The sequence below is a fragment of the Cornus florida genome, unplaced genomic scaffold, assembly GCF_030987335.1.
Source record: "Cornus florida cultivar Cherokee Brave unplaced genomic scaffold, ASM3098733v1 CherokeeBrave_3.0.0_Hap2_Chr10, whole genome shotgun sequence".
NCBI classification, from domain to species: Eukaryota; Viridiplantae; Streptophyta; class Magnoliopsida; order Cornales; family Cornaceae; genus Cornus; species Cornus florida.
In genome coordinates, this window is record NW_026775580.1 from 41301804 (window position 1) to 41445982 (window position 144179).

The 144179-nt window shown below is 38.6% G+C and overlaps 1 protein-coding gene across 2 annotated transcripts; it reads left to right on the forward strand.

Annotated features, from left to right (window-relative positions):
• Window positions 1-13981: 13981 nt before the first annotated feature.
• LOC132275927 (protein ANTI-SILENCING 1-like) lies at window positions 13982-86687 on the forward strand. 2 transcript variants are annotated; one of them, XM_059777130.1, is made up of 13 exons: window positions 13982-14292; window positions 16757-17165; window positions 33926-34094; window positions 34211-35193; window positions 56364-56390; window positions 66878-66970; window positions 82565-82643; window positions 82788-82878; window positions 85121-85229; window positions 85437-85553; window positions 85689-85747; window positions 85839-85965; window positions 86330-86687. In XM_059777130.1, the coding sequence occupies exons 2-11, from the start codon at window positions 16815-16817 to the stop codon at window positions 85737-85739; spliced, it is 2070 nt and encodes a 689-aa protein (XP_059633113.1). In that variant the 5' UTR covers window positions 13982-14292; window positions 16757-16814; the 3' UTR covers window positions 85740-85747; window positions 85839-85965; window positions 86330-86687. The 2 variants fall into 2 exon arrangements, with proteins under 2 accessions (XP_059633113.1, XP_059633112.1); XM_059777129.1 differs by having other exon boundaries at window positions 13982-14283.
• Window positions 86688-144179: the final 57492 nt, after the last annotated feature.

A 144179-nucleotide genomic window follows, 5' to 3' on the forward strand; every position in this document is an offset into this window, starting at 1 on the left:
AGTTCTAGGGTTAATTTTAGTTTGATTGTGAATATCGTGTTTTGTGAATATTCCTTGTGTGTTTTTATCGTCTTTGTGTTGTAGGATTCTAGGAACTCAAAGCTCGCCGTGGGAATGTTAGCAAATTGTAAGTCTAGAGGACCCCGGGTAAGTCTCTTGACTTCTAGTTTCGCATTGTGAATATTGTGTGTGTGTTAATCTAGTGATAATTTAGTTGCAAGCCCTTGTTGAGGCTCTTATCTTGTTTATATTTCGTGTTCAAAGCATCGGTCCTTGTCGTGGCCATTTATTTTCTGTCTTGATAATTGAGGAGAAAGGGAACATCGTATGTGGAGTTGTGGTTGATGAATTGCTTTGTTGAGTATATGCTTTGTTGTTGATGTTTGGTCGTAGGTCACTTTCCTTACCCACAATCGATTCTCCCATTGATATTAACTCTCTTGAAAGAACTCTTAGACGGAACCCTAAGGAACCTACTCTTACAAGGGATCTTGAAACTGAATTTAATACAATGGGGGATAATATAGGAAATCCGGGGAATGAAAGGGCTGAAATTCCTAATATCGAGCCAATGACTCTTAGAGATCATTTCATCCCTACCACCTATGCTTCTCCATCTTGCATAGTGATGCCAAACATCGATGCAGCTCAATATGAGATCAAATCTAGTACCATCCAAATGCTTCCATCTTTTCATGGTTTTGATAATGAAGATCCATATAAGCATCTCGATGAGTACCTTAAAATCTGTTTGACCATCCGGTTGAGAGGATTTCCTGAAAATGCACTCCACTTACATCTTTTCCCATTCTCCCTAAAGGATAGGGCAAAATATTGGTTGAACTCCCTCGCTCCCAACTCTATTACTTCTTGGGCTCAATTACAACAAGAATTTCTTAAGAAGTATTATCCGGTGAGTAAAACCAACCAAATGAGGCGTTCCATTCTAAGCTTTTCTCAAGTTGATGGAGAACAACTCCACGAGACTTGGGAAAGGTTACAAGATCTTCTTCGGAAGTGTCCTCATCATTTGATCCCAAAATGGCAATTAGTGCAAGCTTTCTATGCTGGCTTGACCGACACCCATAGATTCATGGTTGACTCTTCTTGTGGTGGGATGTTCATGTCCAAGAATGCGGATGAGGCTTGGACCTTACTTGAGAATTTGAGTGAAAATTCACTTCAACACAATTCTCGTAGGACTTCGACCTCAACCACTCCAAAGAACACCAATCCTTGTCAATAAAAATCAATAAGGGAGGAATCATCTCAAGTGGATGCCATTGCTCATAAATTCTACCAATTGATGGCACCACATCTTCCCTCTTCATTGTCTCAAAATTCGGCAAGTTCGGTTTGTGCTTCATGTACTAGTCAATTCCATCTCTTGGAAGATTGCCCCACACCGGAGCAATTTCCCAATCCCAACCAAGAGCAAGCTAATGCCATGTTCTCAAGGCCCGGGCATAACCCGTATTCCAATACATATAATCTAGGTTGGAGGGACCATCCGAATTTTTCGTTGAGGCAACAAGCCCCACAAAATTCCCAACTTCAAAATCAAGGGCCTCAAAATCAGCCCTCTTCTCAATATCAAGGTAGGCCTTTCCAAGCCTCTTCAAGCTACCAACCTCCATACAATCCAAATGTCTCCACTCAACCTCCTGTGAATCCAATTGATGAGATAGTGGCTGCAAACAAGCAAATGATGGAATCATTAAATGTGCAAATGATGGAATCATTAAATAAGCAAATCATGGATTCCAACAAGCATCTCTTGACATCCTTGCAACCTACTCTCCAAATGATTCACTCCCATACTCAATCCATAGCTAGGCTCGAAAATCAAATGGGACAAATAGCTAACCAAGTGAACCAACTTCTTCAAAAAGACAAGGGTAAGCTTCCCGCTCAACCATTTGAAAATCCTAAAGGAATGCATGTGATTGATGAAACCCCTCCTCCGAGTGGGCCGACTCATGAACAAGTTCAAGCTATCACCACCCTTCAGAGTGGTAGAGTGGTTGACAACAAGGTTGATGGAGACACAAGTGAGAAAAACCCTCCGTTGAAAAATCCAAATTCAAGCTCTTCAAGTCTAAATCCAAGTTCTTCTTGTCCAAATACCATTCACGGAAATCCCACGCATGTCACCCCAAATGTGGAAACTACTTATGAGCCAAAAGCTCCGTTCCCTCAACGTCTTCAAGAGTCGACACATTTTGGGAATAAGAATTGCAAAATTCAAGACATGTGGGAGGTCTTTAGGCAAGTAAAGATCAATCTTCCTCTCTTGGATGCTATCAAGTAAATTCCTCCCTATGCAAAATTCCTTAAGGATTTGTGCACTCAAAAGCGCACTTCTAGAAGTCATTTACCAAAGAAAGTGAGGTTAACCGAAAATGTTAGTGCGATCATTCAACACAGCACTCCTCCGAAGTATAAGGATCCGAGTGCCCCCACAATCTCTTGTGTCATTGGTGACAACAAAATCGAGAGGGCCCTCCTTGACTTAGGAGCTAGTGTGAATTTGATTCCATATTCGGTTTACCTACAACTTGGTTTGGGAGATCTAAAGCCAACTCCGATAGTGTTGCAATTTGCTGATCGATCTATTAAGTAACCACGGGGAATTATTGAAGATGTGATCATAAAAGTGGACAAATTCTACTTCCCGGTAGACTTCGTGGTTCTTGATACGGAACCAGTCCATGATCCAAGAAAACACATTCCCATAATTCTCGGACGTCCTTTTCTAGCTACAGCTAATGCTTCCATTAACTGTAGATCCGGATTGATGGATATCTCTTTTGGGAATATGAATGTTAAGCTCAATATCTTCAATGCTGTGCAACTTCCTTCAGATGACAATGAGTGTTTTGAAATCACTATTGCTGATGAACACATTCAAAATCCAATCCCACCTCCTTCAACGGAGGATCCCCTACATGCTTGCTTGGTCCCTTTTGATTTTGAGGATTTTGGTGTGGACAAATCCATTCGGGAAGTCAACTCCTTGCTTGATATTCCATCACCATTTTCCTCTCCTTTATGGGAAGCACCAAATCCATCTCTATCGTGGGATTGTCCATCTCCTTCCATTTCTTCACCGGAGTTACCTCAACATTTTGAGGGTGAACCACCGGACAAAGGTAAGGAGAATGTTGACAAGTTACTGAAAATTTTTCCAATCATTCCGGCCCAATCTAGAATCATTGTTCATGATACTCAACCTGTGAACAAACCATTTGAGTACAATGAGGTATATGACTTGGAGATTGCAAATATGAAAGGTCATGATCCTACCATTGTTAGTCAAGACAATGACATTCAACGAACCTCCATAATCTCGAACAAGTAACACCTTTGCTTAAATCTGAAAATAAAAGAAGTGAGATTAAAAGCGATGCTCAAATCCTCTAAGGCCAAACTTGTTTCTCTTCGGAAGGATCAATATCCCTCACCATTCATTGATCCAAGTTTGAGACCATATGAAGGAGGCAAGTTGCATACGGAGCGTTAAGGATCCATCTATCCAATAGATCCCGATCCTGATTCGTCTAGCTATCGACATTAAATTTAGCAAAGTAAGGGAAGAAATTCTTTCGATGTTCCAAGCTTCCCTACCTTCTCAAATTGCTCGTGCCTTGAAATTTTCTGGGAAATGGTTTAGAAAAGCCAAAATTTGATTTTTCTGAAATGGTCTTCAGTTGTGTTCCGCAATTTTAGACCGGCCTCTTAGACCTTCTCAGCTCTAATTTTTATTCCCGGAAATTTTCATCGCTTTCGAGCAATTTCATAGGATCTTTGGCATGCAACTCATGTGCACAACCTCTCATTTTCAACGCATTGTTGGATCATGGTTCCCCAAAATTTTCCATGTATTGGAGATGAAATGCAAAGTTTGAAAAATTTTCATCCAGGCATTAGAAATGTCAAGCAATTTGACAATTTTTCCAAAAAATTTCCATCCATGCAGTGGAATGGACTGAATTTGCAAATTTTAAAATTTTTTCCATGCTTTAGAGATAAAGTGCTAAGTTTCAAAAAATTTTCCATCCATGCATTGGATTGGAATTATCTTGCAAAGCTTCAAAAAATTTCCCTACATTAAAATTGGAATGATGTTGCGATGCAAAAGTTCAAAAATTTCTTCTATGCATGGGAATGCCATGCAAAGCTTCAAAATTTTTCTATGCATAGCTTGAATTTAGGTTGCCACATGCAAAGTTTAAAACTTTCCCCATGCATTACATGGAATGACATGCAAAAAATTTCAAAATTTTTTCCATGCATGGGAAGGTTGCATTCATGGAAAAATGTTGCCACATTTTCAAAATGCATACCTTCATGGGAATGAAGTTGCCACTTTCTAATGCCATGCGAGGTTTACAATTTCCATCTCAATGTTGCAGTCCAGTTTAATGATTCCATAGCATGCATTCATGCAATGCATAAGAATAAAAAAATTTATGCATGCATCCATGATGAAAAATGCATGCATTCATGCATGCATAAGAATGAAATTTTTTTTGCATGCAATCATTCATCCATGCTAGCACACCATGCATGAAAATGCATCCAATGCATGCAATAGTGCCCACTGTCAACCCACAATGAAGATGTCCAGTTGAGTGCTCGAAACCAAATATCCTGAGGCTACTGCTATGATTTCGAGCAATCTACCTTCCCTGTCGAGTGCTTGCTGCTGCCTCCAATCTTGCTTGCACCACTGTCCTAATTTCGAGCACTCGAAGACCAAGCTTCGAGTGCTTGCAGTTGCCTACCTCAGTTCCGCGGCTACTGCTTCTAATTCGAGCAATCGAAGACCCCATGTCGAGTGCTCGAATTACACCCCACTCTCTCCTCACTCAACCCCGAGCCTACTGTCCCATATTCGAGCACTCTACTTCAATGCTTAGAGTGCTCGAAAATCAACCCCAGCAGCAACCACCTTCCTCTATCCCTCATTCTTCATCTCTCTATCTCGAAACAAAACCAACCCACCAAAGCCTCACTCCCTCACCTCAACTAACCTGCTGCAACACCCCAAGCAACCCCTCTCGGCATCTCTCTTCCTCATCCACTCTTCATTCTCGGCATCTACCCCCACACCAAACAACCTCACAGCCCACACAACACCACCCCAACCCTCATCCTCTCAAGCATGCAGCAGCAACCCACAACCCCATGCCTGTAACTCATCCACACTCCAAACCATCACCTACCCTAGGCATACCACCACATCAACCAAACTAACTCCCAAGCCCCATGCATGCATGCCCCTCACCATGCACCAACCATATCAACCAAACCAACCTCACCTTCTCTCTCTCTCTCTCTCGGCAACCACCTCATGCCAACCTCGCAACCCCCCACCTTTTCTCTCAACCAAACAACCACCCATGCTCACACGACCACCCTCTCGGCATTTCAGTTCCGCAGCCACTGCCAATTTTTCGAGCACTCGAAGTCCAACTTCGAGTGCTTGAACCCCCTCTCAACCTCACCCAAGCTCTCTCACTCACCACCCGAGCACTCAACCTCTCGGCATCTCACCAATCAACCCAACCCCATGCAAACCCAACCACCATCAACACCAACTCCACGACCTGCATCACCCTCTCTCTCAACCTCACACTCCACCTCCACATTCAACCAACCCAACTCACAAACTCAACCTCATCTCCTCTAACCACAACCACCTCACCACCCCCTTGCATGCACACCAACCTCTCAACCAAACCAACCTCTCATGCGACCAACCCCTCATGCATATCTTAAAAAAAAAAAAAAAAAAAAAAAAAAAAAAAAAGAAGTTAACTTTTAAAATTAAAAAAAAAAAAATATATATATATATATATATACATATATATTTATATATATATAGATATAATACTAATAATAATATTATTAAATAAATAAATCAATCAATTTTTTTGGCATTATTTTATTTTTCATCTTGCACTAAACTTCAGGTTAGAGTTTTTATTTCTGTTTTGGTTTTTCTTACGAGACCTATGCTTTTCCATGTATATTTTAGTTGTGTTTTGAGAGGTCTTCATGTCCAAGTTTGGGGGACGCATTTGCGCACTCACATGGTTGAACATCTACGTCGTCGTCACTCCACTTGGTATTATTGTTCTTTTCCCCCCTTTCCTCTTATTTTGTTTCATTTGTCTTCACACATTGAGGACAATGTGACATTCAAGTTTGGGGGTGCAATAGGACATTTTTGGTTTCACATTTTTGCTAAGCAATGATAGTATAACTTGACACTTGTCGGAGATGAAGCATATGTTTAATACTTTGTGTATAGAAGCAATTGACATTTTTGAAAATAAAGAAAAATTTGAGTTGAAATGATAATGTAGATTCAAATTAGTCTGTATAAATGTCTCAATTAAATTCTCGCTGGATTTGACACTCTTTTAAGCTTCACAATGCACAGATGCACATTGGAAACTTAACTGTGAGGCATGCAACTTGATCGACCTTGACCTTGGCCTAGTTAATTTGATTTGATGAACCTGATAGATGAATATCTTTGGCATGATTTAAGTTGTCTAAAAAAAAAAAAAAAAAAAACTGAGAAAAAAAGAAAAAAAAAAATGACCAGTTGACGTTCGTAGCCTTTCCAACTCGAGCTATTAAGCCCTAGGAGTGTCTCTACACTTAGCACCTTAAAGCCGTCTGGTTTGGGAGTTGTTGGCCTAACGCTTGCTACAAGGGTTGGTTAAAAAGCTTAAAGGACTTAAACATTGCACGGTCATTCAAAAAAAAAAAATTGTAATAAACATGGTTCGCTAGAGTTCGTAGCCTTTCCAACTTGAGCTATTAAGTTCCTTGGAGTGTCTCTACACTTAACACCGTAAAGCCATCTGGTTTGGGAGTTGTTGGCCTAATGCTTGCTACATAGATTGGTTAGAAAGCTTAAGGGACTTCAGCATTGCACAACCATTCTATGTTTCGCTTTTGAGTTATAATAAAGTGTCAGCAAGTAACAAAAGTTGTCTTGTAAATAAAATCATGCCTTAGGGACTTCATTTAAAAGGGAATTCAGTGATTTGAAAACTCGTGTCTTGGAATTGGAAAAGAAAGTAAAAGCCGCATGTTGAGAATCCAATCCACTTTCACTGAAGTTAGAGTTGATTTCCATTTAAGAGATGACAATTTAGTTATTTATATGGACTATGATGTTGATACATGCATGTTGAAATGTGTTTAGTATCAATGCTTCATATATGCAAGGTAGTCTTCCCAATGACCCCATCTCCAGCTCTTTTTCTGTTTCAAGTTATTTTTGAGCTATGTATATATCTCATTTTACCATGGATGATATTTTTTGTAGTAGCATGCCCATGGTTGTATTTTCATTGAAGTATTCATTTTGGTTTTGCTAAGGGACTAGCAAAATGTAAGTTTGGGGGTGTGATAAGCGCCGAATATTGCATATTCAAGCGCCCTTAATTGCATTATTTAAGTCCATTGTTTGTTTAATTATGTAGATTACCTTCATATGCACGTTTTTGCATATTTTCAGGTTCATTGGCCAAAAAGAAGCAAGAAGGATGCTTTGTGGAGTTTTGAACATCAAAGGTCACAATGCTGAATTACTGGCAGCAGTGGAACCTGGACTTTGCTCACCATTTTGACCTTGAAAACTCAAAAACTGGACTTCCCTCATAACATGACATATTTAGAGCTCTGAATCAGCTTTCCAAATCTTCAAGCAGTTCGTCATTCGGAGTTCGGAGCAGAGAGTTATGGCCTTGTTACCAGAGGTGCGCAGAACTACCTGGCAGCAATGAAATTCTGCCTTGATCTTCATTTTCGACCAACCATCCTTGAGAATTGGATCTCCACCAAAACATGAAGTATTTAAAGCTCTGAATTAGCTCTCCAAATCTTCAAATGGTTCGTCATTTGGAGTTTGGAGCGCAAAGTTATGGCCATTTCACCAAAGTAGGTCCGGGCGGAGCAAGGCAAGAATGGAGCATTCTGCTCCAATTTCGAGTGCTCGAGCCCTTATTTCGAGTGCTCGAAATTAGGGCAGAATTGCATCCGGAAATGGCCCATTTTCAGCCACTTGCATCTTGGGTTCCTCAATTCTAATTTCCCTCTTTAATGGTTGGTTGGAGATGTTAGTTGGTGGGGGGTTTTTAGAGGCTTATCTCTAGAAGATAAGGGAGGGAGGCCACACATTTAGATTGAGCTTCATTTTTGCAAGATAGAGGAGAGAGAAGAGAGGAAGAAAGGTGTGTTCTTGGAGCTAGAAGAGGGGAGCTCGAAAATGGAGGTCAAGGCTTTGATTCCTCCTTCCTCTAGTGCATCAATGGGTAACTAAACCTCCATCTAGGGAGGTGATGAAGCTCTACCTTGTAAGCATGTCTAGTTTTTGATTTATTTTGGGGAATGAAATGTATATTTGGCTAGTTCCATGGTCTAGAGCATGTTACAAATTGTAATGAAGATTTTGAATGTTTGAATGACTATGTTGATTTACATACTCTTGTCTTAGATTATTTAATCTCATAGTTGTATGGCTTATAGTTTCATAGTGACAATGGAACTAAGATTATGGAACGGTTTTTATGGCATGGTTTTGAGTAGCTTGTTAATCCATAGCTTAAGAATTTCTTTTGATGAGTTAATCTTGTGACTTGATATCATGTGCTTCCACCAATTGATTAATTGTTTGACAATCTCTAGCTTAGTGAGCATGTCTAGGGTTGCATCTTAGTTTAGGTAACTCAACCATGTGAAGCTTTGATAGGTTGTTCTTACTCTTTAATTAATTGAATTTCTTGAAGATATTATAGTAGTCATGTATTATTATATATCAAGGTCATTTCTACATTAATTCCCCAAATTAATCATATAATTAGCTTGTGTAGAGGTTTGGAATGGACTCACTTCCCTAGACTTCCTTCTCTAAATCTTCTCTTTTAATCTCCTTCAATTTATTATTTTATGTATTCTGAATTTGTAGTTTAGTGACAAACAAAACAAACCCTCTATGAACACCCCTTCATCATTCTAGAAAGATTCTAGACACTAAGGTTGCCGTAAGACTAGCGCAGTCCCAGTGGTTCGACTTACCCGACCAATAGCCCTATTTTACAATGATTCGTGCTATTGCGAAGGTTGATGTATAGTTGATCAACCGATCACATGTCCTTCACGACAGAACTAAACATGGGGAAGTTAACTAGCACTTTATCAAAGAGAAACTTGAGAAGTGATTAATTTGCATGTCTTATATACCCACCACCGAGCAAATTGCAGATGTTCTTACAAAGGGACTACACAAAAGACAGTTTGACTACTTAACTGGTAAGCTGGCCATGGAAGACATATTCAAGCTAGCTTGAGGGGGAGTGTTGGAAACGTAAATTATTCAGCCAAGATATAGCTAAAATTTCAGGGATATCATAACTGTAAATATGTAGAATTAGTCAATGCCTAAAGAATAGGAAAGTTTAAATTTAATTTAGAATCAGTAATTAATTAGTTCCTATTTTCATACCTTATATCACCTATTTTATGTAGATGTTATGTACATTATCAAAGAAAGGTAGAAAGAAATATTCCTCTCAATAGTTTTCTTAGTGTATACTTTCACACCATTTATTAATAGATTTTTAAAAACTTTATTTTGTTGGAAACCAATTTGATGCATGTTAATAAACTTTATATGTCTTCAACAAATGGGGTTCAAGATAACCGTGAATAAAACCTCTATTAAATTTTTGTAGAGAAATTTTTGCATAGAAATATAAAGAGAGAGATCTAGAGTTAGAATGTAAATTAGGGAATTGAAATATCCCACCTACTTTTTTTTATAAATAATAATAATAAATAAAGAGGTGGTATATTTTAACTAACAGAAACTCTTCATGAAAGAAAAGGTGTTTAGTATGAATAAGTGAAACTCTTTTCTAAAAGAAGACAACTTGGTAAGCAAAAAATAAATAAATAAATAATTTATTTTTCATATTAAAAATCTGTCTAAAGTGTAAAAGTGTGTTGGTATGAAAATATCAAAAAACATTGAAATCATATAAGGTACAATGTTTAAGAATCAAAAGATGTATAACAGTAGAAATTAGATATTGAAAAGTCAAGTAATGAATTATTTAAGTAAATTAAGTGTTTTAAAATGTAAATAAATATTAGAAAATGAATCCACCTTTATTAGTAGTATAGATATGTGTGTGTACGCGCACGCGCGCGTGTATTTTGGTAAGTGATTTATATATTTCTCCCTTCCAAAGTTACATTATGTTTGGGATCAAATTATTTTGGAATTTGAATTGGAAAAAGGAAAAGAGATTGGATTGGATTTGAAATAATTTTGGATTTGCGTTTAGTAAGAGTAGCTCCAATGGCGTGACCCATTCAGTGAGCCTAACCCAATTTTGGCGATCCAATCCACTCAATGCATGTGAGGACCTATTTTCTTTTTCTATATTATTTTTTCATCCATTTTTATGTTCGGGTCATGTGGGCCCGGGTCGGTTGGTGTTCGGGAATATTTTTTGACACCTTGAATTTTTCATTTGAGGCACTATACTCATTATTAGCATTGTGGGGTTTGTTTTACACGTGTGTTATTTGCATTCTTTGGGGACTTTAGTGCATTTAAGGAAAGTGTGGGCCCCACCTTTGACTTGTTGACTAGGAATGGAAGGTAGATGATGAGGAAGTGTGTGTGTGCATGACAAGTGTAGGGTCAATGTGTGTGTGTGCGAGAGAGGTTGTGCTAAAGTGTGTGTGGCTCGCTTTTTTTACATCACTCTCTTTTTCTCTACTCTTCATCTTCTTCCTCTCTCATCAAAACTCTATTAACACTATTTACCTAGAGCTTCAAGCTCATTTTTCACCCTTTTCCCTTGAGATCCTTCACTAACCATAGAAGGGAAAGAGGACGGGGACACCAAGACCTTCAAAACCCTTCTTTTTATTTTTGATTTGGAGCCACTTGTATTTTCGGGTGTGAGCTTAAGCATGGATTTTGGAGAGGCCACAAGAAGATTTTCTACACTCCTTTTCAACCCTATGGAGCTAATTTCGCATTTGGAGCACTTTTAGTTTGGAGATTTCTTGGGTTTGCTCCTAGAATGAGGTAGGGGTGTATTATGTTTATAACGTAGGATTTCATTGGGTTTTATGAGCATAGTGTGAGTTATACATGCATATGTGTGTGATAGTTGAATTTAAAGTGTGTAATTGATGATATAATCACATGTTATTGATGTTATAAAGACTCATTGTATTGGATTTCATATATAACATGCTTGATTGACTCATTGGTAACATTATTTGCGATTGTTGAAACCTTAACTCTTGGTATGTATATTTACTTGCAATTCAAGTGCCTTGTGTATTATGTTTAACTTTAAGATTGGTATATGAACATGTATATATGTGGCTTATTAAATTTTTCCTTAAAAAGCATGTCTATATAATGATAATGAGTTTTGAACATCTTGTATTTAATGAAATGTTCATATGATATGACATGACTTTAAAATGCCCAAATTGTTGACATTGCATCAATGAGTATGTCATTGTAGTGATTTGGACCATAGGGCATGGATTGTGTGATTAGTGTGATTTACTAGCATTTGTGACGTGCAATGTGGGCATATCATGGTATATGGATTTATCTTGTGGATTGATTGTTGATTTGGGAGATACTCAGGGATTTTGTTCGGATTTGATTCAGTGAGGATGTGAGGTCTTAGCGTTCGCGGGTGAAACATGAGTTTTCCCAATTTTTCGTGCCTACTCGGTTGGTTTTCGGTGAGGTTAATAGCTCGAGAATGACCATATTTTTATTATTGGCGCATAACTTGGCTATGTGACCAGGAGTGTGGGTGTCTTTTGAGTTATCCCATTTGTTGATTTTAGATTTTATTATTTAAGTTGGCATTCATGTGTTATTGCAACTTATGGTTTACTTTGTTTCACTATTGTGCTTGATTGTTTATAGCGAAATGTTTCTTCTCATTATATGACTACTTGTAATGAAATGGTTTCTCTCTTTATATATATGTGCATATATACATATATGGCTTATTTGTATGCTAGTCTAGGATTATCCTTGATAGGTTCCTTTGAGACTAGATGTTAGGGTGCATGTCCTTTACATCGTATAGGCATGCTATGTTTGTAGGATTTTCGAGAAACCTAGTTTATATTAATGAGACATTCCTATTGAGTCGTCATGCTTACCCCATTATATTAACATTTTTCAGGTAAGAACATCACCATTGAGGATCCCCTTCATCTTTAGCTTGGATGGGCTCCTTTATTACTTCACTTCTGCCATGCTATGTTTAGATTATATCTATTTTGGACATGTAATTTGATAATATTTGGCATAATGCAACATTCTTTTTAAGAGGGAAATGGGCTGGGAACTCACTTTCATCTTTTGGAGTTCCCAAGCCATTTATACTCTATGTTTCATGTATTTGAAACTGAAAAAGTTGATATAATGAAGCCATAAGGCTATTTTTAATGTCAATGTATGTTTTCCTATCATTTATTGCACATTTTAGACTTAATTCATGATCATATTTGGTACCAAGGAGGTGCCCATGACCTTAAATACCAAAAACAGGGATGTTTCACACCTTATGGGACATTGTGCTTGAGCACAGGTCTTAGTGAGCTCGAGCACACCACATTCAGGAAAAACAACTCTTAGGATCTCTATTTGAGCTCAAACACATGTTTTAAGCTTGAGCGTTGCTCGAGCGCACTTACAGTACTTTTCAGATTTTTTTACATTAACTTTAAACGATCATAACTCATTCGTTTAAAATCTAAATTAGGTCATTCCTGTGCTCAAACTGACCTTCTTGAAACTTGCTTTCCAATGGTACTAGTTTGATCCCAAAATTCCAACCATGGAGTGAGTTATGACCATTTTATTGAGGGTTATCATGTTTTCTGTATGTTAAAAATGTTAATTTGTAATGAAACCATTCTCATATGGCCTAGAACCTAATTCAACGTTTCTATATGTTTAGTATGGCATATTTAGACCCATTTCACACTTCATTTTGGTCGCAATAGCCATGTGAGCTATTATGATTTTCAACTTCCGCATTTTGGACTAGGTTTCGGGTTAGGATTGGATCTTCTTGGTTAATGCACTGGATGATAGAATTTGGAGCATTACAATGTGAGTAGCCAAAATTGGGCTGGAAAAATTGGATCGCCTATGTGGGTCGCCATTTTTCATGACCCTTTTGGTGATCTACAGGCCCGCATGTATGACTCTGGTCGCATTAATCAATTATTTATTTTTTAAATAGGCCATCTCCACTGTAGCTGTTGAGTTTTATTTTTTAAGGGCTTGTTTGGCTAAAATCCGTATTTTGGGCAAATTTTTTTTTCTTTTTTTTCCCTTAATAAAAAAACTAGAGCAAAGATCTATTAAGGCATTATTGGTGTCTAGTTGACACAAACTGTGCCTTAAAGGTTGTTTTGGAAAAAAAAAAAAGAAGGCAAATTCAATTTCTTAAAAATATTTTCCTAAAAAAATGATTTATTATTATTATATTATTTTTTTTTATAAATTGCCTTTATTTTCAGGTCTATAATAAATGCATCAACATATACTGAATATTGTATTATTTAATTTTTTGTAAATTTTTTTTTGACTAAAATATTAATAATTTACTAAGTTAATAAAAAAATTGGAAAGTCCAAAATACTCAGGCGAGTTGCTCTAAATAGTAATTTTATTATACAATTATTTTTTTATTTTTTATTATTAATTAAAGAATGACATATTATGTCGGTTACAAAATTTTAAGTGAACTAATTAACAAATTCCATCAAATTACACCCAAAATTTTCATCGATGCTATATTGTAAGATTTTAAATTTTATAAAACACCAATTGCAATTTTTTTTTGGTCTAAAAGAAAAAGAAGCCATTTTAAATTACAACTTCCAGCAAAACCTGACAATCCATACCCAATCTTGTATAAAAAACAAACAACGTACAGTTCTTTTTACTCTCTGCTTTCTCTTTCCCTGCCTTCTCACGCACTGTCGTCGATACTCTGCAAAGGTGCCATACAGACTGCCGCCGGCGAGTGTCGAGGCGAAATCAACGGTGAAGACGATACCGACGTAATCTCCAGAGACAATCACCGGACAAATCAATAATCACCAAAAAGGACTCGTAACAACTAACAATATAAAAAACTGTGCCCTATTTTGCTTCTAGGGTTTGTAGCGGAAGAATCAAGAGAAATTGTAAGTCCAGTTATGTTTCTTTCTTTCTTTTTTTTTCTTCTTGACATAATTTTTTTGTTATTATTGCTTGTCTTCATTACTTTTATTCATGATTCTAAGTCTCACTAAGCTCCTGTGTTTGTTTCCCGAGAAAAATAACGAGATAATTTTCATGAGTCCCGACTTCACTGTTGAAGAAAGTAAAATTTGTATGGTAGTGATTCTTTTTATGTTTTCTAATATGGTATTTTGCCATTTTTTCCTAGTATATTGCTTGTCTATATTATCTTTTTCTTTTTTCCTATTGGAATTTTGATTGTGAAATTAGGGTTTAGATACCCTCTGCTTGTCTGGTAAGAAACACTTACAAGATAAATTTTCCACAGAAATTATATGTAGGAATAGAGAAAGTAAGTATGTCTATCCAGAGTTATTTGAATAATACACAATATACATTTAGAAGTTCTGTTTGTTTTCATAAGAGTTTGTGTACCTCCTTGTACTGCCAGTCAGGATTTGAGTCATTATGGAAAATATGAACAACATTAGCTATTGAATGTTAACGATATTCAATCTGTGGGTTAATAGTGCCAGATGCAAAAATAATTAGTAGTTTTTTTGAAGCTTTTTGGTGTATATTTCAAATGGGAGACTGGTTTTCAAGAGTAGGCACTAATTTTTGTAAGATTGTTGAACATTGTTCACATGAGGATTATCTATCAGATTTCTATTTAGTTGTTCAGGATCAGAGGATGTTATTTTGTTATATATATATATATATTTACTACCGTGGTACAATTTACTTGCATTAGGTCTGGAAAAGATCTAGCATAGGAACCTGCTAAAAAGGCAAAAAAGAAAAAAAGGGTGAAAGAGAACTTGACTTCTGCAATGCGCCCATTTGAGGCACTGATTTTAAGTTTTTTGTGTTTCACTATGAACCATCCCACAAGAACAAATTCCTGCTGAAAGGAGTGAGCATTATAAGTCTATTGTTTTTGAAACTTAAGGTATCAATAATCCAATTATACATTAATATGTATAGAAGAGGATGTGTGTTTTAGTAGCACTTGAGTTGCAAAATCATAGGACCCGAAGACATGGCTTAGGTATTATATTGTGAAAAAATTGGTTGTGGGTTGCTGTTTAAAAAAATAACAAAATATAATATTGCATATTTTGGGTGATTACTATATATATAAAATAAAGGATAAAGTAATCTGAATAAAATAAAAAATAGGGGAAAAAAATTACAGGCTGTTTGCTAAAGCTGTTTTTATTTTATTTTTTAATTTTCTATAAATAATATTGTACACCTTATTTTTTGATTATTGAATCTTGAAACTCTATTGAACCCCCTCCCAAAGAAAAAAGGAAAATTTTCAAAGCAGAGAAGCGAAGAAGCCCTATACTATAGGCTCAGCATGAACTACACTTCCTTTCTCTCTATGCACAAACGCGCACACATCTATATATATATTTTTTTTGGAAAGTAAAAAATTATTAAATAGAGGCTCAGAGGGGGGAGCATACCCACAGAACAATTGCACAAAAGAAAATTACACTATACCCTCATGTTATCCAAAACAACTACAAAATCCTCTACAAATGTACATAAATGCCCTTTCATCCAAAATAATAGAGAACTCACTCACATCTATATATATGTTTATATGGGTTCAAGTAAAATATACATATTTCAAACTCAATATACGTGGGTATGCTTATAATTTCTCTTTTGCATCTTCATTTTGCCATCTCTTTTTTAAGAACAATGCCTTGACAAGACCACCTAATTTCATTTTGAGATGTTTGTTTAGATGGATGTGTATATATACATATATTTTCAAAATTTTCATATTCACTTGAACACAAGTATTATTCCCTTGTTGTTGGATGAAAATGAATATATATATATATATATATATATATATATATATATATTTCTCATGCTTCATAGTGATAATCTGTCAAGATAATTGTTTTGTAACAAATATTGTCTACAAAAAATGTAGAATCATTGATTAATAAATACCTTGTTCGGGTTTAGAGATTACCATTTTCTAGTTGTTGTATTGTTATATGGAAGATGTTGAATACCACATGGTACTTTAAATACAATCTTTGGAAAAACTCCCTTCTTTGAAGGTATTTGAGATCTATTGCATGCTTTGAAAGTCTTAATATACTTTGATATAACTGGTATATGAAGATTATTGTTCTTGAAAAGAGGATTATTTAGTCTTGGGATTCATAGAATGTTCTTGCGATGTACTGTCTATAGAATGCTATCTCGTTGTAATCTTTAAGAAATTAGTACAGTATTATTCTAGCAAATCTTTGCGGTGCTCATAACATTGGCTTCCACAGGTACAAGCAATAGTTGTGTGTCCATGCATCCATCAATTGAATTAATTTCAACCCTTTTGTTGTTTATTTCCTTAAGAAATGTTAATTTTTTTTTTCCTTTCCTAATAATATATATTTTTTTCAGGTTCAGTTACTTTTAGCGCTGATTATTAATCACTTGGCTCAAAGAGAAGATTGCAACTATGTCTGATCAAGGTGAAGTGAATGATGACAAGGACCTGGAATTTAAATGGGGTAAAAAGAGAGGAGTTGGCGGGAAAAAGAAAGAGGTCCAGTTTTATGAATCTTTTACATACGATGGCTTGGAGTACACTCTACATGACTCTGTATATTTGCACAAGGAAGGAGCTTTGCCTTATATTGGGAAACTTATAAAGATATGGGAAAATGCAGATAAGACAAAGAAAGTAAAAGTTCATTGGTTTTTTCGCCCTTCAGAGATTTTGCATTGTCTTCAAGATAAAGAGACACTTGAGAATGAAATATTCTTGGCATCTGGTCAAGGAGTTGGTTTAGCAAATGTCAATCCTCTGGTAATTGAATTATGATACTTGTTTAGCATTCTATCTTTCTTATGCTGCAGTTCCATGTCTATGAACTTTCTGCCTTTTCATTTTCTTTAGTCTTGGAGGTTACTTTCACTAACAAAATTAGATTTATATGTAATTTAAGGTGACCATTTTCTGTAAGAAGTAGGGTTTTTTGATCTCATTTGACATAAATGTTGGCAATTCACGTAGGATAAAAAATTGGAATGTTGGTCAAGTGCCTGATCAAGAATGAATGAATCCCGTTACTGGGAATGTGATGCATAATAAATAGTTCTCTCTCTCTTCTTTTTATTATTTATTTATTTTTTTCCTTAGTTGGTACTCACACACACATGCCTCCACTGAGGCTTGAACCCCTGACCTCCCTTTGGAAAGTAGGGGTTTGGTACCGCTAGGTCACTGGCTTGTTGGTCAGTTCTCTATTATCTGATTTTGTAAAATGATCCAAATCAAATATGAATTGATCCTAGTTAGACCTGATTATGAACTGAATCACATTCATCACTTTGAAATTGGGTCCTGATTTAAGCAGATAAATCTGAACCCAAATTTCATTTATCTAGTTGAGATGTCAGTTTCGATTGACATAGCATGTTGATTGAACTCGATGTAGATGTTTATCTTAGCTATCTTTCTAGTAATATCTCACATCATTAATCATCATAGCAACAACATTGTCGCTATGCATCATATTTCATGGAGTTCTTATGTCATATGCACGTTTTTTTGCAAAGTTGTCAGTGTTATTTTGAAAATGTTTCAACTCATGTTGATGATATTGTGACAATATTTTACTTGTCATGGGCTTCACTTTTTAGAAAGTAAATTTAAGTAAGGAGAAGGCTGTATGAGTCTTCAGTTGCTGTTCATCGCACCCTTCACCAGTGTGATATGTACGTGTCCTTGTTGAAAAGAGTTTATTAGTAATGGCTTATATATGTAGGGGTATGTCTTGACTCAAAATGACTTCTCAAAAAAAAGAAAAAGAAAAATTCTTCACTCAAAATGTCCTGGGTTAATAAGAAAAAGTTGAAAAATTTATTGATTGAGAAGACCTTATTTGAATGGTTGAATGGTATATATATGCTTGACATTCTCTTATGGAACTCTATACATTGCATACGCAGTATATATGCAACTTTACTGCATTATTGTCTCTCTAACCTACTTACAATATATTTAAATATATCCAATTATATCCAAATGTTCCTCACTTCTACTGAAATTTTCTGTAATTCACTTTTAGTTTTCACCATTTCTTGTTACGACACTTTACATGTTTGATATCTCTGTAACAATCTCTTCCATATCCCCCATAGTTCAAAACATTGATATAATGGCAATATGAATTTTTTTTTTTTTTTTTTGGCTGAGAGTTAAATTTTCTAGTTAGTACTTATCAAGTACTAATTGCCTTAATGGAAAATCTATCCTCGTATGTTTCCTTACTCTCGTAAGTCACTCTTTCCTTGTTTTATCTTCAATAATTAGTTCTAGAATAATAGATGTAACTTATATAAGTGGGCATTGGAACGGGCTATTAGAAATTTATATGTTTTTTTTTTTTTTTTTTTTTTTTTTTTTGTGTGCTAGAAGTATATAAGTATCTTTGGTTTTGTTTATCGAATTTTTTAGTTTTATATTCTTGGAATCATTATGCTCGATAAAAGGATTGAGGGAAGCTTTGATAGTATTGGAAGGGAAAAATACTTCAAAGATGAACCTGTTCCTACGCAATAGTCAGGAATTCTTGACGATATTGAGCTAGAACAACTTGTTCTTCTTGAATACATTTAAAAAGGCATAAAAAAGGGGGAAGTGCTATGTACAGCAAGACCTACTTACTATATAAAAAAGATACAAAATCAATATGAATCAATTTGCTTAACACTCCCCTTCAAACTCAAGATGCCTCAAGGGATAACATCTGGAGTTTGGATACTAAGTATTAGAATCTCAGTGTTGTGGGACTTCGAGAGTGATTCTGAGGAGTATTTGTGGTGGATAGTTTATGGAGTAGGAGACGCTTGATGCCATGGGATCGGCAGGGGGTATCTTGAAGGCATTGGAAAAGAGTTGGGTTTTTAGAGTGGATGTGTGGAAGGGGAGATTTTCTATCTCTTGTTTGTTTAGACTAGAGAAGGATGACCTTTTGGTTGTTTTCTGGGGTTTATGGCCTAGTGGAGGATTCAAAGAGGACTTTATTGTGGGATGAACTTTGATGGGATGCTTTGTGGTGCGTTGTTGGGGGGGAGTTTAATGTAGTTAGATTTCCGATGGAGAGATCAACTTGAGGGAGGTGGCACAGGCTATGCGAGCTTTCTTTAAGTTCATTCACCAGGAGGGGTTGATCGATTCACCGATGGAGGGGGCTCTTCACACATGGTCCAGTGGCAGGGAGACTTTGACAATATCTCATCTCAATCGATTCTTGATCTCGAGGTATTGGGATGAGAGATATCCAGATGCGGTTCAGGTGTCTCTCGCCATGCCAGTGTCTGATCAAATTCCAATTTTACCGGATTGTGGGGGCTTGAGGAGGAGGAAGAAGACTTATTTTTGTTTGGAGAATATGTTGCTTCGGGCAGACTGGTTCAAGGAGAGGGTCCAGAGTTGGTCGGTGGCTACAGATATAGGCACCCTAAGTTTTGTGCTTGTGATCAAGATCTAGCTATTGAAGGAAGTCCTGAAGAAATTGAATAGGGAGGTTTTCAACAACCTTGAATGGAGGAAGAACAAGTTGCTAGTTGAGATCACGGACCTTGATTTGAAGGAAGGGGTGGAGGGGGACCGAAAAACGGGGTTATTCCATAGGTGCAAATGCTCATCGCAACCTCGCACGAGTAACCATAATGGGCAAATCAAGGTCAACGGCTATTTGTTGAGCAAAGAGGAGGATGTGGAGAGGTGTCATCTCGTTCTATCAGCACCTTTACATGGATTCTTGCCCTTGGAGACCTCATTTGTGCGGTTTGGAGTTTGACTCGATTTCGGTGGAGGATAGAGAGCACTTGGAGAGACCCTTTGAGGAGGTGGCGGCTTTGGCTTTGGCTTTGTAGAGCTGTAGTGGAGACAAAACACTTAGGTTGGATGGGTTCGCTATGGGATTCTTTTAGCAAAATTGGGGGTTGGTGAAGAGGGAGATCATGGAGGCATTCAACTTCTTTCAATTGCGTGGTTGGTTTAAGAAGTCTATGGATGCCTCCTTTATTGCACTCATTTCAAAGAAAGGTGGTGCCACTTATGTAAAGGACTTTAGGCCTATTAGCTTGGTGGGCAGCATCTACGGGCTTATAGCCAAAGTTCTAGCGGCGAGATTGAATGAGGTGCTTGATAGGTTGATCCTAGAGATTCATTCCTACTTTGTCTTGACCTAACTCATTTTTTTTTTTTATACGGAGATTGGGAGGAGAGATTCCCGGATGTGGTTGTGGTGGCGATGGCTAGACCCACCTCAAATCATATCCCGATTATCTTGGATTGCATAGGAGTTCTCCGTTTAGATTTGAGAATATATGGCTTCGGGCGGAGGGATTTAAAGAGAGAGTGTCTTTATGTTGGCAGAGTTATGGGGTGCGTGGCAATTCGAGCTTTATCCTGTAGGAAAGTTGCGTCGTTTGAAGGAAGACATTAAGAGGTGGAATAGGGAGGTTTTTGGGAATCTAGGATAAAGGAAGTATAGAGCTTTGATGGAGATTGCATAGATTGACCCCTTAGAGGGTTTAGGGGACCTTGATGAGTCGAAGAGATGTAGGAGGGAGGAGTGTAAGACGGAGATTGTTGAGATTGCTATGTCTAAGGAGATTTCATGGAGACGGAGCTTTGTGACTTATGGAGGGTGACAAAAACACAAATTTCTTTCATAGGCTTGCGAATGCTCATCGGAGGGGCAATCATGTAGGAAGGATTAGGGTTGATGGAGAGGTGTTGATCAAGGAGGAGGAGTTGTGTTGGGGTTTAGCTTCTTTCTTTCAAGAGTTGTTCATAGAAACTTCTAGTTGGAGACGTTTGCTTGGGGGGTTGTAGTTGGACTCAATTGATGTTTCGGATTGGGATGGTTTGGAGAGGCCTTTCACGGAAGAGGAAGTGCTGAAGGCTCTGAAGAGCTGAAGGCTCTGAAGAGCTGCAACGGGGATAAATCCTCGGGTGCAGATGGTTTTTCTATGCGTTTCTTGCTTTATAATTGGGAGGTGGTTAGAGGGGAGGTGACATGCACTTTCCATGTTTTTTATTCTCAAGGCCGGTTTAAGAAAAGTTTGAATGCCACTTTTATTGCTTTTGTTCGTAAGAAAAGGGGGGCGGCTGCTGTGAGGGATGTTAGACCTATTAGTTTGGTGGGTTGCATCTAGAAACTAATTGCTAAAGTCCTTGCCTTGAGATTAAGGGAGGTTGTGGATGGGATTATTTCGGACTCTCAAAATGCCTTTGTGGGGCCGTCAAATTTTAAACTCGGTTCTTATCGTAGGTGAGTGTGTGGACTCCTAATTGAGCAGCGAGGTTCCTGGGTTTTGTGCAAGCTTGATATAGAGAAGGCTTATGACCATGTGAGTTGGAGCATTTTCGCTCTTTTTGATGGAAAAAATGGGTTATGGGGAGAGGTGGAGGAGGTCGATTGAGTTTTGCATTTTCACCGTCAGATTTTCAGTCCTTGTGAACGGTGCTCCTATTGAATTTTCTAGCAGTTGTCAGGGTTTGAGACAGGGGAACCTGCTTTCACCCTTTTTGTTTCTGATTGTGATATAGGCTTTGAGTAGGATGTTGAGGACAATAGTGGACTTGGGTTTTATAAGGGCTTCGAGGTGGGGAGGGATTTGCATAGCTAGTTGGAGATATCCCATCTGTTGTTAACTTGTTTGTTGATTATACCTTAATTTTTTGTGACGTTGATGAGTCCCAGTTAAGATATTTGAGATCTGCTTTGATTTGTTTTCAAGTTGTATTTGGCTTGAAAGTAAATGTGGGGAAGAGTCTCATGGTTCCGGTTAGGGAGGTTTTAGAGATATCCTATCTTGTGGACACTTTAGGGTGTGGCGTTGGCTCTTTTCCCATTTTGTAGTTGGGATTGCCTATGGGGGCTCCTTCGAGGAAGTGGGGGGATGGGATCCCATTGTGGAGAGATTTGAAAAGAGGTTGGTAGGATGGAAAAAACAATATTTATAGAATGGTGGGAGGGTTACTTTGATGAAGAGTATGTTGTTGCGTCTTCCTACATATTTATCCCCTGTTCGGTGGTAAGACGGATTGAGCAACTTCTACGGAATTTCCTTTGGGGTGGCTTGGGGGAGAATTCCGTTGACAAAACCCGGGCATACGCACCTTTAGGCACGCATCCATTTCTTATTCATTCAGTGAGCACTTTACAACCTTGCTTCCCGTGTTGGTGAGTCTGGTTTGTTGTTTACGGACCACTCGCTGGATGCAACCATGTCACAGCGCCGGAGAAACAATTCCTAGACGAATGAATGAAAAGAAAGTGGGATTGCCTGCTAGGAACCCTTTGAGATCGAAGATCAACGGGGTTCTATTAAACCCCTGCTACGCCGGAACCTCAGATGAGCTTGAGATTTTGGGACCGGATCCTGGACCCTCTGGTTCCAAGGAATCTCCGGATTCAAATTCTTCTATTTTTATTGGTGTACGGAAAACAATGAAACTATTTACAATAGTAATGCTTAGGGGGATCCCTTGAAGAAAGAAAAACGAATATTTCGCTATTGTTGCAAGTGAGAGAGAACTTGAAGGTATTCTCCTTGCCACTTTTCATTACTTTTCTCTTACCAGGATCACCTTTTGCAATCAGAACTGTGGGAACTAAAGCTGCAAGCGGAGGCGACTAGGCAAGAAAAGGGACCTGTGGATCTGGAAGAGGATATGAACCTATGTCTTCCTTATGCGCTAGGCACAACGCCGGAAGGAGGCTCTACAGGCGCTACTCTTAGGTTCCCGGAGGGCCCTATAACGACCTTTCTACTGCCGAAGGAAATTGGGAGCTCTGGGGTGTGTGGTCTTCAACCCTAATCTGTGAGGTGGCCAAGGCAAGAACCGGCTTACAAAAGTTACAGTTCATAAATCTTATCCGAGAGCGAAGCAGCCCCCCATCTAACAACAACCCCCGACCGATCTCACATAGCTGCGCATTGACTAATATTGAGTGTCGGAGTTGGGTAGGACTATGCCACTTGGTCGGAGCGTGAGGGACCCTAGTCAAAGCCTTATATTCATAAGGTTTCCTCACTTCAATACTAACTCAGCCAGGATTCTCTCTAGGCTGCAATCGGTTGTTTTGAAGCTGATTTCCTTTATAGAATAGCAGTCAGTTGTCTCCCGCGCAAGGAAAATAAAAAAATGAAGACTTCTGCTTTTTGAATGACAACTTCCTCCTTTTCCAAGAAGAATTTGAACCTATGACCAGTCAGTAAATTCCTGACATGCTCTACCACTGAGCTACTGAAACGGGCTTAAGACATTGTTTGGTTTGCTTGCTAAATCGACATGACAAGAAGGATGGTATCTCCTCCCACAACTCTCAACCTATCTGCAAACGGTTAGCGGGATCGCCAAAAGGAATACAACTGCCCTAATCGCGTCGAATATGGCCGTCTCCCGTAAAGACAGCGAGCAATACAAACTTTGCTCAGGCGAACTCCAGAGAGCGAATCCTTAGCAGATGCATTCCTCGCACAAAATACGGGTGCCTCATCACTCGCCCCCACAAATAAGGGTTCCAGATGTTGATTCGATTTCCAAAATCAAAGCGAACACTTGGCCGGAACTAATCTGTTCCAGGTCCGCCGCAGTCGGCATAGCAAGTGCCGCCACCTCGGCAGGTGTTATCATCCGAAACACCGAGCATATAAAGAAACTCAAAAGGAAGAATCACGGGCCATTCATCAAATAAAAGTGAGTGAATAGGATTATGATATGAATATCCAAGGCTAGCATAAAAGAGAGAGGGACACTTTTTGTTTCGAATTCTCCTAAGAATAAATCTTTGAATAGAGATGATGAGCAGAGCTGACTCTCGTAATCTTAGAATGTGATCAACAAGGGAAGATTCCATTTTGAACGAGATTCTTTCACTAAACTCACTGTAAATTAAGGAGGCTAACGACGTGTTTTTCGCTTGATTGTTCTTGTTATGGCGAATTCATTCACCGAGAAATCCTCTTTGATTTCACCTATCTGGCTTTATCAAAGTCTCCTTTTCTCTATTTGATTTCACAGAAAATGCTCTTTGATTTGTCAAAAAATGCAATTCACGTTGTTCAAAATGAGATTTTGGTTGTTTAAAAAGAGCGCTGGAATATACTCCATTAGCACAATTAGAAAGGTAAATGGAGCTTCGATTTCTTCCATTTCCGTCATTTCCAGAATGAGAAGCAAGCAAAGGAAAGTGAAAGAGAATGCAAGAGCAAACGCAGCAGATTGGAACTAGGATTGCGTGGGATCTTTCTAAGTATCCGAATTCTAAGAACCACGTAAAATCGGCTAGAACCCCCTTTTTGCTAAGAAGACCATCTGAAAATCGAAAAAGTTCAGTCGCATATAGCAGCAAAATGGCGAACTAGTTCATGCATGTGCTGGGATAACTGGAAAAAGGAGTAGGATTTGAATTCAATGGGATGTTAACGATCTCCTATTCTTTCAATCTCTTTTGTTGAGAGGGATATCCATTTACTTGAGTGCGTGGTAGATGCTTCTGAGAGACGGACTGAACTCGTCACTAAATGCTTATATAGGTAAGGGATTGATTACCCCATCCATAGGTCCAACGTCTCCGGCGAGACCGTGGTTGCAAGTCCTTCCGTGTATCCTACTTCTAAAAACCCTGCTAAATAGGCTAGCACACCTTTTTCGCTCTAGTCAGAGAGATCAAATCGAATTTCTTCACGAAACCCCATCTTTTCGTCCTAACCTGCCTTTTCCTTAATCGGAGGATCAAGAAATCTGAAAACTTCATTCTCATATAGATGGGAAATCTATGAAATCCTATTGAGCTTCCGTGAAGTCCTTCGCTTTTCGGTTCCTTGACAGTCTTGAGGTTCCGTATTCCTTCATTCTCACGGGGATAGTGTGAATCCTTTGTTGGTCTTCTGTATGACCGTCTTTCTTATTGAAAACCTCCCTACTCCTAAATAGGTAAGAACATGTGCGAGGGGTACAATGGTGATTAACGCTACAGGAAACCAGCCATTTCAGCCATGTTTGATTGAGAAAAGCTAGCGTCAATGAGATAGTCCAAGGCAAGGGTAGAGACTCCCAATTGACAGGCTTTTATTTAAAATCTGTGGGTGGGTGCTCCTCGGGGCAAAATAAGCATATCTAGGGTCATCAAGCAAATCCAAAAGACGTTTGCGTTATGTGGACCGAATAGGTTGACTCTCGCTTTCCACGGCTAGGTTAGGTTCCTACTCCTTTTCACCTTGCAGGTTCTTTGATCTACTAGTTACATACACTCCCTCCTTTCTTTAGGCTATTCCTCACTCTGCTAATGGGTGGGCTTGCTTGCTTGTACATGTCTCGCAGTTCTAAGATTGGGCAGGCTTGCCCGGCTGTCATGTATAGGGCTCTCTGTTCAACGGGAAAAAGCGTCCTCTCTCTTTTGTAGCTGGATGCACCGATCTAAAGGGCTCCTATCTCTTACTATGAGTGGTTTTCATTCCTAGCCTTTAAAAATGACTTAAAAGAGCGGGGGTAAATCAAACTGGATTTGAATCAGAATGTTGCCCAAGCCCAAGTCTTTCCCTTCGCGTCCCTTTGATTCGCCTTGTTGTTGAACCAAAACTGAAGGAAGAAAGTGCTCGAGGTGTAGTATCTTCGCGAGAGTAGACCTGCACTTTTTGACAGGTCCAGTGGAGGAGGCCTAGATAGGCAAGGGGGGCAGGTTTCAAGATCTGTGGGGTGTGCAGCTTTCTTTTTAGCGCTGGTTTTGTTCTAGGGGTTTTACCTATTGTGATGCTTTCCTCAGAGGGTTTTCTGCCGTTCTAAGGCCAGTCAGTCGTTTTCAAGAAAGAAAGAGAAAAGGTTCCCTTGTCGTAAAGAAGTGAACTACATCAACTTCACCAACTTTCCACCTGCCCCAAACTATCGACCACGACTTTGTGGAATGCAATGAGCTACTTAATCACAATTCCACTTTGGCCAAGTTCATGAACACTGGCTAAATATCCCCCCAAGGAGCCGTGTCAACAGTTGATGATGTCATCAAGGATGAGAAGGCTAACAGAGAGAGGCTTCATCCAATAATTTGTTGGCAATCTCTCCCAGCGTTCCTCTCTGCACACAGATAGTACACAGCTGCTGAGCTGCTACAGCAATTTGATGAAGAAGATACCAGTCCTTCTTAGATTGGCAGTTAGCAAAAGCCTAATCTAATAATAATAGCATGTAAGTCAGGGGAGGAAGGCCATCCAAAATTCTCCTTTGAAATGACAATATTCTAAACTCTTAAGAGAGTATTGAAAGTGAAAGAATAGGTGCTCTGGGCAGATTCAGGATGTCTTCTGCAGAAGATGCATGTCTCATTCTGAGCATAGCCCATTTGCATCAAATTCACCATGGTCTACAAGTCCATCCTTAGCAGCTAACCAGAGTATGAAACAGTGGCTAGGGATTCCCTTTTGAATCCAATTTCGTTAGCCCATTCCTCTTTATGGTTCCTCAAGGATTCATAGGTTGCTTGATAGTGAATGAGTATCAGACCAAAAAGAACTCTGCCTGAGCCCTCACTTGATGGAGTAGTAGGAGTAGGAGTTTGGTCCAATAAATTTCCGATATCAATCATGCATTGAAGGTTTGAAGCAGGCCATATCCCAATTATTTCCAGAGAGAATGACGGCTACCCTTGCATCCTCAGGCAGCCCTGAAGCATGTGTCAGTCTGTGGCCTTTGGCAATGACTATGGCGCCACATGGAAAGCCAGTAGTCATACCATAAGGAGGTTTCTTTACCTGAGGAGAGTATTTGTTTGAGAATGGAAATCTGACCCCTTGCATTGATGAACCCCTTTCTTCGTCCTACACTCGGATCTCAAAATGCGCACCATCTGGTTAGTTGGGACCAAGTTTATAGACCAATCCAGATGGGAGGGTTAGGTATCAGGAGGTTGGAGGAGCCTTTCAACAAGGCCCTTCTGGGAAAGTGGTTATGGAGGTTTGGAGTGGAGAGACATAGATTGTGGAGGAGGGTGATTGCCTGCAAAGATGGTGAGGAGAGGAGAGGATGGTGTTCTTTGGAGGTGAGGATCTGGGGGTTTGGTGTTTGGAAATTCATCCGAAAGGGGTGGGGAAGAATTCTCTACACACATCAGATTCAGAGTTGGGGATGCGAGGGCAATCCGTTTCTAGAAGGACATTTGGTGTGGGGATAGCCCTTTGGCTTGCATTTATCCCAGACTTTTTAAGATTGCTGAGGATAGAGACATCTTGGTGGCTGACTGTTATTTGTTTAATAATGGGAGGGCAACATGGGATGTTCGTTTTTCGAGGCGCTTTCAGGATTGGGAGCTAGAGGATTGTTTTGGGTTCTTGGCTTTGCTTTACCGTCACGTGATTATGGGGTTGGGCATGGATTCCTGTGTTTGGGTCCCTTTTACGCATGGGAGATTTCATGTGAAGCCTTTCTTTAGGAGTCTCACGGATGATCTTGGGCATTCTTTTCCATGGAAGGCTGTGTGGCGGTCCAAGGCCCCCCTCAAGGTGGCTTTTTTTGCCTGGACGGTTGTTTTAGGGAAGATTCTTACTCTAGACAACCTGAGGAGGAGACAAATTGTTGTTAATTGATCTTGTATATGCAAGATAGATGAGGGGGTGGTTGATTATCTTTTGATGCACTGTCTCGTGGCCCAAGATAGTTGGGGCCTTTTTGTTGAGTTTGTTTGGGGTCCATTGAGTTATGCCTAGGTCCTTTAGCGGTTTGATAAAGGCTTGGAGAGGATGTACAGTGGATGCCCATGCCTGCGACTTTTGGAGGGTACACCTTTGTGTATTGGGTGGTGCTTATGGCTAGAAAGGAATATGAGATCCTTTGAGGCCAAGGCGACTAAAATTGGAGCGTTTCAAGTTCTCTATTCTTTATTCTCTTTTTTTATTGGGTTTTGGGGAGAAATTGTGAATCCATGGCAGAGAGAGTTGATTTTTTAGACTCTTTGAGAGTTTAGTGGCTTTTTTAGCCTTGTGTAGTTTCATGGGATGCGTTCCTTGTTTGAATGCTTTTTAATACAATATTACTTATAAAAAAAAAAAAACAAATCTTAATGCTTTTGTTGGAGGATGTCGGATTCTGGATTTGGTGCTAGTGGCCAACAAGTGTGTGGATGACAGGATTAGTAGTGGAGAGTCGGGTGGTTTGTAAGTTGCATGTGGAGAAAGCTTATGACCACGGGAGTTGGGATTTCTTGATATATCTTCTCCATAGGATGGGCTTTGGGGAGAGGTAGAGGGGATGGATTCGGTTTTGTATTTCTGCAGTGAGATTTTCAGTCTTTGTGAATGGAGTTGCCTATAGTTTCTTTGGTAGCTGTCAGAGGCTAGGGGGACCCCTCTTTTTCCTTTTCACTTTATCATTGTGATGGAGGGCTTGAGCAGATTGATTAATAGAGCAGAGGAGTTGGGCTATTTCAAAGGTTTTAGGGTTGGAGAACCCAATCTTGACAGATGGAGGTTTCTCATTTGCTCTTTGCAGATGACACCCATTATCTTATGTGACGTGGATGCGATCCAGTATTTTAGAGGTGTTTTAGTGTGCTTCCATGCGGTCTCGAAGTTACAAATTAATTTAGGAAAGGCTGAGATTGTGCCTGTGGGGGAGGTGGAGGAGATTAAGTACTTGGCCGGTAGCTTGGGATACAATGTTGGGTCTTTCCGGATGACCTATTTGGGCCTACCATTGGGAGTTCAGTCGGGAGAGTATCTTCTTGGTACCTAGTGGTGCAGCGGTTTGAGAGGCGGTTGGTGGGCGGAAGAAACTGTTGTTAGGGGCTTATTTGTTATTACTTATATAATGTTGGGGCTTATGTGTAATTTCTTAAAATTGTTATTATAAATAGAATGTGGTGGAAGGATGAAAGTATTCTTTCATTCTTTCTCTCTTTCCCAATCTCTTTCTCTTTTTCTCTCATCTGCTTTCTTCTCTTTTTCTTCTTCTTCTTCTTTATCACTTACTCTTGATTTGATTATATTTTAAAGTCAACATAAACAATATTTATCGAATGGGGGGGCGCTTGACTTTGTTAAAGAGCACCCTTTAGAGCCTTCCTACTTATTTTATGTACCTATTTTCGATTCCAGCTTATGTGTTACAGAGGATTGTGGGGATTCAAAGGAACTTCCTATAGGATGGCATGTGAGATGATTTTACGTATCACCTTGTGGGGTGGGAAATATTTGCAAATGTATTCAGTTTGGTGGGCTGGGGGTGAGGAGGCTAGACTTGCTCAACAAAACTTTGTTGGGCAAGTGGTTGTGGAGATCGGGTAGAGAGGCAAAGGCTTTTGAGGAGAGTCATCTTCTATAGACATGTAGAAGGCAGAGGTGGGTGTTCTTTGGGTGTGGTTCCTTGCAAGGTGGGCTTGTGGAAGAGCCATCTGGAAGGGTTGGGATGAATTCTCTATGCATATTTGGTTCAAGGTGAGGAATGGGCGCCTCATTAGCTTTTGGGAGGATTCTTGGTGTGGAGAGAGGTCGCTTTAGAGGATTTTCCCGAGATTGGCTGGGATTGCGGTGGACAAGCATGCTCTAGGTGCTCATTGCTATTTTCTTGATAGCAGGAGACGAATTTGGGATGTGTAGTTTGAGATACTCTTACATGATTGGGAGATGATTGAGTTCTTAGGCTTGATTTATAGCCAACCAGTTGTTGGTGAGGGGACAGATGAGTGGCTCTGGTCGGGTACAAGCCATGTCATGAGAGGCTTGAGGTGCTATCTTTCTACTGGTGCTTGATGGTGGTCTAGGGGATATCCTTTCTGTGGAAAGGAATCTGGTTTTCCAAATCCCTGTTGAAAGTGGCATTCTTTAGTTCGACAACAACTTTGGGGAGGATATCGATGATTGACAATCTTGATGATGTTTTTGGCCTTTTGGATCTTTTGTATAGGCAAGATGTGGACAGTAGAGGGTCAGATTCATTGGTTTGGATGCTCTCTCCTCTGGGGAGGTTTGATGTTCGTTCTTTGTTCCTTTGCCTCACTGGTTTTCATGGTTCAAATTTCCCGTGGAAGAATGTTTGGCGTTCGAAGGCCCCTCTCAGGGTGGCCTTTTTTTGTTTGGACTGCGGCTTGGGGCAAGATTCAAACTCTGGACAATTTGAGAAGGAGAAGATAAATCACCTTCTTTTGTATTGCCCTGTGGCTTTTGATTGCCGGAGTCTTATTTTTGGTCTTTTTGGCATCCATTGGGTTATGCCTCTGTCTTCAAGGGAGTTGATTGACGCTTGGAGGGGCCAGGGTGGGGGCTCACGCTTGTGTCTGTTGGAGGTTGACTCCCCTTTGTGTTTGATGGAGCATTTGGAAAGAGCGAAATAAAAGATCTTTTGATGGGGAGCAACCCTCCATTGGGGCGCTGAAATTTTCTATTATTAATTCTCTTTTTAGTTGGGCCATGGGGAGAAATTGTATATATCTTTAGATGAGATTGTGGACTTTTTGGGTTCTTTGGTTCCGTAGAGCTTTATTTTGGTTTTGTTCCTTGTATATCTCTTGGGATGCTTTCCCCTTTTGAACGCTTTTTAATACTTTTTTATTTAATAAGAAAAAAAAAAAAAAAAACAGAAGAAGAAGAAGAAAGTCTATTGGTGTTTTATGTATAAGAGGGATGAGGAGTCACTGGATCATCTCCTCTTGCATTGCCCCAGAGCTAGGGAGGGATGGGACTTGTGTCTCATTTTTGGGATCCAGTGGGTCATAACGAAGGTAGCATTGAGCCGAGGCTTGGGGAGGGTGTTCAGTGCGGCTCCAAGTTACAGATGCGTGGAGTACGGCCCCACTGCGTCTTTGTGGGCTTTGTGGATGCAGAGAAATTGGAGATCTTTTGATGGGGTGGAATCTCTTTGGGGAGTTTCAGACTCTCTATACTTAGTACTCTCTTCTTTGGATTCAGGGGTCAAATTGTAAATCTTTAGAGATTCTTTTGTCTTTTGTGGATAGTTTAAGGCTATAGTTTTTTTTTTTTTTTTGTTTGTGCTGTGCCCCCGTTTGGGCGTTCTTTATTGAAATCAATCTTGTTGAAAACAAAAAGCGCCGAAGGCGCGCGCCCGAGGCGCAAGTCCTGCGCCTTTGTATGCATAAGGCGATGCCCTTTGAACAGGCGTGCGCCTTTACATAAGAGGCGAGAGGACCTGGGCGTAAAAAAGGCGCGCCTCCTTTAATTTGTTAGTATTTTGTTATTAGTTTATTATTTGCTGTTTGTTTATTATTTATTATTTGTTTATTATACTTTTTAGACAACTTTACTAAAAGAAAAGAATAAATAAAAGAAAAAGGAAAGTACAAAAGTGAAGTGAGTTGGCTAGGGCTGAGAAACTTTGAAGCAAAGAGAAAGACAGAGGCTTGCGATTTGAAGGCTTGAAGCAAAGACACGATCTGAATCTGCCGACTTTCTCTCACGAATCACAATCCGAATCCAGGTAAGTTACTGTTCTCTCCTTCTTCTCTCTTCTTTTCTCTCTCTTCGGCAGATTCTTCTCTCTTCTTCTGCAGATTCTTCTCTCTTTTTTTCTCTCTTCTTCTTCTTCTTCTTCTCTCTTTTTTTCTTCTCTCTTTTTTTCTCTCTTCTTCGGCAGATTCTTCTTCTTCTTCTTCTGCAGATTCTTCTTCTTCTTCTTCTTCTGCAGATTCTTCTTCTTCTTCTCTCTTTTTTTCTCTTCTCTTTTTTTCTTCTCTCTTTTTTTCTCTCTTCTTCGGCAGATTCTTCCCTCTTCTTCAGCAGATTCTTCTTCTTCTTCTTCTTTATAGCAAACTTTCTCTGTGCACGGTTTTTTATTTATTTATTTATTTTTTTTATGAAATATGTGTCTTCTTTTCTTTTCTCTTTTGAACTGAACTGTAAGTTTGGAACTGGACTGCAGCTCTGTGTCTTCTTTTCCCTCTTTTTTTTTTTTTTTTTTTTAATGAATTGAACTGGAAGTTTGGAACTGGACTGCAACTCTGTGTCTTCTTTTCTTTTTTTATGAACTGAACTGGAAGTTTGGAACTGGACTGCAGCTCTGTATTTTTTTTTTTTAATTGAAATGTTAATATTGCTTTGAAATTGAAATCTGGTTTTGCTAATTGACATGAAATCTGGTTTTGCTAATTGAAATCTGGTTTATTTTGTTACAACACCAATAATTGACATGAATTTATTTTGTTATCTTGAATTTGAATGTAGTTTGTACTTTAAAAGATGCCAAGTATTTTATTGTCTATGTTTGTTTTAGTTTTATCTCATAATTCTCATTAGTTGACTTTTGCATCTTTATATTATTATGTTTAATTATTTACTATTGAACTCAAGTACTTGATTTAGTTGGCTTTGGCATCTTTATGTTGAATATTCAACTTAAGTAATTGATTTAGTTGACTTTTGCATCTTTATATATAGGTTTTTTTTTTTTTTCAACGTGCGCCTTGCTTCAGTCGGGCATGCTCCTCGCCTTGCGCCTCAGGTTCCAGGAGGCCTTTGCGCTTTTGTGCGCCTTGAGCCTTTAACAACTATGTTTAACCCCGTAGATAGTGATGGTGAACGAAGTGCTGTGCCCCAATTGAGTAAGGCAATTTCGATATGTTTCGTTTGCTCATGAAACACTTGATTGAGTCGAATTAGAGCACCTCATTGTGTGCTATTTGGATAGCACTCTTGTTGTCACACAAGAGAATTGTAGGCCCAGAAAAAAGTGACTCCCATATTTTAAAGTATAACCATCGCAACAAAATAATCTCTGATTTAGGATCAGCAAGAGCCTTGAACTCGGCTTCACTAGAGCAACCACCTTTTCTTTCTTGGTCTCCAATATAGTGTATCTATTTGTTTAGATTTATATTCTTGGATCCAATTAATTCAATTGAATTTAAGTTTGGACTTCCAATTGATGAAGTATTACAGGCAAAATCAGTAGATTACAACTGTTGTTAAAAATAGGGAATTTTTTGTTAGATATAGCATAACAAGGTTTTATTGTAAAGTGATTACAACATATTAATGTATATACTATTTTTAATCCAGAAGACCTTTGTAAGCTATATGAACTCTTCATTGGAGTGATTGGAAACCCAAAAAAGTGTGATGGCCAATATAAGTTCCTTTTTCTGAGATTGAAAATTTTCTTTTAGAAATATATATTTTTTTCCTCGAACAATTTATGAAATTTAGGAGAGTAGCTTCAGAATTGATACTTTAATAACAAGTTGAAGTATGATTCTGTGGAGGAGTATTTATAAATGGGATGATATTTAAAATCACTTTTATAAACATAGATATGTAAATTTTATATCTTTTATGTATGGGAAAGATCATTGCGTATTGTTTGACTGTGCTTTGTGGTTCAAGTAAATCATTTTTGAGCAGAATTCCAAATCTGAATTTATATCTAAAAATCCTGGCAAGTGTCTATGTTGTGTAAAGCCATTTTGGATGACATTCTTTGGATGTAATTAGAGAAAATCAGCTAAGAACAAGAAAAATTATGTTGAATACCTCTGATGGTGACTCACAAGTTTTTTTTTTAAATTGACTGTTCTACTCGTTAATTTTCATATACCAAACCAGGAAGCTATAGCTGGCAAAATCAGTGTTGTCTGCGTTTCGACGGACAGCAGAAATCCACAACCCTCGGTGGAAGAACTTCAGATGGCTGATTACGTATTTTACCGTACCTTTGATGTTGGTCACTTAACAATATCGGATAAGATGGGTGACAAAGTTGCTGGCATTGAAGGTATTATTATTATATTTTTGTATCCTGAGTTTCAACTTCTACTTTGGTTTTAAATAGGTCTCCTTTGTTCTGCCCGTTTGAACTCTTACACGTCTATTGTTTCTTAAATTTTACAGTTAAGTTTATTTTTAACAGAAAAGAGTGTGAAAGGGATATCTGTGTTCCCAAACTCGATTCTGATGAGAAAGAGAATAATCTGGGTGCTGTAGCATATAATAAAAGACTACAGCTTCATGAGAAAAATCAATCTGAAGACTTTAGAACAGTGAATATAGAGGGATTTTCCAATCATTTGGAAGCAAAAGAAGACGAAGTTGTTAAAGCTTCATTGGCTAAACGGGAACTTTTGGCTGGAGAAAAGCCTGCTTCTGGTGTTGGTGTGGATTCCAATGATGTGGCTGTTAACAGCGGCAAAGGGTCAAGTGTTTCGGATCACAAAACCAAAACAAGGTGCATGGCCAATTATGATAAGGATGAGCTTAAACTGAGTGTCATTCCTGTTGATCAGGTTGATTTCAAAGAGAGAGTACAATCTGATAAGGGTTCCGATGCTTTGGACGATAAGCCTTCTAAGAAAGCAAGGGTTGGTAGTTCTGTTATATTATCTGAGGACAAGAATTTGAATAGTGATAGGAAGTTAACTATTAATAGGAATGACATGAAGCCTTTGGTAACAACTGTCAGTTCTGCTGATGGAAAAGCAAGATCTGTACTTGGTAAGGATTCTCTTGGGCTGGACAAAGGAGTAAAATCTGCGAAAGATCGTGGTGCTGTGGAAGATAGGCCTTTTAAGAAAGCAAGGGTTGATAGTTCTGTGAAATTATCCACGGACAAGAATAGAAATAATGTTCAAAGTTTGGGCGTCAATTCTGGTGGAAATTTGAGGGATTCAACCGTCACTTCTTACGAAGGAAAAGCAAAATCTAGACTTCCTAAGGATTCTATTGCGCTAGACAAGGGCCTCCCGGAAAAGCAGAAGCTCAATGAGAGGATGTCAAAGCTTTCTAACGGCAAGTTGCTAAAGGAATCTGCCGAAGTGTCTCTACATGAGGAGAAAACTGAAGGCAAGGGATTTGAAGTCAGCCGTAGACCAGATGTTGTAAGTTATATGGATTTTCTTTTGAGAACTCAACTCAACAAAGGCTTTTTCCAACTATTTTGAGTTGGCTACATTAATCTCGTTTGATTATTTCACTCTTTATGAGGTCATAACTTCCGCTAAATCACATGCTATCATATTTTACCTTATTATCTCAATATATGTTAGTTTTGGCCTTTCCTTCCTCCACATTATTCTCATTGTGGACCTAAGTACTCTTCCATATAAGTGCATTTATTAGGTCTTCGCTATTCATGGTCAAACCGTCTTACTCAATTTTCTCTCTTTTTATCTCCAATAAGTACCTCCTTAAAGTGTATCATGAATGCATTTATTTCTAATTTATACTTTCCTCTAAAGCACATATTTGGGCACGAGTACGACACGATACAAGCATAGTGCTACAACAAATATTTTGACACGACATGCATACGCCATTAAAATAATAATGGAGTATGTTATTGTATATATAAAAAATAAGGACGGGCCTCGGCACAAGAGTAAGGTTGCTCCATTGTGACCTGGAGGTCACGATTCTGAAATAAGAAAACAGCCTCTCCACAAGCGGAGGTAAGGTTGTGTACACTTGACCCTCCCCAGATCTTGCAATGGCGGGAGGCTCGTGATAATTGAAAAATGATTTTTTTCTCATTTTATCTCGAGTATCATGAATGGTGATTTGGAGCGAAGAGCTGGATGGATGGATCTTTCTATTTTCCAAAACTTTATATTATTTTTCTATTAACCTTAATATGTTTTAGAATTGCATTGGAACCCCATTTTTTTTTTTTAATAATTACAAAACTCTCTTGTCATGTCCCGAAAGTGTCCTTAACGTGTTCTCGTCATGTCCACGTTGTGTTCACGCTTTGATCTTGTTGTGTCCAACTAGGAAGAAAGAATATCCAAACTCCAAGATCCTAGCCTAAGAAGCATGGATACGGATACCAGACATGGACACGATATGACACGGATGCACTTACACGTGAAATAATAAAATTTGTTTTTAAATAGTGGGCACGACCATGAAGTGTTGGACACGTGTCTAGGAGTGTCCATGGAGTGACGGTGTCACACGGTGTTGGACACGGACACGACACCTCATAGAAGTGTCCATGCTTCTAAGCTCCTAACCGTGTCGAGCTTGTATTCGCCGTCTCTGATATCACAGTGACACCCCCTAGAGGAGTGTTCTGTACTTCTTTAATCCTTTCTTTTCTTGCTACACATACATCTTAACATGCTCATATTAAAAATAAAATTACTTTTTTAGTCACATGAAGTATGGTTAGTCTAATACTTTTTTGTTTATAATAATAGAATTAATTTTCAATTCAAGAGGCATACGTCGATTACACAATAAACCAACAAAATTTCTCCTTTCAACACTTTCATCTTTAATTGTACGATAAATTATATATGATTTTTCCCTTTAGTTGAATTAAGGTAATCGAAAATTTCTTTTTTGGTATTTGTTGACCTTTAATCATAATTACATCCCCGCTTGTATTTTTAGCTTTGCTAAATTTTCATTCCATATGTTTAATTTTATTTTTACTTCTTTTAAATTCCCTTTATCTAGAATTCAATCCTTTAATTTAGCAGTTATTATTGTTATAGTTTTTGTTAAATATCATCAACAAATTGCAAAAAAGAGTGTTATATTGAGTTCAATTTGTTAATTTATTTATAGCTAAGACAAAAATATATGGTCTTAATGGTGTCTAGTAGTTAAAACTTTACATGTTTCTCCCATACTTGTTCATAATATGATAACAAACTTTCCATATTTGAATGTGTATCTGTTAAAGTGAAGTGAAGGATATATGTGTGGCGACCTTGCGGGCGGATGTGTGTGAGCGCGTGTAAGTGGCACTAGGGGAGCTACAGGTGCACAATCCCACATCGCCTGGGTGTGGATGGGGGCAAGTGCTATATGTAGATTCTACACCCTTCTATGACACAACGCGTTTTAAAGCCGTGATGGTCATGAACCCATCAGAACTCTGGAGTTAAGTGTGCTTAACTTGGAGTAGTACCAGGATGGGTGACCCATGGGAAGTGTCTGGTTTGAGGGAGCCAAAAACAGACAATATTATGTCTGGATAGGGTGGGGGTTGTTACAATACGTCAATATACCACTTTACTGGCTGTTATCAATCAACTCAGAAGTGAGATTAATTGAAGAGGTTTGATTATCATTTTGAAAAGAACAAGACCCTAAATAAAATAAACAATTAAATTAAACTTAAAATAAATTTACCAACTATGAAGGCTACTAATCTGGTAATTGCTTGATTACACGCACTTATGTTGATCGATACTAATATGATAATCACGTCTGATGCATAAATAAAGTTTAGAGAAGTGCACACTAGATTTATGTGAAAAAACTCCTCATCGGGATAAAAAAACAACAGGACTTGGTCCGGCCAAACAATCCACTATAAAGAAAGAGATTGTAAAGCAATTTAAAGTGCAACAAAGATAAATGAAGTTTAGAGATGTGCATGTCATATTTATGTGGAAAAACCCCTCATCGGGATAAAAAAACCACGGGACTTGGTTCGACCAAACAAATCATGGGAAAGAAAGAGATTACAACTAGATCTGTTCAACCCATAAACTCTAGTTAACCTATACTGTAACAACTCTCACCTAACCCACACACAATATTGTCCGCTTTTGGCTCTCTGGACCAGAGACTTCCTAGGGGTCACCCATCTTGGTACTACTCATGAGTAAGCACGCCTAACTTTGGAGTTCTCAAGGCCATCATTGCTTTAAAACGCGTTGTGTCATATAAAGGTGTTAAACCTACATATAGCACTCCGCCTTTCCTAGGCGATGTGAGATCATGACACCCTGTAGCCTGCCAGTGTGGTAGCTTGCCTAGTGTCTCACATGTGCCCACATCACATCCGCCCACAAAGGTCGTCACAATCACCCCTGTGGGGGCCTAATGTTCTCGTTGGCCACACTTTCGGCTCTAATACCATTTGTAACAACCCTCACCCTACTCAGACACATTATTGTCTGCTTTTGTCGCTCCCGGAACAGACTTCCCAAGAGGTTACCCATCTTGGTATTATTCCAGAGTAGATGAGTTCACGGCTATTACGGCTTTAAAACGTGTTGTGTCATAGCAGGGTGTTGAGCCTACATATATAACTTCCTCTTTCCCTACCGATGTGGGATTATGACACTGCAGCCTGCCAGTGTGGTAGCTCGTCCAATGTCTTGCACACGCCCACAAAGGTCGTCATATATAGACTAAACAAGACACTAAATCTTCACACCCAGAAGATTTTTCAGGTTGCCCTCCAGCCAATCCATCTAACAATCCAAATCCCATTGAATCCACTTAATCGCATCGAGCTCTGCTTCACCTCAAACTCTTTCCAGCACCAATCTATCCCATTCATATTTTTTGGTTTTGGAGTTTTACACTCAGTGCGAGTGTTGATGCTGAAGTTGTTAGCACAGTACCGCAGTAATTTTATGAACACTAAAGTAACATCATAATCACCAAGTCTAATGTAGATGATATGGATGATGAAGGATAAATAGGAATGAACCTATCTATATGCCAGACATCACACAAGATGGAACTCTCACATAGAACTTCTCGTGGATAAACTAACAAATGAAAGATTGAAAAAGCTTCAATGTGAATCTCACGGCTTTTCCTAACTCTCTGGCTATGCGGTATACGTCACACCTCTAGGGTTTTGTTAAGACTCATATTTATGGAGAAACATACTTGTTCCCCAAGCATACACGACTTGATATTCAAGAAAATCAGTTTAGGGAACAAATCATGAGTTCCTTATTCCATTGGATCGATACTTATAGACCTGCGATCGATCCATGATATACTTACTTCGATCGTTACTTGTTCAGCTACTTACATAGCTCCGATCGATCAATACATTCCAGTCTTCGATCGAGACTAGTCATGATCACTGCGATCAATATATTCATAACTATGATCGATTGATATGTTTCAGACGTTGATCGAGATGTATATGTAATTCTAAAAATGTTTTTAGAATTTTTTTCTTCTCAATGCACAAGCAATGTCAAAATTTTAGCAACCTACAACGTAGCAAATATCGCACGAATGCATGTTTGGAGAAATTTTTCTTGATGCACAAGGACTTGCTTAAGTTTTGAAACCTTAGAGACTTAGCTTATATAACCTAAAGCATGCACAAACTAATCTTCCAATTACGTATTAAGAAATGATATGTATAAAAGAAAAAGCTCTAGAATCTTAATCTTAACGTATATAATAAATAGCAATGTGTTAAGAACATATTTTCCTAATTTTTGAATATAGGTGGAAAAAATTAAACACACTTGGGTTCTACATGCAATTTTTAAATTAAGAACATTTAAGACATGTATGTATGAACCTAGATGGTTATAGATGATAACAAGTGTGATTTTTAGCTTTTTAGCCTTCAACTTGAGAAGATGACATCTTTGACCTTTGTAGATGATCTTAGACCTTTATGCCCTTTTGATGTAGCTTTCTTCAACAAGTGTATCTTCACACTAATTTCATCTGACTACCTATTTCTAATTCACTCACTAAAAATATAAATGTTACAATTCATTGAGTGAGTTTTGTTTTATGAAATTTACCAATAACATTACCAGGATCTTAATAATCCTAATGGTATCTTTGCAATTCATTATATATATATTTTAAAACACTCAATATTATATCTATAGTTTATACCAAGAGCTTTCCCCAAATCTATAGATTCTTCTCATGTCTCACTAGGTAGCTTCTTGTGTAAGTTTATGATTTTCCTACTTGTTATAAATCCATATTTGTTTTCCTACACAGTAGTTGCATGTTTTCTCATTCAATTAATCTCTTCTTAAGTTCCATAGCATGACTTATTAATTTGATACCATTCATGATCATTGTGATCATCATTCTTGCCTTTTTCTTACTTGAATGAGGTTGATAACATAATTTTTTCCCCATCTTTTTCAACTACATGTCATGTTTCTTATTAGTTTTAATTTTTTGAAATCAATTTTAATTACTTCATCCTATGTGAGTTTTGGTTGCTCACACGTGTATGTTGTATAGGACTATACAACTTAAGTTTGCTTTCTTTTATTTTGTTATTGTTACGACAAACACAGGGAACCAAGAATAAATCAAGAAACACGACAGAAAAGTAATCACAATACACAGAAAGAACACAAAGATTTAGTGTGGTTCGGCAAAGCCTACATCCACGGTGCAGATCCGGCGAAAGTTCACTATGCAAAAAATTGGAGATTGCTCCCTCCGTCCCATAATAGTTGTTCATCTTTCTTTTTTAGGTTGTCCCAAAATACTTGTCCACTTACCAAGTTTAAACAACATATTTCTATAAATACCCTTAAAATTTTAAAAAATTTCAAACTTGATTATATATATATATATTTAAACTTGAAAGGGTAGCTTTGTAATTTTTGAAGGGGACAATGCAATAATTACATGTCCCCTTGAAAAGTTCTACTCCCCAAAAGGGACATCTAATGTGGGACGGAGGGAGTACAAGTTTTCAGCCCCTCTCTTTCTTTTTTGCGATTTTCAATGTCTCAATTTCATTCCACTCCAAACCCTAAATGCCATATCAGGTTACAAGAGAGTACTAATTAGGGTCCACGACCCACATGAAAAAACGGGTTAAAAATTTATCTCGGAGCCAAGCACTTGAATCCCTAGAGCTTTGGTGGGCTTGGGCCCACACAAAGCTCATCCAATGGGTCATCATGTCGTAAACGGGTTGTAATGTGATCCGTCACCAAATTTGGGCCACAAACATCACAAATCTCCACCTTAGCTTGAATTATGCCAAGCTCCACAATCTCCAGATACTCCTTTCGCCTCCTCCACATGCCCGTAAGGGCCTCAGCAACTGCAAGTACTAATCAAGTCAAGACAATGTCCGAACTTGAGAGTAGGAATGACCTTAGTCATAATATCTGCCGGATTCTCTACTATGCCAATCTTCCTCGCTGTAATAAGACCCTGTGCAACCACATCTCTGGTGAAATGAAACCTTACATCAATGTGCTTGGTCCTCTCATGGAACGTCTGATTTTTAATCAGATTTATGGTACTTTGGTTGTCGGAAAACACACTCAAATCATCTTGCTGCAAGCGTAAATCATCAACCAAGCCTTTTAACCATATAGCTTCCTTCACTGCCTCTATAGCTACCTTGTACTCAGCCTCAGTAGTAGACAATGCAACTACGGGCTGCAAAGTCGCCTTCCAATTGATCACACTCCCACAAAGAGTGAATACATACCTTGTCAAGGATCTCCTTCTATTAAGATTTTCAGCATAATCCAAATTAACATATCTAGCAACACTACCACACATGCTGCTAAGCAAAATCCTTGCATTCGCTGCTGGTAGCGATATCCCCTCTAGCGACCACTTCCGCCAAAGTTTGGAATTTCATCATATGTTCAGGGCATAGCCTCTGTCATAGACTCATAGACTAAGCTAACATATGTACTGCCTCGCAAGTACCGCAATATCCACTTCACTGCCCGTTAATGGACTTCCCATGTCTATCCATGTATCTACTCACTGTACTAATTGCATGTGAAATGTCTGGCCTAGTGCACACCATATCATACATGATGCTACCAACTGCACTAGCATAAGGAACACGAGACATGCTCCACCTCCTCCTTGGTCTGTGGTGACAATCGTGCTGAAAGTCTAAAGTGGGCAGCCGATAGAGTACTCATAGGCTTTGATGCTTGCATACCGAAGTGTTCTAGCACCATTTCAATGTATTTCCTCTGTGAAAAATACAATCTGCCTCCTCTGTCCCTATGAATTTCCATACCTAATATCCTCTTTGCAGTACCAAGATCCTTCATCTCAAATTCACCACTAAGCTGAGCTTTCAACATGTTAATTTCAAACATGTTATTGCAAGCTATCTATTGAAGATTTAATGGAGGAATCAATGGAGGAAAATCTTTCGGTAATTGATGTTGTTTCCTATTATTGAAGATTTGATGTTACTAGAGGAATTAGCGGAGGAAAATTCTCACAGCTTCTTATTTTCTAATTCTTTCCATTCTCATAATTTCTTCTCCGATATAAAGGACCCCCCAACATTGTATTGTATATGAGTTGAGAGAGTATTATAAAAGTGATGTAGCTATTTGGACTATTTGTGCTGTGGATGTAGGCCTAGGGGCTGAACCACGTAATATCTGTGTGTTCTACTCATTTGATTTATCTATTTGCTTCCGTTTTATGCTTTACAACATGGTATCAGAGCCTAATTTCTCTTCCTAGATTCGGACCCCTATTTTGGGGTATTCTCTTAGCATTTGAAATGTTGCTAAGGGTTTCTCGGTACTATTTGTGACTTGTTTGAGCTGCCGGCTTGTTTGGCAATAATGGTCTTCGGCTTTGCCGTGTCTTCGACATTTTTTATTTACTTGTTTGGGCTGCTAGTGTGTTCGGTAGCATTGTCTTCGTCTTTGCCGTGTCTTCGACAGTTTTTATCGACTTGTTTGGGATGCCGGTGTGTTTGGTAGCATTGTCTTTGCCTTTGCCGTGTCTCCGACAATTTTTTGTTGACTTGTTTGGGCTGTCGGTGTGTTCAGTAGCATTGTTCTTCGTTTTCTTTCTTGTCTCTTCACATTCACACTTGTTACTCGTTATCTCAATGGTAAGTTGGGTATTCATGCTTCAGCTTGAGGGGGAGTATTGAAGATTTAATGGAGGAATCAGTGGAGGAAAATCTTTCGGTAATTGATGTTGTTTCCTATTATTGAAGATTTGGTGTTACTAGAGGAATCAGTGGAAGAAAATCCTCCTTGTTTCCTATTTTCTATTTCTTTCCATTCTCATAATTTCTTCTCCTATATAAAGGAGCCTCCACCATTGTATTGTATATGAGTTGAGAGATTATTATAAAAGTAATGTAGCCATTTAGACTCTTTATGCTTTGGATGTAGGCCCTAGGGGCTGAACCACGTAATATCGGTGTGTTCTACTTGTTTGATTTATCTATTCGCTTCCGTTTTATGCTTTACAACACTATCAACATACATCAACAAATACCGTTGACAATTATCAAACTCACTCCTACAGTAACCATTTCCAACCATAAAGGTGTTCTCGCTTGTACCACTATCTAGGAGATTGCTTCAGCCCATACAAGGACTTCTTTAGTAGGCAAACATGATCTTCCTTTCCTAGAATCTCAAACCCCTTAGGTTGATGCATATAAATTTGCTCTTCCAACTCGCCATGCAAGAAAACAGTATTGACATCAAGCTGCTCAAGCTCTAAGTTAAAGCAACCATAGCAAGTAAACACCTGGATTGAACTATGTTTCACCACAGGGGAAAACACTTCATTGAAGTCTACCCCTTCCCTCTGTGAGACTGTGTATAGCCCTTTGCCACCAAGCGTGCCTTGTATGTCGCATCTTCCACTCTTGGAGTTCCTTCTTCTTGAAGACATATTTACAGTCCACAATCTTTTGGCCTTAGGCTTCTTAACTAGCTCCCAAGTCTGGTTCTTATGAAGAGACTCAATCTTCTCGCTAATGAAAATAGACCACACCACTGTGCTGACTCTCCACCTGTGATGGCCTCATGATAAGTTCACGGCACCTGCTCATCAATATCCTCTGCCACACTAAGTGCATAACCAACCGAATTAGCATGTGAAAACCCATACTTCTGAGGTGGCATAGTCTCCCTCTTAGACCTGTCTCTAGCTACACTGTACTGCCGCTGCAACTGTGCATCTCCCTCAGCCCAAAATTGCACCTGCTCATTAGTTCACCGATCAAGACTATCCTCTAATTGAACCTTTAGATGCTGCACCTGCTCACTCACATCCTGAGCTCTACCTCAATTAACTACCTCCTTTTGCGAAGTAAGGGTCGCAGACTCATGAAAGGTCACATCCCTTTTAAAAAGTATCTTCTTTCCCGAAGCTTCTGGGCACCATAATTTGTATCTCTTGACCTTGGGATGATAACTAAGAAATATACATTTCTTAGCCCTCGGTTCAAGCTCCCCCTCGTTCACACGAGCATATGCAAGACACCCAAATACTGTAACTTGCAGGAGAACCAAACTTAATGCAGACCGGTTCACCAAGTAACTAGTTGTAGAAATAGCTTCAACCCAAAACACTTTTTCTAACCTTGCGTTGGATAACATACATGGTGCCCTCTCCAATAGCGTTCTGTTCATCCGTTCTGCAACCCCATTCTGTTGCAGTGTCTTCCTCACTATGTGGTGTCTCACAATCCCATGAATCTCATAAATTCTCCATTACAAAATTCGAAGCCATTGTTTGTCCTGAAGCGCTTCACCTGTTTTCCAGTATGCTTCTCAATCAAGGTCTTCCACTGCTTGAACGTGACAAAATCCTTATTCTTGTGCTTCAAAATGTTAACCCAAACTTTCCAAGAAAAGTCATCATACATCTACCATCACCATGTGAAGTAACTTGAGAGGGACACAAAAGATCAGAATGTATATAATCCACAGTATCCTTGGTCCTGTGAATTTGTGTACTGAACTTCACTCTGCACTGCTTCCCGAAGACACAATGCTCATAGAAATACACAGCTTTCTAGTTTTTTTTGACCACCAAACAAACCCTGCTTACTCAAAACATCCATTCCACTCTCACTCATATGCCCAAGCCCCAAGCCCCATAAGCCATAATCTTGTAGTATCTAAATATGATTTGAGGACGATTCAACAATTGAACCCGTGGCTGTGCTACCTTGCACAGCATATAAACCATGCTTCTTCAGTCCCTTAATCACTATAAGAGCACCCTTTGAAACCCAAATGACTCGACCTTCAGCCTTGTAAGTGCACCCAATGGAATCCAGCGTACTTAGGGAAATCAAATTCTTCCTCAGTTCTGGTAGTCAAATGTCCTTAGTATGCGATCTGAACTATACGACCTACAACCTTGCACGCCACATCATTCTCCATCAGAACTTCCCCTCCATCTGAATAAGCGTGAAATGAGTTCCTGATAAGAGGTAAACCAGTTCTTGTTTCGGTAAGCGTGAAACGAGCAACCTAAATCAAGAATCCACTCATCCCAAGAGCCACCGACAGAAATCGCGAGAACGTTACCACCATCTAAATCATTACCCTTTGCAACAGCCAGAGTATCAGCTTCAGAGGATTTTCCCTTTCCCTTCCTACGCTCCGGACAATCGTTCCAGAAGTTCCCTTGTGACAGATGTAGCGTCTCAACACCTTGGTTTTGTTCTTAGACTTGAACGACCTCTGCTTTCAGGCCCTCCCTCCTGATTTGTTCTCCCTCTAATAAACAGCCCATTTGCCGAACTTTCTTTATTGCCCTCAAACGCCCTTTTTTGCAACTCTTTGGAATTCAGAGCTGGCTTCACGTCTTTCATGGATAAAGCAGTTTTTCCATACATCATCGTATCGATAAAGTTCTCTCTCTCTCACACTCTATTTTTCTGTGATTTTCAGTGTCTCAATCTCATCCCACTCCAAACCTTAAACACCCTTATATATTGGGCTACAAGAGAGTACTAATTAAGGTCTACGGCCGACAAGAAGAAACGGGTCAAAAATATTCCTTGTGGCCAAGCCCCCGAACCCCTAGAGCTTTGGTCAGCTTGGGCCCACACAAAGCTCATGCAACGCCAAATTCGGGCCACAAACATCACAGTTACTTATAGGAACCACTCCTAACTTTTCCTTATATTAACCCTCTATCTACTATTTAGTCTTATCGTCCTTTTCATCTTGCATTGAAAAGAGAAATAGGAAGTAAATGTGTAAACCAAGGTAGATATGCTTGCTACCTACGGATACACCAAGGGGTAAGAGCAAGGATAACGAAAGTTTCTTCATAACGAGCCGAAGACTCAAATATTATTCTAATTTATCAAACGTTACTTTTTAGTACATGAGCAAGTGCTTAAATTAGGGATGCCAAAATTCAACACGACCCGCCAACATGACTTAAACTTGACACGAAGTTAGCGGGTTTGGTTTGACTTTAATTGTGTTCGTGTCCTTATTGTGTCAATTCGTTTAATTGATAACTTTATTAAACCGGTTTAAGTAATCGTGTTAGTTCAACCTGATTAACCCGTAATATATTTTAAACCAATTACTATGGACATCTTTATTATTTCAATATAAACACAATGTTTTTTTTGATAAGTAAACATAAACTATCATTAAAACGCTTAAAAAGGGAGCGAACCCGGTACAAGCAAAGCAAAGGACACCATAGGTGCCACTACAACTTCAAGTTGTCAACAAAATCCAAAAGGTTATCCGTAGATGAACAACTTTTCCCGTTGACCCAAAAGAAGAGAGAATGCAAAATATTCAATTTAATAGCCCAAACAGGAGACACCTCGCCTTCGAAGGATCTCCTATTCCTCACGCCACAGCCCCCACCACAAACAAAGAGGAGTTACCCTGCAAGCTTCTCTAACTCAGCTGCCCACTGACCGCCCTCTCCAAGCCTCTAACATCTCCATCGTGGTCCTTGAAGCAACCCATCCACCCCAAAAACAATCAGGAACATGAGCAAGTGCTTAAATTAGGGATGCCAAAATTCAACACGACCCGCCAACATGACTTAAACTTGACACGAAGTTAGCGGGTTTGGTTTGACTTTAATCGTGTTCGTGTCCTTATTGTGTCAATTCGTTTAATTGATAACTTTATTAAACCGGTTTAAGTAATCGTGTTAGTTCAACCTGATTAACCCGTAATATATTTTAAACCAATTACTATGGACATCTTTATTATTTCAATATAAACACAATGTTTTTTTTGATAAGTAAACATAAACTATCATTAAAACGCTTAAAAAGGGAGCGAACCCGGTACAAGCAAAGCAAAGGACACCATAGGTGCCACTACAACTTCAAGTTGTCAACAAAATCCAAAAGGTTATCCGTAGATGAACAACTTTTCCCGTTGACCCAAAAGAAGAGAGAATGCAAAATATTCAATTTAATAGCCCAAACAGGAGACTCCTCGCCTTCGAAGGATCTCCTATTCCTCACGCCACAGCCCCCACCACAAACAAAGAGGAGTTACCCTGCAAGCTTCTCTAACTCAGCTGCCCACTGACCGCCCTCTCCAAGCCTCTAACATCTCCATCGTGGTCCTTGAAGCAACCCATCCACCCCAAAAACAATCAGGAACATGAACCAAACATTCGGGCAATGCAACAAAAGATGGTTTACAGATTCATCTGTCTTCTTGCACATACAACACCAATTAACTGCAATTTGGCATCTTCTTTTAAGATTATCCAGAGTAAGAATGCTACCAAGTGCCGTTGTCCACGTGAAAGAAGCCACCTTCAATGGTGCTGTAGTCCTCCAAACAGCCTTCTAGGGAAAAACAGTGCTTAACAACTCCGTAAGGCTTCGATAAAACGCCCTCACCTCAAACACCCCTCTGGAACCTCCCATCCACACCATCTTATCCCTGCCTTCCCCCTCCACCACTTGCCTATAAATTAAAACCATTAAATCTGTAATTTCCAGAAGCTCCCAATCATTGAAGTTTCTACGGAATCTCACATCCCAAGTTACTCTCCCATTATCAAGCTGATAATAATCTGCAACCATAACATGCTTATCCACGACAATCCTTAAAAGGTGAGGAAACCTACGAGCCAACACAACATCCCCACACCGCAGATCCTTCTAAAACCTAACATGACGACCATTCCCAACTCTAAACCATATCCGCTTGGAGTACTCATCCCATCCCCTCCGAATACCTTTCCATGAACCCATGCCCGCTGGTGATGTCACAACTCTAGTCTCCCAACCTCCCTCCTTTTCCCCAAAACGACATGCAATAACACGCCTCTAAAGCACAGACCTCTCACACCCAAATCTCCACAGCCACTTACCCAACAAAGCTTTATTAAACAACTCCAGCTTATGAATCCCCAACCCTCCTTTTCTAATAGGGGTGCAAATTTTCTCCCATTTCACTAGGTGGTACTTGAACTCCTCCCGATGCTGCCCCACAAAAAATTTCCCTGAATTTTGATCAAGTCTATTAACCACTGTACTAGGAATCGAGAACAGGGACATAAAATAGGTACGAAAGATTAGAAAGAGTGCTTTTCAACAAGGTGAGCTTACATCCTTTCCACAAGTATTGCTTCTTCCACTCGGAAAGCTTCTTTTGGAAATGCTCAACAACTGGGTCCCAAATAGCAACTCTCCTCATAAAAGCTCCCAAGGGCAGCCCCAAATAAGATATCGGAAATGACTCAACACCGCACCCTAAGATTTCTGCAAGATCATGAATATGATTCACCTTCCCCATTGGAATCATGCTTTTCCCAATATTAATTTTCAGCCCAGAAATGTGAAAACAGGCCAATACACACCTTAAATGCCTCATCTGAGTCACACTCGCATCACAAAAGACTATGGTGTTGCCTGCAAACAGCAAGTGCGAGGTAACAATCTGATTTGGGGTGCGACCCACTGAAAGGCCCTGAATGTAACCTAGTTGTTCCGCCCTTTTCATCAGCTTGCTAAAAGCTTCCATTACAGTGATGAAAAGAAATGGGAAAGAGAATCCCCCTCTCATAATCCTCTCGAGCTTGCAAAGAACCCTGCTGGTGACCCATTCACTAAGATAGAGAATCGAGCCATTGCAATGCAATGATAAATCCACCCTCTCCATTTGGTTCCAAACCCCATCCTCTCCAACAAATACATTGAGAACTCCCAAATTCACATGGTCATAGGCTTTTTCAATATCCAATTTACAGACAATCCCTGGATCACCACTCTTATGCCTAGCATCAATACATTCACTGGCAATTAGGACCAAGTCAAGAATTTGCCTTCCTCCAACGAAAGCATTTTGGGACTCCGAAATAACTCCATCCAAAACTTTTCTCAACCTAATGGCCAGAACTTTGCAATAATCTTATAAACAGAACCAACCAAACTAATTGGTCTGAAGTCCTTGGCTTCAACCGCTCCACCCTTTTTAGGGATTAGGGTGATGAAAGATGCATTCAAACTTTTCTCAAAGTATCCGTCCACGAAGAAAGCATCCATGGCTCTCATCACTTTCGTCTTCACCACCTCCCAATTCTTTTGGAAGAAAGCAATGGTAAAACCATCCGGACCCGGCGCATTGTCCCCATCACAACTCCTTGGAGCTTCCAACACCTCATCCTCACCAAAAGAGCTTTCCAACCACTCCCTCTCCTCTCCAGAAATAATGTTAAACTCAAGATCATCCAACAACGGCCTCCCACTAGCAGACTCTGTGAACAACTTCTGATAGTATAACACAAACCCTATCTGGATATCCTCTTCAGTTGAAGCCATAACACCATCAAAATTGATCTTCCCAATATTGTTCCCTCTTCTATGAGAATCTGCTAAACGATGAAATTTTTTTTTGTGTTCCGATCACCTTTTTTAAGCCGCAAGGCTCTAGATTTCTGTCTTTACGAAATTTCCTCCATCACCACAATATGGATGAAAGCCAACAAAATAATCACACATAAGCACAAGATATAACGTGGTTGAGTCCAAATCGGCCTACATCCGCGGATGAGAAGGAAATCTACTATGATTTCTGTAGAGATACTACAATAGCAGAGTATTTACACCACGTGCATGCCTTTCACCATGGACCACTATGCCATTATGTCTTCTTGCTACTAGTGCCACTAGTGTTTTTCCTACTCTATTAACCCACAAACTATTTCTACCCATCAACTCCCTCATGAGACCACATATTTCTGACTCATAAGTCTAAACCCATAATCTCAGTATCTATTTGTAGAGTCCTAGCCTCCTAGGCCCAATTCCTTGTTTAACAAGGATTACAATTCCTTAGAAAGTCTCATCTTTCTCAATCTCACTAAGTCTGAACCCATAATTTAGGAATATATTTATAGAGTCCTAGGCCTAATTCCTTGTTGGACAAGGATTATAATTCCTTGGAGCCCAAGATTTGTCGTACAAGAAATTCCTAACAAAATGAAACTCTAAAATAGAAACCTAATTAAATTACGAATTTGAGACAAGTTCCAACAATCTTCACATCGGCTAAAATTCTATCTAGCCAGTTATCGCTTCCCTCGACGTTGATCATGACAATTCATTGCACCTTCAATCTTGAACAAAAACCAAATCAATCTTGAACACAAACCAAACCAAAATAGGGACTTCAACCCACAGAGTGTTTCCACGACCAGTTTGATTTAGGGACTTTTCACCGGAGGAGCCAATTTCTCCTAGTCTGGTTTGGGGACTTTCACCAAAGGAGACAGTTCCTCCTTACTCTTTAGATTGCATGCCAAGATGTCAGGAGCCTCCCGCAAAACTTTGTATACTACCCGATTAGTCAAACCTCCAAGGCTTCACATTAACTACTTGAGATTCATGCCATGTAAACCATCACGATTTTCTGACCATTGTGACCAAGCAAGGCAATTGACTCTACTGAAACCGTTGCAACACTTGTTGGGACTCCTTGTGTTTTTTGGATCTCCTTCCCCAAGGATCTCACGAACTAAACGTCCTAGGACACGCTTTCACCATCAAGATGATAGCAGTCAACAAACATTTTGGCAATCCTAAATGGTTTCAGGAAGGAAAGTGCCAACAGTCTTATCTCCACGCTAACAATCCACCCAAAAGTGTATGCTCTTGCTCCTTACCCTAAATCTGATGTGTTCGTGGAATTCATCCCATCAGTGCTAGAGAAGTCACATTCGTGGAGCACCATTCATCCTTAGAATCTCTGAACTTGCAACAAACGACCCTCCTCCATAATTAGTGCTTCTCCACCCCGAACCTCCATAGCCTTTCTTTTTCCTGTAAATAACCTCCATAGCCTTTTGCCCATCAAGGCTTTGTTGAAAACATCCATCCTCCTAATCCTCGAGCCCCCACTCTGAATAGGCATGCAATCCTGCTCCCAACGTACTAGATGGAATTTGAAATTATTCCCCAGCCCACCCCAACTTTGTAGCTTCTCGATCCTCTTTTGGATAGTTGTGGGCATCTAAAACAAGGACATTAAGTACGTTTGAAGACTCGAAAGAGTGCTCTTCATAATAGTGAGGGGTCGTCTTTTGAGAGAGAGAATGTTCCATCCCGCCAATCTCCTTTCCACCCGCTCGACAGCTGGATCCCAAAAAGAAGCCCTCCTCAAAAGAAAGTTTTTCATTTTAAATGCATCAAGTTCGAAGATTTAATGGTTTTAATAAAATCTGAGGAAATTAAAGAAAGATGGAAAAGTTACTTTGATAAATTGTTAGTTGAAAATCAACTAGGAAGTTCAGGCTTAGAAGAATATAGTAATCTTAGGGATAACATATATTTCCTTGTAGGGTCAAGGAGAGTGAGGTTGAAAATTGCATTAAGGAAGCTGAAACTAGGACGGGCTTTAGGGCCCGGTGGCGTCCCTATTGAGGTTTGGAACCGTTTAGGGGTGGATGGATTTTCTTAGTTAACAAAATTATTTACTAAGATAATTACAACTAAGAGAATGTTTGATGAGTTGGCACAAAAGTAGATATAAAAATAAGGGAGACGTACAAAGTTGTAATAATTATCGTGGTATTAAATTAATTATTCATACTTTGAAACTTTTTTGGTGGGGGGGGGAAGAGAGATTGAGAAATGACTAAAGTGGGAAACTGTAGTGTCGACAAATCGGTTTGGATACATGCTTTTGGGGGGGGGGGGGGGGGGGGGGGGGGTGGTGTTTAAGGAGACTAATGGAAAGATTTATGGAGGAGAAGAAAGATCTTCATATGGTTTTTATTGATTTAGAGAGAGCCTATGATAAGATTTATAGAGATCTCGTATGGAGGGTTTTTAAAATGAAAGGAGTCACAAGGGGATATATTGACACAATAAAGAACAAGTATGATTGATGTGTTACTATACTTAGAACGACTATAGGGGAAACAAGTGAGTTTTCAATTACCTTTGGCTTACATCTAGGTGGCCATCGGATTTTGGATTCAGCCCTCATTGCTAGTGAGTGCATGGACTCGAGGTTGAGCAGTGGTGTTCCAAGAGTCCTTTGTACGCTTGATATTGAAAAAGCTTATTATCACCTGAATTGGAACTTTTTAGCTCTATGTGTTAGAGAGGATGGGCTTTGGAGAGAGATGGAGTTGATGGATCGAGTTCTGTGTTTCTTCTGCGAGATTTTTGGTACTGGTGAACGGATCTCCGACTGGTTTCTTTAGCAGTTCATGGGGAGACAGGGGGGGCCCCCTTTCCCCTTTCTTGTTCATCATTGTCATTGAGGCCCTTGGTAGGCTGAGAGGAAGGGTTGTGGACTTGGGTTTTATTAGGGGTTTTAGGGTGGGCAGAGATGTGGCTCATTAGTTGGAGATTTCCCACCTGTTGTTTGCGGATGACACTTTAGTTTTTTGTGATGCTGATTTGTCCCAGTTGAGATTTTTGAGGTGTGTTTTGGTTCGTTTTCAGGCAGTTCTGGTCTAAAAATTATTGGGAAGAGTGCTTTAGTTCCTATGGAGAGGTTCCAAACATTGTCTCTCTTGCTATGGCTCTTGGATGCGGGGTTGGTATGCTTCCCATTTCTTACCTTGGTTTGCCTTGGGGTCTCCATTGAGGAGGGGAGGTTGGGATCTAGTGATAAAGCGGTTTGAGAGAAGACTTACTGGGTGGAAGAAGTATCTTTCGAAGAGCGGGAAAGTTATGCTTATGAAGAGCATTTTGTCGAGTCTTCCTACATTCTCTCTCTCTCTCTTTCAGATTCCCTTCTCAGTGGCCGGTAGGATTGAGAGGATTCAGCGGACCTTTGGGGTGGCATGGGAGACAAGGTTAAGTAGCATCTTGTTCGCTGGGAGCAGGTGTGTAGGCCTCTTCAGTTTGGTGGTTTGGGGTTAGGAGGGTGGTGCCTTTCAATGGGGCTCTTCTTGGCAAGTGGCTGTGGAGATTCAGGGGTGAACGTCACAGATTATGGAGGAGACTCATTTCGTACCGCTTTGGGGAGGATAGAGGCGGTTGGTGCTCTCGTGCAGTTACTTCAGCAGGAGTGTTGGTGTTTGGAAATTCATTCGGAAGGGTTGGAATGAATTTTCTAAACAAATCAGATTCAGAGTTCGAGATGGAAGGAGTACCCGTTTTTGGATGCATCTTTGGTGTGGAGACGATTCTTTGGCTTGTTCTTTTCCCAGGATTTTTAGGTTTGCTGCTGATAGACACGCGTTAGTTGCTGACTGTTATCATCTTGATAATGGGAGGATTACCTGGGATGTGTGTTTTTTGCGTTGTTTTCAGAACTGGGAATTAGATAATGTCTCTGCTTTTTTGGAGCTTTTTTCAGAACTAGGAATTAGATGATGTCTCTGCTTTTTTGGAGCTTCTTTATAGGCGGGAGTTGGATGGTGGAGGGTCGGATTCTCTATTTTGGGTGGCTTCTCCCCAGGGAAGATTTGATGTCAGCTCTCTGTTTTGTTGCCTTTCTGTATTTTCAGGGGTTAACTTTCCTTGGAAGGCGGTTTGGCATTCGAAGGCTCCTCTCAAAGTGGCCTTCTTTGTTTGGACAATAGTTTGTGGAAAGATCTTAATGCTTGATGACCTGAGGAGGAGAAGACACGTTTCTATTAATTGTTGCTGCAGAAGACAGGTTACTGTTAATTGGTGCCGTATGTGCAAAAGGGATGGGGAGTTGGTTGATCACCTTCTTTTGCATTACCCCGTGGCTCACAACTGTTGGTGCCTTATTCTTGGCTTGTTTGGTGTTTAGTGGGTTATGTCTAGGTATGCGAGAGGTTTGATTGATGCTTGGAGATGATGCCTTGTGGGGCCCCTTGCCCATGATTTTGGGAAGGCAGCACCCTTTTGTGTTTGGTGGTGCATTTGGAAGGAGTAGAATAGTAGATCTTTTTTGATGGAGTGGAATATTTCTTGGGGGCCCTAAATTTTCTTATTGTTCTCTCTCTTTTTTGTTGGGTTATGGGGAGAAATTTTAAATCTATAGAGGAGACATTTGATTTTTTGGGTTCCTTGACCTCTTAGGTCCTTTTTGGCTTCAGCCTTTGTGTAGTTTTTTTGGGATGCATTCCCCTTTTGAAAGCTTTCTAATACATTTTTACTTATCAAAAAAAATATTGTTTTAACTCATGACACCAGATAAGGAGTTAATGCCAAATTGGAGGTTTGAAGGATGAGTAGGAATAAAATTTAATATATGCCGTGTACTTTTATTAAATTTAGAAATACAAATGAGAATGCAGTGAAGATTTGAGTATCAAGAGGTACAAAAATAGTGAACGTTTTCGTTATTTAGGCTTAATTATTCACAATGAAAAGGAAATTGGAGATGATGCTAATTAAAATATCAAGGAAGGATGAACTAAATGGAAGAGTTGTCTAATATATTGTTTAACCGATGTATCCTGTTAAGATTGAAAGGGAAGTTCTATAGAACAGCTATGATACTCGCCGTACTCTATAGGACAGAGTGTTAGGCAGCTAGGAAACAACATATGCATAACATGAGTGTGGCGGAAATGCGAATATTGCGATGGATGTGTGGCAAGACTAGAAGGAGAGAATTAGAAATGAACACATTTGTGATATGGTTGAAGTAGCACCAAATGGAGATAAAATGAGAGAAAATTGGTTAATTTAATAAATGAATGATCTGGAACGAACTTTTAGATGCCGCTTGTGAACAACTTTGTTCAGTTGCATCCCTATGCACAATTGTAGCTAGAGTTGGGGTGAAAGTGAAACTGTGAAATTGTGGTGACATAATGGAAACTTATTTTTTTGAGGTTAGTCCTTGCCTTTTCGACCTTAGGTTTAGGTGTCTATTGACTCTACTCAAACCAAATTCTCAACCATTGGGTTCCGGGTTCGCTTGTTTTGTAAGCTTTGGCCCATTATGTTGTGTCCAAAAATGTAAGAAGTGGCTGTTGATTGCATAATATCTAATACCACTTCCCAAGATAACGATCCCCTATACATTGGGTCATCCTAGGTCCACTAGATCCTTGGTGGGGGCTTGGAGAGGGTGTACAATGGGGGCCCAAGCTTGGGATATTTTGAAAGAGAGAGAGAGAGAGAGAGAGAGAGAGAGAGAGAGATAATATATGAAAACGTATATCTTATTGAGTGAGTAATACAATAATATAATGGTGTTTATATAGGAGAAGCTACAAGAGTAGGTGAGTGGGAAACAAATAAACCCTATACATGGTAATTCTATATATGGTAATGAGGGGTAGGTGACAACTCATACAATACTAACTGTATACGTGTGACAACTCATACAATATTGTATAATGTGACAACTCATACAATACTGTACAACAGTATGATTGGAGGGTTGCATCCTTATGTGTCTGGTGGTAATTATGATTAGAGAGGAATAAGAGATCTTTTGAAGGAAAGGAGACTCTTGTTGGGACTTGTTGAGTTTATTAGCACCTTTTTTTGTTGGGTTCTAGGGAGAAATTGTAAATCTTTGGAGGAAATTGTTGATAATTTGGGTTCTTTGAGTGTTTAGAGGCCCCATTTGGCCTTGTGTTTCTTTTGTGGGATGCATCCCCCTTTTGGGCGCTTTAAAACCAAATAGCCTCTCCTCAAGAATTCTTTAGTCCTAAACAATGACTCAGTCCAATGAACTGATTCCACCTAGTTGTCAATGTGGCCATTAGATAGTGATGATGCATATAAAATGCTTTATGAGGATCCCCGTAGTTCAACAACAAAAGCCTCAAAGAAAGGATGTTGGTGGGCCAGTGGTGGGACTGTAGTAAAGTAATTCCATGACAGTCTTAATGGCATTGAATTATTGCAGGAAATTGCATTTCAATGAATGCATTGTATGTGTGCAACTGCGTGTTTACATGATTGGTTGGACCATCATTTAATCTCTTGTAAAGCATGGCAATGGTTTGTGCATTATAATTCTGCTAGTTTATTATCTTGCTAAATCCTCATATGCATTAGGCATACACGTGTATTGTGTTGATGGTTTTAATTTTATTGATGATGTGGATGTCTGGTTTTCTGCTTTTTAATCACAAGTTACCTAGATAAATCATGATTCTTACATATATGTTTTTTATGTTGTGTTCGCAGGATAAAAGCAAATGGTTTAGGGAACTTGTAAGTAGTTGATCCTCACTTGTATTATATTTTCTATGCTTTCTTTTTTGGTATTCGTATTTGCCTCCAATCAGGATAACTATCAATTTGGATGATGAATTTTTATGGCGTTTCACATCTTGTGATAATTGACAATTAAGTTTCTCTTACTCACTGCAGCTAAATCTTTCTCCTCTGATTCCTTATTGGGAAATTATTTTGTCTAATTATAAGTTGGTTTGGATATTTTGTGCCGCAAATATGCAGAATAGTTAACCAGTTAGTGGTACTTGATTGCTGATTTTTCATCAGGGTTTTATTTTCCCAATATTGTTGTGAAATGAGTGCCTAAAATTTACGTATTTGTATTGCAAATATATTTTACTGCACTGATTCCTCCCTCCTTGGCTAGGAGCTACTGAACTTAATGTCAGGATGTTCAACAGAATGTCTACTTTAACATGGTGGGATAATTAGTTTGTTGTTGAAGATTTGTTGACTGACCAAAAGAACTCAAAATTGAGCAAATTGATATAATAATATTGTTATTATGAGTTGCTTTCCGGACATACAAAATATCAACATGAGATTCTTAGTTTTATCACCTACAGAAAGGAAAATAGGTCTAATTCTTAAAGTACTATCAATCATCAATGTGGATATTGATTCCAAGCCATGTCAATCTTTTTAAAGGTAAATTCTGACTTAGGATGTGTCAAATTTGATACGGGTCTGTATCCATGTGTCGGATGTGGCAAATTTTCAAATATGACACATGGATATTTCTAAATGCTTGTATTATTTGATATATTTTTTTAATTTTTTCTTGAGTAAAATAATCTGTGTAATGTAGTGTTTAATATAGGTATTTCAGTCTTTTTGAAGAAATAGTATAATAAAATTAAATTATATTATTGGATGTGCTTTTTAGGTGCATGTCCAACCAAAAGTGTCAGACACATCTCGTGGCCATGGGTATTGTGCGTATGACACGGGTACTTTACTTACTTTTGAAGAGTTCATGTGACATAGGTTTGAATAAAGCACACCTTTGGAAATGCTTTGTAACACATCCAAAAGTTATCCAAGTCCTTTAGTGTCAATCTCTTTAATCCTAAGATTCATTCAGGATACAGCCAAACATACCTTGTCATAGTATATGTGGTCAAAGTTGATGAAAATCGTTAATTGTGTATTGCTTCGTTATCTTAATGTGATATTTGAGTAAAAGTTTCAATCAAACCTCTCTCAAGAAAATCAACATGCTCATAAACTGAATTAGACCCAAACCATTCTAAAATATCTCGAATTCCAACTTGTGTTTTGACTGGGAAATTGCCTACACAATGACTCTTAAGTCCTAGTAATCTTCCTTATTGGCAATTAAGCAAAAAAAACTAAGTCCTAATATACCAGACGTAAACTAATCAGGGTAGAAAAGTCAATTATATGATGGTACGAAAAATTTAAAGATCATGACCAAATTAATTAAAAAGTGTTCCTCAGGGGCATTACCCGTCCCCATTTAAAACGATGAGTGATGACTTGCCTACCAAAGTGTTCGTAGAGGTAGCTAGACTACCTCCTCTGTAGGCTAGAGGTGAGTCCAGTGTCTTGCCAGTGTTGGAGACGAGAGGATTATGCTTCAAAGTAGAGGATAGGGGTTTTTGGCAGAAGCGAGATGTATTGCAGGCATGCCTCGTTTGGATGTTCGATAAGCCAGTGGGTTCGACTAAGAGGATACCTGAGTGGGCTTCTTCGAAAGCATGGAATGTGGCTAATGGACTGGGGGTGACGATGCTGTGACACTATGTATTGTTCCAATTGCCATTGCACACACAGGTGATTAGAGTCCTTCTCGAGGGGAAGAGATCGTGGGGTGCATATATATATATTTGATAAGTCGGATATTCCGGCATCTTGAAGGGGATAAAAAAAAGTCGATTGTTTTTGCATGGATTACCTCTTCACTTGTGGTCTGATTCTCTGTTTTGAGCCATCGGTGACACATGCGGGGGGTGTTCAAAATGGCTGAAGTCGTACAACAAGATGCTTCGAAGGTAACGATCATTGTCAAAGAGGGTGGCCACATTCTGGAATTCGATTGGGTGGAGGACGAAAGGCTGTGATTCAAGGTGCAGTGTTGGAACTGTAGGAATTAGTGTCGATCGCATCTCTAGCTGGTCAGGATGAATGAGAACTAATTCAGAGGATCAATAGTGGAAATCGAGGGAGGAGACGGTGATTAGAGAGAAGAAAGGGATGCCGGAGCAAAGTTGTCGAAATTTGGTACTGAAATGGGACCGAATATGGGAGGATAGGGGCATTGGATCAAGCACGCGCTTGTTGTGTGTGGGGTACAGAGGCAGAGTACGTGTCCATGCTGTGAAGTTAGGGCTAACGGTAACAAGGGAAGGGAGGTAATTATAGGAAATCGTGGAAGGCATATATTGGCTTGTATGTGTACGGAGACACGTGACAACAAACATGTAGATTTCAAAAAATACTGGGCATGTTTTAGTACTCACAATAAGTTTGGGCTTTTTAGTTTAGGCCCAAACGAAGTGGAATGGGCCACAGAAAATGAGCCATTGAACATAGGTTGTCGTTTTGAAACTAAAGACCACAAAACAAACCCAACTTCAGATCATAGGCTGGATCATAACAAAAAACGGGCTGGGCTTTTGAACAATCAAACTAAGATAACCTGGAAGAAGCCAATCCTGTCCAAGAATGGGAGCAACAAAGCCAGCCCAAGCCCAGGCCTTACTTGGAAGGAAGTGGACTTGGATTGAAAAGCAAAAATGGGATGCGACGAGCCAGACCAATCCAACTCAGTCCTAAGAATAGGTCAGTGGGCCTAATCTCAATCTTATTTCTTTGTAACCCAACCCCTTCACCCCGTCTTCATCTTATGTGCTTGTGGGTACACCGATAACCATAAGGGGTCTGATTATCCAGATGGGGTTCTTGACATGGATCGTCGAGGAAGTATTTAGTTGCCGGAGGGAAGCATAGGCTTGACAATAGCTTGGGAGAGATTTTTGTATTGTCAGGCAAAGGGAGAGATGAGGTGGTGATTTCGCTCTGTATTGGGTATGGGATACAATTGAAAATTCAGCAAACCAAGTAGCAATGCTATTGGCAAAGCTGCGCCCTACAGTAGGTTGGTTTTTGTGGGCTAATTAATGAAAGTGATTCTAAGAGTGGGCAATGTGTTGCAATCGGTTTTTGCTTGTGGAATGAAGAGAAGAGGGTTGATTATGATCCATGGGGTGGATCGAACAGAAGAGGAAGGGCGATTCTTCTTCTGTTTGGGGCTCATCAGATGGGTATAACAGGGAGGAAGATATGGGCTTTTGGTTGATCCTTTCGATTGTTCATAGGAGATGGTGCGTATAGAGGATGGGGACTGTGGCGAGGGTCTGTACCAGCCTCTGGTTGTGGTGGGGCCTGAGGGTGTTCGGGATTATTAAAGATTTAATGGAGGAATCAGTGGAGGAAAATCTTTCAGTAATTGATGTTGTTTCCTATCATTGAAGATTTGATATTGTTAGAGGAGTCAGTGGAGAAAAATCTTCCCTTTTCCTATTTGCTTTTCTTATTTCAGCATCTAAATTGAACATGGTATCAGAGCCTGGTTGTTCTTGTAATCCCATCTAGAATTTGAGGGGGAGTATTGGAATTACTATCATGGAGCATGTTCTCTTTGTCTTCACATTCTTTTCCCGGCGTTGTTTCGGCCATTTCCCGGCATTGTTCCGGACATTTCCCGGCTTTATTTCGGACATTTCCCCGCTTAGTTCCGGCTTTTCCCGGCATTGTTTCGGCTTTTCTCGGTGTTGTTCTGGTCATTTCCCGGCGTTGTTTTGGCAATTTCCCAGCGTATTTCCGGCTATTTTCCCTGGCGATTTCTAGTTTATTTTCCCCAACAAGATCCGGTCATTTCCTCCCGCAAGATCTGGTCAATTTCCTGACTTTGTTTTGGACACCTTCTCATCATCTTTCGAGGCGTTTCTTTGGCAAGTTGGGTATTCATGATATTCATGCTCCAACTTGAGGGGGAGTGTTGAAATATATAAATATTTCTATATAATCGTGGAGCAAAATCCTCCACCAATCATGGAGATCCGGTCAATTTCCTTCCAACTATAAATATTTATATATAACGGTGAAACAAAATCCTCCACCAATCACGGTTCCTCCTTTGACTATTGTACACCTTCCATATTTTCTTATCCTTACTGTGCCTATATATAGGCTCTTTGTATTCAAGCAAAATATATCTAAATAATAGAAATGTAGCCCTTAGCGACTCTTTGTCCATGGATATGCCTGTATTCTCCATGTATACTCAAGCCTTAGTGCCGAACCATGTATATGCCTGTATTCTCCATCTTTCTCTCTTCCCTTTTCCTCTTTGCCTTTCTTATTTCCACATCCAAATTTAAGATTCCTCTAGTAATACCAAATCTGCAATAATAGGAAACAACATGAATTACTGAAAGATTTTCCTCCATTGATTCCTCCATTAAATCTTCAATAGGGATAGTTTCATTGTTATTTCCGATATTGATCGTGAGGAGATGCGGTTGATGGAAAACATCGGAGAGGTGAGCAAGAATTTGGGATTAAAGTTTGATGAGAATGAAGAGAGGGCTATGGAGTTGTTTCACTATATATATAGGGAGTGGCAAGGGGTGAGGAGTAGAGGCTTGTCCTGGAGAGCGGAGAGGGTCCTTCGTGGTCTTGTTTCTTATGTGAACTATGAAGGTAGGGGGTTCCATTGTGTCTGTATGAAGTTATGGGTGTTGGCGGCGATTTAAATGTTGTTAGATCCCCAGCTGGGTTATGCATCGACTTCAATTTTGGAGGGTGCATTGTTTACATGGTCAAGAGTCCCCCATTCCCTCTTGCTTTGGCAGATTTTTGGTTTCAGGTGACTAGGAGGAGAGATTTTCAGACATGGCTTAAGTGACGTTAGCTCGTCCGGTTTGTGAATATGTGGCTTCAAGTAGTGGATTTCAAGTAGAGTTAGGAATTGGTGGAGTGGCTATGTTGTGAGAGGCAACCCTACATATGTGTGTGGTTGCCAGCAAGCTTTGGCTCTTGAAAGAAGACATGAACAAGTGGAATCGAGAGGTGTTCGGGAATCTGGAGTGGAGGAAGAACATACTTCTTTCGTAGATTGCATAGTTAGACTGCAAAGGGGGAGGAGGAGGTGTTATTGGAGGGGGATAAGTGACGGAGGGATGAATGCAAGGTGGAGGGTTATACCTTTGTGCATTTGGTAGTGTCTATGGCTTGAAAGAAATAGTAGATCCTTTGAAGGAAAGGAAAATCCTATTGGCCTTCTAGAGTTTCTAGAGTTTTTGGATTTATTGAGGATTTAGAGGCCCTATTTGGCCTTGTGTAGTTTTTGAGAGATGCGTTCCTCTTTCGAATGTTTTTTATGAAATCGTATCAAAAAAAGAAAAAAGAAAAGATTGCCTTCAGGGAGATCTCGTGTCATAAAAAATCTAGAGCCTTGTGGCTTAAGGAGGAAGACAAGAACACATAAATCTTTCACTGAATGGCTAATGCTCACCGGAGGAGCAATCACATTGGAAGAATTCGTCTTAATGAAGAGGAGTTATGTAATAAGGAGGATATTCGCAGGGAGATTCTACTTTCTACTAGAGATTGTACTCAGAGGGAGTGGGTTGGAGGCCTCAGTCAGATGGATTGGGATTTGATGACATTTCAGCTGTGAACAGAGAGTTGCTGGAGAGCCGTTTGGGGAGGAGGAGGTTCTGTCAGCTCTTAATAGTTGCATTGGGGACATGGTGGGCTTTCATCATTTCCATTCTGATTGCATCATTGATCGCCCTTATCCCCAAGAAGGGAGCGGTTCTATTGATGTAAAGGACTTCAGGCCTATTAGCTTGGTGGGGAGTGTGTACAAGCTTGTTGCCAAAGTCCTAGCATTACGCTTGAGGGGAGTCATTGAAAGGGTGACTTCAGATTCTCAGAATGCCTTTGTTGGAGGGGGGCAAATTCTGGATTCTTTCTTGATTGCTAGCGATTGTGTGGACTCTAGATTGCCTAGCGGGATGTTAGGAGTGGTGTGCAAGTTGGATATGGAGATGGCTTATGACTATGTCAGTTGGAGCTTCTTGTTGTATATCTTGGAGGATGGGATTTGGGGAAACCTGTAGGCGTTGGATATGATTAATGGGTCCCCATCGGGCTTCTTTGACAGCTGACCAGGGTTGAGTTGAGGCAGGGGGATGCTTTGTCATTGTTCCTATTCATTCTTGTGATGGAGGCTCTTAGTAGGTTGATGGGGAGGGCCGTGGAGAGGGGTTACATCTAAGACTTTAGGGTGGGGTGGGATTCCCCCCTATCCAGATTGATAGTCCATCTTTCCGAGACTATCTGATGCCTATGGACAAGGAGGAGTTGGTGGCCAACTGCCATCATCTTGGTAGTGGGATGTGGTTTCGGGATTTTCAATTTGGGTGATCATTCCAGTCATGGGATTTTTGAGGTGCGTTCTTTGAACTTCTTTCTATAGGAGCTTAATGGATGTTCGTGGGCCTTCCTTTCCTTGGAAGGCAGTATGGCATCGCTTTAGATGGCCTTTATTTGTTGAACAATGGTCCTAGGGAGGATTTTGACTATACATAATATGAGAAAGGGGTCAGATTATATTAAATTGATGTTGCATATGCAAGAAAGATGAAGACTTAGTTTGTCAGCTCTGAAATAAAAGAAATAAATCTGAAGAAGGGAAAACAGAGAGCTAATTCAAGCTAGAAAAATAGCCTAAACACCCACAACTCAATCCCAAAGAAAGGGAGAGGTAAAAGGCTGCTACAATAGACTGAAAATGTTGATAATACGTCAAAAAGCTGTTGAATACAACTTGGAACAACCCTTTTATAAGACACAAGGGATGCCCTAGCAAGGAATTAGTCCTAGCCCTTCATATAAATACAATCTAACAGCTATAATTCTATCCAGCTAAATAAAAAATGCTAAAATGACAAAACAGTCCTTAAGTTGTCACGTGACTGTCTTTAAAAGGCACATGGCTTATAAAATAAAAACCAAAAAGACAATAGTATCCTAAACATGAAATAAAAACAGTCTTAAGACTTGTATAAATGACTCTAGACCAATAAACAATCACACAATCTCATCACATCATCAGCTGCCCCTATTAATGGAGGCTTAACCTAGTCTTCTGAGTATCTTTAACTGTTTGAAGAAAGTCCTCTTCCATTTGCACTGCATCAGTCCCTCCAGGTGAGAGAAAACTCGTCCTTGAGTTAGAAGCAAATTTCCACGACCAATAAAAAATCTGAGCATGGTGTTCCATCCCCTCTTTCTTCTTTTCCGAACTCGAATCAAATACGATAATCTTCTTGTATTAACAAATATTACATGGATTTTGCTAGATTTCCTTTGAAATTGGGTAGATTTACAAAACTCGGTGGAACACGTATCTTGAACGAGAAGTTTAATCACCTTCAATTTTTCTTCCACCAACCGCCTTGCAGTTGTAGTGTGTTCCAAGAATTCACTCCAAATCATATCATAAAAGTGAAATCCATTTTTAGTGCTCGAATCTTTAAACACCAACCAATGATCAGATTTGTATTCTTGCAAAACTTCTGCTAGTGAGAGGTTAAAACACTTCATTGTTCTCCATTGCTCTTGTTAGCGCCACAATAACATAGCTTCTTTCATTTTGAGATTCTTCTTTTGTAGCTTCCTTGCTAGAGATCGCTAGTAGAAATTTAAAAAGAAGAAAAATGATAGTATTGTGTAAAGGCTTGAATGAGATATTCACTCATTCACATCTTTAGTATTTATAGATAAAAAGAGCACACACTCATATTACAAGAAAGTAAATTAAATCAAATCTAAATCAAATCACATCATATTCTATGGCATATTTTATAACATAATTAAATCTCTGCTAATACGTTAAGTCATTGCATAAATCGTGGCTATCATATTTGCTAACACTCCTCCCCCTCAAGTTGGTGCGTGGATATCTGAAACACCTAACTTGGATAATGCATTCTCAAACACAATCTTGTTGACGACCTTTGTCAGAATGTCTGCAAGCTGCTGAGAGCTTGTGACAAATGAAGTGCAAATTTGACTAGCGATGATTTTTTCTCTGATGAATTGCCGTTCAACAAATCAAAATTGTCTCCTCGGACCATAAACAATTAACAATGTGTCCTTAGACCATAAACTACTAATCATGTCTCCTCAGACCGTAAACAACCAAAATGTCTCCTCAGACCATTTCCCTTCATACACATGTTTAAAACATGTAGAGGGAAGAATCAACAATGTTTCCTTAGATCATTCCCCTTCATACATATGTTTAAACAATGTAGATGATAGAATCAACAATGTCTCCTCAGACCATAAAAAGAAACAACTGTCTCCTCAGACCATTTCTGAATAGGTGGTGCCAAACTCGCAACGCCCTCATTGAGGTCAGACCACTTTGCCTGCCCAACAACTCCCGGATGGGCGATGTCACCTTAGACCATTCGCAAATGGGTGGTGCCAAACTCGCAATGCCCTCATTGCAGTCGGACCACTCCGGCTTTGATACCAAGTAGAAATATAAAAAGAAGAAAAATGAGAGTATTGTGTAAAGGCTTGAATGAGATATTCACTCATTCACATCTCTAGTAGTTATAGGTAAAAGAGCACATGTTCATATTACTAGAAAGGAAATTAAATTAAATCTAAATTTAAATCTAAATCAAATCACATCATATTCTATGATATATTATATAGCATATTCTATGGCATATTCTACAGCATAATCAAATATCTGCTAATTCGGTAAGTCATTCCATAAATCGTGGCTATCATATCTGCTAACACTAATTGATCCCAATCCATAGATTCAATATGTATGTGGTTCTTCATTAAAAAATGTAGGCTTACTCCAGTCAAAAAATGGTTCTATGGTAGTTGATGTTATGAACAACCATGATTCATCATCTGTTGAATCATTCTCAGAATCGTGATAGAAACTTTCTAACTGTGGCTTCTCATGATTGACGGAAGTGTTCTCTTTGGACTTGTCATCCTTATCATAAATAGGTTCCTCTTCTTGTGGTTGTTCTTCTTCTCCACCAAGATATCCTACAAATTCTGGAATTTTCACCTTAAAGCAACCTTCGCAACACCTTTCTTCAAATGGAACAAGTGCTGGTCTCGGTGCTGCGTTTCCGAATAAAGGATTAACTAAATCCTCTTCCAGATTATCCTCCTCAGATTCGATGCCATTTTGAGAAGGGGTTGGGGTTTGCCCAACATGCAGGGCTAAAGCTTCAATCTACCTTCTTAGATCTTCTATAACGGCAAGCACTTGTTGTTGATCAACAACTGCGTCCTGATGAGGCTGAACAGCTGGTCTGTGAAGTGGATTTCTTCTCCTTGGTGGCGTGTTGCAAAACCTAAGAGAGAGATCTAATATCCCAACACAAAACCACTGGACCAGAACTTGCTTTGATACCAACTAATGCATCAGTTATGAAAGAATGAAAATAAATCTGAAGAAGGAAAAATAGAAAGCTAATTTAAGCTAAAATAATAGCTTAAACACCCACAATTCAATCCCAAAAGAAAGGGAGATGTAAACGTTTCTGTATGAGGCTGATTATATTGAAAATTTGTCAAAAACTGCTGATTACAACTTGGAACAACCCTTGTATAAGGCACAAGTGATGCCCCAGCAAAGATATAATCCTAGCCCATCAAATAAATGTAATCTAAAGGCTAGTATTCTGACTCACTTAAGGACTCTTTTGTCATTTTTTATCTCTTTATTCTGCTGGACAAAATACTAGCCTTAGATTACATTTATTTTCAATGTTGGGTGCTTGTGTGTAATTTATGAAACTTGTTAGTATAAATAAGAATGTGGGGGAAGGATGAAAGTTTTCTTTCATTCTCTCTCTCTTTCCCCATCACTCTCTTTTTCTCTCATCCTCTTTCTTCTCTTTTTCTTCTTATACTTCAGTCTTGATTTGATTATCTCTTAAAGTCAACATATAGATTGGAACACTGACATTGCCAACACTATTATTCTATATCCTGATACAGTTATATATAAAAAAAATATAAACCACTTTTTCGTCCAACGGCAGTAGCATCACATATATTTGATTTCAATGTAATTAGTATTCTATTTTGATGTATAATTTTAGTTGGAGTCCAGTGAATCTTGAATTACTTGCTATTTAGCGTTGGTAATTAGTTGCATAAAGCTGGTGAATTTTAAACTGTGGTTTGGGTACCTCAATTGAGTTGAGGTTGAACCTTTTTTTTCTTGTTGCAAAAGTTTGCTGCAGTTTAGATATATGGGCCAGCAAAGATTTTTTTGGGTCATGTATTTAAAATCTCTCATAATGTGGACATCTCTGGTGCTAGTTTTCATTTATTAGCTTTTCATTTAATGTTTGTTTTCATCAAAATCATTTCAGCCTTGGGAGGAAAGAATACAAAATGCTCATGAGCGAGGAACACTTGTCTTGCTTCGAAATTTGGATCCAGAATATACTTCTGCAGAAGTAGAGGTATCACTTGATCCGTTGCTAGTATTTTCTATGTGAATTTTGTGTCTTATTATATGCTGTTTAGTGCTTCTGGAAATTCTAGTGAACTCAACTGTAATTATGATTTTTATTGTTATTAACTTTTTTTTTGATAAGTACAAATGTATTAAAAAACGTTCAAAAGGGAAACACATCTCTCAAAAGCTACACAAAGCCAAATAGGACCTCTAAACTCTCAAGAGTCCAAAAAATCAACAATATCATCCCAAGTATTTACAATTTCTTCCTTTAACCCAACAAAGAAAGAGTGTTAATAATGGAGAACTTCAGTGCAGCAACAGTGGTCTTCTTTCCTTCAAAGGATCTCCTATTTCTTTCAAGCCACAAACACCACCAAACGCTCAAAGGCGTGACCCTCCATAAATCATGAGCTGTCTCTCACTGTACAACCTCTCCAAGCCTCAACCACGCCTCTGGAAGACTTGGGCATGGATCAAACCCAACATCAAAACCCAACAATCCCAAGCTATAGGGCAATGCAAAAGAAGATGGTTCACCGTTTCCTCATTTCTCAAGCACATGCTACAACAATTAACGACGTCCTGTCTCCTCCTCTTCAGATTTTTTTGGGTTGAAATCTTCCCAAAACAGATGTCCAAGCAAAGAAAGCCACTTTGAGATGGGTCTTAGAACGCCAAATAGCCTTCCACGGGAACGGAACCCCAGGAACCTTCGTAAGACACCTATAGAAAGACCGAAACTCAAAGCGGCCCTGGGAAGAATGAACCCACACCATCGAATCAGGAGCACCATCCACAATCTCTTGGTGATAAAGCAACTCCAAAATACCAACAACGTCCTCAATCCCCAAACCCTGAAAATTCCTCACAAAGCGCATATCCCAGGACGTTCTCCCACTATCAAGGTGATAGCAGTCAAACACTAAGGCGCGCCTGAACATAGCAATCCTGAAAAGTCTGGGGAAAGAAGATAATTTTGCCTTAGTGTTTTAGTTTGCATGCCTACTTAAAAAGAATATAATAATAATAATTATTATTATTATTATTTTTTACCCAAATACAATGCTGCAAAGAATTGTGTCAAATAAGTTTGCACAGTTTTTACAGGTTTGTAATTGTGTTACTTATGGTCTGTGTCAGATGGTTTGGAGTCTGGTGAGCATGCACTTATTGGCATTATTATTATTATTATTTTTGTATATCCAAATGGTAATGTCAAAGCTCTTGGCTATGTTACTGAGAAATCATTGGTCAATTCCAAGAGGTTGCAAACTTGATGATTCACAAAATTATGATAGATGGCCTATGTTACTTGGACTCGCCGGTTCCGGCGATAGTGTCCATGTCGACGCGACACGGACACAGGATATGTGTCGGACTCTCCCATCTTTTCTGTCGGACACGGCTGCCCAGTCTTCATCTGTTTAGGCAGCTCAAGGTATGGTTATGGTTGTCTGGTTATGAATGGTTCGAAATAGGGTTTAGAAAGGAAAGGTTGAAGAAGACTTGGTATCAGCGCCCCCACTTTTCTGCGTTGAATCTTCACCGCGTGTACCTTTCTTTGTTTTTCAGTTCTTTTTGTCTGACATGGTACACATGGGTAGGCTGTAACCCATATAAGTTTGTAATAAAAATGAGTTACAGCTCACTATAAGCTGTAACTCGCTGTAACTCGTGGTCCACTACTTATTAAACTGTTTATTACAAATAATATAATATTATATAAACTTATAATATGTTGGTTGCAGTTGTAACCCACCATCTATATATATATTATATATTACTACTATTACTTTGTAAAGGATTTCAATTTATTTTAACCTAGTTACCTAGTTACTTTCACAGTTAACTGACAAATTCAGTCTCTTTTCAAACTATGGAACAAGAACAAAGTTTTATATGCATTTTAACATTGTGAGAATACTTTGCATGCGGTGTCCAAGTGTCCGTGTCTGATTTTTGGACACTTTAAATTCGTGTCCCCGTGTCCAATAATTTGATAGATAGATGGATCCGACCATGTCCAATAATTTGATAGATAGATGGATCCGACCTCTAGACATGTACCCATGTCCGACACCTGTACCCGAGTCCGGGTAACATAGTAGCTGGCCATGTTGAGACATAAAGTTATTGGTTTGTATGCATTTTTTTTTTTTTTTTTGATAAGTAAATATTGTATAAAGAAGCGTTCAAAAGGGGAACGCATCCCTCAGAAAATAGACAAGGCCTAATAAGGCCTCTAAACTCTCAGAGAGTCCAAAAAATCAATTATCTCTTCCATGGATTTACAATATCTCCCTATAACCCAACAAAAATGATTGCTAATAATAGAGAATTTGAACTCCCCTATAGGAGTCTCCTTTCCTTCAAAGGACCTCCTATTTCTTTCAGGCTATAAACACCACCAGATGCAAAGAGGCGTAACTCTCCAAAAATCACGGACTTGGGCCCCCACTATACAACCTCGCCAAGCCTTAATCAAATTTCTGGGCATAACCCACTGAACCCCAAACAAACTCAACAGTAAGACCTAGCAATCCCAAGCCACGGGGCAATGCAAAAGAAGGTGATCAACAGTTACCTCATCTCTCTTACACATGTAACACCAATTGACCACTACCTGTCTTCTCCTTCTTAAGTTGTCCTGGGTTAAGATCTTCCCTAACAACGAAGTCCACGCCAAAAAAGCCACTTTGATATACATCACACAGTATATAAGCACCTTGAGGTTTATTGCTGACAATCTTGTGCTAGTTGTATGTGACCTAGGTTTTTGCCAACCATTGAAACTTCTGTCGATTACCTTAATTTGCACAATCATTGAAGGGATTGCTCAATGACTACTTTACCTTCACAAGTATTCAAGATTGAGTTGAAGATGTGGATATCAGAGATGCGGTCTGAGCCTACTGTTCCTTCCAGTCACCGGAATCATATATTCCGGTGAAATCCTCTGTTATCGTCCCTTTTCTTTTTCTCTTCTCGCTTGTGTTCGTCTATGGGTTCTCTGGATGGTCATGGAAGGTCGTTTCTTGAGGTTGCAAGGCTTCCTCGATTGGATCTAAAAGGGGATGTGGAATGTGATGTTACAAAGGGAGGGCCTGTTCTTAGGGTGGATAACCACAACACTGATAGTCGTGAGGCCATGCTCAAGTCTTGCCTTCTTAGATGATTTGACAGAGACGTGGGATCTGTGACTGATATTGAGAGGTGGGCTTCGAAGACATGGAGAATTCTGTGTGGGGTTAGGGTTTTCGCTCTGGCAAATGGGTTGCTTTTGTTCAGATTCCCATCGGCTTTGGAAGCTCAGAAGGTTTTGAAGAAGGGTAAGAAAGTTTGGGGCGATGCACAGTTGTTTATTGATTTGTGGTGCTATCGGGTTGGGTGTTCTGGGCTGAGGTTGAAGACCATGCACCGGCGTGTTATCTTGTATGGTCTTCCTTTGCATCTTTGGTGTCAGAAGCTGTTTGTTGCCATTGGTGACCTCTACGGAGGTTTTTGGGATGTTGAGGCTTACGAATTGAGTGATACAGAGAGAATCGTCATCACTGTGCTTGAGGGAGGTGAGATCCCGGAGTTTGTCATCGTGGAAGACAGGCGGTGGGCTTTCAAACTTTCGTTGATAAAAGAGATCTGCCCTTCTCTTGTACCGACTTCGATTTCTTTCAATGTGAGTGAAAGGAGGAGACCCCAAGTGATTTTGAATAGGAAGGATTGAGCGGTACAATGTCCTGGAGGTGGTTTTTGTGCTCCACCAGAGGAGCAGTTTATGGATTGTCACGGTGGTCTTTCCCAAGTACAGGGACGTAGGGGGATGCACGTGCCGAAGGAGAGTGGGGTGAGCAGATCTAGGGTGAGACACGTAGTTGGTGTTCATGGCCTTCCCATTGTCGGTGCGAGACAGCTGTGAGCGTACGTGATCATGCATGTGAGCGAGTGGGACATTTGAATTTTGATAAGGATGGGCCTGGACCTGGGGCCACACTATGGACGTCAGGGATTAAATGTTATAGTTGGGCCTCAGTATAAGCCAAACTCACTTGGGTTAAGATCGTCGGTTGGGCTTCCTCATTTTAAGTCTGCGCCCAGATTGGGCAAGTTTAGAGGGGATAGGGTGGTGGTTTGGGACCGAATAAGGGACTTATTGTCTCTTTTAAGCGGAACCAGTCTAACCCACTGGTTGCTAAGGAGTCCATTTACATTCAGCAGGCCAAGTCTACAGATCCATCTCCTTCACAGTTCAAGGGTTCCTCGACAATGAAGCCTGTGGTTAAGCATTGGTCTCAAAGGGAGAAAGATTGCTGGGTAAAGGTGGGTGAGTCCTTTCAGGGAGATGGGTTGAAGACTAAGAGATTCCGTCACGCTGAGTGCTGCAAAAAGTTGATGTTTGGGAACAGCTTTGGTCCGTTGCTCACCGGAAGTTGCAATGATGTTTCAGAGGACTGTGACTCGTCGGATAAGACTGATTATCAAAAGAATTCATTTATGATTAAACACGCTGGCAAAATATGGACCAATAAGCAAAAATAGAAACGGGTGGCTCGCAAGGACAGAGACCTTGAACTTGGTATGTATCCTATTTTCGACTCTCGGAGCTCTCTTTCTGGTCCTCCTTTTACTCCTTGGGGGGGGGGGGGGGGGGGGGGGGGGGGGTGAAGGGTTTTTAGTGAAGTCTCGGTTGCTTTCACTTGTGGTAGAGGTGGGGTTTGAGGATGAGGTGGTTGACTCGGATTCGAATGGATGTGGGGTTGTTGGGCTGTCAGAAAGGGATGGGATGGCCGAAGTTGATCTTTTTGGGTTATCAGAAAGGGATGGGATGGCCAGTGTAGATTGTTGTTTTGATGTGGATTTCTTGGGGAATGATGGGTTTCTGTCTGATTTCTCTTCATCGGTTCAGACGTCATCGGTTGGGGAGGAGCTGGGTTGGATTTCTGAGCCTATTGCAGGCAGGGTTGATGATTTGGGTGATTCTATGCTAGATGGAGATGGATTGGGGAGATCACAGATGGACCCTTTGACTGGCGCTTCTGAAAGGATGGTAGTTTGTGTTGGGAAGGACCTTCATTTTACTCTTAGTGTTAGTGATGACGCAGCAGCTCTATTGGTTCAGGAATTGATAAAACACAGAACTCTACCTATTGATTATGTTGTTGGTACGGATACTCAGGTTGACGGTGTGGAAGGTGGGGAGGACAGTGTTGTTGAGTGGATGTTGAGTGTAGGGGAGGACGAGGAGGAGATGGAGGATGGGGTTGGAGAGGTGTTGAGGGATAAACAGTGTGGGGCTTTGGATATGATTGTGTGGGTTAGGAGGGACATCCAAATTTAGGGGTGGTTGAGCCCTTGACTGTGGTGAGACCGGAAAGTGTGGTGACTGATGGTGGTAGACAGGATTGTGTTGATGACGGAAAGGAGTGGGTGAATGATCATATTGATGTTGTTAGTGAACAGTTAGGGGTTTCCTTCAATGGAAATCGGAACATGCATTGGCAATCCTTCACACAATGATGGAGGGGAGAGAAGGGGAGATGAAGAAGTCTAGGAAGGGGGGTCGTAGGAAGAGGAATGCCCCACTTTGGAAAGGGGAGAGGGAGTTGAGAAATCTTTTCTCTGACGTTAATTATGATACAAACAATGGAGGGGTGTTGGAAAGGGGTAGGGGGAGGGAGGGTAGGAGGGGTGATGGAGCGGTGCTGGATATTGTTTCCTCATGATGCTACGACTTATTTTGTGGAACGTCCGGGGCCTTAATGACCCGGACAAGAGGAAGGTTGTGAAGTTGGCAGTGAGAAAATGGGGAGCTCATGTGGTTTGTTTACAAGAAACGAAGATTGTTGAATGTGAGGTGTTGGATGCTACAGGAGCCTCTAGAGGCATTCTTATCATGTGGGATAGGAGATGGATGTCAAGGGTGGAGGTGTGGAGAGGGAGATTCTCCATTTCATGCGCCTTTGATGGTGGAGGATGGTTTCAAGTGGGCATTGTCTGGTGTTTATTAGCTGGTGGAGGATAATGAGAGGGGTGCTGTGGGATGAGCTCGGTGTTGTGAAAGAGACGTGGTCTCTTCCTTGGTGTGTTGCCGGGGATTTCAACGTGGTTAGGTCGCCTTCTGAGAGGTCTACAGGTGTTAGATGGTCTTCGGCTATGTTTCAGTTTTCGAAGTTCATTGATAGGCATCATCTTATTGATCTTCCTCTAGAGGGCACTACTTTTACGTGGTCCAATTGGAGGGACTCGCCCATGTTCTCACGCTTGGATAGATTCTTGATCTCTGGTGAGTGGGAGGAGAAGTTCTCGGATGTGGTTCAGGCTGCTTTGGCTAGGTTGACTTCTGATTATCTTTCGTTGGTTTTGGATTGTGGAGGTTTGAGGCCTCGGTGCACTCCTTTAGATTTGAGAACATGTGGCTGAGATCATATGATTTTCAAGGAAAGGTGCAGGGTTGGTGGGAGGAGGCCTCAGTGGTGGGTACTCAGAGCTTCATTTTGGTTGGGAAGCTTCGGTTTCTTAAGACGGAGCTTAAAAGATGGAATAAGGTTGTCTTTAGGAACTTGGAGTGGAGAAAGAACAGGGCTTTTGCTGAGATCCTGGGGATTGATCGGTTGGAAGAGGGGGGTGGTATCATTGACTCCCAGTGGGATAGCACAGCAGGTTGTTAGGCGGAGGTTGCAGGGATTGCTGTTATGGAGGAGATTTGGTGGCGCCAAAAATCTCGAGCTCTTTGGCTCAAGGAAGGAGACCGCAATACTAAGTTTTTTCACAGACTTGTCAATGCCCACAGAAAGGGGCAAACACATTGTGGGAGGATTCATGTGGACGGAGTGGAGTTGTGTACGGAGGAGGAGGTGCGTAGGGGGATTGCTTCTTTTTACGAGAGGCTTTACTCTGTGCTGTTATAGTGGAGACCTCGTCTTGATGGCTTTTACTTTGACTTTATTTCTCCGATTGATTGGAATATCCTTTTTCAGAGGAGGAGGTTTTGAGGGCATTGAGAGTGGAAAGCATGAAAAGTACTCATCACCTCTCCCCTAACCACCTCCCAACAAAGAAAAAGGAACCTCATAGTGAAACCATCAGGACTTGGGGCTTTGTCTTCATTATAGCTTTTTAGCGCATTCAACACTTCCTCTTTAGAAAAGGGCCTTTCATTTGCAAGCCTATGGAAGAACTTCGTGTTTCTATCCCTCCTTAAGCCACAAGGCTCTTAGATTTCTGCCTCCAAGAAATCTCCTCCAAGGTGGCAATCTCTACCTTGCGCTCTACCCTCCTATTCCTTGAAGCCTCCTCAAAGTCACCCATCCCCTCCTTCCGATCAATCTCTGCAATCTCAAAGAAGGCACGATTCTTCCTCCATTCCAAGTTCCCAAACCATCCTTATTCCATTTCTTGATATCTTTCTTTAGAAGCCGCAATTTACCCGCCAAAATAAAACTCGGGGTTCCGCTAAGGTTGTTAAAATCGGGATTCTACGTAGAATTGTTTTGGGTTCCGTAGAATTGGATCGTAAATCGTAAGATTCTACCAAACTAATAAATATACAACTCAAACTATCTCAACAAAAATTATATTCAAAATAAATAAAAAATGAGCCAAAAACACTATATATATATTAGGGATAAGTTTATGTAAAAATATTCAAACAGATTCTTTTAAATTTTAATTTTTAATTTTTTAATTTTTTTTTTTTGGAAGGTAAAACAAATTTTATAGAAATGTAAATATTAGATTGGGGTTCAAAAACTTGAAGTTTGCAAAGCCCATCATGCCAAGCTGTACAATAGAAAAAAGAAAGCACAAGAAAAGGACAAAGGCCCAAGACCAATCTGGTTGGACAGGACCATAGCAACAGATGAGGAGAGAGCAAAATTCGCATTGCGATGGCGGCAAACTAGATCAGCGGCATCTCCTCTCGTCTTTCTCAGGTAAGCTCTCTTAGTCTCTTGTTCCCTCTCTCCTCTCCTCTACTTCTTCTTCTTCACCGAAACCCTAGCGACTCTTTTTTCTTTTTTTCCTTGGGCATCTTATCTATTCGTCGGAGTTGTGCTGGAGGCCGCGAAAGAGAAGGAATTGTGTCACTGTGCTAATCGATTTAGGGCTTCTTCTATTTCTGACAACTCTTAAACCCAAAACAAGACCACAAACATGGAATAATTCAGAATCGCTGGAATCGTATAGAATCGTACGATCCCACGATCCTAGTGATGAAACTTACGATTCTGCACAAGCTACGATTTTTATGCGATTCGGATCGATTTAGGCATGTTGGATCGTAAAATCGCACAATTCTTCGAGTTAGAATCGCGATTTTAACAACCATGGGTTCTGCTCACATCATAACCTTCCCACGAAGAACGAACTCTACTAGAGAATCCCTCTGCATGAAGCCACATATTCTCAAAATGAAAAGGAGATCTTCTCTTGCGCATTCCACCACAGTCCAAAATCAAGGGAATATGATCGGAGATTGGTCTAGCCAACGCCGCTTGAACAAAATTTGGAAACTTCTCCTCCCAATCTCTAGAAACAAGGAATCTATCAAAGTGAGAGAGTGTAGGAGACAAACGACCACTAGACCAAGTGAAGGATGCACCCTCTAGCGGTAAATCAATCAACTGAAAGTCATCTATGAACCCTGAGAACTGCTCCATGGCCAAAGTCCACCGTCCCCTTGACAACCTCTCTGTTGGAGCCCGAATGGCGTTGAAGTCCCCTCCAACACACCAAGGAAGCGTCCATCTTTTCCGGATAGAACCAAGTTCCACCCACAATTGTTGACGCAAGCCATCATCAATCGGACCATAAATTACCGAAAAAACCCATTGAAAACCATCCTCCTTTCATAGAAAAAGTACAAGACACAGAAAAGCTTCCGATCCACACATCAAGCTTGGAAACCCATCTTTTATCCCACGTTACAAGAATTCCTCCTGAAGAACCCATAGAATCCAAAGCCACCCAATCCACAAATCTCCCACCCCAAAGAATCCTAACCATCCTATCCGAGATTGAAACAAGTTTCGTTTCTTGTAAACATACCACATGAGCATCCCACTTCCGAATTGCAAACTTCACCACCTTTTTCTTATCCAGGCCATTTAGACCACGGACATTCCATGAAATAATGCGGAACTTTGTGAGGAAACAAATGTATTACTCTTTCCCTCTCCCCTTCCCTCTACCCCTCTCCCTTGACCCTTCATAGTTAACATGCAAGATAAGATTATGAACCTACCTCTCCCCTTTTTTGGAAGGTGTCCTAGGTGTCCTACCTGGCCCTCCCACCTTCTCACACACTTTTACTTCCTGGAACATACCCACAGCCTTAAAAAATTCACCCTCAAATGTTACTCCCGGGAGATTTCCCACAATCCCAGCATTATCTCTCACCCACACCTCCTTACAATCACCATCAGCTTCCCCTTCCTCTCCCTCAGCATCAAAAGGAACTCCCCTCTTCCCCTCAGAGTCAATCACTGCCCAAGGAGTAAACAGACCCTCATCCGAGTACTCACTGCCCTCCAAAGGGACAATCCCCAACTCCCTATCAATCGAAGAACCTGATAGCCCATCAAAATCGTCCCAAACAGAAACTGTTTAATGCTGCCAGCAAAAGGAGTACCAAACTCTCCATCAGAATCGTCAACTTTTTCCTCCAATCCATCCACCTGAAAACAATTGAGTCCTTTCAAAGCCCTGTGGAGCCGTAACTCCTTAATTAGAACTGCAGTAGACTCATTACTTAAGCGGAAATGAAGATCAGGCTCCACACACACACAGACTCCATCCTGTTCATCCGCAGAAGTGGCTGAATTCAGAACATCACCAATCAGACACCCAGGATTCTCAGGCAAATCAGAAACAGCCTCGTCTTCTCTGTCAAGCAATCCTCCTGTTCCACCTCCATAACTGGCGATAGCCTTTGGGAATCCGACAGCATAAATCCCTTCTCCGATCCCACAACACTCCTCAACATCCCCAAAGGAGGAGTAGAAGGAGGAGCAGAAAGAGCGCTCCAAGATCTCGATGTGAAGGACTTACCCGGATTATGATTTTTTACACCCTGGCCCATGCCTCGTAGAAACAAAGTTGTGCTTCCTTCCTAAGCCCACTTCATATATAGTCTCTATTTAGCCCATAAAGGACTGGATCTACTGATTTGTCAAACCCATTGCCCTGCACCTTAGAATGACCCATCCAGGCATCAACCATTTTAGCACTCAGTCTCTTCCATTTCAGTTGGTCTTTCCGAGACCACACTATGCCTTTGTCTTCTAGAAAGGAGCCCCGTCTTGAACCTGTTTCAACAGACCTTTCCCTCTTTTGCGCTGAAGAACAATTTTTTGTGTCAAGGCATCTTGGATCACTAGGTAACAGCTCATTCACATCAGGCTGGTGAATTGGGCCAGATTGAAACCCCATTAAAGGAAACCTTTAAAATGTTATTTGGGCCCCAAAAGACGCTTCTAGATTGAGGGCAATGAATTGGGCTTTTAGAAGGAACTTCAGGATCAGGCCCAAACGAATTAAAAACAGAATCAGCCACTGTTGGTCCACTCAAGACTGGCCCATTCGTTTGAAATTTAAAATTCTCCTTCCTCCCAGGTGATCCCCCATGTGACATGCCAACTGTCCCCCACTTAGAACGGGAACGTTTGTCTAATGAAAGCATGAAAGATAGTTATTTATTACTTTTAATAACTCCTACCGCACTTGAGACCTTTGTGACTTTTGTCCCACTCTCCAATCTGCACCAGGTTACCCACCTCCCTGGGTCGAATTGACCAACAAGGGATGACCGTAACTCTTCTTTTCTCCTACCAACATTCGCTTCGTCAGTTTTGAAGATGTTTCGTCTCAATCATCTTTTGCAAATCATGATTAATCATTGATTACCATAGAAGGTTTGATTAACTTATCTCTTAGACAATTGAATAATTGCCTATCACTGATAATCGATTTGATTGCTCGATATGAAATCCACAGTCATTGATCTGCGACGGCCTGTGGTACCTTCCAGATCTTCACTCCTATTTTTAGTCTGGAAAATCTCCGAGCAGTGAAAAGTGTTGGCTTCCGATCTTTAGAATTGTAGAATAATGAGAGAGAGATGTATATTGTATTGCTGAAAATACAATTACTGGATATATGGAACAAACCATTACATACCCTTTATATAGAGGTAGAGTTCCAATTGAACACTCTTCTTATTCTCCACAAATTCATTTTTAATCTACTACTCATTTTCCATGTTGAATTCGGAGTGGGATCTGATATTTGGCGCAGCGGCACGGCCCGTGCGTCACCATTACGTTGCTTCAGCTCGCGCAAGCGCTCTGGTCAGCCACCACGACCTGCCCTCCCAAGGATACATGCTGACTGGTTTCGGCCTGCCATGGCCTTGTCAGGGGAACGGTTCCAGGTCCCGACCAGTTTGTGCAGGGATGGCCAACTCCCTTCTTCATAGTCAAGTCCACGACCAGCGACAAGCTCCTTGTAGAGAGTTTTAGTGCTAGCCTTGTACAAAACATTCTTTGAAGTAATAGAAGTGTTCTTTCCTTGCCAACTTAAGTGCCTTAGTGTGTGTGAGTGTGCAAGCCAAGTGAGGAGAGGGCGAGGGCCACTACAACACTAGTAAGCGCATGAGGGGAGTGTGTTGGCTAAGGTGTGCACGGAAGTTAGGCTGACCAAGTCCTTGCGAAAGTAGAAGCAACGCCTTGGTGCCGCACGGGAGTAGCTAGATTGGTGCTGAAATTCTAAGCCCGTGGCAGTTTAGCTAATCCTTATCCAAGACTTCAAATAGAGTATTCTAATAGCTTGCTAACTACTTATCCTATTAGAATTCCTTCTATTAAACTATTTTTAATTCCACTAAATATAACTGATCAGGTTCCTTGGATCAAATATAACCGAGCTAGAAACCAATGGTTATACTTGAGGAATAGAATGTCCATTTCTATTCATAGAGTACGAATATTTATAATTACAAATACCGATAAATTCATAGCTCCAGCACACATTCTTTTATCGCCTGTGCACATGAATTTATCCAATCATAATTAATGGACAATCGTGATAAAAAAACTCTTGATCTTCCCAATACAGTAATCAATATTATATGAAGATAAATAAATCAGATTTCATTAAATAAAAGTCATATTACATTCATTGGCTTTGGAGGGCATAAAAACCTTAACACATATGACACAAGTTTTCATTATGTCATTTAGATGAATTTATTTCCTGCATTTAGTTGTTAGAGCACTTACTTTTTTCTTTTCCATGAAAACTGTGGATAAATGTATGCAAAAACATATATGGGTTGGTTTTGGTTGACCAAATACTGTTAATAAAAATGGTCAGTTTGGGATAAAACGTGTTTAGTTCCCCAAATCCAAGCACCTTTTAATTTTCTTTTTATTTATTTATTTTTTTTTTTTGATAACTGGTTAATCAGATTGTCGCGATTATTGCTCGAAGACGATTAAGGTTAACGCAATGCTGCTAATGTCGTACTAGGCGCAAGTCGTGTCAAATTTAACTAGCCCTAGTTATTAGCATAAAGAAATTCTTGCAAATTAGCACAATCTAGTCCTCTTCCCCCCATATCTCCAAAGCCACTTGCCCAACAAGGCCTTGTTGAATAGTTCAAGCCTCCTAATTATCAACCCCTCTACCTGGATTGGAAAGTGTGAATAGGAGACATTATGGCCCCTTTTCACCAATTTCATACTCACGCTAGTTTTGAGAAGAATTGAAAGTGATCAGAGGAGACATTATGGACGTGTAGGATTTTAGACATATTAGCTTAAACTTATTCGAGTTCCCTTTGAAGTCATAAAGAGTGTTTTAATTAGTAAAGATTGCATATTTGAATGAAAATACCTCAATCAAGGTACCTCTTAAGTCACTAGACCGTTTTAATATATAAAGATTGAATCTTTGAAAGAAAATGAGAGTTTTGAGGGGTGGGGATCATGTACAAGCTAGCAGCTAAAGGCCTAGCGTTGCGCTTGAGGGGTGTATTTTCTTAGAACGCATTTGTTGGTTGTAGGAAAATCTTGAATTCTGCCTTAATTGCTGGTGAGTGAGTGCATGGATACCAGATTGTCTAGTGGTGTGTAAGCTAAATGTAGAGAAGGCTTATGATCATGTGAGTTGGAGCTTTCTGTTGTATGTCTTGGAGAGAATGGACATCGGGGATGATACCTAGGGGAGATGGATATGGTTTTGTATTGCCCCGACAAGCTTTTCGATGTGATCAGTGGGTCTCTGCCTGGTTTTCTTGCCAGCTCACAAGGGTTGAGACAGAGAGATCCTCTATCGCTATTTTTATTCATCCTGGTGGTAGAGGCTCTTAGTAGATTGATGGGGAGGGCCAAGGAGCTGGGTTAGGGATTTCGATTTCTCACTTCTTGCAGATGATACCATTATTTTCTGCTATGTGGATGTCGTGCAGTTGAGATACCTGAGATGTGTGCTAGTTTGCTTCCAGGCTGTATCTGGGCTAAAGATCAACATTGGGAAGAGCGAGATCGTCCTGGTAGGGGAGATTGCATATAAGGCCAGGTTGGCTAACATCTTGGGGTGCGGTATTGGGTTGTTCTCTATGTTGTATTTGGGCTTACCATTGGGTGCCTGCTCAAGGAGGGTCTCCATTTGGGACCCGATGGTGGAGTGGTGCAAGAGGAGGTTAGCGGGTTGGAAGAAGCAATATCTTTTGAAGGGGGGTCGGTTAACTTTTATGAAGAGTTCTCTTTTAAATATTCCAACCTAATACCTTTCCCTTTTTCAGGTTCCCATTTATGTGGTGAGTTGGATTGGGAAGCTCCAGGGAAAATTCTTGTGTGGTGGTTTGGGTTATGCATTCAAATACCACCTTATGATTTGGGAGCAAGTTTGTAGGCCTATTAGGCCAGGCGGGCTGGGCATCAGAAGGTTGGATACTTTCAACAAGGCCTTGTTGGGGAAATGATTGTGGAGATTTGGGGTGGGTAGTCCCAAGTAATGGAGGAGGGTAGTCGCCGGCAAGTTTGGGAGTGCAGGGGTGGATGGTGCTCTTTAGAGGCGAGGCAGCCGGCAGGGATTGGTGTTTGGAAAGCCATTCGAAATGGGTGGGATGAATTTTCCAACCACATTCGGTTTAGGGCAAGGAGCGGGAGGGGCGTGGGCTTTTGGATGGATGGTGCTAGGGTCATTCGTTAGCGTCCAGCTTTCGTCATCTTTATTGATTGCCGTGGACAAGGAGGCTTTGGTGGTTAACTACTATTGCCTTTGTAGTGGGAGGGTGTTCTGGGATGTACAGTTTGTGAGACACCTTACAGGATTGGGAGATATTGGTTAGCTTCTACCCATGGTGTATCTTCAGGAGAGGGGATGTTTCCATATTAACTTGTTTAGGAAGGACCATTAATTTGTAACTATTAACAAGTAAGATCTTGTGGTCCAAATAATCCCATGTCATGACATAACTAGAATAGTAGTAATTAGTGAAACAAAAATACTTGTACAAACCATGCAAGTAACCCCATCCCCAACATTCCAATGATGAAAATCTTTGTAATATTCTGAACCATTCATGAACATCACAGCAAATATGATTGAAATATTTATAGCTCCTACGTAAACAAGAAGCTGTGCAGCGGCTATAAAATGGGGTAGTCACCCAGTGGGAAAAAGAAAAAAGAAAAAGAAGAAAGAGAAACAAATTGGGTCTTGTTCATAAGAGTTTATTAGATCCATCTCATGACTGGGCCTTGTATGACAACATACTTTGGTGAATTAATCCTAACCCGTTATTTTAACCTTTGGTGAATTAATCCTAACCCGTTATTTTAACTTGTTTCTTGTATTTCTAAAATTTATATTGGATTGTGGATTGATTTATGTCGTGAAAAATATTTTGAAGCTTCTTCCTTGGCTGGCAGATGAATAGATGATTATGATTTCCCAACTCGTTGAAGTATGGTTTGGGGTCTAGTTCGAAGCCCAAGACATTGTTTGGGATTAACAAAGTTTGTCTGTCTCATGAAGTGAAAAAAAAAATGGTTGAATTTTTAGGGCTGCCATTTTATTGTAATTGAAAAAGCCTATTACCCGATGCTGGGTTTCATGGGTGGAGAGGTGGATGTGGAACAAACCTAGTCTTTGGCATTATTTGCACAAATTGACTGCCTCGCATTTGAACCCTTGTCTCACCCGTGGCAGCCTGAGCTTTTTTCACTACATGAGGCAATGATTCATTGCAATTTTGTTTTAATGGGTTGGGTCTTCTTTCTTCATCATATTCTTCTTTAAATTTAGTCTCTTCTGCTAGAATTGTGTTTTATTTCCAAATGACATGTAGAGTGCAATGATGCAATAATAGCTATTGATGCAGACTACATTTGTCCCAGAATATGTAATTGCACCAAACTGTTATATATATATATATATCTATAAATATATATATATTTATTTATTTATCTTAAATTGCAAATAAATTGTTCTGTTTCATATTGAAATTAGCAGTTATGGATGCCAAATTTGCAGGTAATTTTACTTTTCTAAACTTGTATACATCTTTATTACAACAATGAAGTATGTTATATTTCAGGATATTATTTGGCATGGCTTCGAGGAAAGTTGCACAGCAAAGATGCTCCAGCGCACCATAATTTCTAGCCCACATTCTGGTATGGAAACAAGTGAAGAAGTAATGTCTTGAGTAGTTAATCTCTATGCATCGTATGTTAAATGTAAATAAAAAGATCAAGTTAAATATTCTTAACTGCCTGTGGATTAGTCAAGCCTAACCTGGTAGATTTCTTGTGTTGTAGGGCAAGCTCTTGTTATTTTCAAAACTCGGGAAGCAGCAGAGGGAGTCATTAGAAAATTGGATGAGGGTTGCCTAATGCTATCAGATGGGAGGTATGTTGACAAGTCCACCGAATAGCAATGCCTTGTATCAATTAGCAGGGCTCAGTAACATTTTTCAGAGACCTGTTTTGCATTTTTGTCTGCTTTGCATTTTTTGGTTTTTAAAAGACCTGGCTGTCAGTTGTTCCACGATAATAGGTGGTGTTGTAAAAACCTTATTTTCTTTCAAACACATGTTGCACTAGCCTACTTTTGTCTATCATTGTAATCTTATTGCATTTAGCAGTTTCTATTCTTTGACATTTGCTCTGTTTCCTTTGCTGTAAGTTGCCCCAACTGTGATCTGAACCCAAGATGTCGGAGACATTAAACCTAACAAATATTCAGCACAACCAGGTGCCTTGAAATACTTTCAAATAGTACCTTTAAACCTGCCGTAGCTAACTTGCTGTGCATTTCCCCGATAGCCTACAATTTGTCATTAATGCTTGCCCCATTGGTGATCTGAACCCAAGATGTTGGAGACAATAAAGCTAACAAATATTCGGCACAACCAGGTGCCTTGAAATACTTTCAAATTGTACCTTTAAACCTGCCATGGCTAACTTGCTGTGCATTTCCCCAATTGCCATCAATTTGTGTTTAATTGTATTTTATTATTTTTTGCTTTCTTATATGTATGTCACCACTTAATTTTTGATGCAGGAGAATCAATTTATATATCACTATTGTTCATGAATAATATATCAGTTATTGTTCATATTACTATCGCAGTACTTTGGCATAGACATTGTTTATGTGACAGCATCAGCTAATTAGGCTATTTTATGTCTTTTTCCGTCTTATATTTAATTAAACATATTATTAGCTTGGATTTAATTTTATTCGGGTCTTACTGTCTTCTTTTCTTACAAATTAAACTCATGGGAGAATCATTAGACTTTTTGATTATTAAACAAATCCGCCTTAGGTCAATGTGTTATTTGAGAACGTTCCCTTGCGAGAGTTTTTCCCATAGTTTCTTTTTACGAACTTAGTCTTTGAGATAGATCAATATGATTTCATCAAATTGCAATTTTAACTGCATCAATCTTGAATATGCTTTAATTTTTCATATTAAAATTCTGGTCTCCTTTTTCATATTACACTTCTGGTATACTATTAGGTTTTAAGAAACTGTTCAGTTGTGACCTGATCTTACCAAAGGTGTCCATATACACCTCTCATCCTTGTTCCTTGGTATCACTTTTCTTGTTTTTGGGTCTCAATTTGTTTCTCAGTGCACATAACTGGTATCTCTTATATTATTTTCTCCCATTAACACAGCAGTTGCGTGAATTATTAGAGAACCTCTGTTCTAGCAACGCATAGATTTCTGGTCTTTGACGCAGAATATTCTTGAATTAGGCATAGCTAAATTATCAAATGATCTTTTAATGGCCAGTAATTTATCAAATGATTAGGGTTAAGAAGTTTTTTGTCTTATTTTATTTCTCTCCCCACTTCATAAATAAGTTTGATGTCTTAAAATATACAATGTCAGCCTTGCCTTGTTCTTTTTCTACATATTCTGCACAGCTTGGGATGGAAGTCTCCTCCAGTCCAGGAAGTACACTTCTCCTAGGGGTGCTGTGGAGGCGTCAGACACTGATGGGACACGACTTGGACATGTGTCCAACATGGCTAGAAGTGTCCTGAAATATATATGTATATACATATATTTCTTTTCGGTGTTTGGACACAGCAGGGACACAACATGGACACTTTCAGGACACAGTGGTGTAGTTTTTGTAATTATTTTTCTTAGAAGAATGTGATTCCAATGGATTTTTAAAATATATTATGGGTTAATTACAAAAATAATATAAAATATTAGAAAATAAAAACAAAAAATATCTAAATCTATGCTTTATCTCATTCTTGATAATGTGGACAAAATGGGCAAAAAATATTATATATATATATATATATATATATATCATTAATGTATTATGAGAAATTATTATTTCTCTGAAAGTTTGAAGACGAATGGGGATCCAAATGCTCCCCATTCACATGATGCAATGGAGTGGGTCCATTATCGTTTGAATGGGGAGCATTCGGCTCCCCATTTGTCTTCAAATTTTTGGATCGTGTAGTTCATATATTAATATCTTTTGACATATTCCTGCCATATCTATGTCGTGTATTACTCGTGTCTTGTGTTCATATCTTTGATTCCTAGCCTCCAATTCTAATGTTACCTGTTTTTGGAAACCCTGTGATTCACCAACTGTCATTCTTTTATTTGTAGGCCTCTTATTGGAAGCATTGCACCTCCGCCTAGCTTTCCGGGAAAGCAGTCGACATTTTTTGGCCATTTGTCTATTGATAAGATTAAACTCCAAATGCAAAGGGAGATGGTATGCTTGGTTCTGTTCTCTCTCTCTCTCTCTCTCTCTCTCTCTCTCACACACACACACACACACACACACACACACACACACACCTAACACATGTATATGTACATTGCACAGACATGCAAGCACATGCACATACCACTATTGACTGTTCATATTCTAATTCGTTGCTGTTCATAATAATGTGATCTCGGGGTTTTAAATTGCCAGAGACAAGCTGTTTCTACTTCGCACTGTTCTCAGCCTAACACAATTGAATATGAGATGGCCATGGAATGGTGCCTGCTACAAGAAAGATCAGAGAGCTCGTGGAAGAGATTGTACAAGGTCTTATTAGTTTGAGACTGTTTCATAGTTTTATGACACACACACACACACACATTAATCTATGGTTTTTCACATTAGCTTTGCTATCTATAATTGGTTGATTGTTGTTGAACTGTTGATTTTATGTTTCTTTAGCAACAAGGGGAGCAATTGAAAAAACTCAAGGCCAATCTCAAGTCGAAATAAAGTGCCAGGTGCAATGTACATTCCACTTTTCCACTTGCTAGCATGTTACCAAGAACCGTACCATATCTTTAAACTTTTGAGTGCCATATTTCTGTACAGGATCTCTGTGTATTCCTTTCAAGCAATGGCATTCCTCCTCGAGGCACACCCGAAAGTTGGTGGCTTTATGTTCGTAGTTTTCTCAAGAAAGTAAATGAGAGGTTTCCTATCTCATAGATATACATCGGTAAAGGTCCCAAACTATATTTCTGCTTTTCTAAAGATTATTCTATGCATGTTACGAGTAATACTTATTGCAAAGATTTTTTTATATCACTTGTTACCTCCTTAATCGTTTTAGATTTTTATTTATTTGTTTGGAACCTTTTGGTATGTATTTTGCCAAAATTAAAACCTTGAAGTATCAGATTTTGGAGTCCCATGCCTTTGTCCATCATCAAGAGAAAGTCAATGGACACATAATTACTATGTTGACTTCACATAAACAAAAGTTGCCCAAAATTATTAATAATTTTAGTCAGTAAATAATCCTTTCTGTGGTTTGATTTAACAACATTTAATTGTTCTTCATATCGGTGTCTGTTTTGCAGAAGGAAATGGAAAACAAAAAATAGAGGCAATGTCTCCCATGTCGTGGGAAGAAAGCAAAAGTTTTGTTGTGCATAGGTAGTATGTCACCGGAATCAATTTCCGGGTGGTGTTGGGGGTTTTACAGACTGTCATGTAACAATTGCCGGTCAACCTAGTTCTCCGAGTTATTCGTGTTCCGTCATGGATCTTATGTAATATTTTTCTTGTTGGCCTTGTCTTCTTGATGTTTAGGATGTTTATATGGGATGGTAGGGTGCTATTTTTCTAGTATGCATTTCCTCTGCCATCACCATAATTAATGTGTTTCACAAGGGGGAAAAGAAAAAAAATTGTGAAGGAAATATGCTTTTTCTTTTATTAACTGAGCATATTACTGCAAATATTTGCATATAGATTCAAAATTGGGAAAAATTTAGTGTGTTAAGCTTCATGGTATTTTGAAACAATAAGAGTCTTGAAAATGCTTCCCTGTACTATTTAATGTTAAAATCACAAAATCCTCTTTACGTTCAAAATTGTGCATAAAATTTTCATAGAATTAAAAGCCCTCCAAACAGAAATAGGTTTATCAAGTTGCCTCCATAGTCCATATACATGACCGACTTGTTAACTTGGTTGTAAAATGGCTAAAGTGTCTAGCTATTTAATGTTAAATTAAAATTCTGATAATAATTTTTTAAAATTATTTTTGTAATAGCAATGTCAATTTTATAATTTAAAACTAAATAATAATTTTGTAATTTAGCATTATTTAATGGTCCTTTACTATTTTTGTCATTTTAAAATAATAATTTTTAGTATCTTAATTTAACATTAAATATTAATTTTATCATTTTACAACCAAGTTAACAGTCCATATGGAGACAACTGAAGAACTTTTTTTAGTTCGGGGGTTTTTCAATTCTACTGAGTTTTTGTTTTATAATTTTGAATGGAAATAATGATTGTAGATTGTAGATGAGAAGTGAAATGTGACTATAAGAAATGCAAAAGATGGTATATTTGAATCATTGATTAATATAGTCAAACAAATGAGAGTCAGCACCCCACTATATCAGAACCCGCGTGAAATTCCAGATCTCGATAATTGAATGATGAAAACCATCCTGGTGTCAAAATTCATGAAATTTATATTTATATTTATTTTATTATTATTATTATTGGTTGTAACCGTTCTTATTGCATTTTTATTGACAATGATTCAATTATATAAGAGTACTGGTGATTTTTTTTTTTTTTGGGTGGAGATTGCAAAATCTTGTAGTGATGTATTTGGAAATCTCCTATATATTCCTTCCGTCTTAATATAGTTGTCCATTTCGTAAATTGTAATTCACATTGTGAGTCACAGTTTACGAAATATAACTGTGAGTCACAATTTACAAAGTGGATAATTATATGGGGAGGGAGGTAGTAATATTGATGGATTTTGTCAATGGCAATGGAATTGTTGTGAAACCATCTATATAGCATAACGATACCCTAAATTGTTTTTTTTTTTTTTTTTTTTTTTCATAGTCTCGCACAAAGAGCAACTCAACCACTCGAAAAACACTTGCGAGTCTCATCCACCCTATAATTCTAATACTATCCAAATTTAATTGAAAGGTGAAATCGACTTAAAATGTTAAGAAACGATAAGATTTCATTCTTGGAGTAGATTGGGAGTCTTCAGAACTTTTTTGACCGTTTTAGTTATGAAACCTTACGTGTTAAATATATATATATATAAAACCTCACTCTATTTATTATTATTATTATTATTAAAAAATAATAAATAAACAATTTGCACGCACTCCTTGTTTGTTCCAAAAATGACTTTTACGCTGTATTATTGAGTTATAAATTTTTGAATTAATTTCACTAACACCCCTTCAGGTTTGGCCAAATATCATCTTCAAATATCTTTTAAAAATAACTATTACTCAAAGTACAAACTTTTGCTCCGCTTTTTACTCATACTCTAATTGTTACTTGCATAGTTTTGACATAATGTAAAATGATATAAATACCCTTTTGACTTTTTCAAAGCAACTTTTCAGCCTAAAGAATTAAATAAAAATATATCTAAATATTTTGTAAATTTACAAATTATATCACTTCCACTTACACCTGTGCGCTCTAAGAGTCAGCAACACCATTGATTCCGGTGAAGCTCCGAGCTTTTTTTAATCTAGGGTCTCCATGAATCGGTGAAACTTTTGACAAGCATTAGAGACCCATTTCGACAAGGCTTAAATGAGCAAGGGACCGACGGTGACTACGAAAGACTTTGTTTCCATTGTTTTAGTTGTCTGAAAAATCAAATCCAGATCATTTCCTTATGATCTTAAATTCCTATATATATATATATACACACAAACCCAACTGAGATATCATTATTTATGCCTCCCCTTTCGATTTCGTCTTTGTTTCCTTTTCCTCTTTCTTCCTCTCTCCAACTCTGCAACCCAATACCTCCACTAAGCTAGATTTCTAGAGAGAGAAACTCTCAAAACACTAAGTTTCTTTTTCTGACATACGGTGTAGGACGTCGCTTGGAAGAGTGTGGTTGATTGAAAAAGGAAAACAAAGAGAGATCTGAACCAAAAACGGATCAGATTTTACTAGTCTTCTCCTCCACTTCTTTCTGCAATCAGTAAAGGAAATGAAGGAAAAAAAAAATGATAGAGCTCCAAATGAAGCCACAAAGAAGACAAGTAAACTTTGTTGCAAACAATCTAGGATTATTGCTTTGATACCATGTTAACTTTATGATACGGAAATGTAAGATGCAAAATAGGAAGGTGAAATAGAGAAAGATTAAAAACACAGTATATACTTGTTTGTACACTAAGGCATACATCCATGGATCAAGATCAAGGATTTTGTAGCCTTTGACGCCATATGGATATCTTAAGAAAAGACTACGCCAAACACGAGCATTAAACTTAGAACGATTTTGGGCATTGGTGGAAGCATAACACAAGCATCTAAAAACACGTAAGTGAGAATATGATAGAGGAGAAGAAAAAAGAAACTTGTAAGGTCACTTACCTGAGAGAAGAGGAGTGGGAATACAATTGATGAGATAGGTGGCTGTAAGAACACAGTTACCCTAAAAACGAAAAGGAAGATTGGCTTGGAAATGGAGTGCACGAGCAACAATGAGAAACCATTTTGTTGGGGTATGTTGACGCAATTGTGTTGATGACAAACCCCTTTTTCAGCAAAAAAATCTTACATGTTGAATTTATATCCATTATCACTACGCACTTGTTTAATATGTTTATTGAATTGAATATAGACAAGTGCAAAGAAAGATTGAAGAAGAGTGAAAGTTTCAGATTTGTGGCGTATAAGATAAACCCACGTGCAACATGTGAAGTCATCAACAATGGTTAAAAAAAATTGAGAACCATTATGAGAAGTTGTAGAGAATGGTTCCAAATATCAACATGAATTAAATCAAAGGCATATTTTGATTTAATGGAACTTATTGGAAATGATAAACGAGACTGTTGCAAGAGGACAAACATTACATTGATTATTTGAAGAAATAGAAATATCATAAACATAATGTGCCAATAATTGTAAGCGAAAAGAAGAGGGGTGGCCGAGATGGTAGTGCCAAACCATGTATATATTGTGTTCTTAATCTTTCTCTATTTCATCTTCCTATTTTACATCTTATATTTCCGGATCATAAAGTTAACACATTTCATATACATTTCAATTAAAGCATTACATAAAGAAATATTCTGCAAAAACTCATTTTTATATGCATTAACTTCATGCCACCAATTGGAGGGCTAATCTGCATAATCTCTTACGAGGAAATATTTTAGCTAAGCAATTGATCTCTCTTCTTTTCTGTTTCCAATTTGTAGATATACTTAACCGATCTCGTTGTCGTCATAACATGGGGTTGCGATTGTATTTTTCGGCGCCGCAGATGAGACCTCTATTGTAACAGAAAGAGGAGAAAGCGAGGAAGAAGTTGCCACTACGGATGAGACCTCTGTTGTGTTATGTCAAATTTCTTACCATCGATGAGATCGTAGGTGGCGATGCAGAGCACTAGTGAGATGCGGCTGAGGTCGTGGTGAATCAACGACATGGTGGGGTGTGTTGTTGGTGGTGATGTAATAATGAGGATATAATGGTCATTTAATTAACTTGATAGTTTGGAATAAATGAGATTAAAAAATTATTGGCAAAGTTGTCTTTTCCCATATTTTTAACGGCGATTGTAACGGAAAAATAAAACTGGACCTAGGTGATAGTTATTTTCAAAAGATGTCTGAAGGTGAAAATTGGTCAAACCTGAGGGGGTGTCAATGAAATTAACCCTAAATTTTTTATGTCATTTATTTAAATAATTGAAGTGTAAATACTATGTCCCCTAAACAAAAGAAATGCACGAATCTGTTTTCACCCATTTTTGGCAAATCTTGTGGCCACTATTTTGGTGATGATATGGCAGCCACCTTTTGGGTAAAATTTAAAGTTTTAGTTTGGTGAAGATGCATGCACATAATAATCTTGGTGGATGAAGAGATAAAACTCTTATCTATGTGATAAAGTTTTATTTGAATTCTTGGATTTATATATAATTTTTCTTTACTTTGGGAGATAATGAGGGATATACTATTATCAAACTCTTTAACAAAAGAGGCAGAATACACGTGATTTATGGGTTAGCAGACTTAACTTTGAGAATTTAAATGTAATATAATATCTTAAACTCAGGAAATAGTTTATTTTAGGATTCTTTAGTTTTTTATAAATAATTGTAGAAGAAGTCTTTGTAAGAGCATCTCTAACAGTCTGTTAAAATATGCTTTTGTGTAAAATATACACTGCCACATATGATGTGTAATTTTTTTTTTTTTATCTCAAGCAGTCTGTTAAGATACATTATCACATCACCAATGTGTAAAATTATTGTGTATTTTGCACAATCTTTTTACATACCACATCATCATATTTCCTTTATCCTCTATCATTTTCATTCCATTAAAAGAGTCAATCCTATATTAAGCATGTTTGTAAAAGTTATGTGGGGTCCTGACATGACATGTGGTTGGTTGTTATTGGGGAATATATTTTTACACAAAAATTATAAAACAACCGCTAGAGCTAAAAATAAATAATCCAAATTTTTTGTGTAAATCTATCTTGACAAATCACATTTACACAATATATATATATATACACACACACACACACAGCGGTTGGAGATGCTCTAAAGGGTCCAACACCTTCATAATCCTTATTTTATTTTAATTATACTTTCTTAGAGCATCTCCAACCGTTATGTATATATATTTTTTTTGTGTAAATATGATGTGTCATAATAAATTTACACAAAAAAATTGGATTATTTATTTTTAACTCCAGCGGTTATTTTATATCTTTCGTGTAAAAATATATCTCCCAATAACAACCAATCAGTATCATACCTGGACCCCATATAATTTTTACAAACTTACTTAATATAGGGTTGATTAACGAGAAAGAGGAAGTAGAAAGGAAATATGTTGATATGATTGTGTAAAAAGGTTGTGTAAAATACACAACAATTTTACACATTGGTGACGTGACAGTGTATCTTAACAGACTACTGGAGATTAAAAAAAAAATTTACATACCATACGTGGCAGTGTATATTTTATACAAAAGAGAATTTTAACAAACTGTTGGAGATGCTCTGAGTATAATTAAGTTTTCTTAGTTAATAAAAATATCTTTCTTTAGTAAAGTTTCTACTTCCAATTGCTCTTACAATTCTTTATTTCCATTCTAGCAATTCTCATACAACATATTCACTTTTATTCTCATTGTAATTCATTCACTGTTTAAAGTCCTTTTTACTAAGGCAAGTTGAATCCTATATGTTGCCCAAGAATGGACTCGCGCGGGGGGGGGGGGGGGGGGGGGGGGGGGGGGGGATGATGAATAGAGTCCTTGTCCAACTATGGCAAAATCAAAATTTTCTTGCAATTTCAATGAATTACTTAAGCAGATAAGCAATTATATAATAACTGACTTAAGCTAAGTGATATAATGACTGACTTAAGCTAAGTGAATCAGTAAATAAACACAAGTATAAACTGAAATGTAAAGAGGAGAGTTCGAGAAATTGCAAACATAGACACATCGATTTTAGCGAGGTTCGGAAACTCGTACTCCTCGGCTCAAGACCCCTCTTGAGACTTCCCAATCCAATATGGCTCCTCCTTATGGGTGGAGAGCAAACCTTGAAAGAAAGAATTCCTTCATTCTTCTAGCTAAGAGACACCCTCTCTTAGTCTTAGGGCCAAACCAGCCCTTACAACAACTTGGCCAAGAGAATTCCTTCTCATAGTCTTACAAAGAAATATAGAAGTGTATTACAAAGATCTCTCTCTCACAATTTGAGATTACAGTTCACATTCTCTAGAGAATCAAATGATACAAATGAATCTCACACTCTTTAAATGATGTAAGTGTGTGAAAGAAGAAATAACTGAAGTTCAGCTTAGAGAATTAATGAATGAAAGATGGCCAAACTTTTTACTCAGCAAGATGATATGAATAGCTCGTTGTAGACTCAGGCTCAAGCACACTTTTCAGCTAACTTAGCACCGTATATATGTAGAGCTCTTCTATAGTCAATAGCTGTTGTAAACCCTTCTCTTGATTAAGACTTGACATAGCAACATTTGGCAGAGAAGCTTCTTATGACAGAGATACCTTGTTTGGCAGAAGTGTTTAGTGCATACGGTAGGTATCAGATTTAGAATCATGTGTATGGCTCTTTTATAGATAATATAGCTGTTGAACTCAAGATAAGAGCTAGAAGACAGTCAATATGTCAGTGTACACATGTTAAATAATTTGTAAAAGCATAAAGAGAAACGCGGGTTGAAATATGGATGATTTCAATAGCAGATCTATTTGACCAACAAATAAGTCAACTTAATTGAGAACTGAGTCGACTTAGTTCAAGAACAAGTCGGCTAGGTTCATAAATGAGTCGGCTGAATTGTGTATATTTAAGGTTCTGAAAGTGATAGGCCTCGGTCTGACTAAGTTGGCTAGGTTGAGAATGGAGTCAGCTCAATTATGAATTGAGTTGGCTGGATTATCAAATGAGCCGGCTGAATTGTATTTTGATTTTGATGAGCCTCGGCCTAATTGAGTCGGCTGCATTTCAAACTGAGTCGGCTGAGTTGTTTCAGCTTATCTTCTTGATGTTTTGTGATGCCTCAGAATGTGTATGCGATGGTTTGAAGTGTGTCAATGATGTATAACCTTAGAGTGAGCTTCAAATGATCTCACAGACTCTTTACATTTTGCTTCTAAGCCACTCACCAACATGTCTACCCCATAGGTAAGTTATGCTAATCTTTTAAGTTGCATGGATTTCCTTCTGCCAGTTGTATTTTGCCTTGATGATATGTTCTAGTGTGATTTCAGCTTCAATGAATTGGAAAATTCCTTCCTTTCCTCACAATGTTCCTTTTGATATGGAATTGAACTTCAATGTAAACATTAGTACATTGAACATCATTAATGGTTTGTTATCATCAAAAGTACCGGATTTCCCTTAGGAGAAATCCGTAGGATCAACAATCTCCCCCTTTTTGATGATGACAAAACATTGATGTGTTCTTTATAAACATTGGAAGGGTGCTCCCCCTGTTAATAGGCATTAATTTGAATTCATTGTACAACAAATGCTTTAATAAGTAATCTGCGAATTATAATCATTAAACATGAAATTTATAGAGATTTTCAATCTCCCCCTGTCATTTTGGAAACATAGACCACATTGAAATGAAACACATAATATCATATATATCCAAAAACATGTCAATTAATTTAATGTAGAAATTAGTACATGATTGACATTGAAACAAAACCGCTGGCATTTAGGAAAAATAGAGTGATAAATCCATAAAACATCAAGATATCCTAAGCTAGACCACACTAAACACATCAACTCTTCCTTTCTCCCCCTTTGGCAACATCAAAAAGGAGGAAGGTCCAAAGCACCACGAATCTCAGAGAGATTATCCTTCAACTCTTCATAGTTGAGAACTAATGTATCAACACGAGTAGTAAGTGTGTCGATTTTTGTTTCCATTCTATACGAGATAGGAAGCTACTCCAGTAAGATATCTCGTGTGAAGGGCGCATCGGATGGAATGACAGCATCAGCAAGTGCAGGATCATCTTCATCATCAGTACCTGGAGGCTCGTCAGCGTCACTGTCCTCATCAATTGGTTCCTCTCCACTGGCAATTGTGTCTTCCCACCTTTTCTGCCTAGGGTAGAACCAGGTGCCCTGCTCATCTTGTTCAAGTCCCATGAGTCTCATTTAAGTGGGACTAAATTTGTCTTTGGACCCAAGCGTTTCGGATTCTTCAAATTCGAGAGGATAATTCCATCTTGTGAATAAAAGAGTCAAAGGCATGGCATAGTGGAGAAATCTAGATTTTTTTATCCTTGCACTTGAGCATGTGATGGAGCATAACATAGGCAAAGTCGAACAACTTGCCGTTGAGGACACACCACATAAGAAACACCTCCATTCGAGAGACAATCGAGTGACTTCCGGACTTAGGAAGAAAGTTGTATGTAATGATGTTGTGAAGGACTCGGGCTTCAAGAGTGAGCTGGTTGGCTTTGATGCAGGAGATGTTGGTGAGAGACTTGTTATACCGAATTTGATGCACAACCTAATGCTTGTCAAAGTCAGGTCCATCATACCATCTGTGAGATGAATAATGTTGAATGCCTATGCAAAAAATTTCCAAAGCAGCCCCAAGATTTTCTACCCCAAAAGTGTGTGTAGCAAACCCAAGGAAGGTGCGTACATCACGGGTTAGACCTGCTCGTTCAAGGTGGGTATAGAAGACTTTGACAATGCGAGGGTAATATGGAATATCTAAGTGCACAAACTATTCCAGACCTAATTCTTTGAAAAGGTTGAAGGTATTGAGATGAAATTCATCACAAACCTCCTTGGTAAGACATTTACCCTTGGCAACCTTCCTATTCATGAATGTGGTTTCAAATAGAGTTTTGTAGGTTAGCCCTCTGAATAGACGACTGTAAGGAATAGGCATGCTACGAACTTAGGCTTCTATAGATTGTCAAGGGATTGGGTTGCTAGGGCCTGATTCAGCATCGCGAGAACGCCTAGATCTTTCAGGGTTTCGGTGAGGTGTAGTGCCGGCAGACATGGTGAGTTAGGGGTTTGGGATGTGTAGATGGGATAAATCGGGTTGGATTTGATGAAGTGAGGAAAGGGGTATGAAGATGAGATATATAAATAGCGAATTAATTAAGAAATTGAAGGGATTTCAGTAAACAAAGGGAATGAACGTACCGTTATTGAGGGAGAGAAGAGGAGTGGAATCACCGCCGTGACAGCCCCCTTTAGTTGTCAAGGAGGAATGAATAGGATGAGAAGAAACCTTAAACAAAAAGCTGTAACCTGTCAAACTGAGTCGGCTCAGTGACCAACTGAGTCGGCTCACTAGCCGACTCAAGTAGCAATCGAGTCGACTGAGTTCAAAACTCAGTCAGCTGAGTTAGACCGAGACAAGTCAATGTGAAAATCAAACTTAGTCGGCTCAGTTTTTAACCTAATTTCTCTTTTAAGGGTGTAAAACCTATCTTCATGGAAAGGTTTAGTGAATATATCCGCTATTTGTTTGTTGGTGGGAATGAATTCAAGTTCAATATCACATTTAGACACATGATCTCTAAGGAAATGGTATCGAATTTCAATATGCTTGGTCTTTAAGTGCTGAATGGGATTTTTAGAGATGCAAATGGCACTTGTATTGTCACAATTAATAGGAACATGATCATTTACTAGCCCAAAATCCTCAAGTTGCTGCTTAATGTAGAGCATTTGAGCACAACAGCTTCCCGCAGCCACGTATTCAGCTTCTACCATTGATAAAGTCACTGAGTTTTGCTTTTTACATGACCAAGAGACAAGAGATTGACCAAGAAGATGACAAGTTCCACTGGTGCTTTTCTTATCAATTTTGCACCCGGCAAAGTCCGCATCGGAGTAACCTACTAGTTCAAATGAGGTGTGTCTAGGATACCATAAACCAAGATTGATAATGCCACATAGATATTTAAAAATGCACTTTATAACACTTAAATGAGATTCCTTAGGACATGATTGAAATCTAGCACACAAGCATACACAAAACATAATGTCCGGCCTACTTGCCGTTAAGTATAAGAGGCTACCAATCATTTCTCTATACTTTTTGATATCCACTTCTATGCCTTTCTTATCCTTATCAATTTTTAAGGAGGGACTCATAGGAGTTTTGGTATGTTTGGCATCCTCCACGCCAAATTTCTTTAGCAAATCTTTAATGTACTTAGATTGGCAAATGAAAATGCTATCAAGTGTTTGTTTGATTTGCAACCCTAAGAAAAAGTTGAGTTCTCCCATCATGCTCATTTCAAACTCATTTTGCATGATTGAAGCAAACTCTTCACAAAGCAAGCTGTTAGTTGAACCAAAGATAATATTATCAACATAGATTTGAACAATTAACAGGTTGCAATCAATGGCTTTGGTGAAAAGTGTATTATCAATTTTCCCTCTAACAAAACCATTTTGAAGTAAAAAACCATTAAGCCTTTCATACCAAGCTCTTAGAGCTTGCTTCAAACTATAGAGAGCCTTGGATAATTTAAACACATGATTAGGCCAATCAAAGCTTTCGAAGCCCGGTGGTTGTTCAACATATACTTCTTCATCTATGAAGCCATTTAAGAATGCATTTTTCATATTCATTTGAAATAATTTGAAGTTCTTGTATGATACAAAGGCAAGGAGCATTCTAATAGCTTCAAGCCTAGCAACGGGAGTGAAAGTTTCTTCATAATCAATGCCTTCTTCTTGATTATAACGTTGAGCAACAAGTCTAGCCTTGTTCCTCAAAATGTTTCCCGACTCATCTTTCTTGTTCCTAAAAATCCATTTAGTACCGATGATAGTCTTTTCTTTATGTCTATGCACTAATTCCCATACTTTATTTCTTTTAAATTGATTAAGCTCTTCTTGCACGGCCAAAATCCAAGACTTTTCATTTTCAGCTTCATGAATGTTTTTAGGTTCAAGATGAGAAACAAATGCCACATAATTACAAAGATTTTTAAGTTGAAACCTTGTGCCTACCCCTTTGGATGGATCACCAATTATTTGATTAATGGGATGATCATTGACAAACTTCCATTCCTTAGGAGAGTCATCAATAGAGAGATTCTCACCTGTATTTTCCTTTTGAGGATTTTCAAGTTTGAGATTTTTAATGTTAATGCTGTCAACATTTTTGTCAATGTTAATCTTCTCATTGTCATCATCTAATGGGATATTTGGCCTTGGAGAGTCAGATTCATCAAAGACTACATGAATCGATTCCACCACAACTTGTGTTATTTTATTGAACACTCTATATGCTATACTTTTAGAAGAATAACCAAGGAAAATGCCTTCATCCGATTTAGGTTCAAATTTTCCTAAATTATCTTTATCGTTGAACACAAAACACTTACATCCAAAAAACTTATAATAGGCAATGTTGGGCTTCTTTTGATTCCAAAGCTCATAGTGAGTCTTGTTGAGAATTTTCCTAACAATTACCCTATTAATGACAAAACATAAAGTATTGACGGCTTCGGCCCAAAGAGATCTAGGAGATAAATGCTCATTAAGCATAGTCCTAGCCATTTCTTGAAGAGACCTATTCTTCCTTTCAACAACTCTATTTTGTTGAGAAGTCCTAGGAGCCGAAAGGTTATAATAATATCCATTTTCATCATCAAACCATTCAACATCTTGATTGTCAAATTCTCTTCCTCTATCACTTCTAATGCATTTGATCTTACATTCCTTTTCATTTTCCACTCTTTTACAAAATCTAGAAAAGATTGAGATGGTTTCATTTTTGTGTGTAAGAAAAAAATACCCAAGTGAATCTAGAGAAGTCATCGACAATGACATAAGCATATCGCCTACCACCAAGACTAGCGATTCTTTCCGGCCCAAAAAGATTCATGTGGATTAACTCAAGAGGTCTTGAAGTTGTTATATCCTTTTTCTTTTTGAAGGAAAACTTGTTTTGTTTGCCTATTTGGCAAGCACCACAAGTTTTGTCCTTGACAAAGTTAGTCTTTGGGAGGCCTTTGACTAACTCTAATTTAAACAATTTAGAAATTGAGTCTATGTTGGTATGACCAAGCCTTCTATGCCATAACCAATTATTATCACTGGATGAGGCGAAGCGCTTAACATTTTGGTCATGCAATTCACACAAAAGTAAAGTGTATAAATTTCCATTTCTAAGAGAAGTGAAAATTTGACTTCCATCATTTTCAACAATGCATTTATCTGATTTAAATGTCACGTCAAAACCTTTGTCACAAAGTTGACTAATGTTAAACAAGTTGTGTTTAAGACCTTTAACAAGAAGCACATTATCAATGGATAAAGTTGAAGATATACCTATAGTTCCAATGCCGATTACTTTTTCTTTAGAGTTGTCGCCAAATGTAACATTTCCTCCGTTATGAGGTCTTAAAGCTGAAAATTTAGAACGATCACCGGTCATGTGATGAGAGCGACCACTATCAAGGAACCATTTGTCCTTGAGAGAGGGAGAGGACTTTATCCACCCCTGCAAAATAGGTCAATGTGATATTCCTTTGGTACCCAGATGTTCTTGGGTCCATATGGGTTAGTTTAACGAACGTATGATCCTTTGGGAACCCAAATTAGTGTGGTTCTAAAAGGCTTCCATTTCTCTTTCGGAGTTCTATCATTTTCATAACAAGGAGACGATTGAGTGCGACTCTTGATAAAATGCTCAAACAAGGGCTTTCTTCATTTTAGAAGACATGCATCTTTGGAGTGAGGAGTGTATCCTAGACCATTTTTGAAAAAAGCACTTTGTTGATTTCCAAGCATCATTCTCAAATTTTCTTTACCTTGAGTGAATTTAGAAATGATATTCAATTGATCTTCAATGATTAAATTTAATGACTTATTTTCAGAAATGAGATTACTAGGTCCCTTAATAGAAATTGACTCTATTTCTTTTTTCAGAGACTCATTTTCATTTTTAGCTTTTTTGAGATTTTTTGAAAGAGCGAAGTTTTCTCTTTTAAGAGAAGCACATTTCAAAACCATTTTTCCTAGATCTTTATGAAGCTCTTGAAAAGCTTCTTGTAATCCATTATATTCATCTAGTAAATCATTAAAGGAAATATTTTGCTCAAAAGAAGAGTCGGAGGAGGAGTTTACCTCATCGTCATTTGCCATAAAGCAAAGGTTTGCTAAGTTGTTTGTAACAAGATCATCATCACTTCCGGAGGTGAGAGAGTCATCATCTTCCCATGAGGCTTTCATGGATTTCTTCTTGGATTTTTCTTCTTTTTCCTTTTTATAGAGAAAGCAATCAGCTTTGAAATGCCCCAGTTTTCCATAATGGAAGCAAGTGGATTACTCCTTTTGAGAAGAGTCACGTGATGATGATGATGGACTTTTTCTGAGAATGCCTCGTTTATTGTATTTCTTCTTTTGAAGATACTTTTTGTAAAAGAGTATGGCAAAAGCGATTTCTTCATCATTTTAAATAGCATCTTTGGACACTTTTTCATTTGTGGTGGCTTGGAGAGCAGTTGTCTTGAGTTGAATGGCTTCTTTTGCTGATTGGTCCTTCATGGTTATTTCATATGATAGAAAAGACCTGAGGAGCTCATCTAGAGGTAGCTTCTCAATGTCTTTGGCTTCTTAAATGGCGGTGACCTTTGAGTTCCAGCTTTTTGGAAGTGCCCACAATATCTTTCTAACATGATCCGAAGAAGGATACACCCTACCAAGATTCTTCAAGGGGTTAATAATGTTAGTAAAACGAGAAAACATTTCACTAATGAATTCATTTTCATTCATGCTAAAAAGTTTATATTGATGCACAAGTCTATGAATTTTAGTATTCTTGACTTGACTGGTTCCTTCATAGGTAACTATAAGTTTGTCCCAAATTTCTTTGGCTGTATCACAATCACAAATTTTATTGTACTCATCTTTAATTAATGCACAGTAGAGATTATTTTTGGCCTTAGAATTATATTGAACTAGTCTATGGTCATTGGCATCCCATTTAGATTTTGGTTTGGGAACTTCATTCCCTTCTACTGTTTTAATTGGAACATTGTTACCAAATTCAACAGCATCCCATACTTCAATGTCAAAATTTTTGAGAAAGACTCTCACACTATTTTTCCAATAGTTGAAATCATTACCATCAAATAATGGAGATCGATTGTTCGACTGTCCTTCTAAAGAAGACAATGAGCCAATGTTGGACATGATCGTATTATAAGACGATTAAGTCGTATGGATAGAATTTAGACTCTGATATCACTTGTTGCCCAATAATGGACTCTAGAGAGGAGGGGGGGGGGGGAAGGTGTCTAATGATAAGCGCCGAATATTGTATATTCAAGCGCCCTAAATTACATTAACAAAGTCCAGTTATTAATTATTTTATGTAGATTAACTCCATTTGCATGTTTTTATGCATTTTCAGGTTAAAGTGCAAAAAGGAAGCAAAAAGGATGCCATTTCTGAATTTCTGGCAGCAGTGATCCTGACTTTTGTCGCCATTTTCAACCTAGCAAACTCAAGAACTAGACTTCTATCATAACATGAAAGATTTAGATCTCTGAATCAGCTTTCCAAATCTTCAAGTGGTTCATCATTCGGAGTTCGGAGCAGAGAGTTATGACCTTCGTAACAGAGGTGCGCAGAACTGCCTGGCAGCACTGAAGTACTGCCTTTCTCCCCATTTTCGACCAACCAGACTTGAGAATTGGGTCTTCATCAAAACATGAAGTTTTTAAAGCACTGAATCAGCTCTCCAAATCTTCAAACAGATCATCATTCGGAGTTTAGGGCACAAAGTTATAGCAGTTTTACCAAAATAGGTCAGCGCTGAGCAAGAGGAGCATGTTGCACATTGCACTAAGTTAGAGTGCTCGAGATCACCAAGCGAGTGCTCGAAAATCAGGCAGAATGCCCTTCGGAAATGGCTCATTTCAGCCCACTTGCACATTGGTTTCCTCAATGCCATCTTCCTTCTTTATGAAGTGGTTGGAGGTGTTCCTTGGAGGAGAGAGGGTGTTGTTGGAGCATAAAAAGCTACCCAAGGGCCACACATTAGGCATCTTTTGATTTTTAGCAAGATAAAGGAGAGGGAAGAGAGCAAGAAGAAGAGGGTTCTTGGAGCAAAAGGAAGGGAGCTCGAAAATGGAGGAAAAGGGCAAGCTTCTTCCTTCTCCTAGCTCACTCATGGGTAACTAAACCTCATCTAGGGAGGTGATGAAGCCTCCCCTTATGTTCATGTTCTAGATTAGGTTCTATTTTGGGGATTATAATGTATAAACTTTGGTCTTTTCATAGTTTAAGAGCTTATTACTTCTTGTAATGAATATTCATGTTTAAATGATTGATGTGAGTTATTTAGCTTGTCTTGATGATTCTTACATTAGTCTTATTGCTTTTATTTTCATAGTGACAATGAATATATTAACTATGAATGGTTTTCAAGGCATGTTAATTTTCAAAATTGATATTCCATTGCTTATGTACCTCCTTTGATGGACTATACTTGATTCTTACTTTCATGTGCTTCATCATTTGATTGAATGCTTGATGGTCTTTTGCTTAAGTTAATGTATTTGATACTACACCCTAGTCTAGGTAGTCCAAATGTGTTGTCTTTTGATAGACCATTCTTGTTTTAATCTCATGAACTTTTTATTGGTTATGAAGCAACTATGTGTTGCTACATAATTCTTGATCATTGCTTATATAGTGTTTATCCCCAATTTAGTCTTGATTTAGCATGTATTTAGGGCGTAGGTGGATTCACTTCTCTAGTTTCCCCTTTTATTATCTCTAACTCTCATTTACTAGCACTACTATTTTATGCATTCTAAGTTCCTAATTTAAGTGACAATAAACAAAACCTTTATGAACACCCCCTTATCATTCTAGAAAGATTCTAGACACTAAGGTTGCCGTAAGACTAGCGCAGTCCCAGTGGTTCGACTTACCCGACCAATAGCCCTATTTTACAATGATTCGTGCTATTGCGAAGGTTGATGTTAGTTGATCGACCGATCAAATTTTTGGCGCCGTTGCCGGGGACTGCAAACGGTTTAGCGACCAAAGTTCTAGGGTTAAATTTAGTCTGATTGTGAATACTATGTTTTGTGAATATTTCTTGTGTGGTTTAACCATTTTTGTGTTGTAAGTGAGATTCTAGGAACTCGAAGTTCGCCGTGGGGAATGCTAGCAAATTGTAAGTCTAGAGGACCCCGGGTAAATCTCTTGACCTTCTAGTTTCGAATTGTGAATATTATGCATGTGTTAAGCTTAGAAGTAGTTAATTTATTTGTGAAGCCCTTGTCGAGGCTATTTTTGTTTTACTATATTGCAAAGCATCGGTCCTTGTCGTGGCCATTTATTTCCTATCTTGTTGATAATTGAAGAGAAATGGATCATTGTATTTGGAGTTGATGATAAAGAATTGTTGTGTTAATTATGTTGTGTGTTGTTGATGTTTAAGTCCTAGATGGAGGGTAGTTATCTTCCAACTCAATTCTACACACCACATGAGTTTTGTGCATTTTGCTCTAGTCATACACATTATACAAGAGAATGTTTTCCAACGAGACAATTCTCGGACTTCTATCTAGAGCAACCAAATGAAAATTTCTTTGAACCGGGTAGTGATCCATACTTCAATGGTTATAACTCGGGTTGGGGAGACCAACAAAACTTCTTGTGGCATGACATAGGAAATTCAACCCCACAATCTCATATGCAACCTTTTCAACCCAATGATCATTCTTTCCCGCCCTCTTCTCCTTTTCCACCGTCTCCATTGGATGAGCTAATTGTTGCTAACAAACAAATGATGGAGTCTATGCACATGCAAATGATGGACTCCAACAATCAACTATTGGCTTCCCTTGCTAGCATGCAATCCATAGTAGAGTCTATCAATCAAGTGGTACCATATCACCAGTCCCAAGTTAGTGCAATGATAGATGACCAAATATCTCAAATTCAACAAAGGATTAATGCTAAAAATCATGAAGAGGAGGAAACATTTTCATTTGAATTTATGGCCAATCCAAAAGAAAATTCTATGAATGATGAGATTACTCCTAGTAACTTTCATCATGAGAATGATCAAGTGGTTATTACATGTGAAAATGATGAAATGGTGGTTGAAGATCAAATTGTTGCCCCACATCAAAATGAAGCAATTGTGGCTCAAAATGGGAAAAATAATGATGTAGAGATTGTCTACCCTACTCCAAAACAGCCCCTACATAATCTTTTGCTTGATGCACCTCCTTCAATAGAGGATCCTCTAAAAGCTTGTTTGGCTCATTTCAATTGTGAGGATTTTAATGTTGACAATTCCATTTCGGAGGTGAATTCTTTGCTTAATATTCATCCACCTATTCATTCTCTTCCTTGGTCAACATCAAATGTATCTCTTTCTTGGGAGCTTGCACCTCCTCTCATTCCTTCACATGACTTATCTCAAGCTATTGAGCCCGAACCGCCATATAAGTGTGAGGAGGATGTTGAAAGTCTGAAGGATAATTTGTCGAGCATTCCCGTGCTCAGTATGACCCTTCATAAGTCTTTGCTTGGTGCACCCTCACTTAATCCATCTTCTTATAATCCAAATCAGCCCCATAATCCAAAGTACTTCATTGAGGATGAAGAGTGGGTTGAGGTCTTTCCTTTGCCTCCTTCCATTATTTTTCTTCAAGCTCTTTTTCCTCCGCTTCTACAGGAACTTTCCTATTTGGGGAAATATGACTCTCTAGAGAGACATGGTATAGGGTGATGAGGACTAACCTGATCTCGGTGCGTCTAGCTATCGACGTTAAATTTAGCACTCATGGGAAGCAATTCTTCCAATTTCCATGCTTCCCTTGTCTTCAATTGCTCGTGCCTTGAAATTTTCTGGGAAACGGTTTAGAAAAGCCAAAAATTTGATTTTTCTTAGACCTTCTCAACTCTAATTTTCATTCCCGGAAGTCTCCATCGCTTTCTAGCAATTTCATTAGATTTTTCAAATGCGACTCATGTGCATATTTTCTCATTTTTACTAAAAAGTTTGAAAATTTTCTCAAAATTCTTCATGCATTTGAGATGTTTAAAAAGTTGAAAAATTGCAAGGTTTCAAAACAAAACTTTCACAATTTCCCATGCATTGGAATGGAATGAATTTGCAAGTTTAAAAATTTTCTCCAGAAATTTCATTCATGCATTGTGTGATGTTGCAAAGGTTTGAAAGTTTTTTTACATCCACCCATGCTTTGTGTGATGTTCTGAAAGTTGGCATTTTTTTTTCCATGCATTAGATATTGCAAAGTTTGAAAAAAAAAAAAAAAAAAAAAAAAAAAAAAGAGGGAGAGATTGTTCTTTTTAAATTTTCCATCCATTTGAATGAGAGGATGTTGCACCGTTTCAATTTTTCCCATACATTGGCTTGAATCCATCAACATTGCATGCATAGGAATTTCATGCTTCTCAAAAATTTTATCATGATCCGCAAAGTTCCTTGCTTGCATGCATTTCTATATTTCATGCATTGTTGCATGCATTTCTCTGATGCATGCATTCCTTCCTATCCGAGCCCACTGCTCAAATTCTTTATGCTTCCATATATTAATGATCTCTTTCCTTGAACCATCCATGCAAGCTCATGTATGGCCATGCAACAGCATTCAAGCTCCATGCCGAGTGCTTTAGTTTTCAACCTTCACTTTAATTTGGCTGCAATTTGGCTGCCTCAATTTAGAGCAATCCAATTTCCATGAGAAGTGCTCGAAATTCCTTGCAGCTGCATTCAAGGTTCAACACCAAAATCACGAGCCTACTGCCTTCATTTAGAGCACTCTAGCTCCCATTTGGAGTGCTCTAAACTTTTTAGCCCAACTTCCGCAGCTGCATGCTACTGCCTCAGAATCGAGCACTCGTAGGCCAAGCTTCGAGTGCTCGAAGCTTCACCATTTGCTTAGCCAACTCACTGCTCTCATTTCGAGCACTCGAGCTCCCTCTTCCGAGTGCTCGAACTCCCCATACAACCCACCCGAGCCTACTGTCTCCATGCAGAGCACTCGACCTCCCCCTTGCGAGTGCTCGAAGCACCTCACCCAACACAAGCACCTCAATCCATGTAGAGCATTAGAATCTCCTTCCTCACCCCTCAAAACCTCCACCCACCATCAACCCCCCAACCTTCCTCCTCTCTCTCGGCAAACCTCAACCCATCAAACCCACCCTCACCACCTTGCTTGACTCACCACTTCTCCACTCTCCCTCACCAACCTCACACAAACCATGCAGCCTTGTCTGCATCAAAACCACCCAGCCTCAACCATGCCAACCAACCTCAACCCTCCTGCATGCAGGTATGCACGCCCATGCATGCATGCCCGACCACCAACCCCCCCCCCCCCCCCCCCCCAACCACTTCTCCACTCTCCACTCTCCACCACACAACCCACCCCTCCCCACCCAAGCATGCAAACCATGCATGCTCCCCACCACCTATCCTTCACCTCCCACGACATCCATGCATGCATGCAAGCTCCATGCATGCATGCAAACCCAAACTCCCTCACCAACTCACCCTCACCCCATCCTCTCCACCAACCTCCAACCAACCCACAACCCCTTCACCTCACCACTGAACACTTCTCTCTCTCGGCATCCCTCCACCAAACCACCACCCCTCAACCTTAAACCTTCTCTCTCTCTCAAACCAAGTAACCCCACACATCATGCATGCACACCCCATGCATGCATGCCACCCCCAACCCACCTAAACCTAACACACAACCACTCTCGGCAAAATAACCCCAACCAGCCACCCCATGCCTATTGCTCGAACCATCCTCATCCCTCCATGCAACCCACAAACCAACAACTATCCAACCCCATCACGAGCCAATTTCCCAACATCACCAACCCACACCACCCCACCATTCCAAACCAACCCACCACACTTACTCTATCTCTCTCTTCAATTTCACACACCATACACCACCCCCACAATCACCTTCCTGCATGCATCAACCTCAACTCACCCTCAACCCCATCAACCATTCATGCATGCATGCCACCCAAAACCACCACCTTCCTTCCTCCACACTTAACCACCCCACCACCCAAAACCACCACCTTCCTTCCTCCACACTTAACCACCCCACCATCCAACCCACACCAACTACAAAACCCACACCCACCCACAACCGACCTCTTTGCCAAATTCTAGAGCACTCGAAGCCAAGCTTCGAATGCTCGCCATTGCTTAAGTTCTCACACAATAACCACCCGAGCCCACTGCCACATTTTAGAGCACTCGAAGGCATACTTCAAGTGCTCGAACCAAGCCACTTCTCTTTTACATAACCAACCCCAGCCACCCCAGGCCACCCTCATCTCTCACTCTTGGCTCCAACTCCCCACCCACCCTTACCACCACCCCATTCGACCACCAACACCCACCACCTCAACCCACACCACCCACCACCTTACCAAGCCCAACTCTCAAACCCAAGCACCATCACCCACCTCCTACCCATCACCACCACTTATCCCACGCACAAAGGGCCTTTGGTTCTCCATTTTTTGGTAAGTTTCTTCTTTATCATTCTCTTTCACATTTTTGGTATAAATGGAGGATGGGCTTGCATGTAATGGAGATTTGTGATTGTTTGGGAGTAGCTAGAGCTTGTTTTCTTGCCAAAATTTTTGGGTTTGCTCCTCCATCCCACTCACTTTCACCTTCTCCTTTTTGTGGTGCACGCCAGGTGTTCGCTGAAATTCCTGAACCAAGTCCACCTCTCTAAATGTCTCGTGCCGGTCCTTCTCGCCCTCCTAGACCCTCTGCGGGTGCCCGTGCTGTCAATCGTGAGCGACCACGTGATCCTTGGGTTGGCAAACAACTCAACTACGAGCTTTCTTTTCCGCTCACGGATGCCTTTGACATTCTACCCACTACTTCATGGGCTATAGCCGAATTGACTAACCGGCGTCTGCAGCACATTTGTGCGCCCCTTGCCAGGGTTGCCTACCCCCGTGTAGTGCGCCTCTTCTACCAGAATCTCCAATGCCCTGAAGAGCCACCCATTTCTCTCACTACATCCATTGATGGCACCGCCTATGCTTTCACTATGACCGACATCATTCAGGTTTCTGGTTGCCCCATTGAGTGCCCCGATGACATTGTCAATCGTGAGAATCTCCCTTTATATGAGGAGCCGGATACATTAACTGTGGCGCAGATTGCCACTGCCATTTGCACTATTGACGATCCTACTCGGCCCCGGTCTTTTATCCGCAAAACCAATCTTCCGGAACGCCTATGGTTCATTGACACTGTCTTCAAGCACAATGTCTGCCCTTTGGTGCATAGCACCGAGCGTCGGGGCCTCCTTCTGCAAGCCTTATATGCCATGGACCAAGGCAAATGGTTCTCCATCCCAGAGCTCATTTGGACCACATTTATGAAGTTTTGGCATGATGCTCATAATACACGGGCTCCGCGAGTTGAAAATCGGAAATTGCCTTTGCCGTTTTTCATCACTCGGCTCCTTCAGCACAAGGGTTTCGTTGTTCCTCCCCATGAACCAAAAGGCGACAAAATTAAAATTTTTACCCAGCGCCGGTGGATCAATGTTCTGAGCCATTCTAGTACCCCTCCGCCTCCTGCCCCCCTGTTCATCCACGCTCCACCTCCTCCTCCTTCTGAGGCGGTTTCCACCGCCGCAGCCGCTGCAAGGGTAGAGCCTCCGGTCGACTCTCACCAGGACCAGGCTTTCATCCGGGCTTCCATTGCCGGTATTCATGAGCGACTAGATCGTTTTGAGAATTCTTTGTCCGCGTGCACTCAGACTCTGTGTGAGACTTCTTCACGTGCTGAAGAAGATCGTCGTCTTGTTGCTGAAGACCGCCGTGTCGCTGCTGAGGACCGTCGTTTGGCTTCCGCTGAACGGCGTAAGACTCAATCTCTCCTCCATTCCATCCTCGCCCGTTTACCTTCTGGACAGTAGCTTGTTGCGAGTGTGGACCTTCTCTTTTTGTTTCATCTGTAACTATTTCTCTTGTATCTTTTGTTTTCCTTTTAAACTGTAAGAATTTGCTATGTATAGGTTGCTCTGGTCGACATGATCCCTGTACAGCTCTTTTTGTCATCATGTAAACTCTTTTTGCAATGCAAATTCTTTATGTTCTGTTAACTTTCGCTACATTCTTTTTCTGTATTTATGCTTGTGCTATTAATGCTGTTTGTGGTTGTTTCTTTTTGTTCTTCATGTTGCTCTCCAGGTTGCGCAGTCCAATTCAAGTTTGGGGGTTTTTGTCTCAAAATGCCGTTCCCTCCCCCTGGGTATTGTTGTTCCTTTTATACTCTTTGTCCTTTTTGTCTCTAACTTGCATCCATGTCCCACATTGAGGACACTGTGTAGTTTAAGTTTAGGGGTGCATCAAAGCATTCTTGGCATATTTTTGGTTCCATAATTTTTGCTAAGCAATGATAGTATAACTTGACACTTGTCGGAGATGAAACATATGTTTAATACCTTGTGTATAGAAGCAATTGAAATTTTTGAAAATAAAGAAAAATTTGAGTTGAAATGATCATGTAGATTCAAACTAGTCTGTATAAATGTTTCAATTAGATTCTTGCTGGATTTACACTCTTATAAGCTTCACAATGCACAGATGCACATGGGAAACTTAACTGTGAGGCATGCAGCTGATTAACCTTGACCTTGGCCTAGTTAATCTGATTTGATGGACCTGATAGATTAATATCTTTGGCATGATTTAAGTCATTTAAAAAAAAAAAAAAAAAAAATGAAAAATGACCAGTTGACGTTCGTAGCCTTTCCAACTCGAGCTATTAAGCCATTTGGAGTGTCTCTACACTTAACACCCTAAAGCCGTCTGGTTTGGGAGTTGTTGGCCTAACGCTTGCTACAAGGGTTGGTTAGAAAGCTTAAAGGACTTAAACATTGCACGGTCATTCAAAAAAAAAATGTAATAAACATGGTTAGCTGAAGTTCGTAGCCTTTCCAACTTGAGCTATTAAGTCCTTTGGAGTGTCTCTACACTTAACACCCTAAAGCCGTCTGGTTTGGGAGTTGTTGGCCTAACGCTTGCTACATAGGTTGGTTAAAAAGCTTAAGGGACTTTAGCATTGCACAACCATTCTATGTCTCGCTTATGTGTTGAAATAAATTGTTAACAAGCAACAAAAGTTGTCTTGAAAATAAAATCATGCCTTAGGGACTTCATGTAAAAGGGAATTCATTGATTTGAAAACTTGTGCCTTGGAATTGGAAAAGAAAGTAAAAGCCGCATGGTGAGAATCCAATTCACTTTCACTGGAGTTTGAGTTATTTCCATTTAAAAGATGACAATTGAATTATTTATATGGACTATGATGTTGATGCATGCATGTTGAAATAGTTTTTCCCATTTTTTTTGTATCAATGCTTCATATATGCAAGGTAGTTTTTCCCAATGACCCCATCTCCAGTTTTTGTCTGTTTCAAGTTGTATTTGAGCTATGTATCTATCTCATTTTACCATGGATGATATTTTTGTAGTAGCATGCCCATGGTTGTCTTTTCATTATGTTTTTCATTGTAGTTTTGCTAAGGGACTAGCAAAATGTAAGTTTGGGGGTGTGATAAGTGCCGAATATTGTATATTCAAGCGCCCTAAATTACATTAACAAAGTCCAGTTATTAATTATTTTATGTAGATTAACTCCATTTGCATGTTTTTATGCATTTTCAGGTTAAAGTGCAAAAAGGAAGCAAAAAGGATGCCATTTCTGAATTTCTGGCAGCAGTGATCCTGACTTTTGTCGCCATTTTCGACCTAGTAAACTCAAGAACTAGACTTCCATCATAACATGAAAGATTTAGATCTCTGAATCAGCTTTCCAAATCTTCAAGTGGTTCATCATTCGGAGTTCGGAACAGAGAGTTATGACCTTCGTAACAGAGGTGCGCAGAACTGCCTGGCAGCACTGAAGTACTGCCTTTCTCCCCATTTTCGACCAACCAGACTTGAGAATTGGGTCTTCATCAAAACATGAAGTTTTTAAATCATTGAACCAGCTCTCCAAATCTTCAAACAGATCATCATTCGGAGTTCGGGGCACAAAGTTATAGCAGTTTTACCAAAATAGGTCAGCGCTGAGCAAGAGGAGCATGTTGCACATTGCACTAAGTTAGAGTGCTCGAGATCACCAAGCGAGTGCTCGAAAATCAGGCAGAATGCCCTTCGGAAATGGCTCATTTCAGCCCACTTGCACATTGGTTTCCTCAATGCCATCTTCCTTCTTTATGAAGTGGTTGGAGGTGTTCCTTGGAGGAGAGAGGGTGTTGTTGGAGCATAAAAAGCTACCCAAGGGCCACACATTAGGCATCTTTTGATTTTTAGCAAGATAAAGGAGAGAGAAGAGAGCAAGAAGAAGAGGGTTCTTGGAGCAAAAGGAAGGGAGCTCGAAAATGGAGGAAAAGGGCAAGCTTCTTCCTTCTCCTAGCTCACTCATGGGTAACTAAACCTCATCTAGGGAGGTGATGAAGCCTCCCCTTATGTTCATGTTCTAGATTAGGTTCTATTTTGGGGATTATAATGTATAAACTTTGGTCTTTTCATAGTTTAAGAGCTTATTACTTCTTGTAATGAATATTCATGTTTAAATGATTGATGTGAGTTATTTAGCTTGTCTTGATGATTCTTACATTAGTCTTATTGCTTTTATTTTCATAGTGACAATGAAGATATTAACTATGAATGGTTTTCAAGGCATGTTAATTTTGAAACTTGATATTCCATTGCTTAGGTACCTCCTTTGATGGACTATACTTGATTCTTACTTTCATGTGCTTCATCATTTGATTGAATGCTTGATGGTCTTTTGCTTAAGTTAATGTATTTGATACTACACCCTAATCTAGGTAGTCCAAATGTATTGTCTTTTGATAGACCATTCTTGTTTTAATCTCATGAACTTTTTATTGGTTATGAAGCAACTATGTGTTGCTACATAATTCTTGATCATTGCTTATATAGTGTTTATCCCCAATTTAGTCTTGATTTAGCATGTATTTAGGGCGTAGGTGGATTCACTTCTCTAGTTTCCCCTTTTATTATCTCTAACTCTCATTTACTAGCACTACTATTTTATGCATTCTAAGTTCTAAGTTTAAGTGACAAACAACCAAAACCCTCTATAAACCCCTTATCATTCTAAGAACAATTCTAGACACTTAGGTTGCCATAGACTAGCGCAGTCCCAGTGGTTCGACTTACCCGACCAATAGCCCTATTTTACAATGATTCGTGCTATTGCGAAGGTTGATGTTAGTTGATCGACCGATCATCTAACTATGGCAAAATCAAAATTTTCTTGTAATTTCAATGAATGACTTATGTAGATAAGCAATTATATAATGACTCACTTAAGCTAAGTGAATCAGTAAATAAACACAAGTATAAATTGAAATGTAAAGAAGAGAGTTAGAGAAATTGCAAACATAGACACAGTGATTTTAGTGAGGTTCAGAAACTCCTACTCCTCGGCTCAAGACCCCTCCTGAGACTTCCTAATCCAATATGGCTCCTCCTTATGGGTGGAGAGCAAACCTTGAAAGAAACAATTCCTTCCTTCTTCTAGCTAAGAGATACCCTCTCTTAGTCTTAGGGCCAAACCAGCCCTTACAACAACTTGGCTAAGAGAATTCCTTCTCACAGTCTTACAAAGAAATATAGAAGTGTGTTACAAAGATCTCTCTCTCACAACTTGAGATTACAGTTCACACTCTCTAGAGAATCAAATGATACAAATGAAGCTCACTCTCTCTAAATGATGTAAATGTGTGAGAGAAGAAATATCTGAAGTTCAGCTTAGAGAATTAATGAATGAAGGATGGCCAAACTTTTTACTCAGCAAGATGATATGAATAGCTCATTGTAGACTCAGGCTCAAGTACACTTTTCAGCTAACTTAGCACAACATATATATAGAGCTCTTCCATAGTCAATAGCTGTTGTAAACCCTTCTCTTGATTAAGACTTGACATAGCAACATTTGGCAGAGAAGCTTCTTATGACAGAGATACCTTGTTTGACAGAAGTGTTTAGTGCATAGGGTAGGTATCAAATTTGGAATCATGTGTATGGATCTTTTATAGATAATATAGTTGTTGACCTCAAGACAAGAGCTAGAAAACAGTCAATATGTCAGTGTACACATGTGAAATAATCTGCAAAAGCATAAAGAGAAGCACGAGTTGAAATATGGAGGATTTCAATACCAGATCTGTTTGACCAACAAATAAGTTGACTTAATTGAGAATTGAGTCGACTCAGTTCAAGAACAAGTTGGCTAGGTTCATAAATGAGTTGGCTGAATTTTGTATATTTAAGGTTCTGAAAGTGATAGGCCTCGGTCTGACTAAGTCGGCTGGGTTGAGAATGGAGTCGGCTCAATTATGAATTGAGTTGGCTGGATTATCAAATGAGTCGACTGAATTATATTTTAAGTTTGATGAGCCTCGGCCTAATTGAGTCGGCTGGATTTTGAACTGAGTCGGCTGAGTTTTTTCAGCCTATCTTCTTGATGTTTTATGATGCCTCAGAATGTGTATGCGATGGTTTGAAGTGTGTGAATGATGTATAACCTTAGAGTGAGCTTCAAACAATCTCACGGACTCTTTACATTTTGCTCCTAAGCCACTTACTAACATGTCTACCCCATAGGTAAGTTCTGCTGATCTTTTAAGTTGCATGGATTTCCTTGTGCCAGTTGTATTTTGCCTTGATGATATGTTCCAGTGTGATTTCAGCTTCAATGAATTGGAAACTTCTTTCCTTTCCTCACAATGTTCCTTTTGATCTAGAATTGAACTTCAATGTAAGCATTAGTACATTGAACATCATTAATGGTTTGTTATCATCAAAAGTACTGGATTGCCCTTAAGAGATATTCGTAGGGTCAACACTATATAAGAAGGTTTTATGTTATCTCATTCTTTAATCGTCCGGTTAATTATTAATAAAAAAGAGACTCAGCTTGACCTTTTGATCTCAATTTTGAACCAAGCTTTTGATTTTGGCACGTCTGCATCACTCAATTTCTGAATTGCAGAAACCTGCTAATTTTAAGGGCAACATTCTTGGCACACCTTGTGGGGCACATTTGGTGGGCGAATTACAGACATGTCTCCTTGGCTGAAAAGTTCCAAAGATTTCGCTATAGCAGATGATGAGATTGAAAATGAAAACCAACCGATTCATCTTGGCGGATCCAATGTGGGAGAATCCGCTATGCCTTCTGACGTCCCTTTGATCCAGATGTTTGAAGCTCTTATTAGAAGGATCAACGGCCAACAAGCACAAATCAGCGAAAGCAACAACAAGATGAGAGCGATGATACAAGTGTAGATTGGCAAAATCAGCCATAAGATAGAAGCGATGATAGCCCAAATAACGACTGCTTAAAATCGGCAGACACGGGCTGAAAGTTCAACTGCATATATATCAGTTTCTCAGCCAATTTCATTACTTTTGGCTACTGTTTCTGCATCTCAGTCAACATTGGTGATTTCAACTCAGCCAGATTGGTAAGCAAACTTACCAGCAAGCTTGTTGCCGATTTGGGTTGAGAATTAGCTGCACATTCGGCTCGATTTCTGGGTTCGGGAACTTCTCCTAGTTTTGTAATTTTCATTGGGGGGCATTGCGGTTACTCACACACACACACACACACACACACACATATATACACACACATATATCTATACATTGAGGTAGATATTTAGGGGATAGAGATGGCATTGCAATGAAAGGAGAAAGGCATGAGTTAGTAACCACCTAGGGCTTGACACTTGGCACCTTTAGGGCTATGAAATGAGTTGGAAGACAAGGACGTAGGGTCATACAACCTAAAGCCTAAGCTTCGTGAAATAAAAAAGGGGATCATACACCCTAACTCTAATTTACATATCATGATAATCCGACTCTATTCAAGTAATCACATAATTAAACCATGCATCGAAGGTACTAAGTTGTTAAACAATAATCCATAAACCGAATAAGGCACACTAACATATAATGGCTACAATGAAACTAAAACCATAACAAGGTCCACACAATCCCATGAATTATGAACTTAACACAACCTATGAATCCACTATGACACAGCTCACATAATGAATGTCGTAATATGAAATGATGTTGTGCTAGAATCATATACAGTACCTAAAAATGATGTTGTGCCGGAATCAAATTCCACACCTAAAAATAAATGAGTGCCCTTCTGCACCCTATGGATAACATTTATCAATCAAATAATTGAGTGCCCTTCCACATCCTATGGATAGCATCTATCCATTAAATCATTGAGTGCCCTTCCGCACCTTCTATCCATAAAATGCATATATTTACATATATCATAACTGTCATGATACACACCTAATGCACCTATGACCCCAATGATAACCAGAATGAACTCATGGCCAAACTGGCATACACACCAAATGACGCCAAAATAAGGATGTCTAAACTACACAAGTAGACATTTAACCAAATCCTCTAAAAGCATATAAACACATATGCACAAAAATATCCATAATGATATCATCTACACACAAAGCATGATTAGGCAAATATATATATCAATCAAACACTCAAAATTTACCTCTTCCTATCATAATTGATATTTCTAAAACCCAACGTAAACCCAAGGTAACATGATAACAATTATACACCTTAAACATTATAACCATCAAACATACATTAAGTAAACAATTAGGCTCACATTTTCATTTAACAAATATACATGCTTTACAACTCCCCACATCCCAAACGACCTAAAGAAAATGCAAATTACAAGCATAAATCACCCTTACCTCAATTTGAGCAAAAAATCTCAAATGATGCCAAAATGGAACCATTCCGAATGCGACGAAATTTCGGGGTTATGTCGGGGACAACGAGGAGAACAACTAATCCTCTTCCGGCAACTCTAAAATCCAAACCCAAGCTCAAACCCAAAACTTAAAAACGGGAAAAATGAAAATCTAATTGGATGGAAATCAAGGCTTTACCAAGGCCATCACAAAACCCTTCTACGGCAAAGGCTGAATCACAAAGGAATGAGATCAAATTGAGGAGAGAAGGTTTGAATCTAAGAATGAAAAAGAAAAGTAAAGAAGAAGAGGAATTCGGCCAAGAGGGGAAAATATAATTGTCCTCTCTCTTAAGTACTTTCCAAAAATTTCGCCCGAACGGGTACCACAAGATTCAGGAAAGCAAAAGTCATCGAAACACACTCAAACGAAATAAAACCGTAAACGTAAAAACACCAATATCAAAAATAATGAACAACAAAAGAAACGACGTCAAAAAATAAGTCCCAAACAGAAAAATCTGTCCCGTATCCACACGGCAACTCCTAGGGTTAAAAACCTAAAACAGAAGAAAAGGTCTGAAATGCATTTCTAAGAGCCTATGGCTTGATGAAATGCTAAAATGAATCCCGTACAAGAATCCTAGCCCAAAATGAGACACTTTGCCTTAACTTTCGTTAATTGCACAAAGGTCCCCCCACTGAAAATATATCAAAAGATAATGGTATTATTGTCATAGAATAAAAATATCTCCAAAAGATAATCGCACTAAAACCCCAAAATAAAAATATTTCTAAAATATAATTACACTAAAACCCCAAAATAAAAATATATCCAAAAGATATTCGCACAAAGACCCCTAAAAATGAAAATGTCAACCAAATGAAATTGCACAAATACCCCCCAAGCACCAAAAGGTAAAGTATAAATAAGTACAACATAAATTCGATTTGACATGAGGGTTAAACACATATGTATGAAATAAAAGAAGTGTCGGGAACTATTCCCAAGCACTTGACTCGATTCTGTCCGACTAAACCCGATCTCAAAAAATAAACGTAAAAAGAAAATACCGAAAAATGAAGAGGATAAGGTCCTCATATGGCACTATCATATCATAGAGGATCTCTGGATGGATAATCAAAGCCTCATATTTGGCCTAATTATTTCAACAATGAAAGTTCAGAAAAAAATGAGAGACAAGTTTTATTCCCTTTTAGGGAGATAATAACTATCCATGCTCCTACTGCAAAAGAAGTTCCTCCCCTATGGCCAACGTGACTTGCGATGTGAAAAGGGGAGGCAAAATGGGGTGTCTACATCAAAGGTGTACAAAAATTCCTTTATAAATTGAAATTGCAAGAATCTCTATCATTAAAGTATTTCTTAGGTTCCATCTTTGTACTTAGAAAGTGGTTCTCTCTTTATTATTAACATGTCATCATATTATTGTACATATTATACCATATTAATATATAAGATAATTACAAATATATGGAGATTTGGAGGGTAACTTTCAAATTGATGAAGTCAAAGTAAATGTTTTTCATAATTATGAATTCATGTTGAAGTTTGACGTGGATATAAAAAACATTGTTCATTTACCAAAATTATCATTACTATTTATAAACTCTCAAACGCCGCCTCCAACTCCGACCTCTGACACTTCTCCAATGGTCTCGGCAACTGTCTCTGGAAATCCAGCAGTCATCTCTGCACTAACAAACTCTATGGCTCAAGGTAATCTTGTCCCTGCTAATGGAAATCTGATATCTCTTAAAGTTTTTTTTTTTTTTTTTTCTTTCAGATTCCATTTAAGCTCGCGATGAATGGAGGAAACTATGTGTCCTGGAAGTCTTAAATGACCAACCTTCTCTTTGGTTATGGAATTTTCGATTTTATTGATGGCCTCAACCATGTCCACCAAAAACCGACCCAGGCTATCTCTTTTGGATTCGTAAGGATCGTCTTGTGCTTCTTGGCATTCAGGCCACTGGTCATAGCATAATCAGTCTGACTACCAACAACTGTGTCAAGTTTGCTAATGCCTAGAACAAATTGGAAACTAGCTATGCCAATCGTTCCAATACACGAATGCTTTCCATTATGTCTTCTCTCATGTTTAACAAGAAGGAAGGTAAATCAGTGGCTACTTATATGAGTAGAGTAAAAATTCTTGTTGATGATTTAGTTCTCATTGGTCATCCCTTAAATGATGCCCAAATCATGTCCTACACTTTGAATGGTTTGGTCAATAAGTTCAAAGAATTACAAGCAGCAGTATATGTTCGTGACACTCCTATTTTATTTGAGGATCTCTATGATAAATTGTTTGACGAAGTATTGATTAGAAATTAAAGAGAGCCAAATGAGGAAAAAGTGCAAGTCACTGCACAACTTGCTCAACGGCGGTCTAATAACAAAGGTCGTGGTGGTCGAGCAAATCGTAGCGGCCACAACACCACCACACATGGCTCGGATATCAACTCAATTGGCCAGAACTCTCAACCTGGCTATTCACAATCCAATCAGCAACAAACCTCTTATGGTTGAGGTTTGAGTTCTTCGAATCTCCAATCCTACTCACCTTCTTGGAACTCAAAATCTTATTAAGGAAATCAAGGCCAACCTCACATTGTTTGTCAATTATGCGATAGACCGGGTCATAGTGCAAAAAACTTATCGCTCTCGTGGTCAACCATCCTCATATTATTCTAAGCTCCAAGCCAATTTTGCTGAAGGAGACTCAAGCCACACTAACAAAAATTGGGTCCTTGATTCGGGTGCCATACATCATATTACTTCCGATCTTCAGAACCTCTCCATGCACTCTGAATATGTTGGGAACGAGGATGTTGTAGTCGGTAATGGTAATGGAATTTCTATCTCTCATGTTGGTTCCTCTACTATTGATTCTCCTATTGCCTCTTTTACATTAGATAATATCTTGTATGCACCTTTGATAAAGAAAAATCTAATATCCGTTTCCCAATTTTGCAAACAATACAATACTTCCATTGAATTTTTTCCTAACTATTTTCTTGTAAAGGATTTGAATACGGGGGCATCCTTTGCAAAAGGTCGGAGTAGGCACAACTTGTACGGGTGGTCATCTTCCGCCTCACCTCTCAAGTTGTCCAATCTCACACCTTTTGCCTTAGTTGCTCTCTTATCTCTACTATAGCAACAACGTCTGGGCCACCCATCAGCTCCTATCCAACAGAAAATTTTATCTAGCAATAAAATTCCAATTTCAAAATCTTCTAATGTCAATAAAGCGTGTGATTCTTGTCTTTGTAACAAAATTCACAAATTGTCATTTAAAAACTCTTCTATTAGTTGTGATAAACCGTTTCAAGTTGTTTATTCGGATGTTTGGGGTCCTTCCCGTGTCATTTCTTTTGGGAATTTTCGATATTATGTTATTTTTATGGATTATTTTACAAAGTACACTTGGCTATATCCTCTTAAATTGAAATCTGATGTGCTTAGTGTCTTTGAAAAATTCAAAAAACTTACTGAAAATTTCTTCCAAACTCAAATCAAAACTTTGTACACGGTGGTGGTGAGTATCAAGCTTTATCTCATCTCCTAGCCCGCCATGGAATCTAACATCTCACCTCTCCACCTTACACTCCCGAGCATGTTGGCTCAGCTGAACACAAGCATCGCCATATAATAGAAACTGGCCTCCTACTTCTTCATAATGCAGCCATACCACTTCACTTTTGGTCATATGCCTTCCAAATGCCATTTACTTGATTAATCACATGCCAACACCTATCTTACATAATGATACACCCTACCATAAATTATTTGGCCACCATCCCAAATACACCACTCTTCGAGTTTTTGGCTGCTTGTGTTATCCATGGCTTAGACCGTATAACACCCACAAACTCGATCCAAAATCTCGACCATGTGTGTACCTCGGTTTTTCCCTCTCTCATCATTCTTTCATTTGTTTTGATATTTAATCAAATCGAATATTTATATCTCGCCATGTTGTCTTCTTTGAAAAACATTTTCCATATAAAAATACATCGTATCCTGAGTTATTCTTATTTGACCAATCTTTCTCCCAGTTTCTTTCCATTTTTACAGGCAAAAATCTGGACAAATTCTCAACTTCTGATGACTCCTTCAATTCCATCAGCTTACCAAATTCAGCTTAACATTCAATAATTTTCCAATCTAATTCACTCCTGAATCATTCTCGATCTTCTTTTCCAATCTTGAGTTTTCCATTACCTTCTCCCACTTGCAAGATTGGTTCTACTCTTATCTTTCTAAAGTGATGCTTCTTGGCATTCTCCAACACAAGTTTGTCATTCTCAACCTTCTTCTCCTCAGCACACATCTCATGTCCCTTCTTTTGAACCCACCATAAGACCACAAAACACCCTAGACCATCCCGTTACGGTGTCCCACATACGAGGCCGCGATGTGACCCAATTTGTCCAAACTTCCGAACCAAACTCTTCAACTTCTCCCCAAACGATCCAGCCATCTCGTGTGGTAACACGTGCCCAAAATAACATCTACAAACCCAAAATACCTTTCTCTCTTCATATAACAACATCAACCTCCTCACCTCAAACCGAACCCACATCATTCACCTAAGCTAACAAACATTCTCATTGGCGTGATGCCATGAGAGAAGAATTTTTTGCCCTACAAAATAATAAAACCTGGTCCTTAGTACCTCACTCACCCACAAAAAAATATTATCGGATGTAAATGGGTCTATCGGATCAAGAGAAACCCAAATGGTTCCATTGCTCACTATAAGGCTCTCCTTGTAGCTAAAGGCTTTCATCAACGGCCTGACATTGATTTTACTGAAACCTTTAGCCCGGATGTTAAACCAACCACTATTCGTCTCGTTCTTAACATTGCAGTGTCTCGTGGATGGGTTTTGAATCAATTGGATGTTAATAACGCTTTCTTGCAAGGCACTCTCTCTGACCATGTTTTTATGTAGCAACCCCATGGGTTTGTGGACTCCAGTTATCCAACTCATGTTTATAAACTACACAAAAGCTCTCTATGGTCTTTGCCAAGCTCCTCGGGTATGGTACAATGAACTTCGCTCATTTCTGTTTGCCAATGGTTTTATTAATTCTAAAACCGATACTTCTCTCTTCATCTACAATTCTAGGTCTCGCACTACGTATCTTCTTGTGTATGTGGATGATATTATCCTCACCAGAAATCATCCTGCTACCATCTGTGCCTTCACTGCCGAACTATCCCATCATTTTTCCCTCAAAGACCTCGGCAAGCTGAGCTATTTTCTAGGGGTTGAAACATCAAACATCTCGGTCCTCTGCTGGTCTCTTTATGTCTAAGTGGAAATATATTGTGGACCTTCTTCAGAAGGCTAATATGCATGAAATAAAGGAAGTTACCATACCCTTATCGCCTTTCAAAATATTCAAACTTAATGATGGCTCTCCTAGCCATGATCCCACTCTCTTCAATATCTTTCTCTTACAAGGCCAGATATAAGTCTTACAGTTAATAAATTGGCTCAATTTATGCATCGCCCATCCTCTACTCATTGGAATGCAGTTAAACAGGTTCTTCGTTATCTCAAAGGTACATATCACTATGGTATTTTCATCTCTACTTGCTCGCCTCTTTCTCTTCATGCATTTGCCGACGCCGATTGGGCTGGTGATGTAGACACCCGTCACTCCACATCTGCTTATGTCATTTTCTTTGGCTCTAATCTGATCAGTTGGAGTTCCAGGAAGCAATCTACTATTGCCCCTTTTTCTACTGAGGCCAAGTATCGGCTATTGCTGCTGCTACTGTTGAGGTTAATTGGATTACCAATCTTCTTTGAGAGCTTACTCTCTCCTTTTCAACTTCTCTAATAATCTACTTTGCCAATGTTGAGGCCACTTACTTGTGCTCCAATCCCGTGTTTCACTCGTGCATAAAGCACATTGCAATTGACTTTCACTTTATACGTGACAAATTTGCTCGTAAGTTGATTCGAATCTCTCATGTTCATACCGCAGATCAACTTGCTGATTCATTAATTAAACCACTGTCTCGGATGCAATTTCATATTCATTGGTCCAAGCTTAGCGTCCTTACGCTTGCGAGGGCATGATAGAGCAAAAAGTTAGGCCATTCTATTTAAGAGGAGTTTACTTTTCCTGATTATAATCTTTTTGTGATTCTCTCTTTATTTAGTTTGATTTAGTTTCCTATTGTAGAGTTTATTTTTCCTGATTGTAATCCCTTTGTGATTTGCTTTTTTATTTAGTTTGATTTAGTTACAATATTTATCAAAACTCTTTAAATTCTTCATGCAATTGTGTTTTGTCCATTCAAAGCTTAGAATGCTACTTTGGCTGAAGTTGTTTGCCTTCGCAAAGCAATCCTCTAGGATCATCAACTTTCGTTTCCTTGTTGCTGGTTTGAGATTGACTCTTTGATCATTTGAAAGGCTGTATTAGATGTAGTTGATTGCCCTGTGAAAATTACAACTGTTATTCATGATATTCAGTATGAGTTTAAGAGAGTTCTCTTGTTTTGGCTTAGCCATGTGTGTAAATATGGCAATGAGGAGACAAATATGATTGCTGAACTCTCTAGAAGTCGTATTCACGAGTGGTATGTCTCAGTCCAATGTATACGAGTGGTATGTCTCAGTCCAATGTATATAACCTAAAGGGTTGTTGGTCAGTACTTTTTCTATACGAGTGGTATGTCTCAGTCCAATGTATATAAACCGAACATGATCAGTATAGCTATTGTTGTGATTTGATCCTCAGTAGGTGGGTTTATAAGACAAAGAGTATCTTTTATTGTTTGGTAATTGTTAAGACAGGAGTCGACGGAGATGGAATATTTGTGACCATAATATTCTTATTTTAATTGTCCTTCTTGGGAATCTAAAAATACGATTTTTAAATTTTTTTTTATTAATATTAAATGAATTACCAAATGAGGATCAACACTGGCTGTGAACACACAACAACAGTTGTTATTAATAAGTTTTTTATTTTTATTTTTGTGAATTTTAAAAACTACCCTTTTATTGATTGACGTCTCTTTCTTCTCTTCTCACTATCCATATACATTGATACACATATACAATTATACATTATATGCATATACACACACACACAAGTAACCTTAAGATGATTTTTATTTTTTTTTATTTTTATTTTTTTTCAAGCTTAAACAACAAACCTTATTATTAAAGTCTAATATAAGAAGATTAAATTAGTAATGTTATAAAAATAGTACACATTGACTTTTAAAAAGAGGGACATTTATTGCTGTCAGGGGAGGGGAGTAGACTAAATGTTATTTATGTTACAATAATAACATGACATGCCAGAACTAAATATATTAAGAAATAATTACAAATACATGAAATTTTGGAGAGCAACTTTTAAATTCATGGAGTCAAAATCAACGCTTTTAAATTCATGAATTTTGATCAAAGTCTATCATGGTCATATAAAAATAATGTTTATTTGCCAAAATTACCCTTACTGTTTTCAATTACCACTTTTGTTAATTTAAGTACCATTATTGTCCATGCAAGTACCATTTTTGTGCAAATTATGTCATCAAAATGGTCTGCACAAAAAAAAAGTACCTGTATTCACAAAAGTGGAACCTTTGTGCACAGGAGTGATACTTACATGCACAAAAGTGGTACCTCCATTGCCATTGTTGTGGTGAAAGAGAATAAAGAATATGGCTAGGCAAGGTTGGAGGATCGTGAGTTTTTCTCTATTCAATGGACTGAGAGAGCTCTGATACCATAAAGAGTTTTGATGAATATTGTAATGTGTTTCGTTAACAATTTTGATTACAATATATACAATTGAGAGTTGACTAGTTTCCATAATTACAAATGTATAATAGGAAACACAATCAAACTAAATAAAGAGATTACAATCAGGAAAAGCAAACTCTACAACAGGAAACTAAAGAATTATACTACTTGTAATCTCTTTATTTAACAAGCTAAAGAATTATACTACTTGTATTCATAAGTATGGAATATCAAACAACAAGCATGAATTGTCCTCCTTTCGAAGAAAATATGGCAACTACACTACAACTAAACTAAGGACATGCAAATTAAACTAAGGTAGAGGCATAATCTATCAAGAAATGAGTATGAACTATCAAACAAGCTACAAGAGTATTCTATTAAAGCACCAAGTCTTGACAATCTCTAGATTCGTAGCATCAACACACATAGACATGTATCAATATCACAAAACCAAGAAATAAATACATGAAATTGGAAGTATTAAACAACACAAATCATTGTAGAAACAAGATTCATATATAAATTAAATGTCAAGATAAGAATTACAACATAAATCCTCTCAAAATATAAAACATCAAGATCTAAAAGGCATGCTTAAGGCTAACTCTAGCCCGAAGAAGATGTTTAGCCACTAATTGATGTAGTCATTTAACCCTCAAGGGCCATCTCCATGGTAGGATTGATCTTCTTCTCCTTAATGGAAACCCTAGATGAATGGAAAAACTCTCAAATTGTGTATAACTCTCTAATCTCTAGCCTCCTTTCTAAGATTGTGTAAATGTCTAAGATTGTATCATGATATATCATGTAAAAATGGCTTAAAATCCTTATATAGGTAGCTCAAGTGTCACATCCAATGGTCAGGTCTCGTGCACTAGGGCCCTTTCAATGATTGTACCACGAGCCATCTTTTAATGAGCTGGACTCTGTTTTATTTCAGACTTGAGGAGGTTCGATTAATCGAATTCTGATGCGATCGATCGAATAATGTTCAGATCGATCAAAGTATGGCCAGATCGATCAAACCTTGGCGGTGCCTTTTTGGAATAGGACAAGCCTCAGATATTTTTGGGATATTTTGGGAAAAAGATAAAAGTGGCAGGTGGGAATAAGATCAAAAAAGTTCGATCAATCGAAAGGAAAGTTGGATTGATCGAAGATGGAAATTCTTGAGGATAAGGACAAGGAATTTGATCCATCTTGGTGAGGTTGGATCGATCACTGTGAGATCGATCTGGGATATGTCTGATCGATCAAAACTTGCTGCTTTCCACCACTTTGCTTCCACTTTGCTCCTTTCTTCTATTTAGCTTGAGATTGCTTCTTTTATGCTCTAATTTGGCTGAATTGACTTATTTTGGGGATAAGCACCTGAAAAGGGCAATAACATGAAATTAGTTTAAAACAGGAAAAAAAGATAGATAAAGGTTCTAGAATACTCAAGCTTAAGCGGTTTAAATGCGCACTTTTCAGCGCTCATCACACCCCCAAACTTAAATATTGCTAGTCTCTAGTAATGAACTACGAAGTAAAGGAATGAAATGAATAACTATACAACTATAAATCTAGAAAGCAATAAATGGATAACGCCACTTTCGTAGGGAACACAATTGCATTTAGCACATGTAACAAGCCTTCTAAACCCCTAGGTTACCCCTAGTGGACGAGTGAAGTCTAGTGAGGGTTTCTAGCAATGATGCCCACAAACATTAAGCTTATTCTCACAAAAGAGGCACCAATATTGGAAACAAGCATTAGGAGAAAACTATCTCAAGTAGACAATTTTTCAACCATTTCCAAGCAATCTCCCAAAATTTCGACATCAAGTAAACAAGTATGGTCCTCCACACATCAAGAAAATGATTATGCAATTCAAAACAACTCTAGAATCCTTTTTGAGTGGACCGGCATCAAGTATGTTGCTATTTAAGCCAACTAAAGAAATGATCACATCCTTACCCTCAAACTAGCACACAAATCTAATACCGATCATCAAGACAAAGAGTGGACCCTTTTATTAAGGCTTTATTCATCTAGGTGCGCTTATTCTTTTCACTCAAAATTTTTTTTTTTTTTTTTAATCCTAAGGATCAAAGATGGAAGCATGGTGTAATGTGTTAATCTATTAAGCTTTCTAGCGATCCATGAGGTCAAGCGTTAGGTCAATGACTCCCAAACCAGACGACTTTAGGGCACTAGGTGTTTAAACACCCCTAAGGACTTACAAGCTCAATTCAACTAGGCTATAAATCAAAACAATCTCCATCTAATTATTTCCCACTCCTCACTTTTTGGGAGAAGATCTCACTTTTTTATTTTATTTTATTTTATTTTTTATTATTTATTTTATTTCAATTATTAACCTAGAGTTTGGGCCCTCCACCTTTCGGCACGAGAAATTCAGTGCTTGATGAGGCTAGAATCTTGGCTACTCAATGAAAAAGGATTGTTATCCACTTTTGTCAAAATGAAAGCTTTCAATGCGTTACTATCTCAATTAGAATATAACCAATTCAATAATCAACAAAGCATATACCCCACAAATGAATGCTAGTGTGCGCCTGTGCTAGTGTAGAATCCTAGAGTGGATCTCAAAACAATCACAACATCAAGATGATGTGGATCACAAATGCAAGCAAGATATCAATCTTTCAAAAAATTTACTCCTTAATGGCATCCACAAGGCATACAAGGAGTATTGGACTCTCAAGTCAAGTAATTTTTAAATTTTAAGCGATATAGTCCTCAAAAGATCAAAATCATAGCTAGTCATGGACCAATCATAGAAAATCTCTCAAATACACAAGTCATACTCAAAATTTTGAATTGAAAACAAATACTGCAAAGAACACCTATTACCCCCAAACTTAAATGGCACAATGTCCTCAATGTGCAAAGAGAACAAAAGGAAATAGTATATTAGTGCAACTATGGCAAAGAATGGCCGGGACACAAATATCCGAAGTGGGTGGTGTAACCCCCCCAAACTTGGGATTGATTGTGGTCCTGAAAAGATAGCACTGGAATAAAAGCTGATTAGATAACAAAAGGGATAATAATAGTGCACAGTGGCATGCAAGTATAAATGGGATAATAAATGAACTAAGGAGAGGGGAATAAGGATGGTCCTGAAAAATTTTGGGCAACACTCTCTCACTGAAGTCACTGGGATGTACCTGATAATGGAGTCAATCACTCTATTATCAATCACAGAAAAATATATCAATATAAGAACCTGACATCCAAAAATATCATGCATATAATAGAGAAAATAAAAGCAATGTAAGGTACAGCACAGTATCAGGCCAACAGACTGGCCGCAAAAATATTGTAACTGTATCAAAGTAGCATTCAAATATCACAGATATATAAAATGATGAAAGAGAGATAGATATCAAGCAGAGGAAGTCGGTCTAGCGGGGCATGATCCTCGGATATCTCTGGAAATGCCCTGCAGCGCAGTCAATATTTTCAAGCGGATAGTAGTCATGTCTGCTCGGAGAAGGACAACTGTATCCTCCAATGTCTAGATACGCTCTCCTAAGCTAGGTGTCTGAACTGGAGCGTTAGAGATAACTGGATCATGAAACTGAGGTACATCTTGACTCTACTCCTGAGAATGTAATGGTGACCCTGCCAAAGAGTGATGTGGTGACTCTACTGAAGCTTCCTGCTCCAAGCCTATATCCATATACGCATCCGCAGCCACCTATGGGTCTACTGGATCATCTGCTACTGCTGCCTGCTCCTCCATCTCTGGTAATTCTGCCTCCTCTGCTGCCAAGATGGCCTCATCTTCAAGACTCTTAATAAGAGCGTTGTAGCTCTTATTCCAATCTTTCTTGCCATAGCGGCAAGCCCCTGACTCAGTATGCTCTGCCGAGTATAAAGGATAATACTAGTCCCGGAGAATCTGGGTAATTAGATGTGCGAAGGGAAGGCAGGTGGCTCGCCCGGGCTTGGCCTTGCTGATGTAGTTCGCATACAATCTCATCATAATACTCTAGTAGAGTGCAGGAATAGAAAACCAATGGCCTGTATAGAAGGCATAGAGGGTTGCAAGAAAATATGAACGCCTCTGGATCTTATGGCCTACCATAAATACATTTCGGTGCAGAACCGAATCAAAGAACCATAAATTATCGGGCAAATAAGTCTGGGTGGCGAATATCTCACCATCACTGTAATGGCCAGTCAGAGCAACGGCCATATCTGCGTCAGATGGCTTCCAGAGAATAGGATAATGAAGGCCGGGAGGGTAGACGTGTGTGCATCGAGAAGATGTGGCCAATGTCTCAACAGTGATACGGACGAGCCGAGGGTAAACCGGGTAGGTCACCGGGGCCAAAATAGCTGAAATGCCGCGGTGGTCAATATTATCAAAAGCTGCCCTGGTCAGAATCAATTGGGAAAAAAAAGCAATGTCAAAGATAGATTCATGTGCCACTGTAAAGCATGAATATCTCCTGATAGGTCTATCTCAGACCTGGCCATGCAGTGCTAGTGGTGGTGAAGGAGGTGGTACATGCTTAGCCTCATCGGTCGATGAAGAAGATGAAGATGCTGAAGTAGAAGAAGCAGAGCGCTCAGACTAACCTGGAGCTGGCTCCTCATGCTCCTCTACACGCTGTCGCACTCTATGCTCATACTGCCAGCGTGCAATAATCTTGACTCGAGCCATGGTCTGCAAAAAGAAAAGAAACACTTGCAATTGTAGTTAGTAATAGGTGTAATATATGAAATAAAGAATTGAAGCACACAAATAGAAACATATTTGTCAAGTTAAGATAGACAACTCAGAATGAATCACATGAATCTATGCAAGTGGTAATACAACCAGGTATAGACATTGAATGTTCAGATAAGTGAAACATGCTAAACAATATAAGTATGAAATGCATCCAATGTGGAAAACACAGGCATTAGGCATAAGTAAACTAGCATGAACACTATGGAGGGTGCAGGGGCATCGTTATACAAAACTGTGAAAGTTTGATCAATCAAGAAAAAGATGAGATCGATTTTGCTCTAATCAATCTGAGCACAACTGAGATCGATCGAACCTATGTAGGTTTATGAACAGTCATAGATCTATGACATGGACAACACGGGGGGCACCCGAGCAAGCTCGTGGGTCCCTCTACACCTCAATAAGTCAAAAATAGTCACTTAACTAGGCACGTGACCCCTAAATCAAAATCGGAACAAAACATATATATATATATATATATATATACATACATGCTTCAAAGATGGCAAAAATGGCAACAAGTAAACATGGAAGGCTTAGATCTAACATGGTAACATGTAAAGCATGAGATTGAAGCTCAAAATGGAAAACAAAAACCTAAAACTTACCAAATGGAGAGGAGAGAAGTGGAGACTGAGAGAGAAAGAAGATCTGGATCGAGTTTGGAGTTTTGAAAGGTTGTAGGATGTCACCGGAGGTTCGCCGGAGATGGGAGAGATGATGAACAGTGGTGGGGAAGAGAGATGGGGTCTGAGATCGATGGTGGAATCGATCAAAATGACCCTTGGGTTATATTTTTAAAAACGATCTCCGACGAGTTCGATTGATCACTTAAAACTCAGATCAATCGAACTCACAAAACAATAAAGTATTTTTGAAATTTTTTTTTTTTTGAATTTTTTGAAAAATAAAATATTTTTGGATTTTTTTTCATTTTTGGCTTTTTTTTTTTTTTTTTTTTTTTTTTTTTTTTTTTTTTTTTTTTTTTTGGTAGAAACAAAATTCAAAAAGAAGTCAAAGTCAATGGGAAGCATTCAGATCGATCGAACGTAGATCGATCAAAGCTCAATCTATCCAACAGGTGAAAACCTGCAGACAAGTTCGAACGATACATAGAGGCTTCAAAAAATTTTCAAAGTATGGAATGAAGATCGATCCAAGGGAAAACTGGATCGATCTTGGAATTTTAGATCGATCGAGAATGAAGTTCGCACGAAACACAGAGAGCTGAAATATGCAGGAATTTTACGCACAATGGGACAGAGAGGTGATTGGATGCAGGGATGATGTTCGATCGATCTGACCTCTTCTCAGATTGATCGAATAGACACTGAATGTCTAATTCGAAACTAAAAGTGCAAGCATTGTCAATCAAAGTCCTTAACAATGTGTATGAACCCATAACATATATAGACGACACAGGAAATAAAAGGTAAAATAGAAATGAGGGAGGAATAAAGTTGTAAACCCTATGAAGTACTAGTGTTTAACGTCTCTAGCAAGACGTTGGGATCTTTTAGCGCAGATCAAAAATCTTGTTGTGCATCCTCTCCTTGACGGGGTGAATGGCATTTTAAATCCCACCCAACAAATTATTCCTTTAAGAACTTGTTGGATTTGACTCAAAGGAGATTGACGTCCTTAGTCTATGTAATTCTTGGGCTTCCATGCCCTTTCAAACTTTGTTTTTGAAACAACATTCTTGGAAATCAAATTGGAAGGCAAACCTTTAGGAATTCCATTTTCAAGCAAAGACTCATGTTTTTCAAGTTCATTGTCAATACACTTTTCCACAACATATGCTTCTTCATGCTTGTCCATTGAATTCGGGGTTGGGTTAGAGATGTTCAACTTCACTTTCATATGGCTAAATGAGATTTTCATTATCCCCATCCTATAATTTATGTTGGCATTTGTGGTTGCCAAGAAAGGACGGCCAAGGATAACGGGAATTTGGCTCTTGGGATTTGGTACCGGTTCTGTGTCTATGACAGCGAAATCAACCGGGAAGAAGAACTTATCAATCTTGATCAAAACATCCTTAATAATACCCTAGGGCTTTTTGATGGATCGGTCGGTAAGTTGCAAAACTACCGACGTCGGTTTCAAGTCTCTTAAGCCCAATTTAACATATACCGAGTACGGAAGAAGATTAACACTTGCTCCTAAGTCAAGAAGAGCCTGATTAATAACATGGTCACCAATGATGCAAGAAGTAGTAGGTGAACCGGGGTCCTTAAATTTTGGGAGAGTGTTGTGTTGCAAAATGGAGCTTACTTTCTCGGTTAAGACCATTTTCTTTGGTGCTCGGCTTTTATTCTTCCTCTTTTTGGTGCAAAGATCTTTCAAGAACTTGGCATAAGCCGGAATTTGTTTGATTACATCCAAAAGGGGAAGATTAATTTTCACTTGCCTAAACACTTCCATGATTTCATTCACTTTAGTTTTTTATTTTTCAAGAGAAATGGATCCTTTCAAGGCATCCAGAAATGGAGCCTTTGGCTCAAAAAACCTTTTTAAAATCATTTTCAACAACATTTTCAACACAAGAATTCTTCAAACCACTATTCAAATCATTTTTCAATACTTTTTCAATAAGATGATCATGCTCATGCAATGAAGGAGGAATAAAATGTGAAATGGGACGGGTGTCAACTTTCGATTGCACCGGTTCACTCTCTTCATTTGATTCACCAACTTGGTTATCAACAATTTTCTCACTTCTTAAGGTTGTCACCGCATTGATATACTCGATTGTGTGACCTTTTGATGAGGAATTGGTTTCCACAACAAATTGTTGCTTTGGTGGGGCATTTAAAAGCATCTTCCTTTTTTCTCTAGCATTCAAGGTACTAGCTATTTGCCTGACTTGGGTTTCTAGCTTAGTAATGGATTGAGAATGGGAATGAAGTAATTGAGTGTTTGCCTCTAGAGTACCCAAAGCGGTTAACACTTTCTCCTCAAAAGCGGGACTCCTAGAATTTCCTTAAGAATAAAATGATTGATTAGGAAAATGAGAGTTAGAAAATTAACTTCCATGTGATTGAAAAGATGATCTATAACCTTGGGAACCTTGGCCTTGCATTGGGGGCGGAACATACTTGCCTTGAAAACCACCTTGGGGAGGGTTTGAGCCTTCCCCTTGGCTTTTCCAAGAGAAGTTTGGATGGTTCTTCCATCCGGCATTATAGTGTGTGCTATAGGGATTATTCCCTTGTTTGACAAATGTGGCATTAAGTTGTTCATAATGCTCACTTTGCACATGTCCATGGGGACAATTGGAAGTAGAATGTAAGACACTAGAACAACTCATACAAGATTCATTAGATGAATGATGAACATGATTAGGGGAGGAAGACATTTGATTTGCCGAATTTTGGTTGATCAAAAATTAATCAAACCTTTGAGATAAAGACTTGACTTCGGCGGCTATGTCATTGGAATTGTCAACTTGATATAAGCCGATATTCTTCCTTTCACCTAGAATTCTACCAGTTTTGGAAGACAAGGATCTATGCATGGAATATTCACTCATACTTTCATACAATTGCCAAACATCATTTTCATGTTTATCAAGATAAGAACCACCCATAGATGCATCTACCGTTCCTTTTTGGTTATCCGGCAAACTTTCAAAGAAGTATTGGACTAATTGCTACTTAGGAATGTCATGATGTGGACATTTCCTAAGTAAATCATTAAATCTTTCCCATACCTCATGAAACAATTCCCCATCCCCTTGAGAAAATTCACGAATGGAAGTTCTCATAGCATTGGTCTTTGATACCGGGTAGTACTTCTTCAAGAACTCTTGTTACATTTCCGCCTAAGAAGTTATTGAAAAAGGCCTAAAATTGTTGAACCAATATTTTGCTTTGTTTTTTAGGTTAAAAGGAAAAAGTTTGAGTTTTAAAACCTCTTTCGGCATGTCCGTGTATTTCACGATGGAGCATACTTCAAGAAACTCATCCAAATGCTTATAAGGTTCTTCACTTAGAAGTCCATGATAGTTAGGAAGCATTTGAATAGTTTGCGGTTTAATTTCATAATGGTGAGCTCTAAGTGGGGGTAGTTGAATGCATGTCGGTGCATTGTATTCATTTGGAACATAATGATCACGCAAAGCAATGGGAAGATTCCCAACCGGTGGTGCTACACGAACACCTTGATGGCCTTGCATAATGGGAGATTATGGAACAAAAATTGGCCGAGGCATTCCCAAAGAAACTTGGCCTTGTTGTTGTGGTGGAATGTATGATCTTGGCATGCCTAATGGGATTTGGATATTGTTATGATACACATTAGGGTGGAGGATACCTTGTTGGTCTATGTGACCAAAGCCCTCCACATGGTCGTCATGTTGCTCCTCCATTGGTAAAATGGAGTGATGAGAGCTGCCCCTTCCCCAAGGATTACAAACAATGGATTGAAGATTCAAATTAGGAGGGACAAGAGTAGGATTTAATGACCTACGACCATACATGCACAAACAAAATAAAAACAAGTAACAAGCAAGTAGCAATCACTTCGCCTCCGCAACAAATTAATCAACAAAAATCCTCCACATACTATGATCCCATACTCCCATGCTTTCAACAATATGCAAAGAAAAGTAAAATTGCCTCCACGCGGGCTCACGATCTATCTAAGAATTTAAGAACTTGCCACCACGCGGGCCGACGATTTAACTAGAGATTGAGTTAGAAAGAGCTCACAAAGGGTCCTTAAGCAACTTCAATTCATTTTTCAATTTTCACTTAGCTTTGTAATTTTTTTAGATTTTTGCCCTTTTAATGCTTAGCTTAGCTCCTTGCTTTCCAATTCTTCCTTATTTCACTTCCTTCTCAATGCACCTAGCCAATGAAGAATAAACACAATAAGTGATTAAAATAAAATAAAGTAAAGACACGTTCAAAAGAGTACTAATTCCTAATTGTTTCTAAAACACGGCATTGCCAATTCAATCCCCGGCAACGGCGCCAAAACTTGGTGTGTGTCGTAGGCAACAAGCTAAAACATGCTATAGAGTGGCTAAGTTTGAATTTATAAAGTGCTACTACTACCTCTAACTACTAATATAGCTAGGGTGGGTAAGGATCGTCCTAAGGGATCGGGGACAATGTTAATATGGAAACAAAATCGGATTAGTAGGTCGAGTGATCAAAAAGTGGTTTGATTGGTTAATTAAACTACAATGTAAATAAATTCAATGCAAAGCAATTAAAGTAAGTAAAGGGTAGAGAACAAGAGAGAATGATCTTAGGATTTAGAGGTCACCACTAAACATCACCTTTCTAGATACTTAATGTGTAATGAATGAGGGGATATATATGTTACAACACCAATATGTGTGATTGATTGAATCAACAAGCATGGATGACTAATTAAGCATACATTGTCTAGACAACCTAATGAATAGCATAATATATTAAACTAAGCCATTATTCCTTCCTTTAAGCTCACAATCAAACACTTTAACAAGCTAAAGAATTATACTACTTGCATTCATAAGCATGGAACATCAAACAACAAGCATGGATTGTCCTCCTTTCTAAGAAAATAAGGCAACTACACTACAACTAAACTAAGGTTATGCAAATTAAACTAATTAAACTAAGGTAGAGGCACAATCCATCAAGAAATGAGTATGAATCATCAAACAAGCCACAAGAGTATTCCATGCCTTGACAATCTCTAGATTCATAGTATTAACACACATAGACATGCATTAATATTCTAAAACCAAGAGATAAATACATGAACATCTATTCTAGCATACATAGACATATGAATAGAATGAAATAATCAATTGGAAGTATTAAACAACACAAATCATTATAGAAACAAGATTTATATATAAATTAAATGTCAAGACAAGAATTACAACATAAATCCCCTCAAAATACAAAACATCAAGATCTAGAAGCCATACTTAAGGCTAACTCTAGCCCGAAGAAGATGTTTAACCACTCATTGATGTAGTCATCTAACCCTCAAGGGCCATCTCTATGGTAGGATTGATCTTCTTCTCCTTGATGGAAACCCTAGATGAATGGAAGAACTCCCAAATGGTGTATGACTCTCTAATCTCTAGCCTCATCTCCAAGATTGTGTAAATGTCTAAGATTGTATCATGATATATCATATAAAAATGGTTTAAAATCCTTATATAAGTAGCTCAAGTATCACACCCAATGGTCAAGTCTCGTGCACTAGGGCCCAGCTAGAGGATGAGGGAAAAGGATTGTTCTTTCCCATGGCAACTGTAATACCCCAATATTTTTAAAGGATTAATTAATTAAAATAAATTATTTTTATTTTATTATTATTATTATTATTTTATGATTTATTTTATTTATGATTCATTTTATTTAATTAAGTGCGTAGATAAATTGTGGTTTGTTTTATTTAATTAAGTGTGTAGATATATTGTCTTGTTTTAATTGAATTATGTTTTATAATTTTATTTGTTAAAATTGTAGTGTTTGATTTATGAAATACTAATGAGTGAATTGTTTATTGGGTGTAGTTACGCTTATGTGTATTATTTATTTAGTTATTTTAGGTATTTAAATTATTTGGATTGGGATTAAAGGAAGTTGGACCAACGGATGTGGTATTGGGTTTGAAGGAAGCCTTGTTGGGTTAATTAGTAAAAGCCCATTGTTGTGAGGATATTTAATAATTATCTTTGCATAATTATACCTATATAATTACATGTGTATAAATTTAATTCATTATTAAATCATGTGGAGGGGTATATATGTCAATATAAATATATATTGATATATATAGGTATATATAATTTATTTAACTAATGGTTATATATGGAAGGTAATATATATATTTATATTAAAATATATGTATGTATATATATTATTTAAAGATAAATATTATTTATTTTATATGGTAATCATAATGGGAAAATGATTTAGCTTTTTGATGTGCATAAATAGACACATAAGACTTTAGGGTTAGGAGTTTTTTTCCACGTTAGAAAAATAAGAAAATTAGAGAGGGAAGAAGAAGGGCTAACGAAGAGGAGGCCGGATCAAAGAACGTAAGAGGAGACCGGATTTGGAAAAGAAAATACGAGTTCTTCTCTACTTCTCCTCTTAGAATTCATAAACCTATCACCTTAATTATATAAATTATATATATATATATATATATATATATATATATTTTATTTGGTTAATTAACATATTCGGTTAATCGGATTATTATGATTACATTTATTCTTTGCAAATATATAGATTTAATCATGGGTATGTATATATGTGTTATTAGGGTATTCAAAATTTAATTCATGAAATTTTTAAAGAGTGATATAATCATGTTAGCATGATTAATCATATAACATGGAGGTTAAATTATTAAATATGTTAAATATAGTATTTGGATTCTTCTGAAATTTTCTGGTTTTTTTTATATATGATTCAGATTTTCAGAATTTCTTTTATATAGTTTTTGGTAATTATATAAGTCTGTTATATAATGTTTGGGTGTCTTTGATAAAAAAATAAATAAATAAAAGAAATACTGGAGCTTACAATTGAATCGGCGCACCAAGGGGATTGGATTCGGATTCTGTGTGGCGCGGCACAATGCAATTCAGTGCACTCATATCAGGACCATAGAGTGGTTCTGATGGATCAGCGAATAATCCCCGTGTAGACGTGTACATAGCAAAAGAGTACACTCGTTAATCTGATCCGTGGGTGCGGTTGATGGATGGTGGGCAAATCAGGTGTGATGCGGCGCATGGAAATCAGGTATGGTGCGGCGCATGGACTGTTAATGCGGTCTGGTCAACGGATGAGTAATCTGGTGCGGTGCAGCGCACCAGATCACGATGCGCCAACGAATGAGGAGAAACCAGCACAGCAGAAGGATACATCAGGCGCGTGCGTACGCATGAGAGCGCGTGGACGCGCCTGCCAACCGATGGAAGCGCGTGAGGATGGTTTGGGCGCTTGTGGCGGCGCGTGGGGGCGCGTGCCTGGGTGTTTAAGGTCCCTGGAGGTTCCTGTGTGGTCTCGTGAATTCCTAAAATTTGTTTGTAAGCTGTTAAGGTTGAAAACAATCACTTGAGGACGTGTTCGTGGTTTTTTGAGAGGCGTAGAGTATAACTACGATATTTAATGGGAGTATGTATGTTAAATTAATAATTGGGGATGGAAGGATGTAGGTATATATGTATTGACATATATATATATATATATATATATATATATATATTATTTTAATAATCATGGATTTTTGTAGAAGGGGTTTATACATATGTTTGTAATAAATAATATATGTATAAATGTATATACTGTTTAGGATAATTTGTTTGGTATACCTTAATAGGTTGGTTGTTACATTAAATGGTATGCTTATAATATACAATGGAAGGTTTAAGTATGATTTGGCTCATGGTTAAATTAGTTTTAAAATTTGGTAGATGGTTGAGTTGTGGGCATGGATGAATTGCCAAAGGCTTAAATAGATAGCCTTATTAGTTATGAATGGAAAGCATGGATGAATTGCTATTTAAAAGTATAAATAAATATACTTAAGGAAGTATGGTTGAATTGCTAATAACTAAATAGATATACTTACAATGGCATGGTTGAATTGCCATTGCAAAATTAAATTATTACGTGTTAGATAATTAAAATTTCATCTGTGAATATTGTATGTATATGTTGGATTAGGACTAGAATAATCCAATACTTACCAGTTAGTGCGTTATTTTATATATATAAATAGAATAATGTTGGGTGACATGGATGATTTGTCAAGGCCTGGATATTTGTGGTGTGATTTAAATAACTAAAAATTACTATTGGGTTTTGGATTTAATTCATTCTTCGGTTAATTGTAATTTATTGTTTAGATGAGTAAATTACTGTCTTTGATAAAATTAAGGAATTGATGAGTTTCTTTTAAAAGAAATATATATTGTCGGATTAGTTTAGGTATGATTAGTAATTAACCATTGGTTAATGGTTTTGGCAATTTAAGTAAACCTATTAATAGACAGGATTATTGTACTACATATATAGGTATTTATAAATATATGTAGCATCGTGTAATAAAGTTAAAACTTTAGTAGGGTTGATTTTTGGTATAGATGATTTGTTTATTGGTTTTCAGAGGCTTAGTAGAGAGAGCTTGCTCGTAGGGTTTAACCCGCGATTTATTTTTTTAGGATTATTAGAAGTTCAAGTCTCAAGGTTGAGATCCGCAGCTGGAGGACTTATCTACTCTTTCGCTTTATTTAAAAGTAGGATATTAGTATTTCTTCTTTTGTTACTAGTATTTAATAATGAACTTCTGGATTATGGATTTTTGAAATTAAGGGGTCCTTGAGTTACAGGATTCCCGAGTTGTAACCGTTTGGAAGTTATTAAGGGACTTATTATTTATTAGTTTCTTCAGTGTTTTATTTTATTCTTTGTTTCATTTTGTAATCTGTGCTTGTTTAAATACTTTAATTGTTTTGATATTCCTTGATTTTGTGCGCGGACTTGATCAACCCGTGTTCCGAAATTAGGGAGTATCACAGCAACTACCGTTGAGGGAGAGAGACCAAACTCTGAAACTTCTAAGAATTCCCAATAAAGAGAACAAGTTGAGTTCACAATCCGAAGATCGTCCTAACTTTCATTACTGAAAATGACAGAGTTCCGAGCTTTCCGAATTTGCCAACAAATATTGGCAACAAGACTTAGAGCTTTAAGCCCTTCCTCTTTAAGATCTCATAAAAAAATTAAGTCCCCCTACCAAACTTGAAAAGAATAGAGCTGATTGGAAGCAAAATCTAAATGAAACCATGACAATTTCCAAACACTAGCAAACTTGTGGCATGAGAAAAGAAAATGAATTATAGTTAGTTGTTCTAATTGTTGTTTGACAAAAACTTTGTTTCTAAAAAAAAGGGCCATAAAAACAACTTAACAACTTTGACCAAGTCCTCTGACAAAGAACTCTCTCTCTCTCTTCCCTCCTTTTAGGAATAGGAATTTAACAAATTGTCAAATCCTCTTAAGTGATTTGCAAGATGTGGCAACGCCGTGGGCGGGTGCGAGGCACTGGCAGGCTACTGCATTAAGTGAGCTATAGGTACACAATCCCACATCGCCTGGGTGTGGATTGGGCAAGTGCTATATGTAGATTCAACACCCTTATATGACACAACGCGTTTTAAAGTCGTGATGGCTGTGAACTCACTAGAACTCCAGAGTTAAATGTGCTTAACTTGGAGTAGTACTAGGAGGGGCGACCCATTGGGAAGTCTTTAGTCCGGGGGAGCCAAAAGTGGACAATATTGTGTTTAGACAGGGTGAGAGTCGTTACAAATGGTATCAGAGTCTAATCCAACCGGAAGTGTGGCCAACGGGGATGTTGGGCCCCAAATGTGAGGTGTAATGACCCTATCATTTTCCTTCCTAAGTTTTTTTCGAGTTTTTTTTTTTCTTTTTTTTTTCGTCACTTTTCAATATATTTTCATTTTGCATAACCTATCGGGTCATGCTCGGATTTGATTCCAACCTTGCATGCATTCATTTTACTCGATTTTTATGTGATCCACATTTTTACTTTGTAGAAAAGCATGCTAGATGTTTACTTTTGCCCGAAATGCAAAGATTCTTGAAAATTATTTTCTTTACTTGGGGTATTTTTTGTAATTATCTTTTGATAAAATTTTGTATTTAACGTTCTTTTAAATGTATCTTTTGAATGGCACTTCATTTTGGGTTTTCTAAGAAATTCACTTATTGAGTTTTTCGGTGGGGGGCATTTGTGTAATTATGGAAAGTTTTCAGAAAAGTTTCTCGTTTTGGGTTCAAAGTTTCATGAGGGGTTTATATTCACTTTTTATGGACTCTGGAACTTCCAAAATATTTTTTGGATTTTTATTTCATTTATTTTCAATTTTCGAACGCCGTTAGTCGTCAATCTTGTTTAGGGCATATCTCCTCGCTCGGGACTCAGTTTTTGACCTCGTTTCTTCCGTTGACCTTAGAATTCCACTTCAAAACTTTTTTGTTCACAGAAAATTGGCATTTGAGTGCGTCTTCACTGATTTCACTTTTTGAACCTGGACAGGGTCCATTTAGACTGTTCGGGACACTTTTTTGACCTATTTAGGGTAAGTGGATGAGAGAGAAAGCAGCCTTATCATTTTATTTCCTAAAGTAGCAGCTGCAGCCGCCATTGGAGAGCTTAGAGGCTGCCATCTTCTCTCTTCTCTTTTCATCTACTTCCTCTTTGATTTTCACCTTCGCGGTTTATACTTTTTTGATCTCCTCGATAACGCGGTAATTTCTATCCGATCGGTTTGCGATTTACAGCACTTTGATTTTTGGGATGGGAGTTCAAGCTTGGATTTGGGTCTTGTTTCTTGAGGATTCTTGCTCTCCTTGTTATCCCCGTCATAACCCCGAAGTTTTTCCTCATTTTGTGGAGTTTGATTTTGGTGGGAGTTGAGATTTTCATCTCAAGTGAGGTAGTGGGTGTTTCATGTTTATAATCTTAGTGTTTTACATATTTTTGAGGTTTATATAACTTATATGCATGTTTAAAGTTTAGATCTAGAAATGGTTTATATTTTAATTAAATAATGATTTGATTTCATAGCCGAAACATGCTTAGATTTAATTAATAATATGATATTTGGAGAGCCCATGACTTGTTGTTTATCATATATTATTTTTGAAATTTTTAGATGACTTTTGAAATCTAGAGATTTTTAATTTATTAAGTTAATTAATAATTAACTAAGTGTTTTAATGACTTAATTAGACTTTTGACTTGATATTTGAGTTATTCATGATATGTTAATCATTATGTGTTAATTTCATATCATTTGGTGATATTTTGCAATCTAGAGGAATTAATTAATTTTTGTTTATTTAGCTTCTAATTAATGAAATTATGATTTATTTGCATCTTTGATATTTTCAAGACCTATTATGTTACCTGCCACGGTAGTTGAGGACCTAATGCATATCTTGTGTGTTTTCACAATTTGATTGTGTATGATATTTGATTAAGTGCATTTAGTATATGTGTATATACTTGTTGTGCACAATTTGTTGATTTTGGAAGGCTTGTAGGGACGTAAGTTTATGTGATGGCTAGGGTTCGGCTTTAGTACGAGGACACGGTCTCTTTTAGTCACAAGTTTGCACTAGGTAGCTCCTTGAGGGTCGCAATTACCCGGAATAGCTAGCTCGGTCTTGTGACCGCATGTCCTAGTCCTTCCACTTGTTTGATTTCGCATTTTAAATTCATATTGCTTACTTATGAATTTACATTTTGTTTTTTTTGCATTTGATGTTTCAATGTTATTTAATTGTTTATTTATTGTGGTTTATAATGTGGATGTTCTAATGTACCTTAGGATGTTCCCTTAGTCTCACCTTGGATATAGACGTTAGGTGGCATGAACCACATGTATTGATTTATATCAACTTATAAAGACTTGCAAAACTTTAGGTTATACGCATGTTCATTTCCTACAAGTAAACTTGTTTACTCACCCTCATTGTTAAGATATTTTTCAAGTAAAGAACCCTGCCTTAGGGATGCACAACATCCTTGAGTATGCTTGTGGCTTGATGAGATTGGAATACTTCCATTCATGCACTTACTAGCATGATTTTGCTTTATTTTGGGTTTATTATGTCAAAACTTGTAGCTTCTATTTGGGATATGTAATAAGTGCTTAAATGCACCATTTGAGTCCTATTTGACATGTATATAATGAGGCCAAGGGCCAATGACCTTATGCTTTACTTTCATGCTATTTGACATTTTGCTTAAATATGAGAAAATTTAGAAAATGGGAAACTTTAGTATGTCAATTTCAGTTTGGATGGTGGGAAGTGCCTTTTATCATCTTTCATAATGTTCTTATATTATATGTGACATGTGGCCAAGGGCCAAATGATTCTTTGAATGCATCTTTGGTGATTGACTTCGTAATTTGTTTTAAAAGGGCATTTTTTCATGATTTTGGAGTTTAGACATGTCATATTTTGCATTGGGCATATTTGGAGTTCACGAACCATTCTCGTATGTTTTAAATCACCTATTACAGTTGCGTGCACAATCGTTTTAGCACACTACTTCATATTTGACTATTTGAGCACATAAAGCAAGATGTATTTTTGGTTTTTGTCAAAACTGAGCATAATGGCATTTTGGAGTTTTCATGTCAAAAAAAAAATTTCTTCCATAATGGTCAGTTAGAAAACGTGATTTTAAGGGGGGTTTCTTCTTTGTGTTTTTTCCAAAAAAAATTCATTTAAGCCTTGAAAATTGCATTTTTCAATAGCTTCAGTCCTATTTGGGTCACAACCGGTCGACCGGTTCCCTGTTTCTGCGACCAAAGCACATGGCTTCATTTCAGCATAACTCTCCTTCCATTTAGGTTTGCTGAAATGACCATTTTGGTAGACCAAAATGGCATTTCGGCCGACCTAAATGCCCCAGGTTCACTGCTCTTTTGTTTTAGGCCAGTCTTGTTGCCCGAACTTTAAACAGTCGTATCTTTTTCATTTCTAACTCAAACGAGGTTATTCTTGAACCTAAATTCAAGAATTTTGAGTTATCTTTCCAATGATACTAATTCAATTCTTAGATTCAAATCACAGTGGGAGTTATTCATGTTTTTGTAGGGCAGTGTCTGATTTTTCCTAAAACCGAAAATGGGTGTTTTATGGGATTTTTACCAAATTTCTTAAAACTTCTTAGAATGTTTTTAAATGACTAGATTAGGTTTCATAGACCTCATTTTCCTTGTTTGGAGTCAAATTTCCCCCTTTTTAATTGAGATTTGACCATTTTGCTCTTGGGGGCATACTTGGTTCATTTTCAGTCTTTTGTTCCCGCTTTTGTTTTCGTTGTGTTTTGTGACTTCATTGAAAGTCACATGGATTTCCTAGGGATGCTGTATATCCCTAAGGACTTTATTTTTTTGTTTTCGCTTCCGCATTCTGGATCCGTTATTGGATCAATTTTCGGGTCACATTAATACATCCGGGTTTGTGAAAAATTCAGAACATCACAAGGGGTGATTGTGGTGTCCTTGTGGGTGGGAGTGCCATGGGCGGGTGCGAGGCACTGGCAGGCTACCACACTGGGTAAGCTATAGGTGCACAATCCTACATTGCCTACGTGTAGATGGCGCAAGTGCTATATGTAGATTCAACACTCTTCTATGACATAACGCATTTTAAAGTCGTGATGGCCATGAACCTGCCAAAACTCCAGAGTTAAGTATGCTTAACTTGGAGTAGTACCAGGATGGGTAACCCCCTAGGAAGTCTCTAGTTAGGGGGAGCCAAAAGTGGACAATATTGTGTCTGGACACGATAAAGGTCGTTAATCTCTTCTCTCTCTGATAAGCGCTGAAAAGTGCGTAATTAAACCCCTTGATCTTGAATGTTCTAGGACTTTTATCTATCTTATTTTTCCATTTTAGTCTAATTTCATGTTATTCCCCTTTTCAGGCATTTATCTCCAAAACATTTTAAATTTGCTGAATTAGAGCATTGGAGGAAGCAATCTAAAGTCTAGTTGAAGAAAGGACCAAAGTGGAAATAAAGTAGTGAAAAAGTGTTTTATGATCGATCAAACCAAGCTATGATTGATCGCATTGCGATCGTTCCAATTATGCCATGATGGATCGAACCCCCTGTTCTTATCCTCAGGAAAATTTCCTACTCAATCGATCAGACCTTTCCTTCGATCGATCGAACCTTTTGATTTTATCATCACCAACCATTTTTGTCCTTTTCCCATAAATATTTCAGCCTTTGTCCTTATCCAAATAAAAGTGCCGCCTTACTTCGATCAATTAGAGCAACCAAATGATCGATCAAACTGCCTCAAATTATGTGTAAAACAGATTTCAAGCTGAATTGAAGAGGTGCTCGTGGTACAATCATTTGGAGGTCCTAGTGCACGAGGTCTGACTATTGGGTGTGACATTTGAGCTACCTATATAAGGAATTTGGCTATTTTTAGTATAGAAGTTGGTTAGTTAGAGAGAGAATTGGCTAGAGATTAGAGAGAAAACATTACATTTTGGGAGAGTTCTTCATTTTTCTAGGGTTTCCACCAAGAACACCAAGGAGGAGGATGAATTCAACAATGGAGAAAGCCCTTGAGGGTTGGACGATACCAATCATGAGTAACTAGACTATTCTCATGGGGCTAGAGATAACCGTAAGCATGCTTCCTAGACTTTAATAATTGTAATTAATGGGGATTTGTGTTGTAACTATTTTTTTGACCTCATATATATATAAATCTTGTTTCTACATAATTTATGTAGTTTAATACTTCCAATTGATCTTTTAATTTTATTCATATGTCTGTGTTTGTTGGAATGAATGGTTATGTGCTTTACACTTGATTCTTTACATTTGATGCATGTTTATGTGTATTACAATGTTTGATCTAGTGTAGGTCAAGGCATGGTGCTTAACGGATTACTCTTATGGTTTATTTGATGGTTCATACTTATTTCTTGCTGGATTGTGCCACTTCCTTAGTTTAATTAGTTTAATTTTCATGCCATTAGCATAGTTATAGTTTAATTGCCTTAATTTCCTAAATAGGTGGACATTCCATTCTTGTTGTTTGATGATCCATGCTTATGAGTACAAGTAGTATATTTCTCTAGATTCTTGAGTGTGCATTGATTGTGGGCTTATGGAAGGATTAATGGCTTAATTTGATATGTTGTGTTATTCACTTGATTGTTTAGACAATGTATGCTTACTTGGCCATCCAAGTTTAATATTTCGATCAATTGCATACACCTTGTTTACAACACATAATCCCCCTAATTTGTCAAATGTTGAATGTCTAGGAAAATAATGCTTAGTGGTGAACTCTATGTCCCAAGAACCCTCTTTCGTTCTCTACATCTCACTTATTTTACTTGTTTTACGTTGCACTACTTTAGTTTACATTGTAGTATATAAGTAAACCAACAAAACCTTCTTTTGATCATCTGACCTACTAATCCAACATTAATTCGAGAATACCTTCTCTTTCCCTTGCGATGATCCCTACTCACTCTTGCGACTTTAGTAGTTAGTAGTGGTAGTGGCATTTTACAAATTTAAGCTTGGCCACTTCTTTATCACACAATTCAAGCGTTGGTTGTTGACGACGCACACCAAGTTTTGGCGCCATTGCCGGGGATTGGGCAATGCCATATTCGGAATTAATT

Bases quoted from the DNA above. Each gene is read 5' to 3' on its own strand.
- LOC132275927 (XM_059777130.1), top strand. From the start codon at position 16,815: ATGTCTGATCAAGGTGAAGTGAATGATGACAAGGACCTGGAATTTAAA. The intron at 17,166-33,925 runs GTAATTGAATTA...ATACCAAACCAG, and splicing joins TAGCAAATGTCAATCCTCTG to GAAGCTATAGCTGGCAAAAT. The intron at 82,879-85,120 runs GTATGTTGACAA...TTTTATTTGTAG, and splicing joins CTAATGCTATCAGATGGGAG to GCCTCTTATTGGAAGCATTG.